The following is a 144,179-nucleotide window of genomic DNA, read 5'->3' as shown; positions in this document are numbered from 1 at the left end:
ACTTGCACCTGCGATGGCGCAGAAGCGAAATTATTTCTGCAGGTGCGAGAGTGCGACTGGGTAGGGGGCTTCACATAAGCGATGATGGTGTCGCAGATGCACAAAATTGCCCGCAAAAGCGAAACTGGGCAGATTATTAAGGGATCGAACTTGGTCTTTTTCCTCATTTCGTTTTGGATTTTTGGTGCTCGGGTCTTGGGCGATTTTGAGGAGTTTTCATCATGTAATATAAGGTAATTAATTTTTCACTTGTTGTGAGCTAAATGTAAGGTTTATACTTGGATTTAAGGAAGAAAATTTAGGAAAATTGTGGGAAAATTATAGGATTTTGGAACTTTAGAGCGAGGTAAGTCTCATGTCTAACCTTGTGAGGGGGAAACCACCCCTAGGTGTTATTATTTGTTATGTGCAACTAGTTGTGGGTGCTACGTACACACTAGGTGACGAGAGTCCATATGTAGTTAAAGCATGTTTATGTCCGGGTAGACTTAGGATCTTATCATGTAATATTTGAATTATTTGAACTCATTTTATCGGCTTAACTAATTGACGTTATAAATGAAATTGATTTAGAAATAAATATATGTATATTAGGCCAAGCCTTAACACTTTGAGTGGTGGGCGAGTTATTTGAGAAACGGTAAAGGTTATATTCGTTTTGTGCCCACGTACGTTATTGTAAACACGTGTCTCGTAATTCGGTAACTTCCTTCCTTTTCTTGTGGAGCGGGCCGAACGCCTCGACAGTATATAGATGCATCTATGGTTCGTGCCGCTCGACCCTCGGCAGTGTACACATTATTCTGGATCGGGTCTAACGACCTCAGCAGAATCGTGCGTTATATCGCTGGTAGTCCGAATATTCGTTAGCTAACCTCTCCACTGATGCCCGGTATTTACTTGGTATTATTTGATAATGACACTTGACATTTTTCTGAGTTGTTAAGGTAAAATACAAGATTTAAAAATTCTTGCTTTAAAAGAAGTAATTGGAAGATTATGTAACTTACAGATTTACCCCATTATTGTCGTATGCTTCATATATGCTCATGTTTTATTACATAGTTTTATTGGACCTTTAGTAAGTGTCAATGTCGACCCATCGTCACTACTTCTCCAGGGTTAGGCTAGATACTTACTGGGTACGCGTTGATTTACGTACTCATGCTGCACTTCTGCACTAAATGTGCAGGATCTGACAGGTTCATTTGATGATCACCTTGGCGCGTAAGCGCACCTGTTGAGGAGACTTTATGTGAGCTGTATTACAGGCTACGCATCGCAGTCCACCGAGTTTCCATTGTACTGTTTATTTTATTATGTCTTACTACATTCGGGACTGATGTTGCATTATTCCTTAGAAAATGCTCGTGCACTTATGACACCGGGTTTTGGGGGTTCCTACTGGTTGTTCGTTATTGTAGTTCATGTAGTTATTATCTTTTTACCCTATAAATTCTATTTTATACTATTTAAGTAATGGAGATTATGATCTCGAAAGTAATAAAATAAGTAAATAAGTTGATAAATTAACGTTGGTTTGCCTGACGGCGACGTTAGGCGCCATCACGATCTGCAGTGGATTTTAGGTCGTGACATTTGCAGAGTACTTCCATGCACAATGATGTGTGGATTCCTAATGAATGCATCAGTTGGACAGCGTACGTACTGTTTGTCCAGTTTGCCTTGAAGGTTGTTGTAATAAAGGTTGAGCTTGCCCAAACTGCTCATTTCACCAACTCGTACGTGGAGGAACTTCTCTGCCGACCTATTATGAGATAAATCAAGTTATTCAGGTATAGACGATGTCCTAGTAGAAGGAGAAATCTTGCGGTGAGGTTGTTGGGGCAAGTGGGAGGGAATGAGATAACCGTAACTTTGTCCATCTATCTATATTTATACTATATTAAAAAAAATGAAGGTTTTTAATGAAATGTCGTTCGCTTTTTTATTATTTAAAAATAGATTTTGCATTGAACAAAATTATAATTTAAAGTATGTTCCTAATATTTAGTATTTTGAATCAACTAAACTTTAGGTTATAAAATATTTTCTTACTTGAACTAGGTAAAAAATCCTATATTTAAGATATAAAGTCAATTAAAATTTTATTTTATATAGATTCATTCCTTATTTGATCTATCTAGCATCACCATAATTTATTTCATGGTACTTTTTCCCAATCCTAATATTTAGGAGTTTTCCACGTTTTACTTTTCCTTATTTGTTTTTCTTTGAAAAATGGACCTTAATACTTTTTATACTAAGGGAATCGAAATTACTTAATTAAAACTCAAATATATTTTGAATGAAACATAATTTAATTTATGTTAAGACAATATTGAGATATTTATGTTAAAACAATATCAAACAAACAAAAATATTTTATTTATCTTGAATTGTTTGAAAAGATAGTAATAAATTGTGCATAATATCTCTTAATTTGCTCCAGCTGCAAGGTCAACTTTTGTATATAAATGTCAATTAATAAAGGATTGAAATAACCCGAAAAATAATTTAGGCACAAGCAACAAATTCAACAAATGCTATATAGAAAAAATTTATTAAACTAGGGTGAAAATGTGGTAGGAGGCTTTTTCACAACTCATAAACTCTTGAATCTCTCTACAAGAAAATAAGTAGTAGCACCCCTATTTATAATACTACAAAATCAAAAACCTATTCCAATATAAAATTGGTAAATAAAACCTAACTAGACATGAGTTAAATAAACTGCCAAATATCAAATCCTAGACAACTTAGGAATACTAATTAATCTTGGTTTAGTTTCCAACAGCCTCCTTTAAACCAAGATCTTCAATTTTGATCATGCCCAACATCTTCTTCAACTTGATGAATAACTCCAATTTTAGTGGCTTTGTGACGACATCGGCAACTTGCTCTCCAGTCTTGTAATACTCAATAATTATCTCCTTGTCTTGAACCAAGTCACGAATAAAGTGAAATTTGATATCAATGTGTTCACTACGCCCATGGAAAACTGGATTCTTTGTTAACTCAATTGTAGACTTGCTGTCACAAAAAATTGGTGTAGGACTGTCTTACTTGTGTTGAAGAAATCCAAGCATTCTTCTTAACCACAATGTTTGTGTAGCACTACTTGTTGTAGCCATGTACTCTACTTCAACTGTTGATAAAGCAACAACTTGTTGCTTTTTGGAAGACCAAGAAAATACACCAGAACCCAAATAAAATGCATAGCGAGAAGTACTTTTTCTTTGTATCGTATCACCAGCCCAATTACTGTCTGTAAATCCCACAAGACTACTATCATTAGTCTTTGAATAAAATATACCATCAGTCTGCGTACCTTGAATATATCTCAAAATTCTCTTTGTTGCTTGCAAGTGGGATTGTCGTGGAGTCTTCATAAATCTGCTAATTAATCCAACTCCATAAGTAATATCAAAAATTGTACAAGTCAAGTACCTTAGACTCTCCACCAATTTTCTAAAATATGTAGTATCAACAAAATCACGAGTGTCATCTTTAGTCAACTTCAATTTATCTTGAATATTGCTCTTGTATGATTTGGCTTTACTCATGGTAAATTCCTTCAAAATATTATCAACATATTTTTCCCTCACTTTGAAATCATCTACTTTTTTGATTTCCTTGTAGTTGAATTTGTACAACCATTCAACTCCAATTTACCATTCTATAGGATATAGAGTAATGCCACCAATAAATATTTTCTCTTGCTTGAAACATGCAATCTCGAATAATGGTACGAAATTGATTGCATCTTCAATATCTATAATCATACGTTGTTGTGGTTCTGGTTCCCAAATTATTTTTGCCTCAATATTTGATAGATTATCAGAAACTTTCTCTTGATGAATCGTCTTGCTTTTTTCGTTGCTAGGTTCATCTTCAATACCATCAAATAACTTTTCTTATAAAACACCAATCTCTTTTGGGCGGGCATCTCTTGCAACCAAATCGTCCTTTTTAACAATTGCAGAAATTCTTGGAAGATCAATTTGAACATTATTTGACTTCTCTTCGCTTTCAATAGAATCTCTATCACAACAAAATTTACATGTACCTTCTCTTCTTTTCTTCTCTATTTTTGAATTTTGGTCTTCTTGATTTATTTCCGCCATTATTGGTGTGCCTTCTTTTACTTTTGGTTGATCATTCTTTTCTAGCGATGCATCATCTAATGTCTCATCTTTATGTTGATTCAGTGGTCTCTCATATATCACCAATTCCCCCTCTATATCATTAGGTCTGAGAGTGCTAAGATCTTTGGTAGCCTCAAGAATAACTTTTTTGTTGTTAAACTTTAAACTGAGAGACTATAATATTTTTTCAACAATTTTAACTTCTTCCAATACTTCTCCATTGGTCCTTAGACCATTGACTACTTCTTCAATTCTTCTAAAATATTCTTTCACATACTTTGTTGGTCTCATGTAAGCAAACTCAAATTGACTCCTAAACTCTTGCAGTTTCTCCTTCTTTATTTCAGCAGCTCTTCGATATGACTTCACCAAGATTGTACAAGCCTCTTTTGATGACTCTGCATGCAAATATTTTTTAGATACATGCAATTCGACCTTGATGGCGAGATAGTAACGTGCCTTATAATCTAAATGTCTCTTCTTCTCCAATTACATAGTTGCATCACCCATCAATATTATGCCTTCTGGGGGTTCCTCAAATCCTTCATCAATGGTGGACCATAATCCAATAGCCTTAAAAAAATTCTTTATCTGTTGATACCAAGTTTCAAAATTATTTTTGCCATCAAACACAAAAACGGGACAATTAGGTAATAGAGTATCCATATTTTTATGTTGGATCTCACACAGGCTTTGACAGAATCTCACACAAGCTCTGATACCAATTTGAAGGATAGAAATACCCCAAGAATAATTTAGGCACAAGCAAAAAATTCAACAAAGAATATATAGAAGAAATTTATTAAACTAGGGAGAGAACGTGGTAGGAGGATTTTTCACAACTCATAAACTCTTGTATCTCTCTACAAGAAAACAAGTAGTTGCACCCCTATTTATAATACTACAAAATCAAAAACCTATTCCAATATAAAATTGATAAAAAAAAAACCTAACTAGACATGAGTTAAATAAACTATCAAAAAACAAATCCTAGACAACTTAGGAATACTAATTAATCTTGGTTTAGTTTCCAACAATTAAGAATATATTCGGCGTGAACTACATTGACCTAGGGTATAGGAATAACTTTTTTGAAATAATTTTCTAAAAAACGAAATTGCCGAAAAAAAGGGTAAAATTAGAGAGGTCGAATTGGTCAAACTGTAATATAATTCCTTTTTCATTAGTGATAAATAATTTAAAATGATAGTTATAAATTAATAAAACAAGCGGGAGGGAAGCATAATCGTAAATTATATGGAGAGTTAATGTTATGGAGCCAATTAAAAAAATCTATTTTATGTTGTTCTATATAGGTTATTAATATTGGCGATCCTCACATTAAAGTTATTATTCTTCTTCATAGAACTATGTAGACGTATAACCTTCAAGCTAACATTCAAGCTTACTTTCATAAAATATGTTGTTACAAGCAGAATGAGTACAAATCAATATTGTACCACTTTTTTTAACTTCTTAAACACAAATATAAAAGTCATACATCAAAATAATTATTAAGGCAGCATATGACTTTAGCGGGACATAATTTATTTCTTGACTGAATTAGCTAATCGATAGGATCAACATTCATTATTTTCAAAAACTTTTATTTTTTTTTAATTTTTATTTTTTAACGTAGATAAATTATTTAATAATATTATTCATGTAATTTTCTAAACTTTTATACTTATTGATATGGGTACACGCACAACGCGTGTACTATAGACTAGTACTATATTAAAAGCATGAAACTCCTTAGCGAAATATTTGTCGCTTTTTTTTCCCTTTAAAAAGTAAATTTTCACATTCAACAAATTGTAATTTGAATTTATTTTTTTAATATTTAGAATTTTCAAATCAACTAAGATTTTAGTTAGTAAATCTTTTATTTCCAAATAAGGAGGGAAGTTATCACGACCCAATTTTTTCTCTGTTGGTTATCGTGATGGCATCTAGTCTTAGGGACTAGGTAAGCCTAACATTTACTGAATAACAACAATAATTAAATAACATCTAACAATTTTTGAAATGGAAATCTCTATAAAATTTACAATTTTCAAAACCGGTAGTACAAGTCATAAGCTCTACTGAGTTGCTAGAAAGCCTATAAATACAATTGTTTTGAAATAGAGATAAAATAGTGCGAATACAATGTCAGAAGGTGACTATGAAGCCTAGGAACGCAGCAACAAGTTTACCTTGAGTCTCCACAGCAAGATCCGTACTGCTAGCGATCGGTCAACTGACTCCACATTTTCTGGCTCTGCATAAAAATGTGCAGAAGTGTAGTATGAGTACACCATAGTCTGTACCTAGTAAGTATCAAAACTAACCTCAGTGGAGTAGTGACGAGGTACAGTCAAGACACTTACTAATCAAATAACCTGTGCCATATTAACATAATCGAAAACAAATAGCAGCGATAGCAACAATAATCCACTAGTGCTATAAACAGTAAGGCAGCAAGAACACCATAATTATTACTCGGACGAATAAGAAACACAAGTACAACCAATTAAACAAGTTCTTCAAATATAAATCTTTAACACATAATTCTTTCGAATAAACACCCTCCAAATATATTTCTTCAAATAAGTATCCTTCGAATATAAAACTCTTCCAAATAAATATCTCATATCATAATCATAAAATACAGTTTTCAACCCCCTTTCATATTCTCATGGTACCTCGTGCCCATATTTCTAATCACAACCGCACGAACAACTCTCGTGCCAAATATTTTAATACATAAAATCCGCACGATTAATTTATTTTTAAATAAAGTAAAGTTATTCAACAATTTATTTAATAATTTATTTTTAAGAATTCAACAAAGAAATGAGTTTATTTTAGAAATATTTTGAGTAAAGAAAAAATGACATTTCAATTTAAATAAAATATCAGATAATCTATTGCTTCGGATATAAACTTATTAATTCAAAACATAATAGTAACTTCTTTTATTTAAAACAACTCAGTCATCGAAAATCGGTAAAAACCAGAAATATAAATCTTCAGAGTCTCGTACTAAAAAGCCCAAACCAACACAATACAACAAGGAATACAAACACATAGTAAAACTCAAATAATACATCACGGCAGATAACAAGAATTTACCTATCACGGAAATACAAAATAACCAAAGGCAAGTGCAACCATAGAGAGATGTCAATAAAAGGGCACTCTCGAGATACCATCTCGTAGTCCCAAAAGTAAATGCTCAACAGAGGATCTCCCGAGGTACCGCCTCGTAGTCCAAAAAGTAAATATGCAAGACAGGGGGATCTCCCGAGATACCGCCTCGTAGTCCCAAAGTAAATATACAAGAGAGGGGGATCTTCCGAGGTACCGTCTCGTAGTCCCAAAGTAAATATGCAACAACAACAATGCCCCAAGGCTATCACAAGTCATCATAATTCAATTTCCGACATAGCCCACCTTGTCTCGCCATGTGTGCAATAATAAAGTGAATGTCCCCCTTGTCTCACCACACGCGCATAATAATATTCTCACCTTGTCTCGCCACATGCGCATAATAATATTCCCAACAATATAACGTGCCAATATCACATCTCATAAATTGCATCTCAAGTGCTCAAATATTACAACATATCACAGATTTGCACATCAAGTGCTCAAATATTACAACTCGCCACAAAATTCAACAATACATTATTTTTCATAATAAGGACCCATGGCTCGACTATAATATGCACAAAATCTTAACAAATATATCCGGGAGTGAACAACTCAACAAAATAATATTTCACATAAAAATTAAGGTGGCAATCACACTAAATCATCATACAAAAATAAATCCAACAAAACAAAGATTTAGGCAAAACAATTAAAGAATTTAATAAGTGTCAATAATTTCCAATTTAACACATAAGGGCGTCTAAGGATTTTAACCAATGTAATTTGCATATATAAACTAAGTACGTACTCGTCACCTCGCGTATATGGTTTTCAATTACACAAATTGCACATAAGACTCAATGCTTAAGGAGAATTTTTCCCACTCAAGGTTAGGCAAGATACTTACCTTTTTGAAGTTATGCCGATATTCCAAAATCACCTTCTTGCTTGAATCGACCTCCGGACCGCTCAAATCTATCCAAATTAATTGTATAACTTCATTAAAATTCATCGAAAATAATTCTAAGTAATAATACGTCGACTTAAAATTTTATTCCAAAAAGTCAACAAAAGTCAACGCGGGACTCGCCTCACGGAACCTGATAAAATTTTTACGAAATTCGAACACTCATTCCGATACGAGTTCAATCATACTAATTTCATCGAATTCCAATAACAAATCGTCCTCCAAATCTTGAATTTTCATTTTTGAAAAGTTTTTACAAAAATTCTCATTTCCTCCATTAAACTCGAATTAAGCGATGAATATAACCATAGATTCATTAAATATAATCACTTTAGGATATAGAACACCTACCAAAGTCAATGTCTTGAAGAACTCCTCCAAAATCGCCCAAAAACTGAGCTCCAAAATCTCAATCGAAAATGGCAAAATGACTATTTTTGGTCCTTAAATGTTTCTGCCCAGTTTCGCACCTACGGACGAGTCGCCGCATCTGCGAAGCCGCTTCTGCGAGCCAAGATGCGCACCTGCGCTGCCTCCGCTTCTGCGAGCACAGTGGCTGCACCTGCGCTTGCGCTTCTGCGCAATTGTTGCCGCATCTGCGGCCTTCTCTCCAGCTCCCCTTCACTCGCTTCTGCGATGAAGCATCCGCAGAAGCGAGAATACCAGTAATCAAAATTCCAGCAGCTCCAATTGTCCAAAAATCGATCCATTAACCATCCTAAATTCGCCCGAGGCCCCCGAGACCTCAATCAAATACACCAATATATCCCAAAATACAATACGAACTTAGTCGAGGCTTCAAACTACGTCAAGCAACACCGAAATTACGAATCGCGCATCGAATCGAATTATGAGTTTTCAAATCTTTCAACTTCTATATTTTGCGCCGAAACGTATAAAATCAATCTAGAATGACTTCAAATTTTGCACACAAGTCATAAATGACGTAATGGAGCTATTCCAATTCCGGAATATAAAATTCGACCTCGTTATCAAAAATTCAACCTTCGGTTGAACTTTCCAAAAATCTTATATTTTCCAACTTTCACCAAAATGCGTCGAATTGCCCTACAGACTTCCAAATCCAAATCTGAATACACGCCTAAGTCCGAAATCATCATACGAAACTATTGCCATCATCGAAATTTCATTCCGGGGTCGTTTGCTCAAAAGTCAACTCTCCGGTCAACTGTTTTCATTTAAGCTTCTAAATAAAAATTGTTCCTTTAATTTAATTTCGAATCTTCCGAAAATCAAACTTGACCACACACGCGGGTCATAATACATATTTCGGAGCTGCTCGAGACCTTAAGTCACTGAACGGGGTGTTAATTCTTAAAAGTCGTTACAGAAGTCCTAATATTTAGAATTTTAAATCAATTAAGATTTTATATAATATAAATCATTTCCTTATAACTTATGTATTCTTGCTTTTGCCAAATAAAAAGTAAACAAAGGAAGAAGCAATATTTTAGTGTATCGAATTTAACACTATTCTCCTAAATTAGTGTTTTATTGTGTTGTTATCATTCACTTACAGCAAAATTAACATTGTTATGCGAAATAGAGAAACAAAAATTCGATTGAACCTGATTATAATAATTTATTATACAATTGAAGTTTGGTATAATTTATTTTGCCGATCGAATCTCAATAATAGTGATCCAATGTAGCTCAACTAAAATATTACATATTAAATTATTTTCTTATTTAAATGAGTGAGCTAATATTATGAATTTGAATCAACAAAAATAAATCATGATAATAGCATTTTTAATTGAATATAAATTATAATTACAGTTGAATATAACAACTGTAATTATTTATAAAAGATTAAAGTTGAATATAACAATAAATTTTAAAAAACAATTCTCAGATGTCTGAAACCACAATAAGGTATCTCAGTACTTTCGTGAGACATTATTTCTCTCTATATTGAGCTATTTAAATGGGATCAGGATTCATTCTTTTTAGGAACTTTGTTTTTCTTTAATTTTATTTTTTAATAAAAATATATTATTTAATAGTATTTAAGTAATTTTTTAAAATCTATATAATCATTAATATAGGATCGCACGTGCAAAGCGCATACCATGAGACTAGTACTATATTAAAAGCACGACATCCTTTAGAGAAATGGCATTCATCTTTTTTACCCTTTTAAAATAGATTCATATCGGACATAATTCTAGTTTAGGTTTACTTTTCTAATGTTTAGGATTTAATTATTAACTAAGATATGGGTACTAAATCTCTCTGTATTCAATAAGGTAGGATGTTCTATTATTTAGAATTTTAAATTAATTAAGAATTAGCATAATACAAATTATTTCCTTATGACTATACATATAATTATATTTATAATTTTTTTTATTTTGGTTGTCAAAACAAGAGTTTTCTCGCCTTTGCCAAATAAAAAGGAAAGAAAGAAGCAATATAATTTATTTAGCGTATGGAGTCCAGCACTAATCTTCCTAAATTAATGGTTTATTGTGCTATTGCATATAGTAATGAATATAGGTACTATTGACTTACAACAAAATTATATCATTGACTTACAACACAATTACCATTGCTATGCAAAAGAGAGGAAGAAAAATATTATTGAACCTGATTATAATAGTTTATTCTATAATTGAGGTTCGATATAATATATTTTGCCGATTCAATGGGATTCAACAAAAAATATTGCATATTAAAAAAAAAAAAAAAAAATTGTGATGAGCTAATATTAAAATATTGAATCAACAACAAAAAGAAAAATATTTTTGTGTTGAATATAACAATTGCAATTATTCATAAAATATTACAGTTTAATATAACAACAAATTTTCAAAAAAATATATATTCTCAAAGAAGTTGTCTAAAATCACAATAAGGTATACCTCTACTTTTGTGAGACAATATATATTCCTATATTAAGCTACCTAAATGGGGTCAATATTTTAGAAATTTTTATCTTTAATATTTTATTACACAAATACATTATTGAATTAAATAATTTATTAAAACTTGTATACTCATTAATATTGTCACGACCCAATTTCACTTGTAGGTCGTGACGGCACCCAACACTACAGCTAGGCAAGCCAACTAATAAATTAAGCATACATTGATAAAATTTAAAACCAAGAAAATATAAACTCAAACTCTACCAATGTGTGTGCCAAGACCCGGTGTCACAAGTGCATGAGCATCTAGTAGATTATACAAAACTCCAAATACTGTTTGAAATGAAATAGACAGAATATAAATATAAGAAGAGACACTGGTAGCTGCAGAACGGCTCAGAAAGACAGCTCACCACTATGCCTCGGGATGACGTGGTATCTGATGATATGTCCTCCACTAGTACCTGTCTCAGATCCTGTACAAAAAGTGCAGCAAGTGTAGTATGAGTACGTAAACAACGTATACCCAGTAAGTATCAAGCCAAATCTCGAAGTGGTAGAGACGAGATGGCCGACTTTGACACTCACTATGGGTCAATAATAATAACTGAAATAAAACTAGAATTTTTAAATCAGCATGATTTACAGAATTTACAATAATTTATTTAATCAACGGAAATAATCAAATTCCTTCAAATGTAACCATTCTCAATATATTGATTAAATTTCTTCAATTCAAATAATTTCTAATTTATCAATTAAATCTCATTTACAGGAGTAAAAATTAATTCCTTAACAAGTAAGAATAATAATTCATTAAATTCCAAGGATTTTTCAATTTATTAATTAGCTTCACAAGCTGAAATAAATTATTAAAGTCGTGTAATTATTATTATTAAGCACGATTTCTGCCGAGGACGTACAGTCTGATCCAGAATGTCGTGTACACTGCCGAGAGACGTGCGGCGCGATCCATAGATGCATATATATCCTGCCGAGGCGTTCGGCCCGCTCCACAAGAAATGAGGACATTTTCTTATGTGCCTCCCGGAAGGAGAGTATATTTATTATAAGATAAATTCGGGAGAAAAATAATTTCTTTTAACAATTAATTGATTTAAACAGAAAATCAAGCATATAAGATTTTCATCCTTTAATATCTTTATCTAACAATTCACAATATATTCATATATATCAATTAATATTAATTAATCAAAGAATACAATTTACACAAGTAATGCATGCTTTGAGTCCTAAACTACCCGGACTTTAGCATTAATAGTAGCTACGCACGGACTCTCGTCACCTCGTGCGTACGTAGCCCCCACAATTAGCAATAATTATTTAATTTTAATCACTTATGAGGTAATTTTCCACTCACAAGATTAGACAAGAGACTTACTTCGTCTTGCTCCAATTTAATCCACTATAAGGCCTTTTCCGCGATTATCCAACTCTGTCTCGCTCGAATCTAGCCAAAATAATTCGATACAATCACTAAAAATTATAGGGATCAATTCTATAAGAAAATACTACATTTTTAATAAAAATTCCGAAATTAATTAAAACATTCATCTGTGGGGCCTACGTCTCTGAATCCGGCGAAAGTTATGAAATTCGTCGACCCATTAAATTATGAGTCCAACCATACCAGTTTCACTCAAATCTGACTCCGAATCGATACCGAAATCTCGAAAATTCGTTTCTATGAGATTTCTAAAATTTCCCAAATTTCAATCTCAAAACACTAATTAAATGATGAGAACAATGATATATTTATGTTTATAGACCAAATCCAAGTTAGAATCACTTACCCCCAATGTCTTTTCCTTGAAAATCTATCAAACAATCGCCTCTGATCAAGCTCCAATTTGTTAAAAATGGCAAATGGGACGAATGCCCTCTGTTTTTATAACTTACAGCTCTGTCCAGCTCGATCAAGGAACTCGATCAGGGGAGCTCGATCTCAGGGAGCTCGATCTTGGGAGCTCGATCATGGGAGCTCGATCTTGGGAGCTCGATCTTGGGAGCTCGATTTTTGGGAGCTCGATCATGGGAGCTCGATCTTGGGAGCTTGATCTTGGGAGCTCGATTTTTGGGAGCTCAATCTTGGGAGCTCAATTTTTTTGGGCCTCGATCTTGGGCTCGATCTCAACCCAGAATTTCGAGCAGAAGAGAAAAATTGCAGCAACCGTTTAAGTCCAATTATTGATCCGTTAACCATCCGAAACTCACCCGAGACCCTCGGGACCTCAACCAAATATACCAACAAATCCTAAAACATCATACGAACTTAGTCGAACCTCTAAATCACATCAAACAACGCTAAAACCATGAATCATACCTCAATTCAAGCTTAATGAAACTAAGAGTTTTCAACTTCTACATTCGATGTCGGAACCTAACAAATCAACTCCGATTGACCTCAAATTTTATACACAAGTCATAAATGACATAACGGAGCTATAAAAATTTTCGGAACTGGATTCCGACTCCGGTATCAAAAAGTCAACTCATCGGTCAAACTTCCAAACTTAAATTCTTGTTTTTAGCCATTTCAAGCATAATTTAACTACGGACTTCCAAATAAAATTCCGAACATGCTCCTAAGTCCAAAATCACCATACGGAGCTGTTGGAATCATCAAAATTCTATTCTGGGGTCATTTTCTCAAAATGTTGACCGAAGTCAAACTTAGCATTTTAAGGCCAACTTAAGGAACCAAGTGTTCCGGTTTTACCACAAACACTTTCAAATCCCGAACCAACCATCCCCACAAGTCATAAATCATTACAAGCACATACGGGAAGTTTTATTTTAGGGAACGGGATTCTAAAAGTTAAAATGACCGGTTGGGTCATTACATTGTCCACATCTTAAACAAACGTTCGTCCTCGAACGGGTTTAGAATTGTATCTGGAGTGTTGAATAAGTGTGGATATCTGCTCCGCATGTCTTCCTCGGCCTCCCAAGTTACTTCCTCGACTGGTTGGCCCCTCCACTGGACTTTTACTGCAGAAATCCTCTTGGACCTCAACTGGCGAACCTGTTTATCAATAATGGCAATTGGCTCCTTTTCATAACCCAAGCTATTATCTAGCTGAACTGTGCTAAAGTCTAACACATATGATAGGTCGACATGATACTTCCGGAGCATAGATACGTGGAAAATCGAATGAACTCCCAATAGGCTGGGAGGCAATGCAAGCTCATAAGCAACCTCCCCAACTCGTTTCAACACCTCAAATGGGCCTATAAACCATGGGCTCACCTTGCCCTTCTTCCCGAATCTCATAATTTCCTTCATCGGCGAAACCTTCAAGAGAACTTTTTCACCTACCATAAATGATATATCATGCGCTTTCTGATCCGCGTAACTCTTTTGTCTGGACTGTGCTGTACGAAGTCACTCCTAAATCAACTTTACCTTTTCCAAGGCATCCATTACCAAATCAGTACCATATAACTTAGCCTCACCTGGCTCAAACTATCTGATAGGTGAACGACATCACCGACCATATAAAGCCTCAAATGGAGCCATCTCGATGCTGGATTGGTAACTGTTATTATAAGCAAACTCGCTAAAGGCAGGAAACGATCCCACTGACCTCCAAAGTCGATCACACATGCCCTGAGCATATCTTCCAAAATCTGAATTGTCCTCTCTGACTGTCCATCGATCTGCGGATGAAAGGCTGTGCTGAGCTCTACACGGTTCCCCAACTCACTCTGTACTGCTCTCCAAAAATGTGAAGTAAACTAAGGGCCTCTATCTGATATGATGGAAATTGGCACACCGTGCAACCGAACTATCTCCTGAATATAAATCTGGGCCAACCTCTCTAAAGTATACATAGTCACAACAGGAATAAAATGTGCCGACTTAGTCAACCTGTCAACAATCACCCAAACTGCATCAAACTTCCTCAAGGTCCGCGGTAACCCAACTACAAAGTCCATAATAATTCGTTCCTATTTCCACTCTGGTATAGTCATCTGCTGAAGTAGACCACCTGGCCTCTGGTGCTCATATTTAACTTGCTGGCAATTTAGACACCTAGATACATACTCAACTATGTCCTTTTTCATTCGTCGCCACCAATAATGTTGCCTCAAGTCACGATACATCTTAGTAGCACCTCGATGAATAGAATACCGAGAACTGTGTGCCTCTTCCAGGATCTTTTTCCTCAGTCCATTCACATTAGGAACACATAGATGATCCTGGAGTCGCAGAACACCATCCGCTCTAATAGTAACTTCCTTGGCACCACCTCGTAGTACCGTTTCAAGAAGAACCATCAAGTATGGGTCATCATACTGGCGAGCCTTGATCTGCTCAAATAGTAAAGATTGGTCCACCACACATGCAAGAACTCGGCTAGGCTCTGAAATATCCAGCCTCACAAGTTTGTTAGCCAAGGACTGAATATCCGAGGCTAATGGCCTTTCCTCGGCTGAAATGAAAGCCAGACTACCCATACTCTCCGCCTTCCTGCTCAAGGCATCTGCAACCACATTTGCTTTGCTCGGATGATACAAGATAGTAATATCATAATCTTTTAGTAACTCTAGCCATCTGCGCTGCCTCAAATTTAGATCCCTCTGCTTGAACAAATGCTGCAAACTACGATGATCAATGTAAACTTCCCAAGACAACCCATAAAGATAATGCCTCCAAATCTTTAGAGCGTGAACAATCGCAGCTAACTCCAAATCATGTACTGGATAATTCTTCTCGTGGGGCTTCAGTTGACGTGAAGCATATGCAATAACTTGCCTTTCCGGCATCAATACACAACCCAAGCCAACACGTGACGCGTCGCAATACACTGTATATATTCCCTAACCAGATGGTAACACTAACACGGGTGTTGTAGTCAGTGTTGTCTTGAGCTTCTGAAAGCTTGACTCACAATCATCGGACCATCGGAACTGAACACCCTTCTGGGTTAATTTGGTCAAAGGTGCTGCAATAGATGAAAAACCTTTCACAAACCAACGATAATAACCTGCTAAACCTAGAAAACTCCTGATCTCAGTCGCCAAAGTGGGATGATGCCAATTCTGAACTACCTCAATCTTTTTGGGATCAACTTTAATACCTTCGCCCGATATAATATGTCCCAAAAATGCTACATACTCTAGCCAAAACTCATATTTAGAGAACTTAGCATATAGTTTTTGTTCCCGCAATGTCTGAAGCACTACTCTCATATGTTGCTCGTGTTCTTCCTTACTGCGCGAATAGATTAATATGTCATCAATGAAGACAATGACTAATGAATCAATATATGGTATGAATACCCTGTTCATCAGATCCATAAACGCTGCCGGGGCATTAGTTAAACTGAAGGACAATACTAGAAACTCATAATGACCATATCTAGTCCGAAAAGCAGTCTTCGGAACATCTGAATCCCGAATTTTCAACTGATGGTACCCCGACCTCAAGTCGATCTTAGAGAATAACCTAGCACCCTGCAACTGGTCAAATAGATCATCAATACGCGGCAACGGGTACTTGTTCTTAATAGTGACTTTGTTCAATTGGCGATAATCAATACACATCCGCATTGTTCCATCCTTTTTTTTCACAAATAATACTGGTGCACCCCAAGGCGATACACTCGGTCTAACGAACCCTTTGGCTAGTAACTCTTCAAGTTGTTCTTTCAATTCTTTCGAAGCAATGCGATACGGTGGGATAGATATAGGCTGGGTATCTAAAGCCAAGTCAATACAGAAATCAATATCACGATCAGGTGGCATACCTAGAAGATCTGATGAAAATACATCGGGGAACTCCCGAACTACAGGCACTGAATCAATAGCCGGAGTCTCTGCAGTAGTATCCCGAACATAGGCTAGATAAGCCAAACAACCCTTCTCAACCATGTGTTGAGCCTTTATAAAAGAAATAACTCGATTAAATGAACTAACAGGCGAACCCTTCCACTCCAGCTTAGGCAATGCTGGAATAGCCAAGGTAACAGTCTTGGCATGACAATCTAGAATAGCATGATATGGAGATAACCAGTCCATGCCCAGAATAATTTCAAATTGGTCATCTCAAGCAATAGGAGATCTACTCTAGTTTCATAACCACATAATGTAATAATACAGGACCGGTAGATCCGGTTCACAACAACAGAATCGCCCACAGGAGTGGACACATAAACAGGAGTACTCAAGGACTCACGAGAAACACCCAGGAATAGAGCAAATAGAGATGACACATATGAATACGTAGATCCCGGATCAAATAATACTGAAGCATCTTTGCCACAAACAAAAATAATACCTGTAATCACGGCATCTGAGGCCTCTGCATCTGGTCTAGCCGGAAAAGCATATAACCGAGCTGGAGCGCCAACTGTCTGGCCTCCGCCTGGCTGACCTCCACCTCTAGGATGGCCCCTACCCACCTGTCCTCCAACTATGGGTGGTCGGACTACTGGTGGAGCAACTGGTCCGGTAAGCATAGGCTGTTGACCCTGCTGTACTGGTCTATCCCGAAGCATGGGGCAAAACCTCCGCATGTGACTGGGATCCCCACACTCGTAACAACTCTTCGGTGCGATGGGCTGCTGACTAAGTGTCTGGCCCTGGGGACGTGAATACTCACTGGGAGGACTCTGAATAGCTGGTGGGCGGTAAGAACTCTCTGGGATAACATTGAGATAAGGTCGCACTGGAGCACCTCGAGGAGGTGGTGGTGCTGGATATGGGGGTCTGCTGGACTGCCCCCTTACGAACTGACCTCTACCCCCGGACAGAGCACCTCTGAACTCTCCAGAGTACCTGAACCGCTTATCTCTCATAATCTGCTCTCGGCTCCGCTGACGTACACCCTCAATCCTCCGGGATATCTCCACAACTCGCTCATAAGAAGTATCCATCTCAACCTCTCGAGCCATAGTGGCCTGAATACCAGTATGTAAACCGGCTACAAACCTTCCCACTCTCTCCGCCTCAATAGGGAGTATCATTAGTGCATGGCGAGATAATTCAGAAAACCTCGCCTCATAATCAGTCACTGACATCTGACCCTACTGGAGCTGCTCAAACTGAAACCGCAACTCTTCCCTCTGGGAGGGTGGAATATACCTGTCCAAAAAGATACGGGTGAACCTGTCCCAAGTCATGGGAGGAGAATATGCTGGCCTGCCAAGAGCATAAGACTGCCACCATCTACGAGCTCTACCCTCTAGCTGAAAAGTAGCGAAATCAACCCCATGGGATTCCAATATCCTCATGTTGTACAGTCTATCCTTGCAACGATCAATGAAATCCTGTGGATCCTCATGTCGCTCACCCCCGAAGATAGGAGGATGTAGTCTAGTCCATCTGTCCAATAGTTTCTGAGGATCGGCAGCTACAGCTGGCCTGGGCTCCACCCACGGGTAGTGCACCCTGGGTCTGATATACAGAAGCTGCCTGTCCATGAGCCTGCACGGTAGGGGTCTGTGCTCCCTCGCCCACCTGAGATGTGGTTGGGTCTGCCGGAAATAAACCGGCCTGAGTCATATTGTCCATGAACCACAGCATACGACCCATGACATCCTGAAATCCCGGTGCAGATGTGAAGTCCACCGGAGCTGGCTCTGCCACAAGCACCTCACCCTGCTCCTCAATAATGAGATTCTCTGCTGGATCCACTGGCGGCATAGCTGGAATAGTCCTGGGACGTCCTCGCCCTCTACCACGGGCTGGAGCCCTCCCTCGGCCTTTGCCTCGGCCTCTAGCAACTGGGGGAGTAGCTCTTCCCTGGTCTGGAATTTCATTCGAGCGTGTTCTCACCATATGTGAGAAAATAAGAGAAGGAATTTTAGTGCTACATTAATTGCACGATGGAATGTGAAGAAAGGTAATTTCCTAATACCCTATAGCCTCTCGAAGATAAGTACAGACGTCTCTGTACCGATCCGCAAGACTCTATTAGGTCTGCTCATAACTTGTAAGACCTACGTGGACCTAGTGCTCTGATACCATGTTGTCACAACCCAATTTCACCTGTAGGTCGTGACGGCTCCCAACACTACAGCTAGGCAAGCCAACTAATAAATTAAGCATACATTGATAAAATTTAAAACCAAGAAAATATAAATCCAAACTCTACCAATGTGTGTGCCAAAACCTGGTGTCACAAGTGAATGAGAATCTAGTAGATTATACAAAACTCCAAATGCTGTCTGAAATGAAATAGACAGAATGTAAATATAAGAAGAGACACGGGTAGCTGCAGAACGGCTCAGAAAGGCAGCTCACCACTATGCCTCGGGATGACGTGGGTATGTGATGATATGTCCTCCACTAGTACCTGTCTCAGATCCTGTACAAAAAGTGCAGCAAGTGTAGTATGAGTACGTAAATAACGTGTACCCAGTAAGTATCAAGCCTAATCTCGAAGTGGTAGAGACGAGATGGCCGACTTTGACACTCACTATGGGTCAATAATAATAACTGAAATAAAACTAGAATTTTTTAATCAGCATGATTTACAGAATTTATAATAATTTATTTAATCAGCGGAAATAATCAAATTCCTTCAAATGTAACCATTCTCAATATATTAATTAAATTCCTTCAATTCAAATAATTTCTAATTTATCAATTAAATCTAATTTACAGGAGTAACAATTAATTCCTTAACAAGTAAGAATAATAATTCATTAAATTTTAAGGATTTTTCAATTTATTAATTAGCTTCACAAGCTGAAATAAATTATTAAAGTCGTGTAATTATTATTATTAAGCACGATTTCTGCCGAGGACGTACGGTCCGATCCAGAATGTCATGTACACTGCCAAGGGACGTGCGGCGCGATCCATAGATGCATATATCCTGCCGAGACGTTCGGCCCGCTCCACAAGAAATGAGGACATTTTCTTATGTGCCTCCCGGAAGGAGAGTATATTTATTATAAGATAAATTCGGGAGGAGAACAATTTCTTTTAATAATTAATTGATTTAAACAGAAAATCAAGCCTATAAGATTTCCATCCTTTAATATCTTTATCTAACAATTCACAATATATTCATATATATCAATTAATATTAATTAATCAAAGAATACAATTTACAAAAGTAATGCATGTTTTGAGTCCTAAACTACCCGGACTTTAGCATTAATAGTAGCTACGCACGGACTCTCGTCACCTCGTGCGTACCTAGCCCCCACAATTAGCAATAATTATTTAATTTTAATCACTTATGAGGTAATTTTCCACTCACAAGATTAGACAAGAGACTTACTTCGTCTTGCTCCAATTTAATCCACTATAAGGCCTTTTCCGCGATTATCCAACTCTGTCTCGCTCGAATCTAGCCAAAATAATTCGATACAATCACTAAAAATTATAGGGATCAATTCTATAAGAAAATACTACATTTTTAATAAAAATTCCGAAATTAATTAAAACATTCATCTGTGGGGCCCACGTCTCTGAATCCGGCGAAAGTTATGAAATTCGTCGACCCATTAAATTATGAGTCCAACCATACCAGTTTCACTCAAATCTGACTCCGAATCGATACCGAAATCTCGAAAATTCGTTTCTATGAGATTTCTAAAATTTCCCAAATTTCAATCTCAAAACACTAATTAAATGATGAGAACAATGATATATTTATGTTTATAGACCAAATCCAAGTTAGAATCACTTACCCCCAATGTCTTTTCCTTGAAAATCTATCAAACAATCGCCTCTGATCAAGCTCCAATTTGTTAAAAATGGCAAATGGGACGAATGCCCTCTGTTTTTATAACTTACAGCTCTGTCCAGCTCGATCAAGGAACTCGATCAGGGGAGTTCGATCTCGGGAGCTCGATCTCAGGGAGCTCGATCTCGGGAGCTCCATCTCAGGAAGCTCGATCTTGGGAGCTCGATCATGGGAGCTCGATTTTTGGGAGCTCGATCTTGGGAGCTCGATCTTGGGAGCTCGATTTTTGGGAGCTCGATCTTGGGAGCTCGATTTTTTTAGGCCTCGATCTTGGGCTCGATCTCAACCCAGAATTTCCAGCAGAAGAGAAAAATTGTAGCAACTGTTTAAGTCCAATTGTTGATCCGTTAACCATCCGAAACTCACCCGAGGCCCTCGGGACCTCAATCAAATATACCAACAAGTCCTAAAACATCATACGAACTTAGTTGAACCTCTAAATCACATCAAACAACGTTAAAACCATGAATCATACCCCAATTCAAGATTAATGAAACTAAGAGTTTTCAATTTCTACATTCGATGTTGGAACCTATCAAATCAACTCCGATTGACCTCAAATTTTACACAGAAGTCATAAATGACATAACGGAGCTATGAAAATTTTCGAAATAGGATTCTGACTCCGGTATCAAAAAGTCAATTCATCGGTCAAACTTCCAAACTTAAATTTTTGTTTTTAGTCATTTCAAGCCTAATTTAACTACGGACTTCCAAATAAAATTCCGAACACGCTCCTAAGTCCAAAATCACCATACGGAGCTGTTGGAATCATCAAAATTCTATTCCAGGGTCATTTTCCCAAAATATTGACCGAAGTCAAACTTAGCATTTTAAGGCCAACTTAAGGAACCAAGTGTTCCGGTTTCACCCAAAACACTTCCAAATCCCGAACCAACTATCCCCGCAAGTCATAAATCATTACAAGCACATATGGGAAGTTTTATTTTAGGGAACGAGGTTCTAAAAGTTAAAATGACCGGTTGGGTCATTACAAATATAGAGCACACACGAAAAGCACATGCCATAAGACTATGTAACGAGTATCGTTTTGAGCATTTACATCCCGTTCAACTATTTGAAGTTTTGAGTAGCTTCATATGATGTATCATGACCAGTGTGTATTGTCGTCTTGGGTTTTCAAGTGTTTCGGGATTAGTTCAGAAGAATGAATTTCATGTTGGAAGCTTAAATGAAAAGGGTTAACCAGAGTTTGACTTTTTAGTATTCGACCTCGGATCGGAGTTTTGATGACTCTGTTAGGTACAGATGGTGATTTTGGACTTAGAGGCGAGTGTTTATATATTGCGAAAATCGAATCATCATACACTTTTGGCCCTTCTGAAAGCCATGAGGCAGGGTCACACGAGTAACGAAAGACTGAGCTTGCTCATGTTCTCATGCTTCACACAAACCCAGGCTAGAAAGCTTGAAAGACATATCATACCATATGGATTAAGAAAGTCCAATCAAAAAATAATAAAAAAGGACTTGGAAGGCTTGAATGGATGGCTTCTAAGGCCAGGGCTCGATCCTGCACAATTCAGACCAGATAGTATTTGTTTAATTTACTTAACGCACTCACAAGCCTTCGCATCGCTGCCCTAGCTTCATTTTGGTTTGACTGCCCTAACTATGGCGGAATATTTCTGAGATGTTAATGAACAAGACATACTTCTATTTATTGACAATATCTTTCGTTTCGTCCAAGCAGGATCCCTAGTATCGGCCTTTGTCACGACCCAAAATCTAACCGTCGTGATGGCACCTATCGTGGAACTAGGTAAGCCACAACTCAATATCTCAACACACAAAAAAAAATCTTTGAACATAAAGACGAAAGTAATTTAATAATTTAGGAAAGCTTTTTTGAAAACATAAATATCCAAAATACGATACAATTTATCCCAAAATCGGGGTGTCACTGAGTACATGAGCGTCTAAATTAGAATACAGTCCACTACAGTGTCTAGAGAAATAAACTGAAAATTCAACTAGTGATATAGAAGGAGAGTCAAGGCCTGGGAACGCCGTGCAGCTACCTTGGTAGTCTCCGAACTCTGAAGTCTCAATCAGCAACTGTCGCCGTGACAAAAAACACCTGGATCTGCACACGAGGTGCAGGGAATAACATGAGTACATCCAACTCAGTAAGTAACAAGTCCAAACTTTGGACTGAAAGGTAGTGACGGACTCAACCGGTATAGATAAAATAGAAATAACTGTATAGAAACGTAGGCATGCTTTCAAATTAAATAGGCAACTCAAAACAATAAAGTGAAGCAGATCCGAACAGTGTAAAGAATATAACTCTGCTATCTCTACATGCCAATGCACATGTTGTGTGTGATGCACCATGATGTCAGCCTCATGTGCTCACACTCTCAAATGCTCAACCACTCGGTACTGTATATGGCCCATACGGCCCAGGGAAGATCCACCCTGGAACATATACATCACTGACTATAAGTCACCCAGTACCGAGGAAGGCCAATCCAGCCCAATGGAGAAGATCCATCTCCAGGTATCAAGTACTTCGGACAAGATCCATGTCCAGAGAAGATCTATCCCTCAATAATATCAACCGCGCTCACTGGGGGTATGTTACAGACTCCAGAGGGGCTCCTACAGCCCAAGCGCTATCATAAAATCAGTATAACCATTGCGGCGTGTAGCCCGATCCCATAACTATCACTCATAATCAGGCTCTCAGCCTTACTCAGTCATCAATCTCTCCAGTCTCACTCACGGGCTCACAATATCATGAAAACTAGCCCGAAACAATGATATGATGTATCAATAAATAACAACTGAGACGGAGATATGATATGAAATGTATGAACATGACTCAGTACATAATATCAATGAAATCAGTGAGATGACAGCAAGAAACGACCACTAGGGGTCCCAACAGTACCGGCATAAAGCCTAAACATGATATCTAGCATGATTGACAGCTCAATTACTTTATTACAAGATGAAAACACGGATATCAACAAAATAGAATCACTATACAGTGCCACGGAATCAACCAGGCCATAATTCTCACGGTGCACGCTCGTACGCCCGTCACTTGGCATGTGCGTCACCTCAATACCGATCGTATAGCACATAGTTCGAGGTTCCGAACCCTCAGAACCAAATTTGAAAGCGTTACTTACCTCAAACCAAGCAAATCCTACTCTAAAATTCCTTTGCCCCTCGAATCAATCACCAAACGCCCCGAATCTAGCCACAAGCAGTACAGTATAATTAATATAGGCTAAAGGAATTAATTCCACAAGAAAAACACAAAATTATAAGCCAAAATCCAAAATAGGCTCGACCCGGCCCCCGGGCCCATGCTTAGAAATCTGACAAAAGTCACAAAACCCGAAAGCCCATTCACTCATGAGTCTAACCATACCAAATTTATCAAAATCCGACACCATTTGGTCATCCAAATCCCCAAAATCCACTCTCCAATTCTCAAGCCCTAAACCCCCAAATTTCACTTTAAAATCTTACTAATTAGGTGGGGAAATCAGTAGGGAAACAAGTTTTATGATCCAAAAGAGTACAAGAAGCTTACCTCAATAATCACCTCAAAAACCCTCTACAAAATCGCCTAAGTCCGAGTCGAAAATATTAAAATAAGACTAAAATCGCAAACCCTTGCTTTTAAACCTTCTGCCCAGACTTTTCGCATCTGCGGACCTATTATCGTACCTGCGACACCGCATCTGCAATGAAAATGCCGCTTCTGCAGAAGCCACTTGCACCTCCAGGGCATGCACCTGCGCTCCAGGTTCCGCACCTGCGAACGCGCATCTGCGGCCCTGGCCTCGCTTCTGCGGAGTCACTCTCTCTCAGCTGCCCCCGCACCTGCGCCCACTTGTCTACATCTGCGCTACTGCAGGTGCGGGAAATTCTTCGCACCTGTGACCCCTGTCCTTCATGGCCTTGCCTGCATCTGTGATTCATGCCACGTTTCTGCATGCTCGCACCTGCGGTGCCCACTTCGTAGGTGCGGCTACACCAGTAGCAGCAGCTCTTCAGCTGCTTCATCAACTCAAAAATCAACTCCGTTAACCACCTGAAATCTACCCGAGACCCTCGTGACCTCAACCAAACATGCCAACAAGTCATATAATCCAATACAAACTTAGTCGAACCTTCAAATCACTCAAAACAACATCAAATACCGATTACACTCGGATTCAAGCCTAAAGAACTTCTAAACTTCCGAATTCTACAAACGATGTCGAATCATACCAAACCAAGCCCAATTGACCTCAAATTTTGCACACAAGTCATATTCAACATTACGGACCTACTCCAACTTTCGGAAGCGGAATCCGACCCTGATATCAAAAAGTTAACCCCCCGATTAAACTTCCAAAAATTCAAATTTCGCCATTTCAAACCTAAATCAGCTACAGATCTCAAATTCACAGTCCGGGCACACTCCTAAGTCCAAAATCACCCAACGGAGCAAACGGAACTGACAAAACTCCATTCCGGAGTAGTCTTTACACCATTCCAACTACGGACAAAATCCTAAGACTTAAGCTTCCGTTAGGGACTAAGTATCCCAAAACACTCCGAAACCAAAATAAGACCTCCCGGCAAGTCACATAAGTAGAAACAGATACGGGAAATGCAGTAAATAGGGGATCGGGTCTAATATGCTCAAAACGACCGGCCGGGTCGTTACATCCTCCCCTATTTAAATATATGTTCATCCTCGAACGTGCCAAGAGTTGTTTCCAAGCTACCAAATCACTATTCCATCTTACCACGCACGTACCCGGGGGTGATCCCACGCCACCCTATCCCATATAGGTCTGATAACACCACATAACTGAAATTTCTTCATTCTACCTAGCCCACAAGCCTTAGAATCCATTTTCCAACATCCGAAATTTCTTAAAAGATCAGAATCCCACAACCTACACACTGTATAAGTCTGAACAAGCTGTACCAAAAGCCGTAACCATAACTCAAATACTCCAAAATCAAATACCACATAGTTCAAATGCACAAAATAATGATTTTTAATCACCGTAGCTGCTAAAACCTTCGTACACCACCGATGATGAAATAAACACGCCCTAACTATGGCGGAATATTTCTGAGATGTTAATCAACAAGATGTACTTCTATTTATTGACAATATCTTCCGTTTCGTCCAAGAAGGATCCCAAGTATCGGCCTTTGTCATGACCCAAAATCTAACCGTCGTGATGGCGCCTATCGTGGAACTAGGCAAGCCACAACTCAACATCTCAACACAAAAAAAAAATCTTTGAACATAAAGACGGAAGTAATTTAATAATTTAAGAAAGCCTTTCTAAAAACATAAATATCCAAAATACGATACAATCCATCCCAAAACCGAGGTGTCACTGAGTACATGAGCGTCTAAATCAGAATGCAGTTCACTACAGTGTCTAGAGAAATAAACTGAAAATACAACTAGTGATATAGAAGGAGAGTCAAGGCTTGCGAACGCCGTGCAGCTACCTTGGTAGTCTATGAACTTTGAAGTCTCAATCAGCAACTGACGTAGTGACCAAAAACACCTGGATCTGCACACGAGGTGCAGGGAGTAACGTGAGTACATCCAACTCAGTAAGTAACAAGTCCAAACTTTGGACTGAAAGGTAGTGACGACCTCAATTGGTACATATAAAATAGAAATAAATGTACAGAATGGCATGCTTTCAAATTAAATAGGCAACTCAAAACAATAAAGTGAAGCAGATTCGAACACTGTAAAGAATTTAACTCTGCTATCTCTACATGCCAATGCACATGCTGTGTGTGTTGCACTATGTTGTCAGCCCCATGTGCTCACACTCTTGAATGTTCAACCACTCGGTACTGTGTATGGACCATACGGCCCAGGGAAGATCCATCCCGGAACATATACATCACTGACTATAAGTCAACCAGTACCGAGGAAGGCCAATCTAGCCCTATGGAGAAGATCCATCTCCAAGTATCAATTACTTAGGACAAGATCCATGTCTAGGGAAAATCCATCCCTCAATAATATCAACCGCGCTCATTGGGGTATGTTACAGATTCCGGATGGGCTCCTACAGCCCAAGTGCTATCATAAAATCAGTAGAACCACTGCGGCGTGCAGCCCGATCCCATAACTGTCACTCATAATCAGGCTCTCAGCCTCACTCAGTCATCAATCTCTCCAGTCTCACTCACGGGCTCACAATATCATGAAAACTAGCCCGAAACAATGATATGATGTATCAATAAATAACAACTGAGACAGAGATATGATATGAAATGCATGAACATGACTCAGTACATAATATCAATGAAATCAGTGAGATGACAGCAAGAAATGACAACTAGGAGTCCCAACAGTACCGACATAAAGCCTAAACATGATATCTAGCATGATTGACAACTCAATTACTTTATCACAAGATGAAAACACGGATATTAGCAAAATAGAGTCACTATACAGTGCCATGGAATCAACCAAGCCACAATTCTCATGGTGCATGCTCGCACGCCCGTCACTTGGCATGTGCGTCACCTTAATACCAATCGTATAACACATAGTTAGGGGTTTCAAACCCTCATAACCAAGTTTGAAAGCGTTACCTAACTCAAACCGAGCAAATCCTACTCTGAAATGCCTTTGCCCCTCGAATCAGTCTCCAAATGCCCCGAATCTAGCCACAAGCAGTACGGTATAATTAATATTGGCTAAAGGAATCAATTCCACAAGAAAAATACAAAATTATAAGCCAAAATTCGAAATATGCTCGACCCGGCCCCCGGGCCCATGCCTCGAAACCTGAAAAAAGTTAGCAAACCCGAAAGCCCATTCACTCACGAGTCTAACCATACCAAATTTATCAAAATCAGACACCATTTGGTCATCCAAATCCCCAAAATTCACTCTCCAATTCTCAAGCCTTAAACCCCCAAATTGCACTTCAAAATCTCACTAATTAGGTGCAGAAATCAGTGGGGAAACAAGTTTTATGATCCAAAACGAGTACAAGAATCTTACCTCAATAATCACCTCGAAAATCATCTCCAAAATCGCCTAAGTCTGAGTCCAAAATGTTGAAATAAGACTAAAATCGTAAACCCTTGCTTTTAAACTTTCTGCCCAGACTTTTCTCATCTGCGGACCTATTGTCGCTCTTGCGACGCCGCATTTGCAGTGAAAATATTGCTTCTGCAGAAGTCATTTACACCTCCAGGGCCCGCACCTGCGCTCCAGGTTCCGTACCTGCGAACGCGCATCTGCGGCTCTGACCTTGCTTCTACGGAGTCACTCTCTCCCAGCTGCCCCCGCACCTGCGCCCACTTGTCCGCATCTGCGCCACCGCAGGTGCGGGAAATTCTTCGCACCTATGACCCATGTCCTTCATGTCCTTGCCCGTATCTACGATTCATGCCAGGCTTTTACGTGCTCGCACCTACAATGCCCACTCCGCAGGTATGGTTACACCAGTAGCAGCAGCTCTTCAGCTGCTTCATCAACTCAAAAATCAAGTTCGTTAACCACCCGAAATCTACTTGAGGCCCCCAGGACCTCAACCTAACATTCCAACAAGTCATATAACCTAATACAAACTTAGTCGAATCTTCGAATGACTCAAAACAACACCAAAACACAGATTACACCCGGATTCAAGCCTAAAGAACTTCTAAACTATCGAATTCTACAAACGATGTCGAATCATACCAAACCACGCCCGATTGATCTCAAATTTTGCGCACAAGTCATATTTAACATTACGGACCTACTCCAACTTCCGAAATCGGAATCCGAACCCGATATCAAAAAGTCAACCCCCCAGTCAAACTTCCGAAAATTCGACTTTTGCCATTTCAAGCCTAAATCTGCTATAGACCTCAAATTCACAGTCCGGACATGCTCCTAAGTCCAAAATTACCCAACGGAGCTAATGAAACCGACGAAACTCTATCCGAAGTCATCTTCACACCATTCTGACTACGGTCAAAATCTTAAGACTTAATCTTCGATTTTAGGGACTAAGTATCCCAAAACACTCCGAAACCACAACAAGACCTCCCGGAAAGTCACATAAGCAGAAATAGATACGGGGAATGCAGTAAATAGGGGATCGGGGCTAATATGCTCAAAACGACCGGTCGGGTCATTACAACCTTATTGGGTAGAAATGCAGTTCACGAAACATAAAATATTAAGACAGAGCTTTTGGTAGCTCAATCCTCACGGTAATAATTATGCCAATTTTGCCTTAAAATTCTCATACGGATCGGACCGAAGACCGGGGGAAGTTTAGAAGAGATGGAGAAACCGAGCAGCTGCCGGTCGGGGCAGGGCCTTCATCTTTCTGAATCGAGACCCGGCCCAGCTCGTCCATGTCGGAGATAGTGGGGCAGTCATTACACGTATGCCCGGAATTTTATTTGGATATTTCTAGAAGGTTTCAACACCAATCATCGAAAGTTAGATATTTGAAGGTTTGAATGTTCGTATGTTTGACCGGAAGTTGACTTAACTTTAGATATCAAGTTCGTATTATGATTCCAGAAATTTCAGCTTTGTTATGTCATTTATGACTTGTATGCAAAATTTGAGTTCATTCCGGATTGATTTGATATGTTTCGGCACGAGATTTGGAAGTTGAAAATTTAAAGTTCATTAAGTTTGAATTATGGTACGATTCATCGTTTCGATGTTATTATGTGTGATTTGAGGCCTTGAATAGGTCCATGCGATGTTATGAAACTTGTTGGTATATTCGGACGGAGTCCCGAGTGACTCGGGTAAGTTTTGGATGAGGTTCGGATAAGTTTTGGACTAAGTCAAATTTTGGTTGGGCTGCTGATTCTGGCGTTCCGCACGTGCGACTGGCATTGCATAGGTGCGATGGTCGCAGAAGCGAGCCAATTGAGCACATAAGCAAGAATGCACTGCTGGGCAGGAGTCCGCAAATGCGGAGTATTTTGTGCAGAAGCACAACCGCAGATGGGGTTTTGGGCATCGCAGAAGCGACCACTGCTGGTTCGAGGCTGTCTTGCATATACAGGCCTTTTCTGCAGAAGCGAAGGTCGCAGATGCGACCACTTGTCCGCAAATGCGGAAATACTGGACAGGATGCCTTATATTCGAGGGGTTCAACATTTTTATCCATTTTCGGATTTTCGAGCTCGATTTGAATTTCACCACACAACTGACTCACTTATGATTATATTTCATGGATTAATCTTCGTTTTTGGCGTAAGATTATTGAAATCTCAAGAGAAATCGAAGGAATTTTCTATAATTCCACAAAATGAATTTTCAAGTTTTGAATACCGATTCAGAGTCGAATTTGAATGAAATTAGTATGGTTGGACGTTGACCACTAAATACAGGATACTACACTGTGTCAAATTCAAAAAGAAAAATAAATAAAATGAAAAAAGAGAACTGGTGTTGGGTCTCGAACCCAAGTCTTGTAGTGAGGGAGGACATAATATAACTTATTAAACCAACGGAGCAGTTCAGCTTTTCTGCTTAAGGGGGCACATCAAAATTATTGAATGGGTTATCGCATTTTGTGAGTTTCGTCGGGTTCCGAGACGTAGGCCCTACTGATGACTTTTCGAGCAGAGTTGGAAATTTTTATAAATTGTTAATTTATAAGTATTGGAGTATATTTTGATTAATTTGCACGTTGTTTGACTAGTTTCAAATCGTTTGGCTTGGAATTGAGGAGATAGGAAGGCGTTCGGAGGTTGATACGCGCAGAGGAGAATTTCTAGAGCATTATTTAGCTTGCTCGGTATTGGATTCGGCTTGTTCGAGGTAAGTAACATTTCTAAACTTAGAGCTGAGGGTATGAACTCTGAATATACGTGTTATGTGATTTTTTTGGAGGTGACGCACATGCTAGTTGACGAGCATGTGGGCGTGCACCGAAGAAACTGTGACGTAATTGATTCCGTAGAATTTTGTAGTCAACAAAATCTAGCATTATCCACATATCCTCTACGTGTTAGAGAAATTGAGCTGAGACTCGTATTAAAGATCATGTTTAGGCTACGTGTCGATATTTACCCACAGGGGTCATATTGTTATTGAATTAATTATTTTAAAAATATAAATTTCATACTCAGTCATGTTTATCCAGTTGTGAGGATATTTATGGGATCGAGCTGCATCTATATAATGGATCGGGAATGCACATCGCAGCAGGCCTTATAGGCTTTATTGTTATGGGATCGGGCTGCACGTCGCAGCAAGCCAGATTGGCTTACATTAGCGCTTGGGCAGGATCATCCCCTCCGGAGTCTGACATACCAGCAGTGAGCGGAGGCACGATAGCATGCATATATATACACGTGCTTTGGTGAGGGGCTTATGAGCCAAGCACCCGTACAATGCTGAGTGATTTTTTGTGTGTGTGTGTGATGAAGTGGGCATTTGAGGCAGACAACTTGAGTATGTCGAGGGCGAGAGTGCCTGAGAATATCAACGTGAAATCATTTATTTGATATGCATACTTGGCATGTAGGCATAGAGATGTACTTTCCTAATGCCATTTGTTAATGAAATTCTTTATTGTGGAAGAAAGCTTTTGGGGAAAAATCACAGTTTTTAAATTCACTCATATTTTGGTGATTTGGTGAAAAGAACTGAGTTTTACTGTCATCTTTGAAAAACAATGTCTATTTTTCCGAAAATTGTGAACGAACAAAGTATCATATCTTGAGTTATTACTTGTATTATTTTATTTATGTTGTTATAAACTGTTTCCTGACTGTTGATGATGGACTCTGACTTTTGTCCAATCTCGTCACTACTTTCAACCTAAGGTTAGGTTTGTTACTTATTGAGTACATGGGGTCGGTAGTACTCATACTACACTTCTGCACCTTGCGTGCAGATTTTTGATGCTGATGTTGCTGTGTATGGCGGGAGCTGGCGTGGAAGATGTACCTGCGATCCGGTTATAGCTGCCTCTTGTTCATGGTAGCTTTAGAATTTTTAATCTGTTCATGTATATTTCAAACAGATGTTGTATTTTATTTCATACCTACTTTGTAAATATTAATCTTAGAAGCTCATGATTTGTACTACCAGTCCTTGAAAAATGTGTTAAAGTCGGTTATTTCGTCACTTATTTTATCAGTAAATTTCATTTGAATTGGATTCTCGTAAATTAGCTTACCTAACGAGTCGGGTTAGGTGTCATCACGATTAGTTGAATTTTGAACCGTGACAAACTATTAGATTTTAATAGTACATAGTGTTTGATCTAGAAATACAGGTGGTGTATCTAAAACTGAGCAATATTATAAAAGTATTTAGCATAGTTAAGCCTAAAATTAATAATATTTGTGTGCATGCGTATGACGAAATTAGTTGTGCAATACACGTGCATTCCGTATCAATTTTTAAAAAACTCTTCGCACGAAACAGCGGATTTATAAATGCTACATATTTTGAAAATATTTTTAAGTAAAATGAAAATTGAAGTGAAAAGAATGAACAATTTCCTTAAACAATAAAGAGAGAGAGAGCATCCGTTGCTATCAACATTTCAGATTTTGCACATGCAACGAATTTAGAAATAGGAGACGGCTTGGTGTAATCCCAATATCTAGATCGCCCCTAATAATTATACCCTTCTCATAATTGGATTCTTTCCGAAACCCCATGTTTTGGCATAACCCAAGAGGCAGAGGCGGCCCAACAAAGCTAAATTTCAATGAGGGGCTTTAGTGTTTTAATTTTTTATTATTATTTGAAGTTAATTTTTTTAATTTTTTTAGATGCAAAGTTACTAATAATTTTTTTATAATTCATTTCTCCTAATAAGTCTTTCTCAATTGACAATATAGCTAACACATTTAATCTTTCTTGAGACATTGTTGATCTTAGGTAAGATTTTATTAATTTTAATTTTGAAAAGCTTTTTTCCGCTGAAGCAACGGTAACTGGAATTGTTAACATTATTTTATAAGCAATATAGACATTTGGAAAAGAATCAAGTCTCTTTATTTGATTGAGTATATCGATTAAACTATTATCTTCTACTTGTACTATTTCTCTTAATACTTTCAACTCAGAAAATAAATCTAAACCATTAATATCAGATTGATTATTATGCTTTAAGAAAAATTCAAGATTAAGGCAATGTGTTTTTAAATTTTCATCATTTAGTGATCTTAATTTTTTTACCACTAAATAGAAAACCAAAAATATTTTTATATGCTTCAAATTGTTCAAATCTTTTTTGAAGTGAAAAAAATAGCCTTGTCTACTATGTATACAAAGTAATCAATTCTAAAGGACTCTTTGTGATGACCCAAAATGTCATCTTTAAATTTAATGATTAATTATGTGATCTAAGCACTATTTACCATTACTCGACTGACGTATGCAGTCCGTAAAAATTTTTTGGAAAGTTTTCAGGTGAAAAATGGATTAAAATGTGAATTAGATGTTTAACACACAACTGAATTGACTTTGGTCAACATTTTGAGCAAACGGACTCGGATCAGTATTTTGGTAGTTCTGATAGGTCCGTATCGTGAATTGGGACTTGGGGTATGCCCGGAATTAAATTCCGAGGTCCCTAGCCCGAGATATGGAATTTTGATAAAAAATTTAAAGTTTAAGTTCAAATAGTGACCGGATGTCGAATTATGTGCAAATGACCCCGGAATAGAATTTTGATGATTCCAACAGTTCCATATGGTGATTTTGGACTTAGGAGCGTGATCGTAATTTTATTTAGAAGTCCGTAGTAGAATTAGGCTTGAAATGCCGAAAGTTGAATTTTTGGGAAGTTTGACCGAGGGGTTGACTTTTTGATATCGGGGTCGAAATCCGATTCTGAAAATTTTTATAGCTCTGTTATGTCATTTATGGCGTGCGTGCAAAATTTGAGGTCAATTGGACTGGATTTGATAGGTTCCAGTGTTTGTAGAAATTGAAAGTTCAAAGTTCATAGATTTTGATTTGAGGTACGATTAGTCGTTTTGATGTTGTTTGATATGGTTTGAAGCCTCGACTAAGTTCGTATTGTATTTTGGGACATGTTGGAATAATTGGTTAAGGTCCCGAAGGTCTTGACTGGAATTCGAAAGGTAAACGGAATGGATTTCGGACAAAGAAGGTTGCTGGAAATTTGTAGAAATTTCTGGTGTATGAAGCCCAATTTGGAAGCTTATATCTCGTAAATCATAAGGAATCGAAAAATTGTCAAAACATGAAAGTTGTAGTCGTTTGTTTCTAGTTTCCATAAAGTCAAACCATTCATTATTTGGACATTTGTACAAAAAGTTGTGATGGATTGAATGAAGGCTGGTAGAGCAGTTTTGCTAGAAATTCTGATGCATGGAGCCGACTTTGGAAGCTTATATCTCGCAATTCATAAGGAATCAGAAAAGTTGCAAAACATAAAAGTTGTAGTCAGTTGATTCTAATTTCCAGAAAGTTAAACCATTTATCATTTGGACATTTGTACATAAAGGTATGATCAATTGAAGAAAGTCTAGTAGAACAGTTTCTGGTGGACTTTTAGTGACGAAAAATGAACTTTTAGTGACGGAAAATGGACTTGTAGTGACGGATTGGCAGAAACTTAAGGACCAAAAATGGTCATTTCATTCATTTCATTTTGGATTTTTGGAGCACGGTTCTTGGGCGATTTTTGGGCGATTTTCACGGGAAAACATTGGGATAAGTGTTCCTTATCCTATATTGATTATATTTCATGATTCCATACTCATTTACGTCATGAATCCGTGAATTTAGGGAAAAAAAATCAAGATATTTATAAAATCTTTCAAAAATAAAAATTTAAGATTTGGAGGTCGAGTTGTTATCGGATTTTGGTACAATTGGTATGGATGGACTCGTAATTGAATGGGTTGTCGGATTTTGTAAGTTTCGCCGGATTGCGAGATGTGAGCCCCACTGTCAAATTTTGAGCTAATTTCAGATTTTAATGAAAATGTAATATTTTCTTATGAAAGTGATTACTATAATTTTTGTTGACTGTATCGAATTAATTATGACTAGATACGAGTCGATCGGAGTCGAAAATTCGAGGAAAAAGCATAATACTTGATTAAATTGAAGCAAGTCGAAGTAAGTGACTTGTCTAACCTTGTTTGGGAGAAATTTCCCCTAGGATTGGTATTGATGTGATTATTGAAATGTGTTGAAAGTCGTGTGCATGAGGTGAAGAGTGTGTACACGGGTTAAATTGCGAAAGATTATATTTTTAAATTGTGTAGATCACTGTTGCGCATTTATTAAATTATTTTATCTTGTTATATTCTTCATCATTAATGTGAGATATATACTTCAAATTTGTTTGATCTTTTCTTACTAATTGTTTTACCTGTTTAGTTGAAACTTGGTTTCTTTTATTCTGTGCATTATTTGAAGGTTGATTTTCTTTAAATTAAATATTATTAATATGAAGTATTTGACATTTTTAAACTTGATATTGAAGCAACGTAGTAAAGATTTTAAAATATTATTTTCCTAAATTATTTACTCCTGAATATTTTTATACTCATTGTGAGGGAGCCGTGAGCTCTTTATTGTGGAAGAATATTATTGATGAATTATTTTGACATGAGCTGTGAGCTCTTTATTGTGGAAAAATATTGTTGTTGAATTATTTTGGCATGAGCCGTGAGCTCTTTATTGTGAAAAATATTGTTGTTGAATTATTTTGGCAAGTTAAATTATTTGAGCACTTGAGGTGCAAATTGTGATATATTATGATATTGATACGCATGCGGTGATATAAGGTCTGGGTGTTGAAACGCATGCGGTGAGATAAGGGTAACTTGATACGCGTGGCTAGTAGGGGAACTACTAGAAGTCATGCGGTGTGATAGGGTGGCTAAAACGCGAGATGCTATTTCGGAAAAAATATTTTCTTTAAATAAATTGTGAAGGCTCCCGCGGTGATATAAGAAAATGAGATATTGTGAATTTATTTATGATTTGGGACTACGAGACGGTACCTCGGGAGTGCCCTTGTTGATATTGATTTATGGTCGTAGTTGCCTTTGATTATTATTGTGATTTTCATAAAGTTGAAGGAAATTCTGTTTTGATTTCCACGAGATATTATTTGCAATTATTTGGTGTCATTAAATGTGACATACTATTTGATTCGTTTTCAATGTCATTTTATTTTACTACATTGATAAACATTTTACCATGCCATTATTATATTCCAGTAGGGCCTCACCTGACCTCGTCACTACTCTACTGAGGTTAGGCTTGGCACTTATTGGGTACCGCTGTGGTGTACTTATACTACGCTTCTGCATATCTTTTTGTACAGATCCAGGTATATTTTACCAGCCTAGACGTCATTGAGTTACCTACGCATGGAGACTTCGAGGTATATCTGCCAGCATTCGCAGACTCCGGAGTCCCCTTCTATCATTTTATGTTGCTTCCTTATATTTTATCTAGACCTTGACATATAAAGACATTGAGAATAAATTCTTAGAAGCTTGTGACTTATTTCTACTGGGTTTTGGGAGTTGAAATTGTTTGAATTGTAGTTTATTTATTTCAGATATTTATTATTATTCTGCATTGATAGGCTTACCTAGTCTTAGAGACTAGGTGCCATCACGAAATCCTACGGAGGGAATTTGGGGTCGTGACACTCTTCAAGAGACTTTGAGATTTCATTATCAACATTCTCATCAAATTTTTTCTTCCTAGAGATCACACGTTTCTTACGAAATTCGGGTTCGATATTCATTTCAAATGCAATTTTCTTGGCAGAAATCATAGCAGTTGCAAATCCTTCTTCTCGATATTTGTTTAAAAAAAAAATCAAACCTTTTAATTGATCTATGGCAACATCAATATGCATGTCTTTTGACTGCATACTTTTGCTAACTGAATTAACCACAAATAATATATCATACCAAATAGTCATACCCAATAAAAATTAAAAATTTTCGAGTTCATATGTTACTAAAGAATTAGCTTCACTTTTAGTTTTTGGATCATCACTAATTTCTACTAATTTCAATAAAGCATCTCTTATTTGTGGAGTTTGAAATCTTATTGCTTTAATACTTTCAATACGACTTTCCCAACGAGTTTGTGACAATGATTTATAAGTTAGACTAGGTACACTATCCTTTAATACTTTCCATCGCTTAGTAGAAGATGAAAATAGTGAATATATACGTTGTACCACTCCAAAAAATTATATAACTTTTGTACAAGAATTAGCCATATCACAAAGTAACAAATTTAGATTATGACAACCACATGGTATATAAAATGATCTAGGATTTACATCAAGAAGTCTTTTTTGCACTCCTTGATGTTTTCCCTTCATATTGGACCCATTATCATATCCTTGCCCTCTTAAATTATCAATATCAAGTCCAATATTTTTTATTTCATCTATAATAACTTCAAAAAGACCTTTTCCGTTTGTATCACCTACTTTTAAAAAATTTAAAAAATATTCATTAATTTTTATTAGAGTTGCCGAAATATCCACACTCTGCAGTATAAAAGACATTTGTTCTTGATGACTTGTATCTGGAGTGCAATCAAGTATGATCGAGAAATATTTTTGCTTTTATAATATTTTTCTATAATTTTATTCTTAATTTCACTTGTCAATAAGTTTATCAATTCATTTATTATTCTATGACCAAAGTAATGACTATGAATTTCATCATGCTTAATTCGTCGAATATGTTCTTGCATAACGGGATCAAATTCTGTAATCCTTTCAATTAAACTTAAAAAATTTCCATTATTCTCTTGATATATCTTTTTATTTTTTCCTCTAAATGCTAAATTATTTTTTTCAAGAGTTTTGATCACGGCAATAATGCTTGACAATACATTTTTACAATGCTCTCTATCTCTATTGATTTGTTCTTGAACATCTTTATCGATTATTTTATCTTTTTGCAGTCTTATTTCTAAATCAATCCATGCAGCCATGTTAATAATATGTTCATTTGTTGTTTCATGAGTTTTGAGCTTAGTACTAATATTTCTTCAATCATTACTACCTTCACTAGCTAGTTTACTACTACAAGTTCCGAAACTCAAACTAAACAACTTACAATAAAAAAAAATATAAACTAACCATCTTCTATCATGTCTTTCACCATTCGCCAATTTTTGAATATAATGTGTAGTAGAAAAATGCCTTGAAAATTTATCATTCGCAAAATTTGTGTCAATTATTGTAATCGGCCCCTTTTCTACTAATAGATCTCTCAACTTTGTATCTACATTAGTCCATTGACTAGGATCATATATATTTATAGGAGTTGAATTATCTATTTCATTCATAAGCATCAATGTATTTTTTTGAGGATCTATTTCTGACTTGTCACTTACTTATTCTTTTTCTACTTGAATATTATTAATTTTAGAATTATCTAACTCAACCGAATTGCTAACTTGCTCATCTAGAGAACACTCTCCCAAATTTTTTGATTCAAGATTTTTATTATTCAATAAAAATTTGTCAAGAGTACCTTTTTGAGCTTGTATTAGATTTTGAATTCTTCTTTCTTTTCTTGAGTTTTTCATAACTAGATTCACACTTTCTATTTGACATACTTATCTTCTAATAAATAATCTAAAAATGCACTAAATAGCAATATATTAAATTTTAGATGAGAAAATAATAAAAAGATAGAATAAATAGCAAAATATTAAATTTTAGATGAGAAAATAATAAAAAGATAGAATGATAGAACCTGATTCAAGAACGGATAGTTTGGTATCAAATTAAATTTTCTTCTCGAGTATGCTTGTTGTAAGACTTGAATTATGAAAATATAACAAACAAAAATACTCCACTATTTCTTGAATCAATACACTGAACTCTAAAGTCTGAAGCTCCACAATAATGCTTTGATCTTTGGCTATAGAAGAATGGAGTCTGATTAATTGAAAAACAAAGTATAAAAATATAATATAGTGGTATAGTGCTATTAGTGCACATGTTGTCTTCACTTTGCTCGATACAGTCATGTTGTCTTCACTTCAGGAGCTCCACAATAATGTTGGCTATTAAAGTTGAAGAATGGAGTAAGAACAAAGTATAAAATATAATATAGTGGCATAGCTATTTGTGATGACCCAAAATGTCATCTTTAAATTTAATAATTAATTTTTTATTCTAAGACCTCGAAAAGCACTATTTATCATTACTCGACTTGCGTGTGCAGTCCGTAAAAAGTTTTCGGAAAGTTTTCAGGTGAAAAATGGATTAAAATGTGAATTAGATGTTTAAAACACAACTGAGTTGACTTTGGTCAATATTTTGAGCAAAAAGACTCGGATCGGTATTTTGACAGTTTCGATAGGTCTGTATCGTGAATTGGGACTTGGGCTTATGCCCAGAATCAAATTTTGAGGTCTCTAGCCCGAGATATGAAATTTTGATGAAAAATTTAAAGTTTAAGTTCAAATAGTGATCGGATATCGAATTATGTGCAAATGACCCCGGAATAGAATTTTGATGATTCCAACAGCTCCGTATGGTGATTTTGGACTTAGGAGCGTGATCGGAATTTTATTTAGAAGTCCGTAGTGGAATTAGGCTTGAAATGTCGAAAGTTGAATTTTTGGGAAGTTTTGACCGAGGGGTTGACTTTTTGATATCGGGGTCGAAATCTGATTCTGAAATTTTTCATAGCTCAGTTATGTCATTTATGACTTGTGTGCAAAAATTGAAGTCATTCCGAATTGATTTGATGTGTTTCGACACAAGATATAGAATTTGAAAGTTCAAAGTTCATTGATTTTGATTTGAGGTGCGATTTGTCGTTTTGATGTTGTTTGACGTAGTTTGAAGCCTCGACTAAGTTCGTATGATATTTTGGGACATGTTGGAATAATTGGTTAAGGTCTCGAGGGTCTCGGGTGGATTTCGGAAAGTAAACGGAATGGATTTCGGACAAAGAGTGCTGGAAATTTCTGCTGCAGAAATTTCTGTTGCAGAAATTTCGTGCGTGGAGCCAATTTTGGAAGCTTATATCTCGCTATTCATAAGGAATCAGAATATTTTCAAAACATGAAAGTTGTAGTCGTTTGATTATAGTTTCCAAAAAGTTAAACCATTCATTATTTGGACATTTGTACAAGAAAGTTATGACGGATTGAATGAAGGCTAGTAGAGCAGTTTCGTCAGAAATTCTGATGTATGGAGTCAATTTTGGGAGCTTATATCTCGCTATTCATAAGGAATCAGAACATTTGCAAAACTTGAAAGTTGTAGTCGTATTATTATAGTTTCCATAAAGTTAAACTATTCATTATTTGGACATTTGTACAGAAAGTTATGACGGAATAAATGAAGGCTAGTAGAGCAGTTTCGCCAGAAATTTCGCCAGAAATTCTGATGCATGGAGCCAAATTTGGGAGTTTATATCTCGCAATTAATAAGGAATCAGAAAAGTTGCAAAACATAAAAGTTGTAGTCGTTGGATTCTAGTTTCCAGAACATTTGGACATTTGTACATAAAGTTATGACGTATTGAAAGAAGGCTGGTAGAGCAGTTTCTGGTGGACTTTTAGTGACGAAAAATGGACTTTTAGTGACGGAAAATGGACTTTTAGTGACGAAAAATTGACTTTTAGTGACGGATTGACAGAAACTTAAGGACCAAAAATAATCATTTCATTTTGGATTTTTGGAGCATAGTTCTTGGGCGATTTTTGGGCGATTTTCACGGGAAAACATTGGGGTAAGTGTTTCTTATCCTATATTGATTATATTTCATGATTCCATACTCATTTACATCATGAATCCGTGAATTTATGGAAGAAAAATTAAGATTTTTGCAAAATCTTCCAAAAACGAAAATTTAAGATTTGGAGGTCGAGTTGTTATCGGATTTTGGTAAAATTGGTATGGGTGGACTCGTAATTGAATGGGTTATCGGATTTTATAAGTTTTGTCGGATTTCGAGATGTGGGCCCCACGGACAAATTTTGAGCTAATTTTGGATTTTAATGAAAATGTAATATATTCTTATGAAATTGATTACTATAATTTTTGTTGACTGTATCGAATTAATTATGACTAGATACGAGTCGATCGGAGTTAGAAAATCGAGGGAAAAGCATAATACTTGGTTAAATTGGAGCAAGTCGAGGTAAGTGACTTGTCTAACCTTGTGCGGGGGAAATTTTCCTTAGGATTGGTATTGATGTGATTATTGAAATGTGTTAAAAGTCGTGTGCACGAGGTGACGAGTGTGTACACGGGCTAAATTACGAAAGATTATATTTTTAAATTGTGTAGATCACTGTTGCGCATTTATTAAATTATTTTATCTTGTTATATTCTTCATCATTGATCTGAGATATATACTTCAAATTTGTTTGATCTTTTCTTACTAATTGTTTTACCTGTTTAGTTGAAACTTGATTTCTTTTATTCTGTGCATTATTTGAAGGTTGATTTTCTTTAAATTAAATATTATTAATATGAAGTATTTGACATTTTTAAACTTGATATTGAAGCAACGTAGTAAAGATTTTGAAATATTATTTTCCTAAATTATTTACTCCTGAATATTTTTATTCTCATTGTGAGGGAGCCGTGAGCTCTTTATTGTGGAAGAATATTATTGTTGAATTATTTTGACATGAGTCGTGAGCTCTTTATTTGGGGAAAATATTATTATTGAATTATTTTGACATGAGCCGTGAGCTCTTTATTGTGGAAAAATATTATTGATAAATTATTTTGACATGAGCCGTGAGCTCTTTATTGTGGAAAACTATTATTGATGATTTATTTTGGCATGAGCCGTGAGCTATTTATTGTGAAAAAATATTGTTGTTGAATTATTTTGGCAAGTTAAATTATTTGAGCACTTGAGGTGCAAATTGTGATATATTGTGATATTGATACGCATGCGGTGGTATAAGGTCTGGGTGTTGAAACGCATGCGATGAGATAAGGGTGGCTTGATACGCGTGGCTAGTAGGGGTGACTACTAGAAGTCATGCGGTGTGATAAGGGTGGCTAAAACGCGGGATGCTATTTCGGAAAAAATGTTTTCTTTAAATAAATTGTGAAGGCTCCCGCGGTGATATAAGAAAATGATATATTGTGAATTTATTTATGATTTGGGACTACGAGGCGGTACCTCGGGAGTGCCCTTGTTGATATTGATTTATGGCCGTAGTTGCCTTTGATTATTGTTGTGATTTTCTTAAAGTTGAAAAGAATTCTGTTTTGTTTTAACGAGGTATTTATTTGCCATTATTTGATGTAATTAAATGTGACATACTACTTGATTCATTTTCATTGTCATTTTATCTTATAATATTGTTTAAACATTTTACCATGCCATTATTTATTCTCCAGCAGGGCCTGACCTGACCTCGTCACTACTCTACCGAGGTTAGGCTTGGCACTTACTGGGTACCGCTGTGGTGTACTCATACTACGCTTCTGCACATCTTTTTGTGCAGATCCAGGTATATCTTATCAGACTACGCATCAGTAAACTAGCTATACGAGGAGACTTCAAGGTATATCTGCCAGCGTCTGCAGACTCCGGAGTCCCCTTCTATCTTACTATGTTGTCTTCCTTATTCGCTTTAGACTCTGATGTATATATACATAAAGAATAAATTCTTAGAAGCTTGTGACTTATTTCTACCGGATTTTGGGAGTTAAAATTCTTTGAATCGTAGTTTATTTATTTAAGATATTTATTATTATTCCGCATTGATAGGCTTACCTAATCTTAGAGACTAGGTGCCATCACGACATTCTACGGAGGGATTTTGGGGTCGTGACACTATTAGTGCACACGTTGTTTGCTCAACAAAATTTTGTTTGAGAAAGTTGTGGACTTGTGGTCCACTATCTGAAATTTGTGTTCAAACTTCCCGTTTCACTTTATAGTTTTTTTTTAATCTTATATATATATATATATATATATATAAAATTTAGGTATAACCAAAAAATGGGGGCCTCATAAATGTGGGGCCTAAAGCAATTGCTTTACCCGCTTTATGGACGGGCCGCCCCTGCCAAGAAGTTATAAGTAGGGGTGTATAAAGAGAAAACTGATAAATCAAACTAAATCGATAATTCGAGTCAAACCAGGAAAAAGAAAATCGATGTGGTTTAATATTGGAAAGTAAAATCCGACCACAATTGGTTGGTTTGGTTTAGTTTTAACTAAAAAAAGTCAAATCGAAATCAAACTAACCTGATAGTACATTTATATAATTTTTAAAAATATTTTATACATATAAATATTTATTGTAATGTAATTTATAAATACTTCTTAAACTTTTTCACAGTTTTATCTTTTAACGTATTATTTCAGGTTTAGACTTAACATTCTTGAATGGTAAATAAATTGTAAAGCCTATAAATATAGCAACTCAAACAAAGTTCAAATAAATACTAATGCTAAGAAAAAAAAAATCAATTCAATACTAGGAATGACGATAGTGTTGGATAATTATTTTAGTTTTACATTGGTTTATAATGAAAATGCATAACTTAGTTTATTTTTTCTTTAGTGCTTAGTTATGTAATTAATATTAGTACTTATTAGCTATACATATTTTAGCATGACCTATTAGTATTTTTAGATTATATTAATTTTCATTATGGCTTATTAATTAGCAATATTTATTTTATGTAATTTTATTATTTTATCTTTGTTATTGAATATTTTAGTATAATGCTAAGACTTATCTCATATTATTGTGTTAGTTTCTTGAAAATATATTATATAATTGTATTTTATTAGGATTTAAGAAATATTTGGGGCACAAGTTATATATTTTATGCTATGAAGACTTTACCAGGAAAAAAATAATGAAAACCCGAAAAAAACAAAAAAAATCGAGATTGAAAAAACCGACTTTGTTGGTTTGATTTGGTTTATAAATTTAAAAATTCGACACCATTAATTTGATTTGATAATTAAAAAATTCGAATCAATTCGATTTATGTACACCCCTAGTTATAAGAGTATGTCTTCTATGCAAAGCCAAAATCTTTTATAGCATTGCTAAGAGACAAATTCATCCTTCTTCTCCGGTTCTTTTACTTCCTCAGCTGGCAATTTGGTTGCAAAACCTGCTATAGCCACGTGATGATATGAGTGAATAATACGCAATGGCTTCACGGAATCGGCAACTTTTGGTTTAAAAAAAAAAGTACTAGCTCAAAATGAGAATTTTATTTATCTATATTAATTTTGAAACTTATTTACCTTCACTATTGAAGTTTTAACTTAATTATAAGTTCATATATAAATTATCAATTTTATACAAAATAATGTATTAGATTCTAATCTTCTATACTTTCTCTCCCTCTTTCACCCCTAAACTAAATTATAAATTAACATAAGAATGTTTGACCTCTTTCTCCTCAACTTCAGCCATACCTTTACGAGAATAAGGGGATTTGGCATCAAGCAATTCTATTATGTTTTCTCTTTCTTTTTATTTTCTGTTTTTTTATATATATTAAACAATGAACGAATTATCACTTTTGAACGAGGGAAGATCGTTAGTTTCTTTTAGCTTTTTGGAATTAATAAGCAAAATAGTATTAATCAGAAGCGAGTAGATTGAATTGGAAACTATGTTAACTCATTAGAAAGCTTAGAAGCTTTGAATTAGAAAATCAAAATTTGCAAAATTATTTTTTGTTTGAATTGTGTGTTGATGCAAATGATTGGGAATATCATTTGGAGTTTATATCTCAATTTTGAGAGAATTTGGTGAAGATTCGAGGTGGTTTTGGCAGAAATTTCAGATTGAAACTCGAAAAAGGACAAACAAATTGTATATATTTTGTATGCCGAGTGTAGAAATGGTATATAAAATATCTACAACTGACATAATTGTATACAAGTTGTATATAAATTATATGTTAATGGTATTTTTTGACCGAATTCTATACAAAAAATGTATATTTAAGTTGTAGATAAATTATAAATTTTGACTGAATTTGTATATTTTTTGTAAAAAAAACTTTAGTTACTTTCTATAAATATGAAAACTTAGACAAAACCGGGTAAATAAGTTTAAAATCTCATATATATATATATATATATATATATATATATATATATATATATATATATATATACATACATACATACGAAGTCCCTTTCAAAATTAGTTAATTTGGGCAGTAGGCACACTTACATGGGTAAAGGAAGTTATGCAAGTCATCTTAGGCATTTTCATTACTATAAACCTCTATAAGAATAAAAATATTCATAATTTGGATTTATGAGCCCGTGATTTATGAAATAGCAGTAAATGACCCAGTGCTCTAATCCATTGGTCTGGTGAGCATATGTAAACCTTTTAGACGAAAGAAAGAAAAGAGAAACTTTGTGGCCCATAACTTTCTTTCTTCAATCACAACGAAGGATTAATGCAAATAGCCGTTCACTTAATCCCTCAAACTAAAATAATTGGCGGTTGTATAATATATATATATATATATATATATATATATATATATAATTTGTGTATATCTGCTAGTAAAAGTAAATATTGAATTTAGTCTATTATTTGTGTAACATACCCAATCATAAAGGCTTTTAAAAGGAAAGGAAAATGAAATAAAGTGCTCCGAGTTTCAAATCTAAACAGATGAGTTACATTTGGACTAAGAGAAAAGGTTGCCTTGAGTTTTCAAGAGTGTTATATAAAAATTAATTTGGATATTCATTCAACTTTTAGTTTATTGTATTAAAGTAAATAAAATAATTATTATTTTTGTATAAAAAAGCGTCAATCAACTTTGTCAAATTTCACTAAAAAATTATTTTTGATATGAAATATAGTTCAAAGTAAAAATATAGAACAAGGAAAACCAAGTTAAGAGATATAGAGAGAAAAAGAAGAGGTTTTATTTCTTCTTCAGTTGTGTGTTCTTTCCATCTATTACAATGCCTTTATATAGGCATGAAAAATGAAGAAATATGTCATTGAATATGTTATTAAGCATTTGAGAGGAAGATCATGGAGGAAGATAGACATCCACCAAAATTTCTTATAACACTCCCCCTTGGATGTCCATAGATAATGTGCCTCGTTAAAACCTTATTAGGAAAAAAAATCCTAGTGAAGGAAAAAGAGTACACATGTTTAGAAATATGCTTTTTGGTTGCCTCGTTAAAAACCTTGCAAGAAAAATCCAGTGGGACAAAACCTTGTAAGGAAAAAAGAGTACACCATGTATTAATCCCCCTGATGAGAGTATCAATTCATATCTTTGAGCCTTTGCATCCCAATCTTGTACACTAGTTTCTTGAAGGTTGACGTCGGTAAAGATTTGGTGAACAAATCAGCCATATTATCACTTGAACGGACCTGTTGCACTTTGATATCACCATTCTTTGAAGATTATGTGTAAAAAATAACTTTGGTGAACTGTGATTTGTCCCGTCTCCTTTTATGATTCATCCTTTCAATTGGGCTATGCAAGCTATATTATTTTCATACAAAATTATGGGTAGTTTGTCACACTTCAAACTACATTTGTCTCGAATAAGGTGTATTATAGACCTCAACCATACACATTCTCGACTTACTTCATGAATAGCAATTATTTCATCATGATTAGATGAAGTAGCCATGATTGATTGCTTAGTCGATCGCCAAAATATTGCAGTGCCTCTACATGTAAGCACATAGCCAGTTTGAGATCGAGCCTTGTGTGGGTCAGATAAATATCCAGTATCGGCATAACCAACAAGATCGGGACTGCAATCATTGCCATAAAATAAGCCCATATCGGTAGTCCCTTTTAGATACCGCAATATGTATTTAATTCCATTCCAATGTCTCCTTGTAGGAGCAGAGCTATATTTTGCTAAGACATTAACTAAAAAAGTTATGCCAGGCCTTGTAGTGTTAGCAAGATACATTAGTGCACCAATTGCACTAAGATATGGTACTTCATGACCAAGAAGTTCTTCATTCTTTTCTTGAGGTCGGAACGGGTCCTTATTCACATCAAGTGATCAAACAATTATCGGAGTACTTAATGGATGTACTTCATCCATGTAAAACCGTTTCAATACATTTTCTATGTAGGCAGATTGATAAACAAAAGTCTTGTTTGCCAAATGTTCAATTTGCAAACCAAGACATAATTTTATCTTTCCAAGATCTTTCATCTCTAATTCCTTCTTTAAATAACCAATTGCCTTTTGGAGTTCGGTAGGAGTTCCAATAAGGTTTATGTCATCAACATATATAACAAGTACAACAAATTCCGATGTTTTTTTTAATAAAAATACATGGACAAATGGCATCATTTATATAACCTTCCTTTAATAAATACTCATTAAGGCTGTTATACCACATTCTTCCTGATTGCTTTAGACCATACAAAGATCTTTACAATTTGATTGAAAATATTTCCCGGGACTTTGAATTATGTATTTTAGGCATTTTAATATAATAACTCAATCGGTCATTTTGAGCATTGGCACTTCACTCGGTAGTTTACGGGCATGAGTAGCTTCGTATGATGTATTGTGACTTATGTGAATCGTCTATTTTGATTTTCAGGTTATTCGGAATCAAATTGGAAGAATGGATTTCATGGTTGAAGCTTTAAATTGGGAAAGTTGACCAAGTTTGACTTTTTGTGAATTTGAACCCGAAATGGAGTTTTGATGGTTCCGTTAGATCCGTTGGGTGATTTTGGACTTAGGAGCACGTCCAGATTGTGATTCGGAGGTCCGTAGTTGAATTATGCTTGGAATGATTTGCTATGTTTCGGCACGAGTTATTGAATTTGAAAGTTCAAAGTTCATAGATTTCGATTTGAGATGTGATTCATTATTGCGATATTATTATGCGTGATTTGAGGCCTCGAGTAGGTCCGTGTTATGTTATTGGACTTGTTGGTATATTCGTATGGGGTCCCAAGTGGCTCGAATGAGTTTTGGACAAGGTTCGGTTAATTTTTACTTCATGTTGCATTGCTGAAGATTTCTGGTTCTGGTGTGATTGCACCTACGGCTGGTTTTGTGCAGTACGATGGTCGCAGAAGAGACAAAGGTGTCGTAGGAGCGAAGGTGTTGTTGGGAGCAGGAGTCCGCAAAAGCGGAGGATCGCATCTGCGAAGGCGCAGATGCGGTGCGAGAGGCGCAAGAGCGAACTTAAGCGCAGGAGCGCAAATTGGACTCGCACTTGCGTGTGCGCAGCAGCTGAGTTTTTACCGTAGGTGCGAAGGCAGACCTCTAATGCTTCTCTGCAGAAGCGTGTTTTTGGTCGCAAATGCGACGCCGCAGAAGCGGCTAATGTGCCGCAGGTGCGAAAGTGATGGGTAGAATGATAAATACAAGGGTTCGTGATTTTGGCTTCATTTTAACATTTCCAAGCTCGGATTGAGATGATTCTTGGAGCAATTTGCATCTTGTGGACTGGGGTAAGTATTCTCTACTTATTTTCTATCTTATATCACGAATCTACCTTCATTTTTGGTAATTGGATTGTGAATTTTATAAAGGAAATTGGAGGTTTTGGACTAAAGTTTCATAATGTGAATTTTTGACTTTTGAACATCGAATTGGAGTCGGATTTGAGTGAAACTAGTATGGTTGGACTCGTAATTGAATGGGTTGTTGGATTTTGTAAATTTTATCGGGTTCTGAGGTGCGGTCCTGGGTTGGGGTTTTGCCCGATTTTGGGCTTTTGATTCAAGATTTGATCTTTTTCGATCGGGATTGATTCCTTTAGCATTGTTTGATGTACTTGAGTTATTTTTTGGTTAGTTTCGAGATGTTCGGAGGTCGGAACACGTGTGATGGCATCTTTGGAGCATCACTTGGCTTGCTCGGCATTGGTATTGGCTTGTTCGAGGTAAGTAACACTTCTAATCTTGGAGCTGAGGGTATAAACCCTGAATATACGTGTTATGTGTTTGGTTTTGAGGTGACGTACATTCTAGGTGACTGGCGCGTGGGCGAGCACCGTGTGAACTGTGATTTTCGTTATTTATGTGGTACTGTGTAGTTACTTGAACTTTTCTGAAATCATGAAATCTCTATGTACTAGAGTTATCGAGTTGTGATTATGTTAGAAACCATGTCTTGGCTACATACTTATCCTGTTGGGACCCACTGAGGTCATTTCTATTGTTGAGTAATCTGCTTTCATTGCATTACATACTCAGTCATACGCATTAACATGCATATCATATCTCAATCTCTGTTGTTATTTATTGATGCATCATATCATTATTTTCAGGCTGGTATCATGACATTGTGAGCCCGAGAGACTGGATAGATTGATGACTGAGTGAGGCCGAGGGCCTGATTGGGAGGATAATTATGGGATCGGGCTGTACGCCGCAACGGGTCAGATCGTCTTACTATAGCACGTGAGTTGTTCGTGCAGCACGTGAGTTGTTTGTGCAGCACGTGAGTTGTCCGTACGATTCCAGATGTTGATATTATGACACGTGAGTTGTCCGTGCAGATTATAGCGCTTGGGCTATAGGAGCCCCTCCGGAGTCTGCACACCCTCAGTGAGCGCAGGTACTTACTGAGTGTGAGTGCCGAGTACCTAGTGCCGAGTGATGAGTGACTGGGAGGACTGAGTGGATTGATACTCTGAGAGTATGCATATGGTCTTTATCATTAATTTGCATCGCATTTGGCATGCATATTTGACATACAGGCATATAGATGCATTTTTCCTCATGCTGTATAGTATCACGTCATTTATGACTTCTCAGACATCTTAACATATGGTCATAGAGAGACATTTTACATTTGCTAGCTGAAAGGAAAAATGAAACATCTTATTTATTGTTGAAAGGATTTTTGGGGAAAATCACAGTTTTCAAACTTACTCGTATTTTGGCTTTTTCGATAAAAGATTTGGTTTTTCACTGAGATACTTAAAAGCATGCCTATTTTCTGGAACTGTGAACGAGCTGAGCATTTTAATTCTGAGATAATTCTTTTGTTACTTGTACTATGCTGTTATGAACTGTTGTAGAATATTGGTGTTAGACCCGACCTTTATGTTAGCTCGTCACTACTTTCAACCTAAGGTTAGGTTGGTTACTTATTGAGTACATAGGGTCAGTTGTACTCATACTACACTTTTACACCTTGCATGCAGATATTTGCTGCTGATGTTGCTGTGATCGATGGGAGCTGGATTTGAAGATGTACCTGCGTCCCGTTTGTAGCTGCCTCTTATTCATGGTAGCTTTAGATCTATAAAACTCTGTTAATGTATTTTTCAAATAGATGATGTATTTACTTCATTTAAGCTTTGTAAACTCTATTCTTAGAAGCTCATGATTTGTACTACCAGTCCTTGGGGAATGTATAAGATTTAGATATTTTTTTACTTAATTGTTATTTGAATTGGTTAGTGGTTAATTAGCTTACCTAGCAGGTTAGGTTAAGTGCAATCGCGACTAGTGGATTTGGAGTCGTGACAAGGTGGTATCAGAGCTTTAGGTTCATAGGTTCTACCAGTCATGAGCAAGTGTCTGGTAGAGTCTTGCGGATAGGTATGATGACGTCCATACCTATCTTCGAGAGGCTACAGGGAATTTACGATAACCTTCCCATCTTTCTTTCCTTATCGTGCGACATTGATTCAACTTAAAGCGTAACGCTTTGAATTCCTTCCATGTATTCGTATGCGCACATGAGCGCTCAGTATCGGTTGTGCGTCGGTGGCTTGTGATTCCATGGTTGAGGTGCGAGATGTGACTTTGGCATGCTGATGATGGGCCAGTCTGGAAGACTTGAGGCCGGGTTTTGATGGTAGCTTGAGCACGGAGATTTTGATTTTGTGAGCACATGCTTTTGGAATTTATAAGTCTGTTGGTGTCCCTATTAGTGGAATTTGTGATTGGATGATTATGTGGTGAGTATGATGAGACTGCGAGATGTGTTAAGATTGTTTGAATGTGACGAGAAGAGTTTACTTGAGATGTAGCAAGGACTATGAGGTGTCTAATTTCTGTCTTGATTTGGCGTATGGTCTCGAGTTATGGGTGTGTTGAGGAATCTCTCATGTTGTTTAGTTGTGGAATGAAGTATTTTCTCATGTCTTGTTGATGAGTTCAGAATCGAGAAGATTAAGTGATTACATAATAGTGGTGATTGTGGAAGGGTATAGAGAGATGTCAGTTTGAGGCAAAGCATATGGGTTATCTCCTGCGAGGTGTCCTGAGGTTGTGTGATCCCTATGATGTTTTGTAGAGGGTTCTCTTTTACCAGTGAATGATATATATTACAATTTGAGTTTGGATCGCATGTGGAAGTTGGCTTAACCATCACGAGGATGAACGCGAGATTTGCAGATGATTTGAGGTACTAGATGTTTTGTGTTGCTTGAGCGGATAAAGGATTTAGTAGAATCTCACTGTGGTATTATGGTAGTAATGAGGTATGGTTATTGTAAGTGGTCAGATGTTTTATTCCATGGCTTTGAGCCAAGTGGGGGATTCTGCTATCGACGAGTTGATTGCACAGTTATGTGTTATATTGGTTTCGGTTCGGGGTATACTGGTGAATCAGTTATGACTTGGAGAGGTCGAGATCGAGGATGACTCGGGCAAAGATATTTCTAGATACAGGTTGTATTACACTCTATGGGTATATAGGAACCATAAAATAATTGAGCGGTTATTCGCGAAGGATGTAGTGTACACGGAGTAGAAATTTGCTCGGTTGCTTAGGAGTGTGGGTTACTCCTTTGGGTATTGGTGTGGTAATGGGGCACAGGTCGTTCAGTCCGTTTGGTTAGTTTAATTGAGATTTGAGTAGAGTGGATGACTCTCGAAAATGGTTCTAATGGATTCAAGATTTATATGTAGCGATTTGGGATTTTCAAGATTTGTATATAACTAGAAACTGAGAGTTACATTGGATGGTTTCGATACTTGTGGCATCTTTATACCATTGTGGATTATGCATTTCAGCATCAAGAAGGTGAAGGAAATAGTTTTAGGTTCACATAAGGCCTCTTTAGAATGGGTGTCGCGGTTGTGGTGCTTTGGGGTGCTTAGGAGGGAAGTCAGCGGCTTATGGGCCTTAGGGCATTGTGGTTTTATACGAGGGTCTCTTGTGTGGTGAATTTGGGTTAAGGATCGTGGTGTTCCAGCAAGGAGAAGTATCAATTTGAAGGCAATTCGGAAGAAACTCGAAAAAATAGGACAGTTTGATAGTAGGTTGGATCAGCACATTAATGGATATAATCGGTTCTTTGGGTACTTATGATGTGGCTAGTCTCCACAGGTATTTCGTGGCAATGCTCTTGGGTTTTGGCGACCTGCGTGGTTGGGTTGAGTTAGAAAGATTCGGTTCTGATAGCTTGGTTATGTGCAAATGGACTTCGAAGAGTTCTCAATGGTTTTTACCACGGTTTGAGGAGTATATTTCCTACCGGTGTGAGGAATATGTTACGTATTGGGATTTTCTCCGGGATAAGATCAAATGGAAGGTTTCTGACTGATCGGGTATGTATTCTGCTTGTGACTCATAGTTGATTATGAGATTCTCGTACTTTTCATATGATGGCATGATCGATGTAGTGTGTTGTGTGAGATCGAGATTTGCTTGTGCAAGGTCATGGGTCAGTTTTGAAGGGAAGGACATGAATTCTTAGGCAGCATAGACAATTTCAGATGACTAGGTGAATGATATTACTACTTGGTATTGCCTGAGAATGGTGCGCATTTCAGAAGGTGTCTTGTGTTTTGACTTACGGATGCTTCATTGGTATTGCGGTGCTCGCTGGGTTGATCTATTGTGGATATTCAGATTTTGCTATGTGGCACGGAAGAATTATAGAGGTATTCCTCATGGGGTGATTGTATATGAGAGATGTGTTAGACATTCGGACAGTGGGGTTGGGATCAGATATGGTGATTCGTGTGTTCTATGGATTTGGAGACCGGGAATTTTTAGAAGCAAATTATTTTGTGGTTGTGGACTGTGAAGATGTGGCCAAAGCTAGCCATATGATAGTATATGTTATGATTCAGTAATTGTGGACCTTCGGAGGGTTATTTATCTATTTGTGGATGACCAAAGTTGATTTGGGGCCCATTGATACGCCCAATGAGGATGTGTGTTCTACACCGGGTCGGATTGGTTGACTCTGTACTGCTACTATTGAAGGATGTGTTATTCTATTAGAGTTGAGTTCGTTCGTGTTTTGATATGTTCTATGAGTTACCCCTACTCCCTAAATTACCAAAAATTTCACCATAGGAACTCATAACCATTCATCAAGTCAACAAGTCATGGAGCTCCCTCTCCTTCGACAAGGACCATAGCAATTTCTAAGCTGACTTCCAATAAATCCGATAGCACCCATCCTAGATCTGACGACTTCATCTTATCAAATACCAACTACTCTACTGACATGCCACACCAATACTACCCAGAGCCACAAACCGTGCAATCCATGCACCCATACGCAATAATTCAAATGTACTCATACATGGAAAATGACTCAAACGGGAGAATCGTCCTACAAGCTCAACAAATACCGCCACAACGCAATGCTAAAAGCCCATCACACATCGTAGAACCATAACACAAGAATTTAACACACAGGATCATATCTCAACATAACTATGCCTCAATACGTCAACCTATCCAAACACTGGTCCATATGAGATACTTCGGGCCACCATGCTTAAAAATCAATAACCACGCGCAATTCGACATGCAACACAAGCCCGAAGGGACATAACTGATGCGCAATCAATCATGCAACACCCAAATACCCATCTCGCTTAAATTCAGCTATGGTGAAATTTTTGGTAATTTAGGGAGTAGGGGTGTACATGGACCAGGTTGGTTCGGTTTTTATTAAAACCAAACCAAATCAACTATATCGATTTGGATTGGTTCGGTTTTGTCGGGTTTTTTAGGTTTTCGGGTTTTTTTGTAACATGAATATTATTCGAATCTTACTGATAAAGTTTTGATAAGTGAATATATGTTTAGTAAATATTGAAAAAATTGACAAACATATGATCTATTATAATATTTCAATGGGAGAATTTTGTTAGTAACACATGATAGTTATTTTCTTAGTCGTCTATCAATAATTATCCGTCAATGTACGCTTTCAAGGTTAACACATGAGAGAATCCCAAATATTTCTATATTTTTTAAATAAAATTCAATATGAAGTCTTAGAAATATATATATAAAAATTATATATTTATATGTCGGTTTGGTTCGGATTTTTTTTACTCAATACCAAATCAAGTCAAAGCAAACCTAGTCGGGTTTCTTAATCGGTTTGGTTTGATTTTTCGGTTTGGTGCGATTTTTCGGTTCGGTTTGAACACCCCTATTAGGGAGTTAGTCAAATTTGGGGTTGATGGTGTGTGGTATGAAAACCGAGTTGCATAAGATGCTAATAGTGAACCTTGACCCTCATTCGAGGACGAATGGTCTTGAGTAGGGGAGGATGTAAGGCCCCGTGAAATATTTTCTAAAATCCGGGGTTCCGTGATGTCGGAGTAGGCGTAGAGGTTAATAATAGTAGAAATTCTTGTTCGGACTTTATGGATTGAACAGTGCACTGGGGAGTTGAAGGAAAATATTTTGCAGGGTTGGGCATTTCTGCGGCCCATTATGCGGCTGCATAATCACTCTACGGGCCACATAATGAAGCAGCTGTTTGGGCCATTTTTTATGTCAATTTCGCGGCCAGTTATGCGACCGCACAACTATTTCGCCGGCCGCACTTTTGTCGCACAATCAGCCTTAGAGTTTTTGCAAAGGGAGATTCTGCGGCACATTATGTGACTGCAGAACAGGTCTGCGGGCCGCATAGTACCCGAGGAGTTTTTTTCCAGTTTTTGGCACCAAATTGTGCGGCCGATATGCGGACCGCATATCCATTCTTCGGTCGCATATGCGACCGCAGATCCTGTCCCGGGGCTTCAGTTTTGGGGTTTTTAAACCCGACCCTATTTTGTTAAAACAACAACAACAACAACAACAACAACAACAATAACAACAACAACAACCCAGTATAATCCCACTAGTGGGGTCTGGGGAGGGTAGTGTGTACGCAGACCTTACCCCTACCCTGGGGTAGAGAGGCTGTTTCCGATAGACCCTCGGCTCCATCCCTCCAAGAACTCCCAACCTTGCTCTTGGGGTGATTCGAACTCACAACCTCTTATTTGGAAGTGAATGGTGCTTGCCACTAGAGCAACCCACTCTTGTCCCTATTTCGTTAAAACATATGCCATAATCCATTTTGAGCATATTTCTGATATTTTTAGAGTGAGAAAGAGTTCTTAGAGTGAGGAAGTAACCTTCAACCTAATATCCAACAATTCTTGCTCAATCCTTGAAGATTATCAAGAAAGTCCTCATCTTAAAGGTAAGAAATTATGCCCTAGCTCTTAATTTCGAAAATCTACTAGAAAGTGGATCATTAGAAAGACAATTATCGGGTGTGGGGGTTGTTATCTTGCATGCATATGTTATCAAAGAATTTTGAAAGGTTGTGAGCTAAAAATGGTAGAGAATGGATTGGGGAATGATAGAATCCTCCACAAAAGGGCCTTAAAATATTAATACACACCTAGTATTTGATAATGTGCTCAAATGAACTAGAATCATGACCATCTTTCTAATTTTGGTCCAACTTGTTATATTGCTAAAATAGATCGAAGTGCTAAGAATTCCGGAACGTTTTAAAATTTAAAGGAAGCTCAATTGAGGTATGTTGACTAAACTCTTCTTTAAGAATTGGAACCCCAATATCCTTGTAAGTTCCAAGATATTTATTACAAGTAGAGTATTCCGAATACTTTTTGTGACAAAGACATATGTTTAATTTGTGTTTCAAATGCTCTCATAATATTGTATTATAAATTGAGGATGTGTTCCAAACTATGGACAATGTATCTACGTGTTATGATTCCAAGTCATGATTTATGTGAAAAACTATTATGCCAAATTGTGTAGAGATTGTGATTGAGGTTACACCTCCACCCGCATATATTGGGGTGAGGCGGCAGGGCCACTTTGTGTATGATTTTGGTATTGTTGTTGCACCATCCACCCCTCTCCCCCACCCCACACACACATATATATATATATATATATATATATATATATATATATATATATATATATATATATATATATATATATATATATATATATATATATATATATATATATATATATATATATATTGGGGTAAGGCGGCATGCCCTCTTTGTGTAGGTATTGGTATCATTGATGCATTTCTACCCGCATATATATTGGGGTGAGGCGGCAGGGCCGCTTTGTGTAAAAATGGGTATTGTGTTTACACCTCCACCCGCACACATTGGGGTGAGGCGGCAGGGCTGCTTGAGTAGAGTTCTGGTATTGTGTTTACACCTCCACCTGCATACATTGGGGTGAGGCGGCGGGGCCGCTTTGTGTGGAAATGGTAACAGAGGATCTCATCTTGAATTCTATAAATGTTAATGACAACTCTTGATAAGCTTGATTTGGTTTAACCGGCTACCTATGCTATTCTATTGTCGCCCTGGTTCATCATGTTCATATTGTATTTCTGAGTTCTTAAATTGGTGTTTGGTTTTCATACTAGTACTATTCGACATGTACTAACGTTTATTTTGGAGGGGGCGTTGCATCTTTAATGGATGTAGGTGGATCCACATCGGAGGATACTGACCAGTGATAGCAGTGCTCATTCTTCCCAGCTGACTTGGTGAGCCCCATCTCATTCCGGGGTTGTGCATTTTTTATTTCGTATGAGTTATCGCGTTTTGAGGTATAGTCGGAGTCTTGTTGTCAACACTATCATTGTACTCTTTGGTATTTTTAGAGGCTCCGTAGACTAAGTGTGGGTTGTATATGGGTATTGGGTATGTTAAACAAGTTGTGATGTTATTAAATCACTCGTTCCACCTTGAACCATGAAGGTGTTTTTTTTTGTTGAGAATTATTAAATAAGGTAACTAATGAAATGATTTAGTATTATGTACATGATCTTCCTACAGTTTAATTAACGAAAATATGTATTATCCTTCTTCAGGGATGAGTTTGGGTAGAAGAAAATCTAATAGGCTTGATCGGCCGGGTTCACTCGGTTGAGCGCCGATCGCGCTCCCCGAGTTTGGGGCGTGATACTCAATATCGATTGGGTTTATTGATAGTTCCTTATTTTCTTGAGTCTCAGTGTCATTGATTTCCTCATGAATCTCAGGATTGGTTAAATCATGGGTTTCTTTATGAGACTCGTTCGTAGTGTCATCTTGATCATTTATTATTCTTTTTCTAGGATTTCGATCCTTAAAACCCAATGGTATGCCACACTTTAGGCGTGCTTTTGACTCATTAGCTATGACACTAGAAGATTGTTCAGCAAGGACATCAATACGGATTGAAACTTTCTCTGCAGGGATATGCGATTTCGTTATCCTTTTCAGATCCGTAAATGCGTCTGGCATTTGATTTGCTATTTTCTGCAAATAAATAATCTTTTGCACCTCTTTTTCACAAATAGAGGCACGTGGATCAAGATGAGACAATGATGGATTTTTTTACGAAATTTCACGTTTGATTTCACCAATTTCTCCCCTTAATTATGGGAAAAATGCCTCATCGAATCGACAATCTGCAAATCGAGCAGTGAAAAAATCTCTCGTTAATGTTTCGAGGTAGCGTATAATGGAGGGCGATTCAAACCCAACATATATAATCTTGGTGCGATATGGCTGTGCTATAGGCACATATACTGCGCACCCAAAAATTCTTAAACGGGATATATTAGGTTCATGACCCAAAACTAATTATAACGGGGATTATTTATAATAATTTGTCGGTCTAAGACGAACTAGCGTTGTAGCATGCAAAATGGCATTACCCCAAACAGAAGTGGATAATCTCGTTTTCATGAGTAACGGTCTTGCTATCAATTGCAGACGTTTAATCAAAGACTATGCAAGGCCATTTTGAGTGTGATCATGAGCTACATGATGTTTCACTTTTATCCCAATTGATAAGCAATAATCATTAAATGTTTGGGATGAAAACTCAACAGCATTATCAAGTTGAATAGACTTGATTGGATAATCGGGAAACTGTGCCCGTAATCGAATTATTTGTGCCATTAATTTTGCAAACGCCGGATTGCGATATGACAATAGGCACACATGAGACCATCTAGAAGATGCATCTATTAAGACCATAAAATATCTAAACGACCCACTAGGTGGGTGAATAGGATCACAAATATCCCATTGTATACGTTTCAAAAATGCGGGGGACTCAATCCCAACCTTTGTTGGTGATGGTCTAATAATTAACTTACATTGATAACAAGAAGTACAAGAAAATTCATAAATTTAAAAGAATATTTAAATTCTTTAATGAATGCTCATTTGAGTTTTCTATAATTCGTCTCATCATAATTGATCCAGGATGTCCCAATCGATCATGCCAAAGTAAAAAAGTATTTGAATCAGTAACCTTTTGGTTTACGATAGAATGTGCCTCAATTGCACTAATTCTTATCCAATACAGGCCACAAGATAAAGATGAAAACTTCTCAATAACCCTTTTCTGGCCAGAGACATTCTTGTTAATGATGAGATATTCGAGATTATTCTCATCTATTATCTCAATATAAAATACATTTCGACGGATATCTTTAAAACTCAACAAGTTCCTCTTGGACTTGGAGGAGAACATTGCATTCTCTATGATAAGTATTGTTCCCTTAGGCAGAGTTATATTAGCTCTTCCAGAGCCTTCAATTAGATTACTACTACCAGAAATTGTAGTAACATCTACCTTACACATACTTAAATGAGAGAAATATTTCTTCTCTTTGAATATTATATGTGTCGTACATGAATCAATTAAGCAAATATTTTTTACAATTGAACTTTGATCCAAATTTGCTTTGAGAGATATCCATATTTGCTTCCCATGGTTTGACATACATAAAGAAGTATATGAATAAATATTAGTATTTTCAGAGAAAAATAAATAAATAAAGTTAAACCAATGATTCAATAGTGACCTTTTAATGCAATTTCGAGCAAATTCTAATTATGATACAAATAATTACGTAGCAAAAATAATACAATTATAAGTACATTACACATATGACTAATACAACTACAACAAAATTATTTACATGTATACGTTATTCACATTTTCCTACACATTGCATGAAAAATAATTAATCCGTGTAAGAAAAGAATATACTTAGTTGCTTCTCTTTTCTTTATTCCTAATATTTTATCCATGTACATGAAAAAATTGAGGTCCCGATATACTAGATTTGTTTTTCAAAGGAAGATAGGAATTGAGGGTCAAGTAACAAAAGTTGTTCCAGGGTACTTGTAAACTTTTTCTTAAAGAGAATTAAAGTAACGAAAAGAAAAATAAAAAATGTTAAAAGATCACTTAGACTAGGATACTAATTAATTAGATATTACCCCTCATTTGTAAGATTTATGAAACATTGAATATTCATTTAATTATTTTTTTCGGAAATATATATATATATATATTTAAGAACTACATAAGCAGTATTATTAAGCGCAATAAAAATTACATGATGTTTATTCATTAACTACTACGAATAGGCAAAAATAAAAATCAAACTACTCAATCATCTTTAACTACATATCCATCACCGATCAAGTGATTTATTTTTCCATCAGGGTGCTCAAAAAAATCTGCCACATCCAAATGGGTGATGTCAAATTCATTGTCATAGACAAAATTAGCTTCATGGCCTTTATTCTTTAGAGATGCTTGATAAAGCTCAACCAAATATTTTGGTATGCGACAAATATTTGCCCAATGCCATTTTCCACCGCAACGATAACATTCAGTTTTTGAACCTCTTGCCTTTGGCTTCTCATCTTTCCCTTCCCACTTTTGAAAGTTATTTTTCTTTGGGGAATGATTAACACTGGAAAAATTTCTTCCTTGGCCACGACCTTTTCCACGTTTAGCATAATGTGAGTACACCTCATCCACTTTAGGCAATAGTGTAGGCCCAGTGGGTCAATTTTCGTGATTTCTTATAAGCAAGTCGTTGTTTCGTTCAGCCACAAAGAGAAGAGAAATCAACTCAGAGTACTTCTTAAAACCTTTCTCTCGGTACTGCTGTTGCAAGACCATATTGGAGGCATGAAACGTTGTGAACATTTTTTCAAGCATATCATAGTCACTGATACTATCTCTATAGAGTTTTAATTTATAAGTAATTCTGAACATCGCAGAATTATATTCAGAAACAGTCTTAAAGTCTTGGAGCCTCAGATGAGCCCAATCATATCGTGCTTGTAGAAGAGTGACCAACTTTAAGTTGCCATATATTTCTTTTAAGCCATTCCACAAAACAATTGGATATTTAACGGTGAGATATTCTATTTTCAACCCTTCATCAAGGTGATGACGCAATAAAATCAAGGTCTTAGCACAGTCTTGGGTAGATGCTTTATTTCTATCTTTAATGGCGTCTCCAAGACCCATTGCATCTAAATGGATTTCAGCATCCAACACTCATGTCATATAGTTCTTATCCGAAATTTCAAGGGCAACGAACTTTCTTTTCATAATATCAGTCATAATTAAAAGAGGAGAAAAATTATATCTTAGTCTTCTCAAAGAACTTCTTGAGAAGGTAGAGTCTCGTGCTGATAACGTAATATGAATATAGCTCAAAGTAACAATATAGAATAAGGAAAACCAAGCTAAGAGATATAGAGAGAAAGAGAGGAGATTTTATTTCTTCTTTAATTGTGTGTTCTTTCCATCTATTACAATGCCTTTATATAGGCACAAAAAATAAAAAAATATATTATTGAATATGTCATTAAGCATTTGAGAAGAAGATCATGGAGGAAGACAGACATCTACCATAATATCTTATAACAATTTCCCCTTTTTGACTTTGGTGCAATATTGATAAGTGTTAGGCTAAGCCTTTAGTTAGGTGATTGTTTGGATCACTTCTAGTAATGGTTAGGTAAGCCTACATCACTTCGCTTCCCTATGTGCGTGTTAAAAGTTTTCTATACCTATAAATTTCCAAGAAATGGAAAATTGCGAAATGTTGTAATAAGATCCTATTGATGTAATAAATAATTTTTGCACACAATAGGTGTTAGGAAGACTTACCTTAACCCAAATAATATTGTACGTGTTGCAATTAAGAGTTCACGCAAAACTACTTCGGATTCATATGAACTCAATAAGTTAGGAATATGTCAAATTTAATAGTACGAAAAATAATGAATTTTGAAATAATTATTTAGAATTGCATTGTGAAGTAGCTTCCATTAAGTAGTTGGATACTTACCGTAATTTTTATAATCAGGATTCAAGAAAATTTCCTCCTAAACTCGTCTTCCTCCTAATCTACGTGAATGGATTTTAACCACTTAACGGGATCGTTTCGTATTAGTGATAATTAAGGTCTTCTTGACTTACAAATGTATTTTTAAATAAAAATTCAAAATGATTTTATTTTCAAATTAAGTCAAACGATCTCAAAATAAGGCTTGCCACAATTATTTTTAGATGATCTTCTATTCTTATGAATTATGTCTCTATAAATAATGAAATCAGAGTTTGAGTTATATGTACTAACCACGTTTGTCAATACAAATTATTCAGTTAATATTGATTATTAATATTTAACTTATATACTTGACTACTGCTTCTCACTTTTTTGGTTTCGAAAAACTTTTTAATTTGTCTATAGGTAAGTCAATAACATAAATTAAAATGAAAAATATCATTATATCAAAGAATAAAAATTAGAGATAAAAATTATAGAGGGTAAAATAGGTATTTTAAGAAGTCACATTTGATACGAGAATCAGAAGGATAATTGTTCGAAATTGAAGGATGAGTTTGATTTTTAAAGTAAATTTGGGTATATAAATGATTTTCACCTATATAAAAATATGTAACAATGTAAAATATAGTATTTGCGGAATTAGTCGCACTTTTATAATCTTAACTTTCCTTAATTATTGAGGAAACGTATTCCCTCTTTTTGGAAGTGGTAAACCCCATGTGGTTAATATAGTCACTGTTACTTATTTGAGGAATACAAATGGCGCGACTTTCAATCACATTCAGACAAATAAAAATCTACGTATAGTACGTGCGCGTGTTTTATACACAAGCTAGTTCGCAAAATTGCTATAAATAAATAACAAACGGTAAAGTCCAAGATTTGACTATTTGATTTTGTGAAAGGGGAGAAAAAATGGAGAGATTTGCAGAGCTGAAAAAAGCAGTAGAGACAGTGGAAATAGTAGATGCTCATGCTCATAACATTGTGGCACTTGACTCCACCTTCCCTTTTCTCAACTGCTTCTCTGAAGCCTCCGGCGACGCCTTATCCGACGTACCCCATACCATCAACTTCAAGGTCAACTCTTCTCCTACCCCCTTTAATTTCCTTACTTGCTTCACTCCACCCCCACCCCCCACCCCACCCAAAAAAAGAAAAAGAAATTATTTTTACAATCTATAGATACAGCTATACAAGAAATACATGTATGTGCTTTACTTGCGAGTTTGGGTGTGTGCACGCTGTCAAAAGATGGTATAAGCGAGAGTTATCCTGTACGTGTGTTGGTGGGAGTTAACTAATACCCATTGAAATAGTCGAGGCCCGATAGCTGCGCTGGTGGGAGATTGCAGGTACCCAGTGCGCTGGTGGGAGATTGCAGGTACCCAGTGAAACCGCGAAAGAGTAGTTGTGCTGGTGGGAGATAGTAGGTAACCAATGAAATAGTAGGTTAGGTGGCCTGGATACCAGCACCATAAAAAAGAAAAAGAAGAAGAAAAAGGGAAAAGGGGGTTCTACTTCATCTGTTTCACTTTCACAGATTATGAGAGGGAAAGGGACATCTGATAGTTAAAGCCAAATATGTACTATAACATACCAAAAGTACCCTGAGTAACTAGTAGTGACTGTCTTTATATGCTAAATATTACAGTTAAAGATCTGGAGGGAAGAATTCGTGTTGTGTAGAAAAGACTTAAACTTTCTTGTGTGAAGGCTTTCTTAAAAGCTTTCAACTCTTTTGAAAGGCACAAAATTTGAAACATGTTGTAAAGCATCAATGTATAATTTGAGACTTCTCAAACATAAGCCGTGCAATCAAGCATCACCAATTTATTAGAACCACAGATCATGAAGATAATATGTAGTGCTGGTGTATTGAATGCTTCTGGAAGTAGCATTCATTGGTTTTCTGAGGCAATGAGAGATAATTTGCCTTGTTCTCCATAACTGAGATGGGGTCATGCTCTTCAAGTTATGGTCATCTTATTTATTGTGATATGTTTGTACTGCAGTAAACTTTGTGGACCAAAGTTGCTCAGATTTGTTGCCATAAAGGGGGGATGGCGTAAAGGTAGAAACATATTTAGGAATTTGCTTATAAAATTTTCTATTTGGCCAATGAATTGAGCAGTGCAGCATATATCTAGACTCGCTTAAATTACTGTTGCAAAGCAACTTCAAATTTTTAAAGCTATAAGTAAAAAAAGACAACTGCACAAAGCATCCCGCATTCACGCAGGGTCCGGGGAAGGGCTGCACCCCTAGGGGTGTGATGTAGACAACCTACCCTAATGCAAGCATTAATGACATTAGAAAGCTCTAAGTAGTCTGTTATAATTAGAAAATCTTAATTTTCAACTAACTTCAGGATTCCAGAAGATTACCAAGACTATCCGTGGTACTGGAAAATTCCAGAAACCTATTAATTAACTGAAAACTATAAGCTAATAGAATAAGAGTGAAAGCCATAAATAAACTCGATTTTCTGATTACAAATCAAAATAAGCAAGTCTCCAAATTTAGCAGATTCTTTAAAGTTGTTTTTTCTTTGAGTATTTTACAGACTGCATAAAGATCATTCTGCGCTTGGGTAGGACAGAAATGCTCCATGGATGTTATTTTTCTTAATTCAGATTGTACAAGATAGTTATAACGCAATGCTGCTAAGACCAATAAATGTGATATAAGTCTTGGCTTCCTGCCGTAATTTTGTTTTTATGTCCTTTCTTGGCAGCATGTTTGTGTCCCCATCCATTACGCTCAATGATTTGTCTCACTTTAGTACATTTGGGGTGAAAAGGTCTTACTTGAAAGTGTCAACTTAACAGTCACTAATTATTTTGATATTGGAATTACTTCCTTTGTTTCTGGCCTAGAACATGCGCAAAAATGTTCCTGCCATTGCCTTTTTGTTTATTTATGTGGAGTCATGTTAGCTTTGTCATTCATGAATCTAGTTCCAGACATTTATCTTTTCTCTTTGCAATTCTTCTTAAATCATTGTATCTTCATTTAGAGAAGCCTAAAGGAAATTGCTCAACTGTATGGCACAAGCTTATCCTTACATGCTGTTCAAGAATCTCGGCAGCGCTTTGGGTTGGAGTCGAGCTCTGCTATTTGCTTCAAAGCTGCAAAAATCTCTGTATTACTTATTGATGATGGAATTGAGTTGGACAAAAAGCTTGACATCAAATGGCATGAAAGTTTTGTACCAACAGTTGGTAGAATACTACGAGTTGAGCGTGTTGCTGAAAAGATTCTTGAGAAGGTAATGACTAATAATTATTTTGCAGCATACTGCATTTATTGAATGTGTTTGTGGAATCATGCTGATGAACTAGAAGGGACTATAAATGTAGCGGAGGGACTAGGAGTTCTTGAATCATTCTGCATTGGTTTTTCTAAATGTTGATATCTCTGGCACAAAGGGAGTGTGCTCATTTTGTTGACATATTATCATCTGCAGAACACTCTTTCTTTGTTAACTCTTTCTACACCTGTTAGTTTTGTTAATGTCTTTCTCCTCTCCTGTGCTATTATATTCCAGGGTTCAAATGGAACAACATGGACTCTGGGATCATTCTTGGAGATTTTCACTGAGGAGTTGAAGTCATATCCTTTGATTATCTGTCAATATATTCCAGAATAGTGCGAAAACATTTTTTTTCTTGTTGCTAAGGAATTATGGTTCCAAAAGTTTTTCCTATTTTTATACAGTAGCATATAAAGTTCTTGCATTTAAAAGTATAGTAGCATATCGCAGCGGTCTTGCAATTAATACAGAAGTCACTGAAAAGGAGGCTGAGGAGGGCCTGAGTGCTGTTTTATCTGGTGAGTGTTGTGAGTTGTGGGGTTGTATTGGACCACAATTGAGCAGGTCATTCTGATAAATTCTGTGTTTCCAGCTGGGAATCCAGTCCGAATCTCAAACAAGAGCTTCATTGATTATATCTTCATGCATGCTTTGAAGGTTGCTCAAAGTTATGACTTGCCAATGCAAATACACACAGGGTAATGAAAAGATTGTCTTTGAAATATATAGCTTGGTCTCATTTTCCTTTCTGGATTTTCTAGATTTGATCAAGTCAACAGTTTTTGAGCCTTTTGTTGCTTGCATGATATTCGTCTTAGTTAAAATTACAAATCAAATGTGAGACGTATGCAGTTTGATTTTCTTTTTGTAGTATCCTCCTAGTCCTTATCGACGACATTTTTTCATTTCTTGAGTTCAGTTTCGGGGACAAGGATTTGGATCTGAGGCTAGCTAATCCCCTTCATCTTCGAAATCTTCTTGAGGATAAGAGATTCTTGAAGAGTCGGTTAGTGCTTTTGCATGCGTCCTACCCGTTCTCAAAGGAAGCTTCATATCTGGCTTCTGTGTATCCCCAAGTGAGATTTTTTGTCCTCCATCTGAAGTTATCAACATGAAGATCTTGTGTATTAACACAGCTTTTACTTGGAATTTTTTATTTCCTGCCGCGTAGGAGACATTTCAACATCTATTAATGACAATAAAGATTGTATTTTTTCCCTTGGTTCTCTCTAACAGGTCAATGTATGTTACAGGTCTATCTTGATTTTGGGTTGGCAATTCCTAAACTTAGCTTCCACGGGATGATATCCTCAGTGAAAGAACTACTGGAGCTTGCTCCAATGAATAAGGTTGTCCACGTACTTAAAGATACACTTGAATAGTACCTTACCTTACCAAATTATATACTAAAGTACCTAATAACGTATCTTTCTAGTTCAGGCTTTCTATATTTTTAGGCTGACTACTCTTTCAGAGCCTTAATAATTGCTCCGTATAAAGAGCGAACAATTTCCTATGTAATGTTTGGATATCAACAGGTTATGTTCAGCACTGATGGCATCGCATTTGCTGAAACCTTTTATTTAGGTTTGTCCTGGATTCTTTTTTTCATCTCGTATCATTAGAGCGTGACATGACAAGGAAATAATTGCTTCAGAAGCTGTAAGGAAAAAAATATTATTAAACAAATTATTGAATAGATTTAAAAGAAATGAGAATCTTGCTTGATGAGGTGCGGCAAAAGAAAAAAAAAACTTAGATGCACATGTATCACTTTGATCAATGAATAATTACTTCAAAAGCTGTAAGGGAAAAAAAAAGTTATTGTCAGACAATAATATCCAACTTGGGTAGCAAGTTAGCTAAGTGAGTTATTCCTATTTTATCTTCTTTCTAATCTGCAATTGGTGCAATCTGGACTCAATTACTTCTGCAGGTGCAAAGAAAGCGCGTGAAGTAGTATTCTCTGTTCTACGTGATACATGTGTTGATGGTGATCTCTCAATTCCAGAAGCTGTTGCAGCCGTTAAAGATCTTTTTGCAGAGAACGCAAAGCAATACTACAAGCTTGATGTTTCTTCAAAGTATTCCGATGTAAAACCTCCTTTATCATCTGCCTTCCAGGAGGAAGAGTTAAATGGCTCATTGAAGGATGTCACCTTTGTTCGTATTATTTGGATTGATGCTTCTGGCCAGCATAGATGCCGTGTAAGCTTTGCCTTGTCCATTGATGTTACTGCTTTTCCCTTAAGATTATGAATTATTTAATGATGTGCTTTTCGATGCTTGCAACCACCCAAATCTTTGTCCCACTTTGAGAAAATGCAAGGGGTTTGTATAACAAACGGAATTGAGGGCTGGCTCCTAGTCTTTTAATTGTGTTACAGAATGTATATAGACTTTGTTCTTAGTTTGTACAAAGCCATATATAGGTAGCAGATTTGTAGGATTCCTTCTTTATTTCTTTCCTTAGTTAGCACCTAATGTACTGTATAAATACACTGCTTAGCTATTGGAACCAACATGCAAGTTATTCTCTCCCTCCTTGTACATGGTGTCAAATACCAACTATCCGTGATTGTATCTGATGTTTTATATAGGGCAAGTACAGGACGTTCAAGCCCTTGTATACTTTTCAGGCTTTTCAATTACCTTCAGTACATGATATTGGGAAATTGCTTGAGTTTCTATGCTCTTGTCAAAAGTGGATTGAATTTGTTCATGTCTTGTGCATCAATTACAGGTTGTTCCACAGCAACGCTTCTACAGTTCTGTGGGAAAGCACGGTGTAGGCTTAACTTGTGCATGTATGGGCATGAGTTCAACATCTGATGGTCCTGCAGTGGATACTAATCTCACCGCTTCAGGAGAAATCAGAATTGTTCCTGATTTATCTACTAAATGCAGACTCCCGTGGTACTGCTTAACGTCTATAAGTGCTTGAGAGATTCACTCTTTTCTTTATCCTTTTGAATTTTAGGTTTTAATTTTAGCCTCCATATGCTGTAGGTTGTCTTCATGGATTTTCTCTGACATGTCATATATGATATGATCAGAGAAGACCCTCTTTCATTCATTCAAATGCTTTGCTATGGGATTCTGTCATCTGTGTTCTTATTGCCTTCTTAAAAATAATACTGAACCTTCCCATCTTCATTGAATCTCTAGTTAACCGGGCAGAACTCCAATATCTGCACTTGCAAATAACCATATATGATATGGGGTCAGTTTCCTGGTCACTAACAGCAGAAGCTCAATATAATGAAGTTAAATAGGATTTAAGTTAGCACTACTAATATATTCGAAAATTATCGGGGTAAGGTAAAAGGTAGAAAAAATAATCAAGAGAATATTTTGGATGTGAATCATCCGGACAAATCTTTTTCCAGAAATATTGATGCAATTTCTTCCATGATATCATGTGATAGTGAAACAGATAGAAGATAAAAGTACAGTGATTTTTCCAAAGTTGTACACACATTGAGTCCATTGTCCAACTATTTGTTCGTTCTTGTATATGACAAACGTATGGACTTGGAGTGGAAATTATTCAATCCAGTTTCCTTCTAACTTGGTTTGATTTTATTGTTTCCAGATCAAGTTTAATGTGCATCTTTTCATACAGGGCAAAACAACAAGAAATGGTTTTGGCTGACATGTTCATTGAGCCTGGTAAAATTTGGGAATATTGTCCAAGAGAAGCATTACGCAGAGTCTCTAAAATTTTAAAAGATGAATTCGACTTGGTATGTTTAATATCTTTTTGTGCAACATCTGAAAAATCATATATCTCTAATTTATATCTACGTGTTCAGGTCGTGAATGCAGGCTTTGAAAATGAATTTTTTCTTTTGAAGAGTGTATTGAGGTATGTCAGTCAAGCTTTCCCGTAATATTTTGTGTTTAGAGTCTCTTTTGTATTAGTGTGAGTTATGGTTTTCCTCAATAGTTTGAGTTTGGATTTTCTCTTCCATGATATATGTGTATGATTCTGGTCTGTAATGTGTTAGAGTAATCATATAATGAAATTATACAGGGATGGCAAAGAAGAACGGGCACCATTTGACCGAACTTCTTACTGCTCTACAGCAGCATTTGATGCTGCATCCCCAATACTCGAAGAGGTTTTCGCTTCTCTTCAATCATTGAATATTATTGTCGAACAGGTGAGTTTCCATTTATTTGACTTGCAATTTTGATCTTTCTCACATTGTTTGCGTACAGTGCTGCGGATATAAGGAAACATTTTAGCATGCTTTTCCTTTTTTTAGTTCGATGAAAAAGCTTGATGCCGTATAAGAGTAGAGCTCAACCAGAGGAATTTATCCGGTTCTTTAAATCTAACACCACTACTCAGCGGAGAAAAATAGCTACTTATGATTGTATTATTTCATGAAAATATGTATATCTCCTTGCCCAGAGAAGAAGCTGAGAAAGTGTTGGAATCTCTTTTTTTATTGACAGTGACGATAGATAGTCAATACCTAAAACAACAGTAACATGTTCGTTTTATGTCATGGTTTACATGGATAATTCGTTCACAAACAACATTAACTACCTTTGGCCCAGCTCCTCAAAAAGAAAGAGAAAAGAGAGGGAATATAAGGAAAAAGAACGATGTATTTCATGTTAATCAATCAACAAATCAACTATACCTCAATTTCGAATTAGTTAAGATTGGCCATATGTATCTGCTAAAACCATTTTGTTCTTTTCAGGTCCATCAAATTAGCAGTTCAGTCATATGGTCCACGTAACATGTTCTCTACAGTTTTATAGATATTATGGTGTCATGGCATAATATTCCTGCAATATAAACTACATTATTTTTTCTTTTTCCCTAAAAATAAGATGATAGAATACATATTTTGCTGTACTATTTTTCAATTCAATAAAGACTCCCCTTGCCCTGATGTTGTCTCCTTTAAATATACAGTTACATGCAGAGGCTGGGAAAGGTCAGTTTGAAATTGCTCTGAAATACACAAATTGTAGTAGAGCAGCTGACGGCTTAATTTTCACACGTGAAGTCATCAGAGCAGTTGCAAGGAAACATGGGTTGCTGGCAACTTTTGTGCCAAAGTAGGTAGCACAAGTAAATGATGTTCCTTTTCCATTATTTTATGAAGTTACTTCTCTGATTATAAATTTACTTTGCTTTTGAAGTAGCTTCTCATCCGCAAGGCACTCATGTGTATGGACCCCAATTTCAATAACTTGTACTGCATGAATTATTGCAAGGAGTCCTCTCATCAGTTTGTTACCTTGTGACACTTTTTTTCTAGGTATGCATTAGATGATATTGGCTCGGGATCGCATGTGCACATCAGTTTGTCCAGGAATGGAGAAAACATTTTTATGGCATCTGATGGATCAAGTCGGTATGGGATGTCAAAGATTGGGGAAGCATTCATGGCTGGGGTGTTAAATCATCTTCCTTCCATATTACCATTTACTGCACCACTTCCTAATAGGTCAGAGACTTTCTACAATTTTGAATGTCTGGCTTTCTTTACATCTATTGGTGATTGGTTTATGCTTTTTCTAGAAGGCTATTCCGTTATAAAGATATAGGATTTGTTTATTTCAACTATTCTGTTCTGAAAACAATCTCTTTTTCATTGTTGTTATACGTGGAAATCGTTTGTTTCTCGAACCTTAACAGTAGATTATATCTCAACTTTTCTGCGTTTATGGACTTAACTGCGGAAAGATTAATGAAAATCTTGTAATACTTCTTTCTACGTACAGTTATGACCGCATACAACCTAATACGTGGAGTGGAGCGTATCTCTGCTGGGGGAAAGAAAACAGAGAGGCACCATTAAGAGCTGCTAGTCCTCCTGGAGTTGCACATGGCTTTGTAAGCAATTTTGAAATTAAAGCATTTGATGGGTGTGCAAACCCATACCTCGGTCTTGCCTCCATAATTACTGCTGGAATTGATGGCTTGCGGAGAAACTTAAGCCTTCCAGAACCAGTAGGTAAGTTAGACGTCTTCTAGTAAAATCTTCTCGACTTCATCTTCCACGGTATATTAGCCTCTAAGGTCTTTTTTTTCGTCTTGAACTTCATGTTATATTATAAATGTTTATGTATAATCCTAATTTGAACTATAATGTATCAATATTTGTACCTAAACTTGGCATTTAAAATCTGAACAAGGTCCTTCCACGTTTCCCATTTAAGTCCATCTTCATTGCTACCCTTTTGGATCTTTGTTAGCTTAAGCTTGAGCTCTAGTTGTATAGAGCTGTACATATCTTCTAATTTGAACAGATGGAATCGGGAGCAGTAACCACGTAAATATACATCAATTCCTAGTATTAAGGTGTCATTGTTTCTCCTCTCTTTGATATGTCACACCAAAATATGTTTGTTAATTATTGACCTACTTTCATCCATAATATTGGACAATTTCCCTTATATTCACTTATACAACAACAACAACATACTCAGTATTATCCACACCGTGGGGTTTGGGGAGGGTAGTGTGTACGCAGACCTTACCCCTACCTTGTGAGGATAGAGAGGTTGTTTCCAATAGACCCTCGGCTCAAGAAAGCATAAGCACCCCATTAATGAAAATATAGACAAGAAAGGACAGTACCAAAAAGCCATCCCCTTATATTTATCTGCAAAAAAAAAAAAAGAAGGGGGGAAATAGAAAGAAGAAATTTATGACAAGGGATTCTCTTAGCTAAGTGCAGTGAGTATATTTGTAACAGCCATTGAGTTTGCTTAGTTTGGTTAGAAACAAATAATGTGAGGATTATTCTATTCGTCTATGAGTACTTTTACACATGGCTTGCAACTTCTGCCTTTGTATAAAAATCCTATTGCTAATGCTGACACTTACTGAAGTGAGTTATATAGATTTGATAACTCAATTTCCATGTTCACATGTGAGATGTTTTTTCTGTTATCCGTCATTCCATTTTTCTTTTCTTGTGAAACAGATGGAGATCCTGATATCCTTAAAGAGAATCTTCAAAGATTACCAGCGTCTCTCGCTGAATCTGTAGAAGCTTTAGAGAAAGATACACTTTTCAGAGATATGATTGGTGAAAAGCTTTTGATTGCCATAATAGGAGTTCGCAAGGTACATTGCAAAGGATTCTTCATAATACATGGATATGTTTGACAGAATTCCTCTTTTCACTTAAGAACTGCTTCCCCTCATAAAAGTTGTCGGGTATAATGAAATAAAGAATGATTGCGGCTCATCAGCGTTAGCTCAGATGTTTTACCTTTAGATAATAGCACCCTTATTTCCCTTCGATGCTACTCAATTATACAGTCAATAGGGTATGATTCAAATAGATCAGTTGGACGTTTAAAGGCGGTAGGACTTGGATGTGCAACTGTATTATGCCTTAATAGTCAAATTTATCGACATAAAGGATGCTCAATTCTCCTTTTTGCATAATTTTGATACTGTTCTATATGAACACAATTGCTAAAAGTAGTTAATTGCATTTTTCCTTTGCAAAATCACGCGATTTATTACTAACAATATTGATTAACTGTATTTAAAATCCTTTCTATTCTCTAACATTTGCGGACGTGCTGAGAATGATTTCCTGTGTTTTGCAGGCTGAGGTGAAGTACTATTCTGAAAATAAGGAAGCATATAAGGACCTCATATACAAATATTAGGTTGATCATATCTACTGTGAGATCAGTACTATTTTCAATTATTATCAAGCATCAACTGATTTTGCTGTGTCCTATCTAATTTCTTTCATTTTATGCACTTGCTTAATAAAGCATTTTGGCAATTTTAGTTCCTTACTTTCGTATAACTTTGAAAGGGAATCTTGGCGTAACTGGTAAAGTTGTTGCCATGTAACCAGGAGGTCACGGGTTTCCACCTCTTACATAAATACAGGGTAAGGCTGCGTACAATAGACCCTTGTGATCCAACCCTTCTCCGGACCTCACGCATAGCGAGAGCTTAGTACACCGGGCTGCCCTTTACTTTCGTATAACTTCCTATTATGCTTCTTGTTAGTAAAGATCAATAAGAGAACAATCTTTTGCATATATTAGGTGGGAATATAATCTGAAGTAATTCAACTTTAAACTTTGAGATCAATTTAAATCTCATGATGCATTGAGTATGCTAAAAAGCAAGGATATAACCTGTATTCATAAATGACAAAGTCTGTGTAATATATAATTTTTTGTATCCGAGAAAAATAACTAGTAACTTTTAAAGATGCTATACAAGAATATGCTCCTTTGTCATTACATATTTATACAACATAAGTAATGTATATCTTTAATAAGTTTCTGAAAATTCTTAGGATTTTTGTCTCTGACAGTGAAAAAGTGAATGATGATCCTCTATTAAGAAGCCATTGTTGTCCATCTATAAAAGATATGTCCATGTACTGAGCTGCCTCATTTTGCTTCAACTGTTTTGCATATGGTACTCTATATTCGTAGTTGGCTCCTGGTCCAGAACACTCGTATTCTCCAAATAATACTGTCCTACAAACGCAGACATTCAAATTATTACTCGCCAATGTCAAACTTGTAAAGAAGAAGACTGCTCGCAATAGATCCGTGTGGTCCGACTCTTCCTCGAACCTCACGTATAGCGGGAACTTAGTGCACCGGGCTGCCCTTTTTAATATCAAACTTGTTAACTTTTAAGGAAACGCCTCAAACAAAAGTAATCTCCTCTCTACTATGATTTCTTGTTTTTCTTTTTTTTTTTAAAGGGAAAAAAGTCAAAATTTGTTCATGTTGTATTCGAAATTGTTCAATTTTACCGTATGTTTCACTTTAGGTTCATTTATATTGTTGTTGTTGTTGTTGTTGTTGTTGGCAAGTTGTCTCATATTTGCCCTTGCTGTTAATGGAGCTCCAACATGAAATAGGTGTCCTCAACGTGTCCAAATTCTTCGATAATGAATGTCCATACTAGAGTTGTACATAGACCAGGTTGGTTCGGTTTTTATCAAAACCAAACCAAACCAACTATATCGGTTTGGATTGGTTGGGTTTTGTCAGATTTTTCGGGTTTTTTGTTACTTTTATTATTTTAATCTTACTTTGTTAAATTTTTGATAAGTAAATATATGTTTAGTAAAAATATAAAAAATTGACAAACATATTATCTATTAAAATATTCTTATGAGAGAATTTTCTTAGTAACACATAATAGTTATTTTTTTAGTGGTCTGACAATAATTTTTCGTTGATGTACACTTTCAAGGTTAACCGAATTTAGTAATTAAACATAAAAATCAATATGATATCTAAATAATAATAATCACTTCACATTTGAAAAAGATATAAGAATTTAATAGATCTTAACATATGATATGAATATGGAAGAACAAAGAGATTGACGCATTTCAGTAACACTTGATGAGAAAGTGATCATACAATCCATTAATTAAGATTAATAAATATGGAGCACTTCATATACTATTAAATATTATATCCAGCAAGAGAATTCAAATATTTTTAGATATTTTTTTAAAGAAAATTCTATATAAAATCTTAAAAGTATATATAAAAATTATATATTTATATTGCGGTTTGGTTCGATTTTTTTTACTCAATACCAAACCAAATCAAACCAAACCTAGTCAGATTTTTTTAATCGGTTTGGTTTGACTTTTTGGTTTGGTTCAATTTTTCGGTTCGGTTTGTACACCCCTAGTGCATACTTACCCCTCAACTTCTAAATATAATTTAAAATTACCTTAACGTTAGATGTTAAGGTAAACATCTAAGGGCAAAAACAAAACTTTATCTTAACGGTGGGGTAAGATTGGACCAAAGGTTCAACAACGGGGTAAGATAAAATTAGGGGAAGTATGCGGGTAGTCATTCTCAAGGATGATATTTAAAGATTAGCTATTATTTATTTTATTCTTAAATTTTAAACTAAAAAATTTAATTTCAAGATAATTCAGAACATTTATCCTGAAAAACTGAATTTAATTTCTAAATAGCAACCCTTTATAGTGGCTATCTAGTATCATTCCTACGATAAAATTTCTCAATTACGGATAATACTAAAGCAAATTTAAACCTATCCTCCTTTTTTCAGTTATATAAAGTGTTTTTTATTCTCTATATTCTTAATTCTTAAAGAATTTTTATAATTTAATCAACAAATTCTGCAATAGAGAATATAAAAAAATATATATATAGATGTTAACTAGGATAGTTACTGACTGATCTCTAGTTGAATCTCTCCAATCATTCCAGCCATCTGAGGAAACCACATTTGACATATACGTTTTGGAAAATACGACAGTAGCATATGCTCCCCAAGCTCGGCCCAGCCATATTTTTCCACTGCCATTAATAGCACAATTCACAAACGAAAATCCAGAATTTTCATTTTGGGAATTTCTTCCTTGTGCTGTGATTGATCCTCCAATTCCACCTGTTTCTTCTTTTGCTATTGAATTTATCCTGCAATCCTGTCATATATACATGTCAATACCAAATGTCTCTATCACATTATTATACTCCGTAATTTGTGTCACAATTTTATGTGATATAGTTCACGTTTGAGGGTCAATCTTTTTTTATTTTTACCGTGAATTCAAACATAAAATCTTAATATATTCTGAAATAAATTTATATATTTATAAATTACGTAAAAAATAATATAAATCATTGTAATTAATAATTCAAAATGTATAAAAATCATATGAAAAAATTACAGTCAAAGAAAAACTTATTTGATTCTTGATATTCCAACACCGTCATATAAATTGGGACATAAAGAGTAATAGTGATTAGCTTTTAAGTGATACTTTTAACTTATTATGGACAATCTGTACTCATCTTTTAGATGATCCACTCTTCCATCCGAGTTTACTTGTCTACTATAGACTTGACACACCCTTAAAGAAACAATAATAACTTGATAATGTTACTATATTACCCCTATCTATTTCTATTTTATGTTGGAAAATGAATTAAAAATAAGTATTCCCTCTGTTTCAATTTAGATGATACATTTTCCTTATTAGTCCATTCGAAAATTTCTACAATTGGAAATAATTCAACTTTAAACTCTTCATTTTATTCATTTTACCCTTAGTGAGAAGTTTTTATAACCACACAAATATAATGGCCCTACAAAGCTTTTATGTACCTCTTAAGCTTTTAAGACCACAAGTTTCAAAAGTTTTTTTTTTCTTAAACTTCGTACCGAATCAAAATACCTCATCTAAATTGAAACGGATAGAGTAGTACTTAATAAGAAGGGTAAAATAGATAATGGAAAATTATCCATTGATTTTTCAAATTGGACAAGTAAAAATGAACATCTATTTTTAGTATAATGAATAAGTAAACTTTGACGAAGGGAGTAATTATAGTAAATTTTTTGAGTTAATTACTCTAATTACCTCATAAAGTGATCTACCATTTCCAAAGATGAAGTCAATGGATCCTTGAATGAAACAATCTTTAAAATAATGTCGTCCTCTATCATCATTAAGAGTGTCTTGTGCTCCATAAAATCCACATCCATAAAATGCAACTTCATCTCCTGTTACTCTTAAAGCCACTGCCTGTGCTCCAACATCTCCTGGTGAAGCCGAAGGGGCTGTGTTCTTAAACAAAAACAAACATAAATCCATTAAAAAAGACCCATATTTAAGTTATATACGCTAACAATGTAAATATTTTCTACGTCTATTAGGCTATTTAACTAATAATAACAGGTTATTTTATCAACTTTTTGGTAGAGATTGTTTCCGATAGACCATCGACACAAGAAGATGAAAAGAGACAATAGAACAATATCAACAACATAGGCCAAAAAATAGTACAGATCAGAAAAATAAATAGAAAATGCAATAAAAATCAATATCAGTGATCAGCAACAATGGCAAGGTACTGGAAACCTGAGCGAAAAAATAGTATGAACACAACACGTATGACTTGCATACGAAAACAAGGCACTAATAGACTAGACCTACACCCAGTACGGAATGGACAAACGCTCAACTACCTACTAACTAATTATATGTTTATATATATCATAGAAATTTTCATTGTCAGTGTATAGAATTTAAACTCAAAAAAAATTGTTAATACAGGAGAAAATTCAAATTATATGATTGATAATTAGTTTATGAAAAATGAAAGACAATCAGTGTACCTGGAAGCTGATATTATAGGCTATGAAATTGGGAGCATAAATAGCAACAGTAAAACTGTTGGCAGTTCCACCAGTAGAATTTGCAGTATCATTCCATGCTATAGCAGTATTAAGGTAACCTTGGCCTTGTATTATTAAATTTGTCTTGTTAGTGTTTATCACCACTTTCTCCCTGCCAGAATATCATGAAACTTCAATTAACAAAAATTTTTATTCAAAAAATCAAGAGTTTAACTTCTATATATATACTATGTTGGAAGCATTAAATAATAAAAAGTCAGATTTGTAACCTTGAAAATATGAAGGTTGCCGCTGTTACAACAGGTTAAAATACACTCATAATATAAAAATCCTTTTACACTGTCAGTAATGACGCAGCAACATGCTATGAAGGGGATTACCTTCATCGATAAAGTTATACGACATAAATAGGGTACACAAAAGTTTTTATTATATATATATAAAATTTTGAATCCCTAAGAGAAATACAGTGTCAGCAAAACTTAAATAGTTAAATTTCGTTTCAAACTCATAATATAATAAGGAAAAAGAAAAGTAAAAGATTACTTGTATGTGCCTGAATCAACTAGAATAAGTGTTCTAGTAGGGTTATCATCAGGAACTGCATCCACTGCCTTTTGTATACTACTAAAATTTGCACAACCATTTAAATCCACTGTCAAAACATGTGAAACTCCATAAACTGATATAAGCTTAGAGTTCCATTTTGAATCGTCGCATTTAGAATTATGCAGCCTAGTAATTTCTTGAAAGATACAAAAGAAATCTTGTAAACCACTTTTCTCAACTACCCTTTTCAGCAAAGCAAGTGGAAAGCTAGTACTTTCAATTGCATTATTTGTGGGAGAGTTGTAATTGGAATAGAGAGGAAAAATGATGGAAAATAGTGCAATGGTAAAGGCAATGAACCAAAAGAAAATGGTCCTTCTAGTAGTATTCATAGTTTAGGTATTCTTGAAATTGTTGTTGTTTTGCTTACTGTTTTTTGGTGGCTTTAAAGAGTTAAGAATTGTCACGAACATGACATATTTAATATTGGAAGAATGGCCAGTTTTTTATTGACGTAGGAGGTAAGAGAAGTGTGGGCAAAGGGTCATTCATTACAATACATATTTTAGTAATGAAGAGAGATTGAAAAAAGGGGAAGATCATGGTTAAAAGATATGGGCAGCTGAAAAAAAGTGGAGATTAGATAATGGACACGCCAAGAAATTATGTAAGGGAAAGGGATTTAATTTACTTTAAGTTCTATACGCTAGTAGTGTAAAAGCATTTACATCGACAAATCATCTAAAAATATAATTATAAGTGAGATTAATAACTTGTAAAATAAGGAAATACTAAGCCTATTACAATATGTTAAAATATATGAGTAATATAAAATTCTTTACACTGTTAATGTATATAAGTTAAATTCTTTTTAATTTGGGTGTGAAGTATTGATGAAAGCTTTACTTTGATGCATGCTTATCTCAGTACAATGGACAATAAAGAAAATGAAGATAATTTCTATATTATGTTGCTGGGACCCTCCAAAATATTGCCGCACCCGTTTTGGATTGCACACTCGACGGTCCAAGCGACATAGTTTATATATATGGTTATATTTTTGTAAGATGCAACAAAATGATATAGATCTGCTACTATTTTTACATCAGATCAATGGCTATCTAAGTTGTTTAATTTCTTTCATTATTGTTATTATTATTATTATTTGTTTTTTTTAACCTCGTCTGGGAGATTTTAATGGAAAAGCAAAGAAGATTTATTGCAAAAGCATAACGTTGATAATAAGTTAGAAAGTTCAAGAAGCTTCTTCATTTGTCATTATAATAATAATCTGCTTCTAGTACAGCGGCGTTGCTTTTGCAGGAACAACGGAATATAAACTAAAGAGTGTAACAATATGAAATGATGACCTTTCTTTTCTTTCTTTTTCGCTTCTACATATTTTGTTCTTTTCATCTATGAAAATTATGTAAGGTTTCCGCTTCACATATTTCAAGGCTTTTGAGGAAGGGAGATCGAGTTGATCAGCATATAACATATATAAACATCAGTGTATGTGTGTAGTACTCTTTGTGTAACAATGGATGTCAAAGGGGATGCGTCTTAAGAAGCTGGATATTATGAGTTTATCATTACAATTTATTTATAAATACCGTCTGTCTTTTTTTAAAAAAGAAAAAATGGGGGAGGAAAAAGGGGAAATAGGGATGGGATTACAAATATGGAATCGAACCCTAAAAGTTTAGGATAGCCAGTCAACTGCAATACTACGATTCGAACACCCTCCGTCTAAAGTATTTTTATGCTATCAAAAACTAATTTATTTGTGTCTATTGGATAAAAATTTGAGTACTGAACTTTATTACAAGCACAGTAGAAAGTGGATTAGATGAACCTCATGACAGAGACAACAATATTTGAGAATCTTGTTGTGATTCTTTTGGTTATCACAACAGCAGCAGTGTGAGACGACGTAATATATGCTGACGAGTTGAATGACTATGCCTCAACTCCTTTTAATGAACGTATCGACATCATGCAACTAACAGTGGGGGAGAGGTTCACTTGGTTTCAACGACCAAGTCAATTGAATTTTTGTAGAAATTCGAATAGCTAACATAAAGCCCAAGGACCCTGTTCTTTACTTTGAATACTTGGAAATTGGAATCAACAAAAGTAGCAGATCATATATGACGTATGCCCTTCTCAGTTTTCATATAAAAGGTTTCACATAGAAAGAATAGAATCCAGAAAAAATTCCATCATTTTGTACTACTAGGTGTGCACGTTGAGTAGAAAGTTCTTTAAAGGTTGATAAAGGTTGATCTTTTGATATTCAGATGGCAATGTTCAGCTATTGATACTGAAACCTCGTTGATAGTTAAAAAGAGGAATAAACTCAACAGTAGTTTTAAAGGAAAATAATGACCCAAACCTTCATTGTTGATAAGGTTCACTGTAAAGCTTGTTACAGAATTGGACTCCATTAAATCGTCTCAAATTTGAGGTTAATATTAGATAATAAGATCCCACTCTAAGAGTGGTTAAGAAAGAGAATCGAACTCAAGATATGTTCGCAGTTATAGAACCTTTTTACACAATTCTGATCCGCTAAAGCTCATTCATAAAAGTTACTACTCACCATCTCTGCTCAAATAAGATATAATGTACATGTATTGAAAAGAAATGGCTCTACAAAATGGGATAAAACTAATATCATCTGTGTCAAACTACTCATCTGGAACATCATTTTCAGCTTCCCGCTGCTGAATGATTCTACATCTAGAGACCGACTTTTCCAGCATAGATGTGCCTTTAAAGCTAATCATTTGCCAACAGGTTCTTCGGTAGCTGACAAGCTGCAAAGAATACAACAGCTTAGCATTCAAAGGGCCAAATATGATGCAGCAGCACCAGCATGGAAACATGCTAAACAAACCTGATCTGGGGTTAACTCCTGGAATCCAAATTTCTCAGTCCATATTGACATAGCTTCAACAGCAGCTGGGAGTACAAAGCTTCTCACACCCAAAAATGAAAGCAATTTTTCTATGCAGGAGAACAGCAACTGAAAGTATCCCTGTAAACATTCAAATATCTTTCAAAAAATACACTTCTAGTTAACTAGACAGGCTGCCCCAACATGTAAACTAAGCAAGTACACCATATTTTGTATCATGAAACATCAGAGTTCACAAATATGCCAACTAACATTCACCTTTGTTACGTACGGATATGGTAAAGGGGGTGTTAACCTAAATGAATCTTAGCAGAGCATTTACATACTAGAATACACGAAATAGTTGATTCCTTTGTCAGAGCCTAAATTCTTATTCTATCGGTATCACTTTAAGGTTAAAAAAGGAAAAGGGATCATCTTTTAACATAAATACTAAAGAACATGCCAACAATCCAGCGAAAAGTGACATTCTGGCAGTGGCTGGCAACTGTTGGAGGTCAATATGTTCCAGCTGCATAAAAAAGGGCAGCCCGGTGCACTAAGCTCCCGCTATGCGCGGGGTCCGGGGAAAGGCCGGACCACAAGGGTCTTTAGTACGCAGCCTTACCCTGCATTTCTGCAAGAGGCTGTTTCCACGGCTCGAACCCATATCCTCCTGGTCACCTGGCAGCAACTTTACCAATTACGCCAAGGCTCCCCTTCATGTTCCATCTGCATATACCAGGTATTTAAGTTCTTCAAACATACATCACTGGTATAAATGACCAAGCAATAAATATTGTCTGCTTTCTATCGGACAGCTAATTTCTTTCCGTCGACTTATGCAACTCTTCTACCCAAAAGCCTAAACACATGTAAATATAAGGTAATGCCTTCTGAATTTGAACCGTGCTTAACTGGTCTTCCAAGATGTAATTCTAGCTAACGCAACTAAGTATTGCAAGAAATTTTCTAAGCAACAAAACGTAAAAAGACAGAAAAATAAAAGACTATCATAGAAGGAACAAGAGAGGTCTTATGAGAGCAGCTTCATTGCTATACCTTGCCTTGGCTACCAACACGGGTTGCCACAAGAGGGAGTTCTGCCCTATCCTGGCCAAAAATCCGGAGGATCCCTGCTGATACTACAGTTGAGCTGCATTGATTAGCCAAAGAGCTTCTTGAGCAGGTTAATCATAATAAGCTTAAACTACCAAGAGCTTTAAATAAACAGACTGTAGTACTTACTTTACAGTCAATATAGCGCAATACATGCCTCCAAAGTCTTGGCCCCTAATGTTCCTTCTGCAGGAGGCAAGATAAGGTGAGGAAGAGCGACTCTAAGATTGGAGCTATCACGAAACTACATGGAAAACCCAACTCCGGAAACAAAGGAGAACAAAGCCTACCCATAGACCATAGATGGAATGAAGTCACGTCCAGTTACTGAATCAACAATAGGATCGAAACAATCCTGAAAAGTCAATAATGAAAACATTGATGCTAACTTTTTTCCTCAAAGCTGACACATGCAATGAAAGATATACTAGAAATTCTTGAAAGACACATTCCTTTGATGAAAGCCATCTTATTAATGAGGGTAAAATGAAAAGAAATATCCATATCAGATCAATTAAATGGTAAATCATCTGAGACTCTGCTAACTAAAGGCTGGTATAAATGCCAGAACAGCAAGTTAAATGAAATAGAGAGTACCAGAACAGCAAGTTTAAATGATATACAGATGCTAACATCATAACAAGTCTGTTTTCCCGCATCAGCAATTCTGAATGCGCAAGAGCAATAATTTTAAATATGTTCATACCATTCATAAAAACGAGTCACAAAATGACAAAAGACACTGACACCAAAAAGAGCACGAGTAACTTATTTGCCGGCCTCCCCCACCCCATCAAGTAAAGTGGAGAGCAAGCTTTTGTTGTTCATAGTACCTTAAATATCATAGTCAATGTCGATTGATCAAGCTTTTGAAGAAATGATATCAGGGATAATGCTTACATGGAAGATAGAAACAGCTTCTGCCAGTAGCCTTCTGGTTTCACGAGAGGAAATTCTGCCACTTAAAAGTCTCCATCTAACATCAAGTTCACCAACAGCAGCCAAACGGTTTTCTTTTTCCTTCACCCTTATTGCATCCAAACAAGAATCTGGCAACCTCTCTTCTCCTGAGGTTAGCAAACTTTGCAGTGCAGAATAGATCTTGTTGCAATTCTTACTACAGAACCATTTTCCTTTAGGCAATTCCTGTGGTGCAAGAAGCATTAACTTTTAACCCCAAAACCCACCCCCAAAGAACAAAATCTCACCAGATAATAAAGGAAAAGGAATACAGGCACACAGGACTTAGAAAAGAACTACTCATGAAAGAGTCCTGAAATGCAAATGCACGCACCTTCAAATCTGCTATCTTGCTTCTCTTTAAGCAGCCAACATGATATTCTTTCTCACACTGAAAAGCAAATGGCGAGTAAAGTATTTCAGGTTTATATATTTAGTTGAATAAGACAGATATAAAAAATGATGAGGAAAAACCTGGTCACATAGGATGACAGTCCGTGGACCAAAACCAGACTTGCTAAAGTCATAACCTCTGTAGAAAGAAAAGACATGGCATGCTGGATCAAACAACCAAAGCTAGGGCTAGGCTCCAATGTGCTTTTCGCAAAAGAATTACCTGCATAAAACACATGCAATAAATTCTGCCTCTTCTGCATTCTTGACAATGCGAATGCAACGTTTTGTTATTTGCTCTATGGGATCAATGCCAGAGACCCTACCGGCTGCTAAGGCATTCGCACTGCGCTCCGCAAACTTCTCCCTCTGTAACATGCTTTCACAATACTTGCAGTACCATTTACCCCGAGGGATAGCCGGTAATGATGCACACACTGCAAGACCATTGAAATTACACATCAAAGCCTTGTAGATGAAATATGATACTATGACCAGCACCAGCAAGCAACATGCCAACATCAATTAAATGGTGTGAGAAGTAACAGCAAGTAGAGCAAAGCCAAAGTTTTAATTTACTTTACAAAGTATAGTGAAGGTCATAACTCATTGTTAGCTATATATACCATTCATAACAAAATTGGTTAATTTTATGAAATCAGTCTATGAGAAACTTAACAGAAGCTAATGATCCTTCAGAACCATTTCATAGTGGTGCACAGCTTTAATAGAAGGTTCAAATTTTCTTGCAGAAACAGGAGAGCCAAGACACTATATACTCTAAGAGGTCGTTTGATTGGTGGGATAAAGGATAATAATCTCCGGATTAGATGCGAGATTTTCTTATTCAGTGTTTGGCTGAATTTTTGAATCTGGGATTAGCAATCCCGGGATTAATCCACGATTGTGGTATTTTTCTATCCCACATTGAGCCCGGCATTACTAATCCTGGGATAAAAAACTACAACAACAAAGATGCCCTTCTCCAAGGCTCTTTCCCAAAGTCATTCAAAAAATCCAAGGTTAAAATTAGAAATAAACCAAACACATGTTTTATATTATACCCAGTATATCCCATTTTTAGTCCAATGAAATGAACCAAACATCTACAAATAAAATTATATCCACTATTTAATCCCGGTATTATAATCCCAGGATAGCTTGTTCGCCAACCAAACGACCCCTAAAAGAACTAAGATTTAAAGACAAACAGATTTTATTGAGGGATGCTGAAAGAAAAAGAGCTCCACGCAGCTCCAATTTCTTGTGTTACCTGGAACACCAAGCCTGAGGAGGCATAGTCAACCTCTGCCTTACATGTATTCCTTTTTTAATATTTAATAACTTACACAACTGAACACAGCCCATAAGGAAAACCGGACTAAGCAAAGACGACGGATACAAGATTTTATGAAGTTCAAGTTAATCAACTGGGCGCTGGTTCAGCATGTTTCGAGATCTTCCTATTGTGATGACCCAAAAGGGTCATCTTATGTTTTAGAACTCGAATCTGCGCTCTTAAGCCTTTAAAATCTCATTTTTACCCTCCTCGATTTGCGTGCGCAGTCCGGGCAGGTTTCCGGAAAGCTTTTATGTTGAAAATTAATGAAAATATGAATTTTTGCCTTAAAAGTTGATTTTAGTTGACTTCGATCAACATTTTTGGTAAACGGGCCCGGATCCGTATTTTGATAGTCCTGGTAGGTCCGCATCGAATTATGGGACCTGGGCGTATGCCCGGGATTGAATTCGGACGTCCAGTTGAGAAAATAGAAATTTTAAATTGTTCTTGAGAATTTCATCTGATTTGGTACTAAATTCGTAGTTCTAGGTGTTATTTTGGCGATTTGATCGCGCGAGCAAATTCGTATGATGTTTTTAGACTTGCATGCATGTTTGGTTTGGAGCCCCGAGGGCTCGGGTGAGTTTCGGATAGGCTACGGAGTGAGATTTGGCTTGGAAAACACTGTTGGTGCATCTGATATTGCAGGCCTCTGATCTCGCAATCAGGCATCGCAATTGCGACCTCTGAGAGGTTCGCATTTGCGAGCTTCTCATCGCAAATGCGAAGAGAAGCCGGGCCAATAATTTTCGCATTTGCGAAGGGAGTCGGGGAAGGGTAGTGATCGCAAATGCGATCATTTAGTCGCCAAATGCGATCATTTAGTCGCATTTGCGAAGATTCAAGGTTCGCATTTGCGAACTTATCTTCGCATTTGCAAAGGCTAGCAGAAGTGTGAAGGGCTTCGCATTTGCGATGACTCCTTCGCATTTGCAAGCTCAGGTCGCAAATGCGACGTCTGCAGCCGAACAAAATGGCTTTTGGACGGGAATTTTCATTCATTTCCCAAATTTTAAGGACCTAAAAGACAAGAGGCGATTTTCCAAAGACCATCTCTTCCCCAAATCATAGGTAAGTGATTCTAAACTGGTTTCTTTCAATCTTTCACTACATTTTAAAAGATTTCAACCTAAAATCTAAGGTTTTCATGGTAGAATTAGGGGTTTTGGGTAGAAAGTAGGGTTTTCGAAAATTTGGGAATTTTGAGGTCGGATTCCAAAACCTATTATATATTCGGGCTCGGGGGTGAATGGGTAAATGGAATTTGGTCCGAACCTCGGGTTTTGACCAAGCGGGCCCGGGGTCGATTTTTGACTTTTTGGAGGAAAATTTAGGAAATCTAAATTTATGCAATGCAATTGATTCCTTTAGCAAAATTTGATATTATTGAGTCATTTTTGAATAGATACGAGTGGTTTGGAGGTGAATTCCAAAGGAAAAGTTGTGGTTGAGAATTAAGTGGCTTTCGGAGCAAGGTAAGTGTTGTGTCTAACCCTGACTTGAGGGAATTAGGAACCTTAGATTACTTGCTAAGTGAAATTCATGTGAGCGCGAGGTGACGAGTACTTATGCGCCGCCAATTTACCTGTTTTCCATGTTTTCTCAGTTTTTCTTATATTGTCTCAATCCTATGCCTAATTGCGATGTATTATACTAGTGTTGTTCAATTTATCGTTCTTATCATGTTTACGGATTTTCTGGTTATAATTGAGTTTTTATTTCAAAGTTGAGACTGATGTTATGGAACCAAATGTTGAGGTAAAGTTTGTACTTGTTATTCTATCTCCCTGTTGATAGTTATGCATTGCATTATGGTAAGGGAGAGTGTTAATGCACGAAGGGTGATGTCGTGCCATATTGTGAGTGTTAATGCACGAAGGGTGATGCCGTGCCATATTGTGAGTGTTAATGCACGAAGGGTGATGCCGTGCCATGATATGAGAGTTAATGCACGAAGGGTGATGTCGTGCCGTTTCTATTGATTTTTATGGTGAGATTGAGAGTAAAAGCACGAAGGGTGATGCCGTGCATTTTTCCTTACTGTATTCACTATTCATGTTGATTCATGGTATATTGACTGCTCCGGTGATCATTCTGTTGTAGTTCTTTATCTTGTATTCCCCTCAGTATGTTCCCCTCCCGACATTTCCTGTTTAGTTCTTCATTTCTGTTATTTGAATATACACTGTAAAATGGTACAGGTTAATTTGTAGGTGCCTTGCCTTAGCCTCGTCACTACTTCGTCGAGGTTAGGCTCGACACTTACCAATACATGGGGTCGGTTGTACTGATACTACACTCTGCACTTTCTGTGCAGATTTTGATACCGGCTCGGGTTGATCGAGATTCTGCTATTGGTCCGTTGTCCGGAGACTCAAGGTAGATCTGTCGGCGTTCACAGACCTTGAAGTCCCCGTCTATCTTTTTTGTTCTACTGTTTCTTTCATTCAGACAATTGTATTTCTTTCTGACTATTACTTGTAGTAAATTCTAGAATGCTCGTGAATTGTGACTCCAGATCCGGGTGGTAGTAATTAATACAGATTGATAATATTTCGCACTTATTATATTTCATCTTAGTTAATTATTGTTGATTACTGAATGTAAATAAGGAATTGGTTAATGATTCTCTAACGTTGGCTTGCCTAGCAAGTGAAATGTTAGGCGCCATCACGGTCCCGTCGGTGGGAAATTTCAGGTCGTGACACCTATTCAACAGGTTCAGAGACTGTAGTGGTTCTCATTTAAAGGCCCGGTCAAAATCAATAAATTGTTATGTACATGCTCACCGACAGTCAACTAAACTCAGCCCACTTTTTCTAATAATGGTGGTGTTGGGCTAGCTTGGACGCACCTCGATTATTCCACCGGATTCCTGCTACCTCCCACTAGCACAAGTACTAAGTAACTCTTCTCACCAAGGGTTAGACAGCTGGAAAGAGATCGCTTAACGTTTCCCATTTCTGCAGGAATTCGAACCTTGCTCTCCAAGATTTGCATCCACTTTATTAACCACTAGGACATACCCTTGAGTGTCACTTAACTAATCCTTAATACTGCACTGATTCACTAAACCCTCACCTAAAAGATAAGATAAGTGCGGAAAGACCGCCGGGGTTAAGGATGTGGAACATGATTAACGTCCCACCATACCTTAAGCCTGATACTGATTTTTTCCTTTGGGTGTGCTCTTTTTTCATTTTTAAATTGGTGGGGGTGAGAGGAGGCGTAGCTGCTCCGAAGTGAAGGTGATTGGTCATTCGAGGATTTCAGAGCTTTGACTAATTAATGAACTAACTCTGCATCAATTCCCAAGCTCTTATGCACTTGTATTCTCTAGAACTTCTTTAGTTAAGCTACACCTATTTTCAAGAAAATATAGCTATGGATGCAACCTCAATAATAAGCAAGTACAATATCCAAATTCAGTAGCTAGCAATCCCCATTAAAAATGCAATGGCCAACTGATAAAGAGCTATACCAAGTAGAAATTTCAGAGCGAAGATGCTATTTCTTAAATCTTAAACGGTATAGCAAGTCTACTGCAACTAGGGTAAGTGGGTATCTACATACAAATATATGAGCCTCAGAATAAAAATTAGCCACAAGAAGAATCCAGTTCTTATCAACGGAAACTTCATCACAGATAGAACCCCAACTTTTGAAACTTCTCAGTTAAGATGTGGCAGCCCACAGGCTTCACGTCACTAACAGTTTCATATAAGTGTATATAACAGATTGAAAATAGAATTACACACCGTTACAAATACCAATAGTCAATTAAACTGCAGTTAATAAATTCACAAATGATGAGCTATTTCCTGAACTCACCCAATGCCCCCATCCTGAAAATCAAGTTCTTATTCACTTAGAGTCCTATCTTACCTCCTGTCAGCACAACCACCCTCACATAGAAACCCCAAGAAAGGGTAGAAAGGAAAGCAACACAATGGATGGATAATCAACAGAACATGATGAACCCAATCATCAATCACCCGGGGGGGGGGGTGTAGGAGAGAAGAAGAAAGACTTGTAAAATATAATTTTTTAGAATAGGAAGTCTTGTAAAATATTGAGAATTGTCAATCAAGAAAAACATCCAACTTTCACCTTTATGGAAAGCCCTAGGACATCCATCACAAAGCACAAGTTTTCCACCATCTGCGCATATGATGCACAAGTCATCACTGTCTTTAACTGAAGACTTGCGGCCTTTTAATAGAGATATAGCAAATTCATGTAGAGATACTCCATTAGACGTGTAAATGTACCCATAACTGCAGCAGACATTGACAAAGATAAGTACCCAAGTTAGAATCGCGTCAGCAGAATTAGGTTCGCTTACTGTCACTAGTGATATAAATTCTTTGAACGACAGATAACAAGAACGATGAAGACTAACGGTTTCTTGCGTGATGCCCAACCTGCATGAGCTTCAAACTGAGATGGACTAACCTAACCATAAAAATGAAATGCCATCAGAATATCTTGCAGGACAATTGGGAAGACCTTAAGCAGTCTCCAAGAGTTGTACCTCAGTATTGCAGCAAGAGCAGAATATACCACATCCCTTCTTATAACCAACAAGTAATTTCTGCCAGTTATAAATAAGCAAATAACATTAAGAAAATAAAAAGAGCAAACATCCATTGTTTACAATGGATCAACAACTATATAAAACAGCCGTAAAGGAGATGCTCAGCAACCTTTCCACGAGAATAATAAGCTACTTCAGTCCCATCAGGCAGTCCACCTTCATCAAAAACCAATTTATGCATCTTTTGATCCCTGAACAAAGTGACATCACAGAACCAAGCACTATAAGTGACATCGCTATCAGAAGAATCCACAATTAACAAGAGTAATTCAAAAGAAAAATGCCAACCTTTTTGTCATTTTCCATTGGGTCCTAGAGTGTACTGAGACACCAGGCAAAACAATTTTTGAGTACTTCGAAACTGCAATTGATTTTGACAATCTGACTTGAACAATAAGAGGCACCATATGAGTTAGCAGTAGTTTCTCAGATAAAAGTTCTAATGACAAGTTGAGTAATATCCACCAACTTTTTTGAGATATTGTCCTGCATGTTGTTTCCGAATGAACTGCATACAGTAGCAGTTCCAGCCGACTTCGTAGCCACAACTGGCTGCGTTAACCTTGACGGTCCAAATAAAAAGAGGTCAGAAGAGAAAGATGACAAAAGGCTACATTTTCACTAACTTTGTTAAAGAAAAAAATTAAACAGAAAACATTAAGGGCAATAACACACTTATTTGGTGTCTTCCTCTTCTTTCTGGAGAGAGTATGCACTGAAGGAGAGACTCTACTTAAATGCATCACCATGGCCCTTAATATGCAAATAAAATAGCATTAGCACATGTTCATGAACCCACTTTACTCACATTGAACAAAAGTTCAACAAGCACCAAAGATAAGCAGAATCAATTAACTATATTGATACCTACTTTCTCTTTTTTCTTCCTCTAGTACTTTTTAGCGAAATAGGTGACACATTTGAAGTTCCGGAGGAGTTTAAGCTCAGAACCGGCTCACACGACCTAAATTTGTTACAAAAAAAAATAAGCAAGATTAAGAATGACCACTATAACAAAAAAGAAAGACTGAACTATGGGGAAAAAAACAATAAGTTTGTCAGACAACCATCTCTTCGAAAGGATACATGCATTACTAGTTAATTAAATAGAGAAACCAACAGTCAACCCATAGAAAGATCTCAACAATAACAGAACTGGACATGACCTTCTCAAAAGAAAAATTAACAGAACAGGATAGGAGGCTAATCGAGTGTTGTCAAAGGCGCGCTTAAGCCCTGAAGCGAGGCCCAAAACATGTTGAGCGTGTTACCTCGCTTTGGGGCCGCTTCAGTATCGCATCAAGGCTCTAAGGCATACTTTTCCTTGCCAATGAATGTAATCTTGAAAAGACGACACTAAATAATTGATATTTCATTTTATCGTAATTCTTTTTCAATTTTTTTGTCTGCATATGTGTTATTCATGCTTATAATTATTGGTCTTGGATTACATATATATATTTTTACCTTTTCTGCAGTTGCGCCTTTTTCCATTAAAGCCCACGCTTTATTTGCGCTTAAGCCTCAATGGACCTTAGAGCTTTTGTGCGCTTTCGCCTTTGATAACACTGGGCTAATCAGATCCTCTGCTTAGTGTCATCATAGAAGGTTTAAATCCATGATAAGCATTGTGTCCTCAACCACTTACATCCTCTGTTTATTGCTAAAATTCTATCTGATCAACCTGTGACCAGCTGCCAGTATTATGGTTCTCTCTGTCACTTCCTTGAACAATCATGTGTCCTCCTTTTATCCCTTTTTAGGGATAACTGTGGAGTCCATGCCAGCTTGTGGCGCATATCGACTATCCCAACAGTGTGTTACCTCATGTCAATTTTCATTCCTTAAAAACTTGTCATAATTTTCAGCAATACACAATTTCATGTGTTGTTGAGGTGTGTGACCATCTCATCTAAAAGCTTAAGGAGGGAGTACACTTCTATTTGTTTAATTATGTTGTCAACACACCTCCTTACGTGGTGGGGCTTATTTTTTCAATGGGCAAAGCACAAAAATTCTTTTTGATAATGGGCAGCAGTTAGCCTTGAACCTAAAATCTCTGAATGTACCATGTTACATTTTCATAACATTGTATCAGCGTCGGATCAATCCATATTCTTGGTTACCAAATACAGGGCCTCCACATTCTATTGTTCACGCGCCAGATGTCGCGTGCGGGGGTGTTAAGCGTCCCATATTGGTAGAGGGAATAAGTTGTTGTCTCCTTATATGATCTTGGCAATCCTCACTTATGAACTAGGTTTCAGAGTTGAGTTAGGCTTAATGTCCATTTCTTAACATCATGGATCTAGACCCTTCAATAGAAACAACAAACTATAGATTCTTTTACTATTTGATATAACCTATAAATAAGTGATGTCTTGATTTGTTGAGAGAATAAGGAATCATCTATTTGATACAACGTATAAGTAAGTGAGGCCTTGCTTCTTCAACACAATTTTTGGATACCCACTTGCTACAAACACTACAATTGATTGTTAGCTGGAGCCTCTGGGAAGTTGATAGATCCATCAAGAAGATCTGGCAAATGATCCCAGCATGTATTTTCTGGCATATCTGGACAGAGAGGAATCGTAGATGTTTTGATGGCATTTCAACTTCCAACTGTAACCTGAAGTCTAAATGTTTGATGAGTCTTTTCAGCTGGAGTAACCTTTCCCCAGTAAATGATATTATTCCCCTCTTAGATTTCATTAGCTCTCTCTCAATGGTTTAGTAGCCATTGCCTTTTGCTCTTGGTTAACTCCCTGCTCTAGAATAGTTTTTTGTATAAAGAGTTAACCAAGTTTTCTATTGTAGCCTATTGCATCTTCTTGATGCCTATAATGCAATACCTTACTTCACCAAAAAAAAAAAAAACACTACAAGTGATTGTATATTCTTGTCTTATTGAACTGTTTGTCCATTGTTCTGATTACTTTGACTCAACCTATATCTTTTTCCTCTCTAAGTCTTACATAAAAAATTCTACCCGTTTAAGTTGATCCACTTTGTTATTCGAAAAAAACTGCTTGCCCGTTCTATTTTTTTTATATCAGGAATTGCTTACCCCTTCTATTATGCTCTTTTGTTTCATTTCATGTCAAATTTTATGTGGTTATACTGACAAAGAAATTTGGGAAGGAGGAACTATCAAAACAGTGAGCCATGCTAGGTATATAGCACAATAGTACTATAGTGACACATAGTAGATCTAACACATAATATCTTCCCGTTCCAACTTTTAAGCCTTTTGCCTGAATCCCGTAAAATCAGAAAAATCTAAATTGGTGCTCAACTAATCGTAAGAATCAGGCTCCACTAGTGGACAAAAGAAAAAAGGAGCAAACAAAAGTGATAAGATCATGAGGCGACTTTTAAAAAAAAACATACCCATTTTCAGTGTTTATCGACTGTGTTGGAGTGGCTTCTGATCTTAGAGAAATTATGCATGAATCACAAAGTGGTTCATCTTTTCCAGCTAGTGTTGCAACAAAAGACCCTAGCCACAACAGTAACCACATATCTTCTAATTACACTTGTAAAGAAACATGTAACTGTATTCAAGTTCACATGAGCAAGCTCACCCTTGCAATTCCGACAAATGAGATTTTTCTTCACAGGAACTGGACCAATGACACTCTGAATTGTTTCTTCTAATGTCTTCAAGGAACCTTTCTTACACTCTTTGACCACGTCGAGTAGGCTCTTGCCATTTTCCAGACAAATATACTCTGATGCACGTCTGTATGAATTACATGCATGGATCTCAAATTTGCTAGGAGGGACAACCTAACATTACAAAAGTGATACAGAATGTAGAGTATGCACTCAGTTAAGACAACTGTTTATAATGACAACTAAAGTGTGATAAAAGGGAAGCAAGAGAAATAGAAAAACTTCAATACTCACTCTAGTTCCATTGCACAGATCACAGGAACAAAGAATTCCGGTATCTTTAATTGTTCCTCGGAGTGGAATTCCCTAAAATTAAGACAATATTTATCATAAGATAAAGACAAAACCACTGAATTCATCAAAGCATTAAAAGGTCTTGCAGCAAGAAATGGACACAAGTCATAAGCACATTTAAGGAAAAGAAGCTGGAAGCGGATCAACAGCAATTTACACGATATAGTTTTAGCCCTACTGTCGTTAAAAAAATAATGGTTTTAAAAATTTAGCATGAATGTTGCTAGTAGAAATTTATGCATACACCCAGTCTCCCCCTTTGAGCACGGTGGGCTCTGGGAAAGTTGAAGTCAAACCCAATCAAAAAAAGAAGGGTATCCAAACGCATTTCTAGTAACTTTAGTCAAACTTACCTACCCCTAGGCTTTTGTGGTGTTAGGATATTTAAGTACTCGTCTTTCTAGGGGTGTTCGTCGGTCGATACGGTACGGTATTTAGACATTTCGGTTCGGTATTTTCGGTATTCGGTTTCTTAAAATGCAATACCAATACCGTACCTAATTAAATTCGGTATGGTTCGGTTTTTATCCTTTCGGTTTCGGTTTATTTGGTTTGGTAACTTCGGTTTATTCGGCTTGAATACTAACTAGTGCATACAGTCATAGCCTGTAATATTCTAAATTAAAGTACTCAAAAGTACAAAACTAAAAACATTTGCAACAAAAGTTTTGTCCAAAACTAGCAAATATCAACCCAGAGAGAGAAAACTGTACATAAAAGAATAAATTTGATCATTAAAAATGTTTTGTTACTTGCTTAGAGTTAATTGATAAACTTAGAGAATAAAGGAAAGTTAAAATTTTAGATTTTTATATTTATGTTATAATTAATAATATGCTTATTGTGTAATATAATATATATTTCGGTACGGTATCGGTATTTCGGTATTTCATTTTAAAATACCAAATAACATACCTAATACCAATATTTTTTAAAACTTAAACCAAATACCATACCGAATACCAAATTATAGAATACCAAATACCAAAATTTTCGGTTTCGGTATGGTAATTCGGTATTTACCAAATTATGCACAGCTCTACGTCTTTCTGTAAGACCATAATGATTAACGCAATTTTTTTCTAGACATACATATTGAGATCGTACCCCCTTTTATTCTGCTTTAACATTTCGAACTGATTGGATTATTTTTCATAATCGACAGGTAACTCTTTTTTTTTTAACTAATAAGTATAGTATAATTGAGGGCAACTTTATCTACATAAAAAGAGATAACTGCCTCTAATGCTATTCTCCAATATCTTGCCCCGGGTTAATTTAAGAGATTTTAGGTTATATATAGTGTCAAGATTTTTTACACTATTAATGAATTTTAATCTGAGCAGGTTACGTACCATTTTGCCTAGATCACTAGTTAATGCACATCAGGAGATTACATATAATTATTTATTATTACCTAACAAGTAAACCGGTTTTTAAATATATTTGCACCGTAACAAGAACCTAATATTAAGGGAACAGGGGAATGTGGACGACATTGTGAGAGAATGATACCTTCTTCCCACCATTGTAAAAAACAGGATATCCTTCCAGCAAACCAGTCTCGAATAGCTCCCTAACCGTTGTAGGCCTTCCCGTTATCGAAATCTTCTTCGACATTTTCATTTCTAGTTTCTTCCCGGACGTGTTTACACCACAACTTCTCTCCTCAACTTCACCTTCAGATTTTCCATTTGGAATTTTCCCCATCTTCTTCAGTTCCAAAGCTGACCGTGTGAACCGCCTAATCCTTGACTCTTCCTTGACTTCAACCTCCATGACGTCACTGTCTAACGCGTGAATTCCTGAATTACCCTCGGTTTCATCCATATTTACGACTTTGCCACTTGAATTGCCGTTTGTTGAATCTGCCGTCTTCTGCCTCTTGTTCCTCCTGTACACAACAATACCATTACTATCACTAGTCCTAACCTGAGCTTTCTCGAACCGAACGCCGGAAACCGAACCGGTCAATTCCGGTTTGCATTCATCCGGCCTATCGCGGTTCGGATCACCGGGTTCCGAGACCCGAGATTGAGACAGCGGTTCGGCCGCCGATGAAAAAATGTCAAATTCACGCTTTGTTTCTGCCGTCATTGGAGCTGATGTGTTTCGAGAGCTGTGAACACAACAGCGCAAAGAGGGAGAAATTGAACTATGGATCTGTAATAAAGAAGAGAGAATTGAGAAGCATGAATTGGAATTACTGGTGAGGAACAGTGTTAACCCTTCGGCGATAGCACGAGGAAGATGAAGGGAATTGAAGTTAGGAGGAGGGAGTGAGAAACTATATACAGTCGGAGTTCTTTTTATTTTCTTTTATGGAATACCGAAAAGACCCCTAATCAAATTGCGATAAATAAACTATATAGTCGTCGTGTCAGATTATAATAATATCAAAATTATTATGCAAAGTTTTTTTCCTCTGCGTGCACGTTTGAAAGTAATAGTACTCTATTTGTAGCTTCATATATGACTTTCTTACCGTTTATCTGCTCCGATTACAAGAAATAATGGGTTTGGTATATGTTTTACCCGAAAAACGGATAAAGTTAAATTTATACGTAATTTTAAGGATATGTGGTATAGGTTAATACAAACCGTAAGGATAAATAGAAATATCAAATATGGATTGCAAAGAGTACAAAGTAAACACGGTTGTAAAGTAGATGATTTTTAGAAATGAACGGGTTGAACCAATTTATGAAGCTTAGAAGAACAACTCTTCTCTATATGAGAATATGGTGCTTGAATTACAATGTAAACAAAAACTTGCCTTACAGAAATAATAACCATCCCTTTATAGTAGATGAACCTTACTTTAGATATAATTAAAAATACTTAGTGGGAGACCCATGATAAATCAACTTTTTCATAATTCCTCTCAGGATTCTCTCCTCTAGTGGAATTGCAACGGCTCTTGTCTGTAAGCTCGATATTGACTCGAGTTTTCGGTCTCGACTCGAGCTCTCGATCTTGACTTGAGCTCGATTCTGACTCGGATCCTTACATTGGTTCGGGGTCAGGATTGGTCGGTCTTCTGAATCATAAGCTCGATAACTTTACTTTGAATCATAACTCGATTTGTATTCGAGCTCGACATTGATCGGTCCATCGGGCTCGAAGGTTGTTTATACTATTTTCGGAACCCATTTTGAAGTCTTACTCCGATCTATTACGTTTTGACCTCGACCGATCGTACGAAAACCGAAATCTATTTCGACCGTATACAATATAGAGATTTTTTTTTTTAATGAAAATATACTTGAGGGTAAAAGGTGACTGAGGAGAGATTCTGAATTAGTACACTTTTGGGTATTTAGACGTAGATATTTCTTTTACAAGTACTAAAATTTACTAGTAGTTTGTAAAATAGACTTCCCACTCAAGAATAATAAGATTTATTATATTTTATAAAGTTAGTTTCATATTAAAGCCGGGGCGTATGTAGCTTCATATCAAAGCCGGGGACAATGAAGGAAATTAGCAGCAAGTGATTCGCAAAGCAAAAAGATCACTACGAAACATACAAACCAGTAACGTCAGGATTGCACACTGCCAGTAAGTTAGCAAGGATTTTGGTGCTTTTATATTAGCACGGTAATGTGTCCAACTTTCTAAGGAACATATTATTTTAGAAAAAGTATTTTTTCAAGCATTTTTTTAAAGTCGAAGGTATATCGAAAACAATCTCTCTACTTTTACAAGGTAGGGGTAAAATTTGCATACACATTACTCTCCCCATATCCCACTTGTGAATTACACTAAGTTTGTTGTTGTTGTTGTAGTATTTTTTTCAAGCATTTTTAGGCAACCAAACATTAGAAATTTAAAAATATTTTTAAAAATGTTATACCAAACACACTCTTGAATGGATGTTTAGTACATAGGAAATGTCTAGTTAGTCTTTTTTTTTTTCAAAGAAAAAGGGTGGATTAGCAAGAAAATAAACATTTCATAATTCTCAAAATATGACGACTAGGACATTTGGTGTATAAAGAAATAAATAAACAGATGCCTTTGTAATACGCACAAGATCTATAGTTATTTGGTTAGAATGCTTGTCTTGGGAAAAAAAGGCTAGACTTTAAAAATAGTTACTCTATCCTACGTCGAGTAAGAGTCTGCTTCTTTTCCCTAGCAGGATCAAAATTGACTAACATCTGTTCTCTAACTCATCTTATTTTTTGCTCCATTTTCGAGCTCCTGGATCAATAGGTCCGGTCAAGGAGCCATCATTATATAGTTGAGACGTAAATTTTGCATAATTTTTGTGATCATCTAAAAAGTGAAATTTTCAACCATGTTTAATAGTACAACCAAACATATCAATAATAATGCGAGACAAAACATATATATGATAGACAAAACCATGTTTAATTCGAATGGTTTATTTCATTTCATATATATACTTTTCGTGTAATTCTGGAGGATTCATACACTTAATTTTTAATAGAAGAGAACTTTCCATCAAAGGAAATAAGTTTCTTGAAATTGTTGGAACCAACGAAAACAACCGCAACATGGCCGCCAGAGATTGTATCCCATTCATTAACAGTGATAAATAACTCATAATTCGTACCACTAGTAAAAGTAACAGTTTCTACTCCATCCACTTGTTTAAGTATATAGTTATGTCCTGCTTTTTTGTTGAACTCGTTTATAGCAAAATTTGCAATTTCCACCACTTTAGGATCCTTTATTGTCAGACCAATAAAGAATTCACGTTTCAATCCACCTTTTGCTGAGGAAATATGGAAGAAAGTAGAAGCAATTACTAGAATTATGAATATTGTAAAGGGAAAGGAGGTGAATTTCAAAGCCATTTTTCTTTTATGAAGAAATTGATAGAAGAGTGATTTATACTAACTAGTGTAGGTCTTATTTATAGGAGAATTCAGTGGTCAAGGTAAAATTAGATAAGATTACAATTATTAGTTGTAATTAGAGAAGATTGCAATTATGGAGTTTTTTCTCATGGCAAATCTGAGCTATACATGTAGCTTATGAAAATTTTGTGAATTGTACATATCTTTTTCAATGTACCAAAAAAAAAAAGGAATTAATCTTAGGTAATATATATGAATTGACGAGAATTATATATTTTACTAATTAAGAGAAATATGCGCGATTCTGATAAATATTTTTACTATTTCAGGTAATTTCATTTACATTTGATATAATTATTGATATCCAAAATTAACACTAGTCAGTAGTCAAGGTAAAACTAGATAAGATCATAATTATTAGTCGTAATTAGAGAAGATCAAATTATGGAGTTTCTTCTCCTGGCAGATTTGAGCTACGTAGCTTATGAAATTTTTTGTGAATTGTACATAGTACTTGACAAGAATTATATGTTTTAATTAAGGGAAATACGACGTGGATTATAATTAATATTTTTACTATTTCATGTAATTTCATGTACAATTGATATAATTACAAATATCCAAAATTAACACTAAATTTCCTATTATTTCATCGTATCTTAAAGAAAGCCTTAATTCTGATGCTACTCGGTAACGTAACACTCTCAATGTATGTTTACACATGCAAACGGATTATTATTGAGGAAGCAACTTGCAATCAAAAGTTTGGTTGGATGGATGTTAATTAATATTTCTTTTATCTTTACAAATTTTTTGAAGGCCAAACATTCTATATTTTGAAGTGCATTGTTGAAATTTATGTTATATAATTTTAAGAATTTAAGTTATATATATTGATTAATTGTCGCTAGAATATTTTTCATCCATAAATTACAACTCTTTTGTTTAAAAACACGTGTACCGAGCTATTTTATCTTGCTTTATTTATTTGATTTGTTATTCACCGGCCGGGCAGAGCTAGAATGCGTAATATGGGTTTGGTCGAACTCAGTAAATTTTGGTCCAAACTTAATATTTATCTTAATAAATTTATTGTATATGAAAAAACTATTAACTTAAAACCCAATAATTAATTTAAATGGACTGGCCTGAGCCCATAAGCTGTAAATTTTGACTCCACCTCTATCACGGATGATGTTTTGATTAAACTAATTTTATCAAATAAATTGTGGTGATTCTGAGTTCATGACGAAAGACATGAATTCACTCCTAACTAATTTTTGAGACTTGAGATATTGCAAGAACCAATTGGAGAGATCATTGCATAAACAAATATGTCTTCAAAACGCCCTCGTAAGTTTTTATTTTTTTGGGTATGAAAAGAATTGTCTATTAATGACTACCTTATTTCATACATTAGCATAATTAGAATTATGAAAATGCATATATATGCAAAATGCGAAGTGTTTGATATGTTTCTGACACACGATGACATATATGTATATGTGCGTAAGAAAAATAACGAGAGTGACTAAACGTAACAAAAAGCATCATAAGACACATGAAAAGATGTGCACTTGTAATCACGAGATAAATGAGTAGTTGCACATTTAATTTATATATGCAATGTGTTTAAAGTGATTAGTTAAGCAATTTGGCGTGTATCCATATAATGAATATAAAATTTTTAAAATATTGTATCAATATTATTTAAAAAATTATTTTTTAGTGACAAAAATTTAAGAAAGAAGTATAAGTTCTTGATGTCTTATGATGATCCGTACTTTCAAGATGGCAAGAAAGTTATATATCTCGAGTAAAAACTAAAGAAATCATACACAAAAATATTTGCCTAAACATAAAAGAAAAAGTGCTTTGCTGCATAGGCTTTGATCTTTATAGCAGACGTCATTAAATTCTCATTGGCACAAAGCGCATCCTCTAACTTGTTGCAACACCAATTGATTGTCCAAAGGCACCACCATATCGAAGAACTTATTAGATATGTCATCCATATCGTCAAATAGTTTGCTAGGTGATGTGCCGTAGAAATGCGGCACTTTTGATACTTACATAGACTTTAGCTCATCTTTTAAAGTATTATAAATCATTTCTTATGTAGTTTTGGTGTTTTGCAGGAAACCAGACTTGAAGAGCCAAGAACATGAAAAAGATGACAAAGACCCATGGAAAGGCAGAAATGCGGCAGGTCTGCGACCACAAAAGTGATGTGCGGACCGCGGACCCATCGCAGAATGAAGCAGAACATCCTAGTTTTTGAGAGTCAAGTCTGCAATCCATTGTGCGGTCGCATAACTCCTATGCGAACCGCATAGTGATCGCACAAATGCAAAAGGAGTTCCAGTGAAGATGACTTTGCGGTACATTATGTGGTCGCAAAATCAATATGCGGACCGCATAACCATAATGCGATGGAAAACTTGAAAATTTTGTGAGCAATTTTGCAGTGAAAAATGAAGATGTGCGGACCGTGAAAGCGTTCTGCGACCCATTCTGCGGTCGCAGACATGATCTGCATGGTCATTTTTGTCACTTTTTTTACCACGGCCTTTAGACCATTATAAAGAGAATGATTACAGTTTTTGTGGACCATCTTGTCTGAAAAAAAGGCTACACTTAGAGCATTGAATACACCATTATTTTGAAAACTTTTGAGAGAGAATTCAAGACTTTATTCTCTTTGTAATCTTTATGACTTTATTTATTACTTTGTTCTTGTATTCTAGTATGAGTAGCTAACTTTAAATACTAAGATTGTTGTGATGACCCAAAATATCATCTTTAAATTTAATAAGTAATTATGTGTTCCAAGACCTCGAAAAATACCATTTATCATTCCTCGACTTACGTGCGCAGTCCGTACAATTTTCTAGAAAGTTTTTATATGAAAAATGGATTAAAATGGGAAATAGAGCTTTAAAACTCAACTAAGTTGACTTTGGTCAATATTTTGAGCAAACGGATCCGGATCAGTGTGTTGAAAATTTCGGTAGGTCCGTATCGTGATTTGGGACTTGGGCGTATGCCCGAAATAGAATTCCGAGGTCCCTAGCTCGAGATATGGAATTTTGATGAAAAATTAAAAGCTTGAAAGCTTAATGATTTCTAAGAAATTACTGATGTTGAATTTATTGACCTCGGATCCGTATTTTAGTTTCGGAGCCCGGTATAGGTCCACTATAATATTTATGAATTGTCTGCCGAATTTGATGAGAATCGGAGTTGATTTAACGTGATTCGGACGTCCGGTTGTAAAATATATGTTTAAAGTTTTCTTGAAAACTTCCTTTGATTTGGTGTCCGATTCATAGTTCTAGGTATTATTTTGGTGATTCGATCGCGCGAGCAAGTTCGTATGATATTTTAGAACCTGTGTGCATGATTGGTTTGGATCCCCGAGGGCTCGGGTGAGTTTCGGATAGGCTACGGGATATTTTGGACTTTGAAAATCTCGTATTTTGCTGCAGCAGGTGTTCTGGTATGTTTTTCTTCACATTCATGAAGGTACTCTCACGAACGCTAAGGGTAAACTGGGCAGGTGAAGTTTTCTTCTTCGCGAATGCGAAGGCTTGGTCGCGAACGATGAGGGCATTACCCTTCGCGAACGCGACGAGCTCCTCGCGAACGCGTAGTGTTAGGCATACCCGGGGGAGGGTCGATCATTCCTTCATCGAGTACACAAGCAATGCCTCGCGAACACGAAGGCCGGGGGGAAACCTTCTCGAACGCGAAGGAGGACTCATGAACGCGAAAGCCACGGGCTGTACTCATCGCGAACGTGACAGGCCCTTCGCGAACGCGAAGAAGGCCTGACCCCTGTGTCTTAAAACAGAACCAAAACGAGATTTTTCCCATTTTTCACAAACCCTCAATCATAACTCGGCTAAGGAGAAATTTCTAAGGAATTTTTCACGATTTCGAACTGGGTAAGTGTTCTTTATCATATAGTAATTGTATTTCACAAATCCATGTCTATATTCATCATTTATTTCGGATTTAGATGGAAGAAATTAGAATTTTTGTAAAACTTTCCAAAAACGAAAAATTAAGATTTGAAGGTCCATTTGATATCGAAATTGGACAAATTTGGTATGGTTGAACTCGTATCGGAATGGGTGTTCGGATTTTACGAGTTTTTTCGAGATTTGAGACATAGGTCCCACTGCCAAATATTTTAATGAATTTCGAATTTTTATCCGAAAAATTTATAAATTCATATGGAATTAATTCCTATGATTAGTATTGAATATATTGAATTGTTTGTGAATAGATTTGAAGCTTTCGGAGGTAAATTTAAAAGAAAAGGTTGTGGTTGAATAATTGATTGTAATTTGCAAAGCGAGGTAAGTCTCGGGGTTAACCTTGACTTGAAGGAATAGAACCCTTAAATTGTTTGTTATGTGAATTGCACGTAAACGACGTATAGGCGAGGTAACAAGTGTCTATACATCGTCAAATTAATTATTTGCCTGCTTACTTGAAAAATCATAAATTATTTTTAATCATAAATTAATTATTATAATAATTATTTCTCTCTTATTCTTTGCAAATATAAATTCTTGAATTCCTGCATTAATTGTTACATGCTATTTGAATTATGTGCCTTAATTGTTATTTGACATTTAGCATATTATATATTAAACTGCCTATTTGATCCCTGATTTCCATAATAATTTGCTATTTGTCATTGTTTGCTTCATAATTAAACCATAATTATTGTATGCATGTTGTCTCGTAATTTTATATTAATTGTTATATTTATTGGAAAAATTTCTTCTATAAGAATTGGTAAATGAAAATATTGGAGGAGCGGGTTGTACGCCGCAACATGATTGATTATAATGAATATATTGGAGGATCGGGTTGTACGCCGCAACATGATTGATTATAATGAATATATTGGAGGATCGGGTTGCACACCGCAACAGACTTATTAAAAGTCAATATTGGAGGATCGGGTTGCACGCTGCACAGGACTTATTAAAAGTCAATATTGGAGGATCGGGTTGCACGCCCCAACAGACTTATTAAAAGTCAATATTGGAGGAACGGGTTGCACACCGCAACAGACATGTTAAAAAGTTAATATTGGAGGATCGGGTTGCACGCGGCAACAAACTTGATTAAAATGAATATGTTGGAGGAGCGGGTTGCATGCCGCAACAGAACTGAATGTGGATATATTGTGAGAGCGGGTTGCACGCTGCAATAGAAATAATAGAAATAATAATTGGTTATGACTGCTGAGTTGCTTTCAACTATTATAAATGAATTACCTGATTTATTCCTATTATTGTTGTTGTTACTAATATTGCGTACAGGTTAATGTAAGTGAACGGCCTTAGCCTCGTCACTACTTTGTCGAGGTTAGGCTCAACACTTACCAGTACATGGGGGCGATTGTACTGATACTACACTCTGCACTTCTTGTGCAGATTTTGGAGTTGGTTCTAGCGGCGTACCATAGACTTGCTCGGATTTCAGCTATCAGAGGAGACTTGAGATATAACTGCATGGCGACCGCAGTTCTGAAGTCCCTGTCTATTGTACTTTAGCTGTGTGTTTATTTTCAGACAGCTTTATTTTATTCAGACCTTTATTTATATTTATTCTAGAAGCTCGTGCACTTGTGACACCAATTCTGGGGTGGTATTTAGACACCGTTATTATTATGAATTATTTCAAAATTGCTTCCGCATTTGCTTCCTTGTTATTAATAAATTTTAAAATTGTTTTTAAAATGGATAATATTATTCTAACGTTGGCTTGCCTAGCAAGTGAAATGTTAGGCGCCATCACGGTCCGGAGGTGAGAATTTCGGGTCGTGACAGTTGGTATCAGAGCACTAGGTTACATAGGTCTCACGAGTCACGAGCAAGCTTAGTAGAGTCTAAAGGATCGGTACAGAGATGTCTGTACTTATCTCTCAGAGGCTATGAAGTTTAGGAACAATATCACTTCTTTCTTATTCTGTCGTACGATTTTATTCTATCATCGATGGTTGAACCATTCTACTCTTATTCTCTCGAAGATGGTGAGAACGCGTAATACCTCTACCGATGGACAGGGACCAGAACGCCCGGTGGCAACTATGGCCAGGGGTAGAGGTCGAGGCTGAGGTCGTGCTAGAGGCCGATGTAGAGCTCAGTCCAGAGCTCGAGCAACTGCACCTGTTGTAGAACCTCAGGTGGACCTTCAAGGGGAGGTTCCAGTTAAGAATGTACCATTTGGACCAGTTCAGGTCCCGGAAGGATTCATAGCCACTCCAGTACTTTAGGACGCTCTAGTCCGATTGGTGAGTCTTATGGAGGGTGTGGCCCAGAATGGTACATTTCCAGTGGCACCAGCCGTCTCACAAGCTGGGGGAGGAGCACAAACTCCCACTACTCCCACCCCGGAGTAGATGGCTCCCCAGAATCAGGCTCCAGCAGCCCCGCCAGTTGGGGTAGTTCAGCCAATTATTGCGGCACAGACTGGTGATAGGCCCGCCATGTCTTTTGAGGCCTTATTGAGATTGGATAAGTTCACTAAGCTCTTTCCAGTTCACTTCAGTGTACACCTTCTGAGGACCCACATGATTATCTTGAACGCTGTCATGAGGTGCTACGAAACATGGGTATAGTTGAGACCAATGGAGTTGATTTTGCTGTATTCCAGATGACGGGTTCCGCCAAGAGGTGGTGGAGAGATTACACATTGGCCTGACCGGTCGGATCGCCTGCACTTACCTGGGAGCAGTTCTCTAAGATATTTCTGGAGAAGTTCCTCCCTATCACACTGAGAGAGGAATTCCGCAAGCAATTTGAGTGTCTACAACAGGGCAATATGACTGTTACTTAGTATGAGTCTCGTTTTGTGGATTTGGCATGTCATGCTCTCCTTTTACTACCTACGGAGGGAGAGAGAGTGAGGAGGTTCATTGAGGGACTCACTCACCCTATCAGACTTCAGATGACCAAGGAGACCGGAAGTGAGATTTCTTTTCAGGCGGCTACTAATGTCGCAAGGAGGATCGAGATGGATCTTGCACAGGAAAGAGGGTAGAGGTTCGATAAGAGGTCTCGTCAGTTTGGTGGTTACAATGGTGCCTCGTCTGGAGGCCGGGGTAATTTTGGTAGGGGTTATCCTCCCAGACCGTTTCATTCAGCACTTCATGTATCTCCCGGTGCTTCATGGAGTCACGGTCCTATTATGCCTTACTCTAGGCAGCCAGTATTCAGTGCACATTCAGCTCCTATTAGTGCACCACCACTCCAGAGTTACTACAGTGGTTATCCGGCCCATCTGGGTCAGCTTCAGCTTCAGTAGCCACGACATCAGGATGGGTGTTATGAGTGTGGGAACATTGGTCACACCATGAGGTATTACCCTAGATTGGCGAGTAACAGATCTCGGCAAGATTCTCGTGCCATCATACCGGCATCGGTTGCTTCACCGCCTGCTCAGCCAGCTAGAGGTAGGGGTCAGGCAGTTAGAGGTGGAGGTCAGGCCATTAGAGGTGGAGGTCATACCGTTAGAGATAGAGGCCAGCCAGTTAGAGGCCGTCCCAGAGATGCAGTTCAGAGTGGTGGGGCCCAGCCCCGATTTTATGCTTTTCCAGCTAGGCCTGAGGCCGATTCATCTAATGTTGTGATCACAGGTATTATTCCAGTTTGCCATAGAGATGCTTCACTTCTATTTGATCCAGGATCTACTTATTCCTATGTGTCCTCCTATTTTGCTTCATATTTGGTTATGCCTTGTGATTCTCTAAGTGCTTCTGTGTATGTATCGACACCGGTGGGAGACTCTATGGTAGTAGATCATATCTACCGTTCGTGTGTGGTTACTATTGGTAATCTTGAAACTAGTGTGGATCTTCTACTTCTTGATATGGTAGATTTTGATGTCATCTTGTGTATGGATTGGCTGTCTCCTTATCATGCTATATTGGACTCTCATGCCAAGACAGTGACCCTAGCTATGCCGGGGTTAACTCGATTAGAGTGTAAAGGAACTCCTGGCCATTCTGCCAGCAAGGTTATTTCTTATATGAAAGCTCGGCGTATGGTAGAGAAAGGATGTCTAGCCTATTTGGCTTATATTCGCGATCCCAGTACGGATGTCCCTTCTATGGACTCAGTACCAGTTTTTCGTGAATTTTCAGAAGTATTTCCTGCAGATCTGCCGGGGATGCCACCCGACAGAGATATTGACTTCTGTATTGATTTGGCTCCGGGCACTCAGCCCATTTCTATTCCACCATACCGTATGGCCCCGCCAGAGTTGAAAGAATTGAAAGAGTAGTTACAAGACTTGCTTGATCAGGGATTGATTAGACCCAGTGTCTCGCCCTGGGGTGCACCAATATTATTTGTAAAGAAGAAAGATGGCTCGATGCGGATGTGTATAGACTATCGGCAATTGAACAAGGCCACTATCAAAAACAAATATCCACTGCCAAGAATTGATGGCTTATTTGATCAGCTTCAGGGTGCCAAGGTATTTTCAAAAATTGATTTGAGATCTGGTTACTATCAGTTGAAAATTAGGGCATCTGATGTCCCTAAGACAACTTTTCGGACTCGGTATGGGCATTACGAGTTCCTAGTGATGTCATTTGGGTTGACAGATGCTCCAGCAGCATTTATGGATTTGATGAATCGGGTGTTCAAGCCTTATTTGAATTCTTTTGTGGTTGTATTCATTGATGATATCTATATTTACTCCAGCAGTCGAGAGGAGCACGAGCAGCATCTTCGAAGTGTGCTTCAAACCTTGAAGAATAATTAGTTATATGCCAAATTTTCAAAATATGAGTTTTGGTTAGACTCAGTTGCCTTTTTGGGACATGTTGTATCGGCAGAAGGAATAAAGGTGGATCCTAAGAAGATTGAGGTTGTTTAGAATTGGCCTAGACCTACTTTGGTTACAGAGATCCGGAGTTTTCTGGGTTTGGCAGGTTATTATCGTCGGTTCATGGAAGGGTTTTCATCTATAGCAAGCACATTGACCAGACTAACCCAGAAGGGTGTTCCATTCAGATGGTCAGACGAGTGTGAGTTAAGCTTTCAGAAGCTCAAGACCGCTTTGACTACGGCGCCAATATTGGTATTACCCACAGGCTCATGATCGTATACGGTATATTATGACGCATCTCACATTGGGCTTGGTGCAATATTAATGCAAGATGGCAAGGTAATTGCATATGCGTCGCGGCAATTGAAAGTTCACGAGAAGAATTATCCTGTTCATGACTTAGAATTGGCAGCCATTGTTCATGCGCTGAAGATTTGGAGGCATTACCTCTACGGTATCTCGTGTGAGTTATTTACTGATCATCGTAGCCTTCAGTATTTGTTCAAACAAAAAGGATCTTAATTTGAGGCAGAGAAGATGGTTGGAGTTGTTGAAAGACTATGATATCACCATTTTGTATCACCCCGGAAAGGCCAATGTGGTGGCTGATGCTTTGAGTAGAAAGGCTGTGAGTATGGGCAGTCTTGCATATATTCCGGTTGGTGAGAGGCCATTAGTTACAGATGTTCAGACTTTGGCTAATCAGTTCGTGAGGTTAGATGTTTCAGAACCCAGTCGGGTTCTAGCTTGTACAGTCGCTCGGTCTTCTTTATATGAGCGCATCAGAGAGAGGCAATATGATGATCCTCATTTACTTGTCCTTAAGGACACGGTGCGACATGGTGATGCCAAACAGGTTGCTGTGGGGGAAGATGGAGTTCTGCGAATGTAGGGCCGTATTTGTGTGCCTAATGTGGATGGGCTTCGTGAATTAATTCTTGAAGAAGCACACAGTTCCAGGTATTTTATTCATCCAGGTATCGCTAAAATGTATCAAGATTTGCGGCAACATTACTGGTGGAGGAGAATGAAAAAGGATATAGTTGCACATGTAGCTCGGTGTCTGAATTGTCAGCAAGTTAAGTACGAGCATCAGAGACCTGATGGTTTGCTTCAGAAGTTAGAAATTCCTGAGTGGAAGTGGGAGCGTATCATTATGGATTTTGTTGTTGGGATCCCACGGACTCAGAGAAAACTTGACGCAGTTTGGGTCATTGTGGACAGGTTGACCAAGTCAGCCCATTTCATTCCAGTGACAGTTATCTATTCTTCAGAGAGGTTAGCTGAAATTTACATTCGTGAGATTGTCCGCCTTCACGGTGTGCCCGTGTCTATTATTTCAGATCGAGGTACGCAGTTTACCTCTCATTTCTGGAGGGCTGTACAACGTGAGTTAGGCACGCGAGTAGAGTTGAGTACAACATTTCATCCACAGACAGACAGACAGTCAGAGTGCACTATTCAGATATTGGAAGATATGCTTCGCGCTTGTGTTATAGACTTTGGAGGTTCTTGGGATCATTTTTTGCCACTTGCGGAGTTTGCTTATAATAATAGCTACTAGTCGAGCATTCAGATGGCTCCATATGAGGCATTATATGGAAGGCGATGCTGATCGCCAGTTGGTTGGTTTGAACCGAGAGAGGCTCGGTTATTGGGTACCGATTTGGTACAGGATGCCTTGGATAAGGTCAAGATTATTCAGAATCGACTTCGCACAGCTCAGTCTAGGCAAAAGAGTTATGCTAATCGTAAAGTTCGTGATATTGCATTCATGATTGGAGAACGAATATTGCTCCGGGTTTCACCTATGAAAGGTGTAATGAGGTTCGGAAAGAAGGGCAAGTTGAGCCCTAGGTATATCGGACCCTTTGAAATTCTTGAAAGGGTGGGTGAAGTAGCCTACAGGCTTGCATTACTACCTAGTTTATCAGCAGTTCATCCAGTGTTCCATGTGTCTATGCTCCGAAAATATCATGGTGATCCGTCCCATGTGTTATATTTCAACTCAGTCCAATTGGACAAAGATTTGACTTACGAGGAGGAACCGGTGGCTATTCTAGCCTGGCAGGTCCGACAGTTGAGGTCAAAGAGTTATCTTTCAGTTCGGGTACAATAGAGAGGTCAACCGGTAGAGGCATCTACCTGGGAGTCTGAGTCGGACATGTGGAGTAAATATCCATACCTTTTCTCCAGCTCAGGTACTTTTTCTAACTCCGTTCGAGGACGAACGTTTGTTTTAGAGGTGGAGAATGTGATGACCCAAAATATCATCTTTAAATTTAATAAGTAATTCTGTGTTTTGAGACCTCGAAAAATACCATTTATTATTCCTCGACTTGCGTGCGCAGTTCGTACAATTTTTCAAAAAGTTTTTATGTGAAAAATGGATTAAAATGGGAAATAGAGCTTTAAAACTCAACTAAGTTGACTTTGGTCAACATTTTGAGCAAACGAATCCGAATCAGTATTTTGAAAATTTCGGTAGGTCCGTATCATGATTTGGGACTTGGGCGTATGCCCGGAATCAAATACCGAGGTCCTTAGCTCGAGATATAGAATTTTGATGAAAAATTAAAAGCTTGAAAGATTAATGATTTTTAAGAAATTACTGATATTGAATTTATTGACCTCGGGTCCGTATTTTGATTCCGGAGCCCGATATAGGTCCACTATAACATTTATGACTTGTCTGCCAAATTTGGTGAGAATCAGACTTGATTTGACGTTATTCGGACGTCCGATGTAAAAATATAAGTTTTAAAGTTTTCTTGAAAACTTCCTTTAATTTGGTGTGCGATTCATAGTTCTAGATGTTATTTTGGTGATTCGATCATGCGAGCAAGTTCGTATGATGTTTTAGAACCTGCGTGCATGTTTGGTTTGGAGCCCCAAGGGTTCGGGTGAGTTTCGAATAGGCTATGGGATGTTTTGGACTTTAAAAATCTGGTATTTTGCTCCAGCAGGTGTTCTGTCATATTCTTCTTCGCGTTCGCGAAGGTACTCTCGCGAACGCGAAGGGTAAACTTGGCAGCTGAAGTTTTCTTCTTCGCGAACGTGAAGGCTTGGTCGCGAACGCGAAGTGATGGGGGTATTACCCTTCGCGAACGCGACGAGCTCCTCGCGAACGCGTAGTGTTAGGCACACATGGTGGAGGGTCGATCATTCCTTCATCGCGAACGCGAGCAATGACTCGCGAACACGAAGGCCAGAGGGGTAAACCTTCGTGAACGCGAAGGAGGACTCGCAAAAGCAAAAGCCATGGGCTGCTACTCATCGCGAACGTGACAGGCCCTTCGCGAACGCGAAGAAGGCCTGACCCCTGTGTCTTAAAACAGAACCAAAACAGGATTTTTCCTATTTTTCACAAACCCTCAATTATAACTCGGCTAAGGGGCGATTTCTAAGGAGTTTTTCACGATTTTGGACTGGGTAAGTGTTCTTTATCATATAGTGATTGTATTTCACAAATTCATGTCTATATTCATCATTTATTTCGGATTTAGATGGAAGAAATTGGAATTTTTGTAAAACTTTCCAAAAACGAAAAATTAATATTCGAAGGTCCATTTGATATCGGAATTGGACAAATTTGGTATGGTTGAACTCGTATCGGAATGGGTGTTCGGATTTTGTGAATTTTTCTGGGATTTGAGACGTGGATCCTACTGCCGAATATTTTAATGAATTTCAGATTTTTATCTGAAAAATTTGTAAATTCATATGGAATTAATTCCTATGATTAGTATTGAATATATTGAATTGTTTGTGAATAGATTTGAAGCTTTCGGAGAAAAATTTAAAAGGAAAAGCTGTGGTTGAATAATTAATTGTAATTTGCAACGCGAGTTAAGTGTCGGGGTTAACTTTGACTTGAGGGAATAGAACCCTTAAATTGTCTGTTATGTGAATTGCATGTAAACGACATATAGGCGAGGTGACGAGTGTCTATACGTCGTCAAATTAATTGTTTGCCTGCTTACTTGAAAAATCATAAATTATTTTTAATCATAAATTAATTATTATAATAATTGTTTCTCTCTTATTCTTTGCAAATATAAATTCTTGAATTCCTGCATTAGTTGTTACATGCTATTTGAATTATGTGCCTTAATTGTTATTTGACATTTAGCATAATAAATATTAAACTACCTATTTGCTCCCTGATTTCCATAATAATTTGCTATTTGTCATTGTTTGCTTCATAATTAAACCATAATTATTGTATGTTTGTTGTCTCGTAATTTTATATTAATTATTACATTTATTGGAAAAATTTCTTCTATGAGAATTGGTAAATAAAAATATTGGAGGAGCGGGTTGTGCGCCGCAACATGATTGATTTAAAAGTCAATATTGGAGGATCGGGTTGCACGCCGCAACAGACTTATTAAAAGTCAATATTGGAAGATCGGGTTGTACGTCGCAACAGACTTATTAAAAGTCAATATTGGAGGATCGGGTTGCACGACGCAACAGACTTATTAAAAGTCAATATTGGAGGATCGGGTTGCACGCCGCAACAGACTTATTAAAAGTCAATATTGGAGGATCGGGTTGCACGCTGCAATAGAACTAAATGTGGATATATTGTGAGAGCAGGTTGCACGCTGTAACAGAAATAATGGAAATGATAATTGGTTACGACTGCTGAGTTGCCTTCTATTATTATAAATAAATTACCTGATTTATTCCTATTATTGTTGTTGTTACTAATATTGCGTACATGTTAATGTAAGTGAACCGCCTTAGCCTCGTCACTACTTCGTCGAGATTAGGCTCAGCACTTACCAGTATATGGGGTCGGTTGTACTCATATTACACTCTGCACTTCTTGTGCAGATTTTGAAGTTGGTCCCAACGGCGTACCATAGACTTGCTCGGATTTCAGCTATCAGAGGAGACTTGAGGTATAACTGCATGGCGTCCGCAGTTCTGAAGTCCCCGTCTATTGTACTTTAGCTGTGTGTTTATTTTCAGACTTTATTTTATTGAGACCTTTATTTGTATTTATTCTAGAAGCTCGTGCACTTGTGACACCAATTCTGGGATGGTATTTAGACACCGTTATTATTATGGATTATTTCAAAATTGCTTCCGCATTTTCTTCCTTGTTATTAATAAATTTAAAAATTATTTTAAAAATGGATAATGTTATTCTAACGTTGGCTTGCCTAGCAAGTGAAATGTTAGGCGCCATCACGGTACGGAGGTGGAAATTTCGGGTCGTGACAGTTGTGGACCCTAAGTGGGTGTAATGTTAATGAGTTGATTTATATATATATATATATATATATATATATATAATGAATAGTTGATTTCTATTCATTTCTTATGCTTCATTTATGGTTGATGGTTGCAAACATTGACTAGTGTCATTTTACTATATCTTTACTTGTAAAAGTGGGGTAGGGTTTGGTAGAATTGTATAGCAAGAACTCAAGGATTTAAACCCTGTTTAATAGAATCACTTAGAGATAAGTGTGTTCTACTTGGCATAAATTAGTTGCTATTAATTGTAACTCTTTTACATTTGAAAAAATCATAAAGAGGAAATACTACCTAGTTATTGGAAAATATTGGGTAGTCATTTAGGAACTATTTGCATATCAAAGGACCTTTCATTAGAAATATATCATATTAACACTGATAGCATTGCATTCCATTGATGGGGACACAACCTTGGTTTCTTAATTAAATTAATCAAATTCTCTTAAACAAATAGCTTTTCTTGATAATTCACAATTACAAAACTCTTTTTAAACTAACAGAGTAGAACTACGGCTTAAGTCAAGTTTCATACTATTCAAGTAACCTTTTCACACCTATTCCCTGTGGGATTTTCTCCAACCTAGTTGGGTTATTATATTTGACACCGACATCCTTACACCATTTATATAGGTGTAATTTGAGTGTATCAAATTTTGGCGCGGTTGTCGGGGAATACGGTTTTGAAATTACTAACTAGTGTGTGCTTTACTTTGCGTCTTCTTCTATTCCATCACACTTTGCTTGCTTTACTTGGTGCCATTAAGTAAACATGGGCGAGCCGGAAGAAGAGAATGTGTTTGCGGATATAGCTGAGTATATTGAGTATACAAGTGCCATTGTCCCTCTAGGAGTTGATGTTGCTACCTTCAAAGTGGAACACATTCTAATCCTTATGCTAAATGCACAGGAGTTCTTCCGAAATTCCACCGACGATGATCCGACACAACATCTCAGGAATATTTTGGGTGTGTGTGCAATGCACAAGCAGAATCATGTCTCAGATGATGCCCTAAGGTTGAGGGTGTTCAAGTACTCTCTAACTGGAGAAGCAAGACAGTGGATCCAAAATCTACCTATTAATTTCATTCATACTTGGCCCGAGCTTGTTCGAGCTTTCCTAGCAAAATGGTTTTCGCAAAGCAAGAAGTCCGAGCTTCGGGATAAAATTTTCTTCTTCAAGCAATTACCGAGAGAGGATCTACGTAAGGCATGGGATAGATTCAAGCTATATTTGGTGAGGTCGCCGAATCATGGCTTTCCGGATAATATTTTGTTGGAAAAGTTTTACATGGGCTTGGATCCCATAAATCAATCCATAGCCAAAAATGCAGCGAATGGATCCTTTATGGATAAAGCATTTGCAAGGGTCACACAAATCCTCGACAAGATGGCAGAACATAACCAAGCTTGGCATTCAGAAGATACCACGGGTGGAATTGCATATGGTACTCCTTCCTTGACTAACATGATTAAGGAAAATCAAGAAAAAGATCAAGTAATTGCCGGGCTTGCCAAACAAAAAAGGTGAATGTTATGGAAGATGTGCAACCCATGTCAAATGAGGAATACAAAGAAGAAAATTATATCAACAATCCTCAAGGAGGATATCAAAGACAACCCTACCAAGGTTCAGGACACCACCACCAATGGAGGTCTAACCCTCAAGGGCAAGGCAACCAACAGTGGCGAAACGACCAAGGTAGTTAAAATCAAGGAAATTAGAGTAATAACAACAACTTTTCAAATCCGAGTTCAAACCCATATGTTCCACCAAAGGGGCAATATTCTAACTCTCCACATTGGAAGGAAAGTTCTTCAAGTGAGTCCAAGTTGGAAAACATGCTTGAAAGAGTATTGCAAAATCAAGAGAGATATGACACTTCAATGAAGAATATGACCAAGCTCGTGGGTTCTCACACCGCATCTATTCAAAAGTTGGAGATGCAAATGAGGTATCTCTCAAGAGATCAAAATTCGAAGCAAAAAGGCACGCTTTCAAGTGATACAATTGTAAACCCAAAAAGTAGTGGGAGTGGTCCAACTTCTCGTTATATGGCAATCACAACTTGAAGTGGGAAACTACTTCAAGGAGAGAATGAACAAGTGGTCAAAGTAGAAGATTCTGAACAAGAAGTCGAGGCACAAGTTGAGGTGCCAAATGTTGTTGAAGTTGAAAGACTCCAGAAGAAGGTGAGAACTCAAGAAGTGAACCATGAAGAGGTTAAGGGAACGGTAATAGAGACACCAAAAACTCTAGCACCAATTCCTAGACCTCCTCGTCCTTTCCCTCAAAGACTAGCTAGAAAGGTTGATGATAGCAAACTTGAAAAGTTCTATGACATCCTAAAGCAATTATCAATGAACATTTCATTTGTAGAAGCATTTTAAGAGATACCGGGTTTTGCTAAGTACTTGATCACTAAAGCGAAATCCACCAAGAATGAAGTGGTGAATGTGGCTCACCGGGTTAGTTCCATCATTGCAGCAACCACCGTCCAAAGAAAGAGGACCCGGGAGCCTTCTCCATTCCATGCACTATTGGATTACGTGACTTTGCACGAGCCCTTTGTGATAATGGGGATATCATCAACTTAATTCCCCTTGCTATTTACAAACAAGCGAGATTAGATATTCCTAGGCCTACAAGTATGAGGTTGCAAATGGTCGACCGTTCAATAAAGTGGCCGGTGGGAATAGTTGATGATGCGCTTGTGAAAGTGGGGAAGTTTCTCCTCCCTGCTAACTTTGTTATTCTCTATTGTTTTGTTGATAAAGAGATCCCTATCATCTTGGGGAGACATTTTCTTGCTACCGGGAGGGCACTCATGGATTCAGAATGAAATGAGATCAAGTTCCGAGTTAATGACAAAGAAGTTACCTTTCAAGCTAGTAAGGGTATAAAATTGCCACATGCATACGAGAGTACCTCAGTCATTGATGTTGTTGATGAAGTAGATGATGCAGTCGAGGTGAAGATGGAAGAGGAATGCCTTGGTGATGCATTGGCGCCTATTTTGGTAAATTTTGATAGTGAGGACACGGAAGGCTACGTGGAATCGGTGAATGCATTGGAAGGGATTTGGTCCTATACTTATGCACCAAAGAAACTTTCTCTTGACTTGGAGAATAGAGTCACTCCTCCCGCTAAGACTTCAATTATCGAGCCGCCACAACTTGAGCTCAAGCCATTACTGCCGCACTTAAGATATAAATTTTTTGGCTCTAATGAAACTCTACCCGTAATTGTTTCTTATTTGTTGAATGATGTGCAGGTTAAACACTTATTGGATACCTTGAGGTAGCACATACAGGCCATTGGTTTGACTATACCTTGAGGGAGCACAGACAGGCCATTGGTTTGACTATAGCACAAACAATTATACTGTTATGAACTGTTGTTGGTTGTTGGAGTGGACTCTGACCCTTGTTCCAGTTCGTCACTATTTTCAATCTAAGGTTAGGTTTGTTACTTATTGAGTACATAGGGTAGGTTGTACTCATACTATACTTCTGCACCTTCCGTGAAGATTTTGGATATTGATGTTGTTGTACATGGTGGGAGCTAGCGTTGAAGATGTACCTGCGATCCAGTCACAACTGCCTCTTGTTCTAGGTAGCTTTAGATTTTTTTAATTCTGTTCATGTATATTTCCAACAGATGACGTATTTTTATTTCACACCAGCTTTGTAAATTTTGAATCTTAGAAGCTCATGATTTGTACTACCAGTTCTTGGGGAGTGTATTAGAGTCAGTTAAATATTAATTGAAACGAATTGTTGTTATTTGGCTTATCTAGCGGGTGAGGTTAGGTGCCATAACTGCTATTTGGATTTTGGGTCGTGAAAATGTATTATGATATATAAATATATTTTTTTCTACAATTAATTTTTTATATAACTTTTTCTTTCCGGATTCTGTTTTATTTATAAAAAAATTAAATAAATAAAGAAGTAATTAAAGATAAAAAAAATTTCAAGTAACTGAAACCTCCCATTTTGGCCGACTATATACATAGAACAAACTACATTAATTATTCTTTCTTTTTTTTACATTAATTATTCTTTGCTTTCCCTTTCTCGTAATTTTTTCTTTTCTTTTTTTCCTTTTCTACTTAGTTTGTTTTCACTCTTTCCGCTTGGTCCTCCACGGTTACTCCCCACATTAAACTTATATTTTGTATTTAATCTCCTTGCAATTTTATGCAAAATTCGTTAAAATCAGTTTTTTACTAAAGCATTCTCATCATTTTTTCTTTAAATATAAAGTACTTCAATGAAAAGGGAGAGAGGACAGAAGAAGAAAAACAACACACACGTAAATCAAATCTTTCCTTTCCTTATCTTGTACTATTTTTAACTTTGTTTTTTTCCTTTTCCACTTTGTTTGTTTTCATTTCTTTTTTTCCATTCCTCCAAATATAAGTTACACTCCACTTCATGCCTTTTGTTTTAAAAAAAATCATCTCCTCCTAATTTTATGCAAAACTTCCATAAATAATTTTTTTTTCTAGACCAGTACTCTCATTACTTTTTGCTATAAATTCAAAGTGCTTTAATAGAAAAAGTGAGAGAGGACATGGAGAAAAACTACACTACAAGATCCATATCGCAAAAGTATTCAAAGGGTGTTGGATTGTTAAAGCCTTGTTCCTTGACCTCATCCAAATCTTTGCGTTAACTTCTATTCATTGGCATTGCACAATGTTTGAATTTGGTCACATGAAAAGTAAGATAGTGAATGCGTATGATGTGTCTGTTTATATAATGGTGTTCAAAATTTAATGGTAAAGAATTCTTTCAAATTTCATAATTAAAGTGATGCATACATGAAGTTGTAACTGAAAAGAATATAAAAAAATATATAATTTATACTTCATGTTATAAAGGAATAAGGAAGAGAGGAAATTGAATAAAGGACGGAAAGAATAGAAAGAAAGTGTGAAAACATCATAAAAACTTGTAGTTAATGTATCCTCCATAATATCAATAACGGCCGAAATGTACAACAACACCCATTATTGGAATTATTATTTTTTTATTAATGTTGTAAATTTTTTTACCTGGACAAAATGTCATTTAATAGAAGGTAATTGGGTAATTCAGTTTTTAGAGGATATTGTAGTAAAATAACTTTACCTAAAAATCTTCATGCTTATAATATAGTATGATTTTTATCTGAAATTTTCTCAAACCAAAAATTCTATGAATTTAATTGGAATACAAAAAGTATCAGATGTTTTTAATAGATCAAATACATTAAGTAGTTATCAAATTAAGAATAATAAAAAAGACTATAAAAATGAAAATGAATGAAAATTTTCAATTGGATATTAAATGATTTTGGTTGTGACTACAAAAATATTTCAGAAGTTTCAAAAAATATTTCATATGTTATATCGTATTTTATGTTTTCATATAAAGTGTAGTAGAGAATTAAATGCTCAATTTATTACGATAGATTTTTACCTTTTGGTACAAAAATGTCTCAGCCTTTCGCTCTTCTAACATAAATGATAATTGTCCATTCCTCAAGGCTTAGCGTAATAATAATTACATTTAAGAAATTATGATAGTGTGAATCAGCTAGACAAGAAAAAGAATTCAACATAAACAAATGAAAGATCTATGAGTGTAATCAAGAGAAAAGAGAAAAACTTCATTCAAGTTATATGCAAGGTATCTAATGTGATTATTAGTGACTAACTTGGCTTAACAATAATCATTTTGAGACACACGAAAATACTTACACTTTTAATCACGAGATGAAGGAATAATGGAAATTATCAACCTTTTATTTTCAAAACATTACATTTAACTCATATTCCAATATTTATGAATTATATTACAATATCTATACGTGAATATGACGAACCAAGTCACTTTCCACTCCTTCGGCAGCTCAAACCACAATGTAAACACAAAAAACCACTACCAAACCTTAATAGAAAATACTTTCATCAGTATTATAACCAAAGGCTTAATACAAAAAACATGTTCATTAAGTTCTTCTCAAACACAACATTTATTAAAAACTTTATAAGTTGAACTAATTAGTACAGCAAATAGGCTAAGCATAAATCCTGCTTGCCCTTGAGATTATTTAAACTATAATAATTAACTTCCTCGAGCTCACGCAGATTGACTCAAAGGGAAGTCTAAATGCCAAAGGATACAAGTTGCCCTTCGTAACTAGAACTAGAAAACCACCACCAAAGAAAATGACAATTTCCTTACCTTGAGTTGGGACTAAAGATAAAATATAGCAGCAGCTGCAGCTCTATGACCTCTAACAATTGTCAAGAACAGACACCAGCTCCTCCGCCAGCTTTAGCCGCGCGCGCCACCCCTTTGCCACCTGAGCTGGTGGCAAAAGGGTGGCTGCTTATCAAGAACACTGCACAAAAGGAATAGTCTATAGGGAGGGTGGGATGGAGGGTTTCACTAGGAAGGTTTGGCTAGTTGTTTATAAGGGTGTGGACATCATGATGTTAGTTTGAAAAAAAAACTCACACCCCATGTTTATACTAAATTATATTACTACTTTATTATGGTGAAGATATACAGTTTAGACGAGAATGTATATGGTTAAGTGATTACCATATAAAAAAATATATGTACACATGATCATTTATTTAGGGCAATTCGGTGCACTAAGTTCTCGCTACGCATAAGGTTTGGGGAAGGGGCTGACTATAAGGGTCTATTGTATGTAGCTTTACCTCGCATTTCTGCAAGAAGTTATTTCCACGGCTTGAACCCGTGATCTCTTAGTCACATGACAACATAATTATCAAGTTTCCCTTCATAATTATGTATTTATTGAGTTGGAATAAATAACGTGTGTCAATATTTCTTTTTTTGTTACTTTGTTGGTCATGTGGGCAACAAATTAAAGAGTGAATTGACTTGAGTGAGTGTGTTGTCACTTTTGGGTAAAGGAAGAGCAAAAGAAAGGAAAGAGGGTATGTGTTAGGTTAGCAAGTTAAGCATCTTCCAAAGGATATGCCATTGGCACTTTCACTATTCCACATCACAGATCTCATTTTTCTTCTAAATTATGTTGCTACGTACATTTTGCTTTTCCTAACTACTAATTAATATATTAATTATTGAACTTAATTTATACCTGTCGATGGTGTAGCTAATTTTATACAATCATTATATTTTGATTTACTGTAACAGATTATTTGTCTTAATATTATTATACAGTAGAAGTTGATGTAATCATTATGCACATGGCAGAATCTTTGAGAAGTGTTATGTAACAATCAAAGTGTTTGTTTTTTTCTGGCAAAGTCCAATTTTTCATTTGTTTTCCCCAAACAATGCAACATGTTTGATTAATAGTACACTCAATATATTATACCATATATCAATTAACTTCAAGATCATATGGTTTATGCTGCATTTTACAATTTTGTATTTTGTCTTCCAAGGTGGGCTAGCCATAACTAAGATATAAAGCATGGGACTCAACCTTATCAAACGTTCAATTAATGCATATATTTATAAAATTAGATCGTTTAGCTGCTTGATAAATTGGAAATCAAAACTAATATTTTAGTGTTTACCCTCAAAATCGGATAACAATTGAATTTGTTAGTGGTTATAAGGATATATGGATTAACTTGATACAAAGCGATAGATTAGATTGCAATTAAAATAAATAGCGATAAAATAACTGCAAACCACAGAAATTGGATGATTCAAATTCTAAGAATGTCAGCCACCCTTGAGTTGAATATACTTTGATTGACAAAGAATATCAAAAGAGTAGGAGCTTGAAAATATATTGCTTATAAGCGTATGTTATAATGTCTCCCTATGAATAACTAAGTCCCCTTATATATTAAGGGAGATCTTCCCTTTAAGATATTATTTTATAAAAAAATATAAAGTCCTTGATTTTGTAGACCGTTGGACCCTTTTTTGACTTAATCCCGTAATTTCTGCCATTATGATTGGTTAATGGAGAGAATCACGGATCTTTGTTGGATGAGTTGGCGAAACTTTTCTTCGAGGCCGTTAGAAGCAGGATCGGTCGTGCCTTCGGTAATCTCGAGGGCTAATCTGATGGTCTCGATGGCCTGTTTTGACGATACTTTTAGGTCCGACAATATCATATTCCGATCTTGGCTGACAATGCCGAACTTTGAACCTCGATATTGAGCTCGGTTTAATCCGTAACTTCGATCTCTTACATATGTGACGAGCCTGGCCTACTGTTCCAGATGCTCGATCAAGCATCGAGCTCGGTTTTACCCGTATATAGATAGTCCCCTCATTTTTTGGAGAGTAGGCGATAAAAAATGATGTGAACCCTTGGTTCTTACTTCGATAAATCATGACGTAAGCAACAAAAGGTAACTGAAATGTCTCGTCAGTCCAATCTTCAAGGCATTAAATGTGTGTTAATTGACGGTCGGACACTTCGGGAGGTGAACCATCGCTTGAGAAAACTATAAATATCTTTCAATCTGTTCGTTAGAACTTTTACACTCAAATTCTTTTTGTGTTCTAAGAAAACTTCACCACCTTCACCTTCTAGTTTTCTAACTGATAAACTCAAAGCTTCCCTTACCAACAATTTCTTTTCTTTATTTTCTATTTAAAAAAAATGGCAAAGACTTCAAAGTTTGTTCCTAAAAAAGAAACACCTTATTCTTCAAAGCCTTCTGAAAACGTTCCACACACTGCTACTGAGGAACCTCCTCTGAGGTCGTATATCCCTGTTGGGTGCCCAACCGTGGATGACTTCAAGGTTGAGAATACGCCAATGGTACCGGGTCGGTGTGAGCCAGTCTTGAGGTACATATATACGATTACAGTCAGTATCCTCGATAAAGTCAAAAAAGGACTGCAACTAGGTAGATAAACTCGTAGTGATTCCTACCCCCGAGGAATCGATCACCACCTACGTGAAGGGTTTCTTAAGTCTTTACACTTACTCTTTCATGCTGGGTCCTTTAGACCCGGTTATTATAGCCTTTTGCAAAAGGTATGAGGTGACGCTCGGGCAGATACATCCTTCATTTTGGAGGATCGTTATTCTGCTTCGATTCTTTGTGAGCAAGGTCGAGTGGTGTCAATTTACCATCGATCATCTCATGCGCATGTACAACCCTCGACTTTACCGAGGAGGATTAATCAATCTCGCACGCCGAGCCACTAAGACCTTGTTCTCGAGTATCGACGAGGATCGGGATCGGGATCGGGGCTAGCTTGGTCGATTTGTTCGAGTGAGGACCTCAGACTTAATCCCGGCTGTGGACATGCCATTTCCGGAGAAATGGAACATGAAACATAAGTATGATTTTGCCTTCAGTATTTCTTTTATTGCTTTTCATATCGTATGTTTCTCATCGATGTTATGTGATGCAGTTGTCGCCCAAATGCCAGACGTCATTCCTGAACTTAAAGAGTAGGTCGAGGGCATCGTGACACAGAGTCCTTACTCTGAGCGCTTATGGCGTGAGATCTCGAAGGGAGGATGGGAGGCCCGTAATCATGGTAAGAGTTTTTCCCTAATAACATATTTGATCTTATTTTCTCATCATTGGTCTCTGATCTGTTATATTTTCTTTTTGCAGGTTTATCAAAAGATGTCGAAATGAGGCCTCCATCGGCTGATGATGACATATACGCCGACCCCCTTGCTCCGAAGCAGGAAAAAGAGATGAAGAAAAGAAAAGCTCTAAATCTCTCAAACCTTGGAAAGAAAATACCGAGGAAGCGACTGGCGCGCAAAACCAAAGATGCCAATGCCCGGGAGCTCTCATCGGACTCACTCCTTCGGTTGAGGGATGATTCCGAAGAAGAAGAAGAAGATTCCAATCTGGTGGCCCGTGTGAGAAATGGTTTTGAATTGCCTCGGGCTATGGAGGTCGTAGAAGAAGTAGCGGCCGAAGCCTCCGAACCAGGGAGGGCTGAAACCATTTCGCCCCGAGCTGTGGAAGTTGACAAAAGGAATTTGGCCGGTACTTCCCCGTCAGAATATAATATGCCTAAGGAGGCACTTGGGCTGATCGACCTCTCTGGGTCGCCTTCGTTTACCGATTCAATGATAAACGAGGCCCAGACGTTGAAAGGTAACCTCGGTGAAGGGGCCCAAGGAGCAGTAGATTCTCTTCACCACTTCTTCGATGGCCTGGATTCTACCTCCTCAGAGGATATGACCGGGTTGGGCGACTTACCGGTACCAAAATTAGTGAATCAGTTCCCAGGCCTGAGTGTTGATCCTACTCGGAGATGGGCAATTTATATGTCCAACCCGGAGGACGTCCGAGTTCTTTCTGCCCCGGTAGGGATTGCCACTTACCTTTGGTGCTTGGTGACCGAAGAGGATCAAACCAAAATGAACGAGGTAGAGGCGCCCAGCCTATTCAACGAAGCTCAACAAGCACTGAATCTGGTAATTTTGAATGTCCCTTCATTATGTATTTAGCTTTAATCATGAATAATCATAACCTTTTTCTTTGTGTTTGCAAGACTCGGTACTTCATCATGAGGCCTTTCTTCCATACCGGGAGGAGTCAAAGCATTACAAGGCCGAGGCCCGGGAGCTTGCTGAAAAAAGGGACGCTTACAAGCACCTTAGTGAAAAATCACAAGTTGAGCTAGAAGTTGCTCGTAGGGAACATACTGACCTGGTCGAGCAGGTAAGGAGAGTTTTTGGAGTTAGTGATGATAAGTCAGACTCAGTAGCTAACAATCCGAATACGCAGGTTCAGAATAAAATTGACGTGATCGAGCAACTCCGAGGTGAGGTGGATATGGTCAAAGCCGAGACCGAAGAGTGGAAGAAGAATATGGATCGCCTGGCCTCGGAGAAAGAGACTGCCCGGGACAGTTGGCTTCAGCTGAGGCTCAGCTTCGGGCTACAAAGGAGAAGAATTTGGCGCAGGCCAAAATGATCGAGGGACTCCAATCTCAGCTGAACTCGGTTGTTTCTGGTCAAGAGAATCTGGACAATGCGCTCGAGGCTGCCAAGTTAGAGGTCGTCACGACCAAGACCGAGGCTGATAAAAAGGTGGCCCAGTTCAAGGTTGATGTCGAGGCTATCCAGGAGCAGGAAAAAAATATGATGAAACATACGAGGTGGGAATCCCGAAGGGATGCCCTCGAGGGAGTCCATGCTTAGAACTTTGACATATTGACCGAAATCAAGAATTCCAAGATATGCGAAGCCAATGCCCGAAAACTGGCTTTTCCCGGGGAGGATTCCGAGACGTCTGAAGAGTCGGGTGAATGCGATGGTAAAGAAGACCACGTAGGCGATGACGTAGCCCTTGATGAGGATTAGGCCATTTTTCATATTTTGTACTAGCTTTTTGTTGAAGTCGTTCAACCTTTGTAAAAAACATGCATCGGGGCTATTCAGCCCTTGTAAATAAATTTTGATATATGTATGGCTTTTCCCTTCTATGGCTTTTGAACCTTTCCTTTGCTTTTCTATTTGTGTTCGTAAAGGATGAAATGCCTTAGCATGAAATAGTTAGGTTATGTTCGAAGGTTCGATCAAACCTTGCCTTTATCGCCGCTTTGGGTTAAGGCGTTGAAGGGGTTCGATGTTACCGATAATTTCCCCCGAAATATCTTAGGTTTATAGCCTTGTCGAGGGTAGCCTTTAGAATCGGTTATGAGAGATTTTCAAAGACCTAGTCTTCATTACAAGTCTCGGACGTCTCCGAGCGTATTAGTATGGCCATAGCCTTTTTAGTTCGGGCGCTGCCAAATAAGCTTTTATGCCCTCGAGTATTTTTAACTCGGAACGGCCTTAGCCTTTAGATTCGGGCAATGCCAAATAAGCTTTGTGCCCTCGGGTTTCGTTAACCCAGAACGACCTTTAGCCTTTTAATTCGGGCATGTCAAATAAGCTTTGTGCCCTCGGGTTTCGTTAACCCAGAACGACCTTAGCCTTAAAATTCAGACATTGCCAAATAAGATTTTATGCCCTCGAGTGTTTTTAACTCGGAACGGCCTTAGCCTTTAGATTAGGACATGCCAAATAAGCTTCATGCCCTCGAGTATTTTTAACTCGGAATGGCCTTAGCCTTTTGATTCGGACAATGCCAAAAAAGCTTTATTCCCTCGGGTTTCGTTAACCCAGAACGGCCTTAGCCTTTAAGTTCAGGCAATGCCAAATAAGATTTATGCCCTCGGGTTTCGTTAACCCGGAACGACCTTAGACTTTAAGTTCGGGCACTGTCAAATAAGCTTTATGCACTCGAGTATTATTAACTTGGAAGGACATTAGCCTTTTAATTCGGGCAATGCCAAATAAGTTTTGTGCCCTTGGGTTTAGTTAACCCGGAATGACCTTAGCCTTTAAGTTCAGGCAATGCTAAAATGTTAGTCCCTGAGTGAGAGTGAATGTTCGAACTCGGATTAAGGTGGCCCTTGGGCTAGATAGCTTTAGCTTTAGGAATTTCCTTGAAAGAATCTTCTTTTATATTCTTGTACATAATAGTTATACATGTATACATGGTTTGTGCCAAGGCTCGAGCGGTCTGTGTGGGCACGGTTCATTTGACCGTTTAGCCCTTACAATAAATCATTTCCTCGTTAAAATCGATATCTCCGAGGGTATTGGCTCCTAGTGTTTGAGGTCCACAAAAGAGAGGCCTCGAATGCTGTTGTGATCATTGCCACCGGTTCATAGCTGGCCTTCGATTCTAAGTTAGCACGATTTACTTGCTGCCTCATTAAAAACCTTGCCGGAAAACCCATTTGGGATAAAACCGATTCAAGAGAAAAAGAGTGCAACGCGTGCTTTCAGACCTAGGATCTCGTATCATCCTTTGTAGGTTACTTGCAAGTGTCAGTTTGAAATGAAAAAAGAAAAATAAAAGAATTGGGGTCGTATCTTAGGAATAACATTGCTTTAAGTGAGATATATTCCAATTGTTTGGTAATTGCTCGCCATTTATTGTTCCGAGCTTGTAGGATCCTTTTCCGGTGATCTCGATAATTTGGTACGGTCCTTCCTAGTTTGGCCCCAATTTTCCTTCGTTCGGGTTTCGGGTGTTCAGTGTAACTTTTCTTAATACTAAGTCTCCAGTATTGAAATATCGAAGGTTGGCCCTTCGATTATAATATCTCTCGATCCATTATTTTTGGGTTGCCAGCCGGACAAGGGCGGCTTCGCGCCTTTCATCTAATAATTCCAGGCTCGTACTCATAGCCTCATCATTCGATTCCTTTGTTGCACATCGGAATCTGATGCTTGGTTCTCCGACCTCGACCGGTATTAAAACTTCGGTGCTATAAACCAAAGAAAACGGTGTGGATCCGGTACTGGACTTTGAGGTTGTACGGTACGCCCATAGGACCTCAGGTAGCATTTCTTTCCATTTTCCTTTGGCGTCGATCAACCTCTTTATCAGGTTTTAGGTTATGGTTTTGTTGGTGGATTCTGCTTGCCCGTTCCCACTAGGGTGGTAAGGAGTGGATAAGATCCCTTAGATCTTATGGTCTTCAAGAAACTTGCTTACTTTGCTGCAAATAAACTGTTTTCTATTGTCGCACACAGTCTCGGCCGGTATTCTAAATCGACATATAATATGATCCCAGATAAAATCGATGACTTCTTTTTCTATGAATTTTTCATATGCCTGTGCTTCCACCCATTTAGAAAAATAGCCAGTCATAAATAAAATAAATTAGGCCTTACCGGGCGCCCGTGGAAGAGGGACAACGATGTCCATCCCCCATTTCATGAATGGTTATGGTGACAAGACCGAATGTAGCAGCTCTCCTGCTCGATGAATCATCGGAGCATGCCTTTGGCATCCATCGCATTTTCGAACGAACTCCTTTGCGTCTTCTTCCATGTCGATGCAGTAGTAACTGACTCTGATTATTTTTCGAACCAATGATTCGGCGCCCGAGTGATTTCCACAGGTACCTTTGTGGATTTCCCTCAAAACATATTCGGTATCTCCCTATCTCAAATATATCGGGCCATCAAACATTCTTCTGACTAAGGTTCCATCCGTGGATAAACTAAATCGGGTTGCCTTTGTATGTAGGGCCCTCGATTCTTTTGGGTCCGAGGACAGTTTTCCGGTCCTGAGATATTCCACGTACTTATTCCTCCAGTCCCAAGTTAGGCTCGTTGAATTGATTTCAGCTTGGCCTTGTTCCACCACCGATCTCATAAGCTGCACAATTTCTCCCGAGTTAATCTCGTTGTCTTCGACCGACGATCCCAAGTTAGCAAGGGCATCAACTTCGCTGTTTTGATCCCAAGGTACATGTTGCAAAGTCTATTCTTTGAATTGATGTAATGTCACCTGTAACTTGTCCAAGTATCTCTGCATTCATTTTTCTCTGACCTCAAATGTCCCATTAACCTGGTTTACCACAAGGAGTGAGTCGCACTTAGCTTCGATCACCTCTGCCCCCAAGCTTTGGCTAATTCAAGTCCTGCAATCATGACCTCATATTCGGCCTCGTTGTTAGTCAATTTCACTATCTTAATAGATTGCCTAATTATATTACTTCTTGGTGGCTTTAGTACGATGCCAAGTCCGGACCCTTTTGCGTTTGAGGCTCCGTCCGTGAAGAGGGTCTAGATTCCCGAAGAAGTCCCCAAGTTAATCAATAACTCTCTTTCGACCTCGGGTATTAAGGCCGGCGTAAAGTTGGCTATGAAATCTGCCAAAATTTGTGACTTAATGGCGGTTCGGGGCCGGTACTCAATATCGTAACCATTTATTTCCTTGGCCCATTTGGCCAATCGGCCTGAGAGTTCGGGTTTATGCATAACGTTCCTTAACGGGTAAGTTGTTACGACACATATGGGGTGACATTGGAAGTATGGTTTTAGTTTCCTAGAGGCGCTCAGCAAGGCGAGCGTCAGTTTTTCTAGATGAGGGTACCTAGTTTCTACCTCACCTAAGGTCCTACTAACATAATAGATCGGAAATTGCGTACCTCGTTCTTCCCGAACTAGGACTCCACTAACCGCATTCTCCGAGACCGCTAAGTACAAGTATAGTTGTTCGTCTGTCTTTGGTGTGTGAAGCAGCGATGGGCTCGATAAGTATCTTTTGAGCTTCTCCAGAGCTCTTTGACATTCAGGAGTCCATGAGAAGTTATTTTTCTTTTTCAACAGTGCAAAGAATCGGTGGCTCTTGTCGGACGACCTCGAGATACATCGCCCAGAGCGGCTATGCGCCCGGTTAGCCTTTGCACAGCGTTTACATTGTCTACGACCGTGATATCTTCTATAGCTTTGATCTTGTCGGGGTTGATCTCGATTCCTCTGTTGGATACCATGAACCCGAGGAATTTACCCGATCCAACTTCGAACGCATAATTTTTCGGGTTCAGCTTCATATTGTATTTCTTCAATATGCTGAAGGTTTCCTGCAAATATTTTAAATGGTCCTCTGCTCGCAGGGACTAAACCAACATATCGTCAATGTAAACTTCCATCAATTTTCCTATTTGTTCTTCGAACATTCGATTTACTAAGTGTTGGTATGTGGCACCAACATTTTTTAATCCAAACGACATTACATTATAATAGTAGTGTCGTATTTAGTGATAAAGGAGGGTTTTTCCTGATCATCTGGGTCCATCCGTATTTGGTTGTACCCGGAATAGGCATCGATAAAAATGAGGATCTCGTGGCCGGTTGTGGTATCGATCATACGGTCGATGTTGGGCAAAGGAAAAGAGTCTTTGGGGCATGCTTTATTCAAAACGTTGTAATCTACACACATTCTTAGTTTATTCCAATTTTTAGGGACTATCACTACGTTTTCTAACCAATCCGGGTATTTAACCTCCTGAATGGACCCTATTTTAAGGAGTTTAGATACCCCGTCCTTGATGAAAGCATGTTTGACCTCGGACTGAGGCCTCCTCTTCTGCTTGACCGGATTGATTTTCGGGTCCAGGCTTAGGTTGTGAGTGGTTATCTCCGGTGGGATCCCTGTAATATCAAGATGGGACTAAGCGAAATAATCTATATTAGTTATAAGAATTGGATAAGTTTTTTCCTGAGCTCGGGAGTTAACCTTGTACCCAGGTATACCTTCCGATCGGGCAGATGCCCGACCAATATAAAATGTTCCAGCTCTTCGACCGTTAATTTGGTTGCGTCGGAGTCATCGAGGATTATAAAAGATCGGGGGACCCCGTAATCATCGTCTTCATAAGTCCCCTACTTATCCGATTAGGTCGTGGCCAGTGTCGGTGACTGCTATTTAGCCTCTTGGTTTGCACCCAAATTTGGTTCCTTCGATGTTGTGAGTACTGATATTGGAATCACTTCTTCGACTGCAAACATCTCTTTTGCAGTCGGTTGTTCCCCGTAGACTGTCTTAATCCCTTCCGGAGTTGGGAATTTTAACACTTGGTGAAGAGTTGAGGGCACTACCCTCATGTTGTGGATCCATGGCCTTCTGAGAAGGGCGTTGTACCTCATATCTCCTTCGATCACATAAAACTTGGCCTCTCGTATGGTTCCGGTGATATTGACTTGTAACGTTATCTCCCCCTTAGAGGTTTCACATGCCATGTTGAACCCATTTAGAATTCAGACTGCAGGCACGACTTTGTCTCGTAGACCGAGCTGTTCCACGACCCTCGACCGAATGATGTTGGTCGAGCTACCTGGATCAATCAACACACGTTTAATTCGAGTTTTATTTACGAGTACAGATATTACCAGTGCATCATTGTGATGTTGTACGATCCTTTCCGCATCCTCGTTGCTGAAAGATAAAATTCCTTCTGGTACGTAGCCTCGAGTTCGTTTCTCCCTAGTGATGGATACTTTGGTGCATTTCAACATTGGCCCTTGTGGGATATCGACTCCACCGATGATCATATTTATGATGTGTTGAGGTTCGGTATCTTCTTGTCCTGTCTGTTTGTTAGAATCCCTGTTTCTAAAGTGGTTCTTGGCTCGGTCGCTTCTTCTCTCAGCTGTCGACAATCTTCCATTCTATGGCCGTGAGTGCCATATTATTTGCACATCTGGTTAGGGTCCCTTTGAGCTGGATCAAACTGCAGAGGTCGAGGCCATTTGGTATCACTGATGCGCGCGATAGCAGATACGATGGCGGCAGTATCGATACTAAAGTTGTATTTTGATAACCTCGACGCTTCTTTAGGCCCGATGGACATGTCGAAGCTATTTTTGGTCATGAACCCCTGGTTGCTTCGACCTTGATCATTTTTCATGTCGTTTATTACGGGGTTCCGCCCTGACCCACTGCTCCTTCGATCTCCGCTATATGGTAGATATCGATCCCTATTTTATCTTGGCTCACGATCAATGTCTCTCTTGACTCTGTCGATGGTTCCGACGAGATAAACAGACTCCGGGGGGCGAGTTGGTCATCTTCGACTCTGATTTTTGATTGATACCGGTTATGTACATCTGCCCAGGTAACGATAGGGTATTCTATAAGATTCTGCTTCAGTTGGTGTGAAGCCATCGAGTTCCGAATATTGAGTCTCTGAGTGAAAGCTTGAACAACCCAATCATCAGCGACTGGCGGCAGGTCCATTCGTTCCATTTGGAAACGGGACAAGAATTCTCTGAGCATCTCGTTATCCTTCTGTTTAATTTTGAAAAGATCCAATTTCCTGTTCTCGACCTTGATGGCACCAGCATGTGCTTTTACGAAGGAGTCTGCAAGCATAGCAAATGAATCAATAGAATTGGGAGGTAAGTTGTGATACCATGTCATAGCTCCTTTTGACAGGGTTTTCCCAAATTTTTTCAGTAAAACAGACTCGATCTCGTCGTCTTCCAAGTCGTTTCCTTTTATAGCGCATGTATAAGAGGTCACATGCTCATTTGGATCGGTCGTTCCGTTGTACTTAGGTATTTTGGGCATACAAAATTTCTTGGGAATGGGTTTTGGGGCCGCGCTTGGAAGAAAAGGTTTTTGCACGAACTTCCTAGAATCCAGTCCCTTCAATATCGGGGGCGCTGCTGGATTTGATCTACCATAAAATTATAGGTTTCGACCTTTTTATCGTTCGCTTCGATCTTCTTTTCCCTTGATTCTACCCTCTTTGTCAACTCCTCGAGCATTTTTATAATTTCGGAGTTAGTCCCTGACTCTTGTTCATTCGATCTTACCACTTCCGGTTCCGTTCTGCGAGTGATTTCATGGGGCGGATCGGGTTCAACCCTGCTCGGTGCCTGGGTTTATCTCTGCAACTGAGCTATCGCCACTTGTTGAGCTTGCAGCATTTCGAAGATTATGTATAGGCTGATCCCGTCTTCTTCAATATTTTGTGTGTTTCGAGTTACCGATCGGGCTCCACCACGGACATTATTTTCAAGGTGAGTAGGTAAGTTCGCGTCGATGGCCACATGCGAATTTACATCAATCAGATCCGCGGTCCGAATTCCAATGACATCAGCAGGTGGCCCTGCATTATCGGGCGCCATGTTGTTATTCTCACCTTGATGACCGGATTCGTTGTCGATATGTAGAAGTGTTAATCGAGAGTTTGTCATTTTTAGCCTGAAATCAAAGACACTTCAAAGAGCAGTATAAAGCAGTGTGTGTTATGGAGATTTACATCAAATAATCACTATTATCTTTAGCCTTACGGTGGGCGCCAAACTGTTTACCCTCAAAATCGGATAACAATTGAATTTGTTAGTGGTTATAAGGATATATGGATTAATTTGATACAAAGCGATAGATTAGATTGCAATTAAAATAAATAGCGATAAAATAACTGCAAACCACAGGAATTGGATGATTCCAATTCTAAGAATGTCAGCCACCCTTGAGTTGAATATACTTTGATTGACATAAAGAATATCAAAAGAGTAGGAGCTTGGAAAATATATTGCTTATGAGCGTATGTTACAATGTCTCCCTATGAATTACTAAGTCTCCTTATATATTAAGGGAGATCTTCCCTTTAAGACATTATTTTATAAAAAAACATAAAGTCCTTGATTTTGTAGACCGTTGGCCCCTTTTTTGACTTAATCCCGTGATTTCTGTCATTATGATTGGTTAATAGCGAGAATCACGGATCCTTGTCAGATGAATTGGTGAAACTTTTCTTCGAGGCCGTTAGAAGCAGGATTGGTCGTGCCTTCGGTAATCTCGAGGGCTAATCTGATGGTCTCGATTGCCTGTTTTGACGATACTTTTAGGTCCGATAATATCATATTCCGATCTTGGTTGACCACGCCGAACTTCGAATCTTGATATCGAGCTCGGTTTCATCCGTAACTTCGATCTCTTACAGATGTGCCAAGCCTGGCCTACCGTTCCAGATGCTCGATCAAGCATCGAGCTCGGTTTTACCCGTATACATCTATATCTTGTTCATTCGAATGATAACTACAGATAAATTATAATAAGTTGCAATAACATATTAAATTACATTGTTAAGTTAAATCCTTCAATTGTATCTCCATTTCCTCATTCGTTTTTTTTTTCTCCAGAAACTAAGTCCAGCCATAGAACGTTTTCCTTCTCTGCATGAGAAATTCATAAAGAAATACCGAAGGAAAATCAAGAATCATGCGTGGAACTTCACTAATCTTTAGAATTTTCAATTCTTGAGTGGGAGTACATCAGCAAGATTAATCCAATGGGATTGCACCACGTGCTTCAAAATCACCTCCTATTTAAAATAAGGCATGTTTCTTTACCTATTTTTTTTATCTGAATAAATTTTAATGCTCTCTCAGGTGACATAAGCAGGTAGTATATATCAAAGCTTGTTGTAGCATTAAATTTGATTGCGTAATGCCCTTTTTGAGGAAGATTGTGATATTAGATGACTCATCTTCTAACCAATGGTTAATTGGTCAAAAAGTTCATCTACATTATATATATCGTGCACATAATGGAATTCATTTCAGATAATCTCATCAATTTGTGTTACTCGGGTGACATGAGCCCCCAGCCACACGTAGGGTACGGGGTATATATTTTTAGTTTTTATTCTTTAGTTTTCTGATCTTTTAGAATCACTTTATTTTCACTGGAAAAAATTTACAATGTTCAAAAGTTTCAGAAGAAATGCAAAAGGCTCTTTTTTGGCAAATTGACGGTTGAAGTCAAGTTTTGTCAAGTTAATAACATATGAAAGGAAGATTTAGTCTTTGGGGAAAGAGGTGGGCTAAGTTAGCGGGCGAATTCAGTATTTAAATTATATAGGTTCAATATTTAAGGATTTTAGCATTGAACTCATTATATTTTTAAAGTTATGGGTTCATATATACTATTTCCTACAATTTTAATGAATTTTTATACATAAATTTATACCCCACATCGAAAATTATGGGTTCAATTAACCCCATAATTATAATATTACATCCGCCGCTGGTTAGGAGTATATATCATATATGTTCAATTTTGTCAAGTCTATTGAAAGAATCAAGAAAACTCTCCTGTGGCAAAATTTACAGTGTCATATAATCTCATGCAGCCAACACAGATTCTTTTTGCCTTTGCTTCACTTTCATGTATAAACCCTGCAATGGAACAAACAGACAGATTTAAAACAGAATTTAAATCGGGGAGAACGCGTTTAAACAGCTCAGAACAAGAAGATAGCTCTCTTAGGTGATAATCTCACGTTTGTCGTATGAATGGTTGCTCCAGTAGTCATGCTAATGTTTTGATCTGGAATCAACTCAAACGAGAAGTTCTGCAAAAATATTGCAAGAGCAACTGTAGCTTCCAACAATGCAAATTGATCGCCAACACATTTTCGAGGCCCTCCACTAAACGGAATGAATCTGCAACAAGTAAATACATGAATGATAATCTTCTACATAGACAAGCTGTGTATAAACTGAATGCAGAAAACTGAATAGAGAAAAGCTAATGGCTGAAATGAATACCTAAAGTCAGTATTCGTTTCGTTTGGAACTGGACCTTCTGAGTCGAATCTTTCAGGATCAAATTCTTCTGCTCTTTCCCATACCTAAAACAAAGAGACAGCGAAGACAATTATTTTATTTATTAGTGGTATTTAGCAAAGCCAAATAACCCATTAGCGGACAGAAATGATTCACACCGTCTTGAAGAGTAAACAGAAACAATTTCTAGGAATTAAATTTCCAAAAAGATCAATAACAGTAACAAGAAAGGGTGTAAAAGATCAGAAAAATCTGTTAGATTTTACCTCTGAAGAATGATGAACGTTATATACCGAAATCATTATATCTTGACCAGCATTGACCTTGTAATTTCCAGGGAGCACATCAGCTACTAGAGCTCTTCTTATTAGAACCTAATAAAGACAATTCTCCATAAAATCAGGTTATCAGAAGATAATGCATAATGATATAGTCCACAAGGAGAAGAAATTGACGAACTTACAGGTGGATGTGGATAAAGTCGGAGTGACTCAGTTATGCACCGTGTCAAGAACTTGAGATTCCTCATGTCTTCATAAGTCGGATTGCGTCCTCCCAAAACTCTGTCAACTTCTTCATGTGCTTTTTTCAAAGAGGAAGGGTTCTGCATTAAGAACATAAAATATGAGGGAACAACAGGTAAAAGTGCATATAGAGGTAAAAGGGCAACAAAACCTGTTAAGAATTCCTAAATAGCAGAATAATGGTTGAAAGTGATGACAACATGATTAACATGCATTACCATAAGTGACATCAAGCGATGCGTTTTAGCTAAGAACATATGAGTAAAACAATTCTTAGTGAGTTTTCCAAGTAGTATTGTCCTTGGGTAAGAAAAAGCTCCTCAAATGGCATTTATTTTAGTTGCTGGGAACACCATATTTCACAGTTTTTTTTTTCTTTTTTTAAGATGAGTCACCATATATCACAGGTTAAGACAACTTTTCTTCAAATTCAACCTTTATAATGATGTACTGTCTTGTGGACGGGGAGGAATTTAAGTTAACGTAAATGTCATAGAGACAGAGCTCACAACAATTAGGTTGACTTCAAATAGTTTTCCCTCTGACAAGCCAAAAGAAGTAAAGAGGTTAAAAGAAATCAGTTGACTTCAAATAGTTTCCAACTTACATGAATGAACAACGAATGTCTAAAGATACCGCGTACGACCAAGCTAAAGGGGTTGCCTTGCAAGGATAATTTCTCACACATTGAAGAACCTATTTTTCATTTTTTTTTCCCTTACTTTACATTCAATTATTAAAACCATGACTTTGACATAAACACACAGAAGAGCTGGGTAATTTTCTGAGTGTACTTGTGGCAGTGAGTGTTAACCTCCAAAAGAAACCATGTGCAACATGTTAAACGTGAAAGGGTCGAAAAGGCTGAATTTAAGTGGCAAATACATCTAGAATATGCACATAAATATTAAGAAAAAAAAAGGCAACTTTGCACTTCTCTGCTGCACACTTTATTGCTGTCATTCAAGTTGGAAAAACATAAAAATGAATGATAAATTAAGAGGGAACTAAGGATTCAAGGATGTAGGTCAATCAAAGATACCTTACTCAGCAGGTATGACGTCCAAGTCAAAACTGAACCTGTGGTTTCATGCCCAGCAACTAGCATTGATAGAAGATCGTCTCGAAGTTGTACACTTGAAACCTGAAATTCAGAGAGTTAGCGTGTATGAAGAATGCACATTAAGCTATATCTGCAATATTTTGTCTTTAAGAAGTTAGGCTATGACCAATCCTTTTCTCCAAAAGAAGCAAACATGTCAATTGAAAGATTGCAAGTCACAAGGCGAGATTTGGGTTTTGCTTATAGTTTTGGATTGTTAAAATAATACTGCTATACGCCAATGGTCCTTATAAACCAATTGCATTGCCTGTTGTAGTACAGAGAGGGAAAGCTGTGGTTTGAGGAAAATACAATCAGATTGATTGGCCAAGTTTGTGGATACTGATTATTTCAAGGGAAACATCAAATTCAAATCGAAGTCTCTAACTCAAATGTTTAATGGATGTCATATTATGAAACTTGTTAGAAATGTACAAGAGAAGAGTTCTATTTGTATGAATCTCCTTCAAGAAACTATACATATTAGATAGGCTAAGGGTATAGGATCTAATTCAAGTTTATCATCATTGTATAAACAACCGGGCTTGCACCTAATTCACTCATTAATAGATAATGGCAGATAAGGAGGGAAGAGACTTCCTTTCTCCAAGAACCCTGCTCATTGGCACCAACCGAGCATCGTGAGGACTCCCTTCTCAGTAGTACCAAACTACGGAATGGAGTTTAGCTAAGTATAAGCTCAAGATGAGCTTCTTGCCATCACACTAGTTTGAAACTTGGCAGCACTCATAATGGATATTTGTCATGTCCCGGGTGCCACTGTGGATATTTCTCATTCTAGAGAGTTGTCAATCAGCCACCACGTGGCATATTTATATGCATGCAATGTGTATCTTTGGTTGGCCGATCTATTAGCAAAATCATATCATCAATATTAAGAATCATTCAAACTAATAGCTTTTACTTCAGCGAATTCAAAAAAGTTAAAGCAAAGTAAACAAATGATGTATAGAAAAAGACTGAACAAAAGGATAAGAAACAATGGAAGAACAACAAGAGAGTTCTCGAATCTGAACAAGAAACTACCACTAAGCTGGCTTCACTTGAATGTTCAAAGACTACATTTAACTATGAAGAAACATATTTTGCTTTATCTTTATTTTGCTAGACTTTACAAGGAAAAAGAAAAAAGAACAGTCCTATAAGTATGTTGTATGTACTTTTTTATATATTGGTGGTGTCTGGACCAACTTCAGCATACCTCGACTATTCCACTGGGTACCTGCTATCTCCCACTAGCACAGGTACCTAGTGACTACCCGCCAGTACTTATGCAGATGGAAAGATATCACCTAATATTTTTTTTGTCTCTACTGAGATTTGAACACTGGTCTTCTATGATAATTAACCACTTTATTGTCGTTATGGCACACCCTTGGGAGCTATGACTATGATTTCATGAAAACTTACATCAGGGGTACTTATCAAAAGAGAAAAAATTGCATCAGTAGTACTAACTGTATTTGACATTAACATACCATAGATGATGCTATTTACCAAAAAGAAGTTCAGTTTCAAAGAAGTTTCGTAATCGATAAACATAAAGGAAATTCTATCAGTTATATATCGAATGAGTTAAAATATTGGCCAACCTCCTCTCGGCTAGCAAGCAAAAATCGAAGGATGCTTGGATCTCTATCATTCACGTACTCATCCTCATTAATCCTCTCACCCTCAGATTCTACAATCTCTCTGCACTTTGCAATGAGCTCTTCAACAGTTTGCCTGATTAAAGAAACTGCATTTTCGGCCTTTATCTGTCGTGGGATGACCTTACATATGGCTTTGATCTACAAAAACATGGATGATTTCAGTCAAAATGATCAAACAGATTAAGTTAGGCAAAAACCATTTAAGTATAGGAAGGACATGCCTGCCAATACGGCAACAGATCAGTTGAACGGAGTTCTGCTTCTTTTAACGCAGTGTAAACTGCTTCAATAACTGGACTGTCAGTCGTAAGGGAATCAAAATTGTAATTGAAGAGTGCAAGACCAATAACATCAAGTGTTAGTTGAGAAAACTTTGCCTCCATATTTACTGCAGAGCCAGAAATTGCATCAGGTGTAAGTTTCTCCACCATTCTCTCAGCACATCTGCAAAAGACCCGATCAACTATTACTGACAAGTACTTCTTGTGAAGAGATGGAACCACAGCCCTTCGCCTTGCCTATATCAAATTAGGTTTAAGCTCAAAACAACACCATTGGTGGCCATAATATTGTTACACTAGGGTACAGTACTTTCCCTCTATTATAAAAACTAACTAAAAATCATCAATTACATTCATCAATAATAAACCATGGTTTACAGGAACTTCATATTATATTGTTTTATACCAAACTAGAGGTCACCATTGAATTTGACATTAAATTAGCTTTTCAGTACCCTAAAGCGTGCTTCGTTTTATGCTGTGTATATCACAAATTAAACTACCAACATGCAACAATTCAAACTAGCCAGAAAAGATGAATACTTGGGACATCTAAATTTCATCAAGAAAATTAGCATTCACCAGACCGAGTCCAAACTCCACAGAAATAGAAGATGCAAAAGTATTGACCCTAATTACCAAACTAATGTTTCATAAGAAATATCCTTTCATTTTAATCATCTACTAAAGATCTCTCATTTGTTTGGCACAAACTAAAACGGAACTGTCTAGTCTCACTGTCAAACTCGACCACGAGGTGCACGCTGCATAATTCAACAATATCCATTACTACACCTCAATTCCTAACTACTTGTGCTGACTGTATGAATCCTCTATATTCATTCCATTCTATTTGGATCTACTGACAGATTTAGGCCATAATTGTTGGGTTCATTTGAACCCAGTAGTTGCAACATGGAACATAGATATAAATGTGAAAAACCACTAAAGTTTTAACAAATAGTATTGAATTCTGAACCCATAATTTCAAAAGTATTATGTGCTCATTACTAAGAAATGTAAACGTTGAACCTATCAAATTTAAATCTTGGACCCGCCATTGTTTGAACCCATTTCATTCCAATGCAACTACAAAGGAAGCATAAAATTGAGCAACCTACGCCTCAATCCGAAACAAGTTGGATTAGCTATACCAATCCTCTTTATCCATTTTGCTCTTCTTGGGCCTAACTCATTCCAATATATTTCATTTTATGCTGCATTATCCTTTATTTTCTTAAGATAAGTCAATAAATCTATATAACTATATACTAATATTTAAAGTGTAGTTAAAGTTGAATTACCAAAATGCCATCAAAAATTATAAATTTCATTGATAAACACCTATGTTTTAAAAGGCGTTTCTAGAGCCCTGGGGCGAGGCGTACCAAAAACGCCCCGGGGCGATGGTGTGGGGCGAAAGTCTCAAGAGGCGTACGCCCCGCAATTTGGGGCGTACGCCCGGGCGTTCGGGGCGCGTTTTTTTAGTAAGGAGTAAACCCCAGAGACTTTTTCGAATTAAAACAAAATTTGTTGAATTAGTCCTTCATATAATACCCAAATTCTCAAAAGTCAGTTTGGTAATTACTCAAAAGGTTTAAAAAGGAACTCAAAAGTATTAAATTTAAAAGTAAAGACCTTTTTTATTGATTTAAGCCATAATTCATGGTTTTCCCAATTTTTTATCTTGTCCGCTAGTCTGCTACTATCTCCCAAAAGCAACGAATATTTAATTTTTTTACAAATACAAAGAGAACTACATTTTTCTTCATAGCAGCAAATTCAAAGTTCAAATTGCAGGTTAATCATCCTTTTTGTTCCTCCAGATAGAAAATTTTATTCTTTTCGACTCAAATTACTTGTGCTTGTAAGTAATGTATAATAGATTATTTTGATTAGTTTTTTGTGGGGATGGAGCACACATATATATAGTTTTCTTCAATTCTTATGCAATTTTACCTGTTTATAAATATTAACTGTCATTATATTATTTTATAAAATATTAAAAATTAAATACCTATGGCGCTTACGCCCCGCTGAGGCATATGTAAAAAGCTCCGCCTTACGTCCACGCCTTTTAAAACACTGATAAACACCAAGTGAGTGTCAAAGCAATATCTACTAAATGTGCATGTGAAGCTGCATATTTCAACAACATCTACGCCTCAATCCCAAACTAGTTGGAGTAAGCTATATAAATCAACTTTATCCACTCTGCTCAATTTGGGCCCAATTCATTCCAAAACCAATCAAGTTGCATAATTAACAAAACAAAAATAAAGGAAAGCAAAATTACCGTCCAAAGAGGACCTTCAGCAATGGCAAACCCAGAACCAAACAAAAACTCAGAAACCTCAGCAACCAGTCCTTTACCATACTTTCCATAATTCTTCAAAACATGCTTAGCAATAGCAGGATCACTGACAATCACAAAATTCCTAGGCCCAGCAGCAAGACGATAAATGGGTCCATACTGATTCATCCATTTAAACAATGGAAGAAAAAGAGCACCACCTAATAGTTCAGAAACATCCTCAAGCTGAGCACTTGCAATGGGTATATTAGAATCATCATTTTGGCCCAAAGTAAGTGAGCTGGTTAGTTTTGTTAACCAATCTGGACTGACCCATGAACTGGGCTTTGTAGAAGGTGGTTTCTTGTTGTCTATGGAGGATTTGACGGAAAGTGAACGATAAGGAAGTGGGCCCAGATGGGTGGTTCGGTGGTGGTGGGTGGTGGGGTGAGTGAGAAGAGAGAAAGAGGAGAGAGTGAGTGAAAATGGCATTGTGGTGCTGTAGAGATATGTGTAGTGGAATATCAGACATTCATCTGTTATAGAAATATCTGTTATCCACGCTAGGACTATAGGAGTATCTAATTATTTGGTTTTTCTTGTTTTTATCTTATTTTTATTAAGCGATTTAGCTACGTGTAGCTATACTTTAATATATGAATTTTCATCAATCATATTTTCTTACTCACATTCATCTTTGATTAAAGAAATAAAAATTATTAGAAGTTAAGATGTTATTTGATAATATTTATAAATAGTAAAATAATTATTAAAAAGTGAATTCGACTTTAAAAAATTACAAATCCTCTATTTACGAAGTGATAACTTTTTTGTTGACCAAAGAATAATCATCATTTTCCTTCCAAGGTGAGGAGTTTTATCCTTATTGTTATAAAATAAATACTATAAAGTAGATAAACTGATATATTATTCAACTTCAAATTCATGTACATAATGAATTGAAAATTCCTCTATTTATAGAAGAAATGAAGCAGCTGCGAGGCTTTTCAGAAAGCAGCTGCAAGGTTTTTCTTTAGCTGCTTGTAAGCTGTCTGCATGAGTTGCTTGCAACCTGCCTGTTTAATAAGAAGCTGCTGCAAATTATTTCATTGAGCTGCTTGCAACTTGCCTGCATTAGTTGCTTGTAGATAAATTTCAACAGAGTACTAAATAGATAATCTTTTTCAGGAAGATTATCTATAGCGGAGTAATAAATGAACATCCACAATATAATTATTTCCATAACACTCCCCCTTGGATGTTCATTAAAAAGATAATGTGTCTCATTAAAACCTTACGAAAAAACCCTATGGGAAAAAAATCCTAGTGAAGGAAAAAGAGTACACATATTTAGTAATACGCATTTGCTAGCTGCTTCATTAAAAACCTTATAAGAAAAATCCTGTGGAAAAAAATCTTAGTAAGAAAAAAAGAGTACATCGCGTATTTTACTCCCCCTTATGAAAATCTTGTTTCAAATATTTAAGTTTTCGCATTCCAATCTTGTATACCATCTTCTCAAAAGTTGAAGTTGGTAAAGATTTAGTGAATAAATCTGCCAGATTGTCACTTGAATGGATTTGTTGCACATCAATGTTACCATTTTTCTGAAGATCGTGTGTATAGAATAATTTTGGTGAAATGTGCTTCGTTCTATCTCCTTTTATAAATCCTCCATTCAATTGGGCTATGCATGCAGCATTGTCTTCGTATAAAATTGTGGGTCTTTTATCACATTCCAACCCATATTTTTCTCGAATAAAATGAATCATTGATCTCAACCATATACATTCCTTACTTGCTTCATGAATAACTATTATCTGAGCATGCTTTGAAGAAGTAGCAGCAATAGATTGCTTTGTGAAGCGCCATGATATGACAATACCTCCACATGTAAATACATACTCGATTTGAGATCGAACTTTATGGGGATCGGATAAATACCCTGCATATGCATAACCAACAAGATCTGCACTACCTTTTTTAGCATAAAACAAACTCATATCAAGAGTTCCCTTTAAATATCGCAATATATGCTTAATCCTATTCCAATGTCTCCGTGTAGGAGAAGAGTTATATCTTGCTAGTAAATTAACAGAAAATGCTATGTCAGGCCTTGTAACATTAACAAGATACATAAGTGCATCAATTGTACTGAGATAGAGTATTTCAGGACCAAGAAGTTCATCATCCTCTTCTGGAGGTCAGAACGGATCCTTATTCACTTCAAGTGATCGAACACCCGATTGGTGTACTTAATGGGTGCACTTTGTCCATGTAAAAACGTTTTAAGACCTTTTCTGTATAGACAGATTGATGGGTAAAGATCTCGTCTGCTAAATATTCAATTTGCAGACTAAGACAAAGTTTTTTCCTTTGGAGCTCTTCTGGAGTTCCTATGATATTTATGCCATTAACATAAACAACAAGTATAACAAACTATGATGTTGTTTTTTTTGTAAAAATGCATGAACAAATGCCTTCATTTACATAACCTTCATTCATCAATTTAGTGAGTCGATTATATCACATGCGCCCAGATTGATTTAAACCGTACAAAGATCTTTGTACTCTGATTGAATATATTTCACGATGCTTTGAACTATATGCTTCAGGCATTTTAAATCCTTCAGGAATCTTCATATAGACTTAATCAAATGAGTCATATAGGTTATGCCTTGCATTTAGATGGCATGACATCTTCAGGTGTCTGGACTACAGGTCCGATCCTCACAATCTTTTATAATATTGTGCACTATATTGTATCAAATATATCGTCAACGATCATTTCATATCGGTTCGCAAGCGACATAAATTGTTGAAATCTCATCATTTTCTTTATTTTCAGGTACCTGAACTTCTTCCGGAGTTTCATGAAATGTTATGTCGTGGGCTCTTCCAGAGCTTATTTCCTCCTTATTATGATCATTTGCTCCTATTCTTTTCAAGGATTGTTACCTTTGGAACCAATTGGTCTACCACGCTTCATGCGTACAGTAAACTCTATCCTTCAGGGACTTAATTTTAATAGAAGCATTTGCAGCTGAAATATGATATTTAATTTTGGATCCGCAAATGCTTCTGGCATTTGACTTAAATTATCTTCTAAGCGAGGATCATATTAATGATAATTTGATTCATATAGCATATTTTTCAACTGTTTTATTCCATCCCCCAAATGTTAGAAAAACTAACATATATCCCAAATCTTTTTTGGAAAATATATCTTTGTGCATTGTGGTAGATAAATTAATCATATACCACACATTAAAAGTTATTAGATAGTAAAAATATTTGGTTTCTGATCCTAAACCAATTGTGAGGGGATGACTTATCATATTTTGTTGGTCTGATGCATACAAGTGCTGTTGTATGCAATTTAAAAAATCTTAGACCAACACATGAGGCTTTGTTCTCATAAGCAATGGTTTAGCCATTAATAGGAGGTACTCAATGCTAAACTAGCTTGGATATAAACCAGCATCATCAAGATGAATTATCTTGATTTCATAATCTGAAAATTATGCTCTTAATTGAGAAAGACAATTTCAAATGTCAAACTGCAGGTTGACAATAAACATACATGTAACCATCTTATATATGCATCTATAAGTGGTTCACATGATAGGTGAATGAGCTCATATTCACCTTTTATATATTTCAGAATTCGGGGATTTTAGTCCCAACTTTAGTTGGTATAATCAAGTTATTACGAGAACAAGCAACACAAGAGAATTCTTGAAGAATCTTCTAGTTCTTCAATATATGCTTATCTGAATTCTCAAATAGCTCATTTAAAAATGGCAAATGAAATCTTAAAGTTTATCATGACATGTGCTATCTCTAAGTAAACTTTTGGTTTACTATGGCATAAACTTTTACATCAGTAAACTTTTGGTTTACTATGGCATAAACTTTTGCATCAGTAAACTTCTGATTTACTGTGGCTACTTTTGTATCAGTAAATTTTTGATTTACTGTGGCTGCTTTTGCATTAGTAAACTTCTGCTATACTGTGATACATGATGTAGTACAAATTTAAAGAATAAGGCGGGTAACTTCTCACATACATATTTACCCCATATGATTGTGGAAACGTGAAGATTTTCAATCTTTCAATCATTTGTAGTCTCAATATGATAGTCATTTGTATCAGTAAACTTCAAGTTTACTACATCATATGTTTTGACCATAATCATATAATAAGAATGTCATATTTGTATATAAGCTCTCTGAGAGCCTTCGTTTATTATCCACAATCTAATATTTATCGGACACTACTGGTGTCATGTGTCTTCTAGACAAACATCTAGCTCTTCAAGAGTTGTTAATACATTTTGTACTATCAAATATTGTTCAGACACTTCTGGTATCATGAGAGAAAATCATAATCAAATAAATAATATAAAAACAATTCTAAATTTATAAATGTAAGAAATCAAGAATTTCAATATTTTTACCACCAACTTTGTGTTTCCTTCAGGGAGAAACACCATTAACATATGAATATTTTATATCAAAGCGGCAACTACATAGTCATTACATCCTTCAAAAAAATATACATGAGTTGTTATTTTCTTCGGGGTAGTTAATAACAAGTAACCATAATATATCAATGTGGTTGAGTAGAAAGCATTCTACAAGAATGATTTTGCCTTAGAATGATACTTAATAAAATTATCCAAGATGTTTTTATGTACAACAGGTATGCGCGACAATGATCTTTATGCCACAAAAATAATATTTATTTCATCTATTATTCTAGCTCTTCCGGAGGTGAGTTATGGTATTTCTTCATTCACTACATGGAACAAAAATGTGCTTCAAAAATAACTTTGAATAGCTCATTATTTTATTTTCGCACAGAAAGACACCGTTTCATAATATTTTCCTGCTTCGGGAGAAAATTTCAATTGCGTTACTTCTTCAGGAGCAAATTGAAATACGAAAAATTGAGTATATATTCTCTCAATCATATTACCTCTTCTGAAGGTGAATTGTAATATATTTACATCAAGAGCACGTTCATATTTACGACTTTATTAATATTATCACATTCACTTCAGGGAATGGATTAATATTTATCAGAAATTCTCATCCTTCAGAAAATCGAATATAATTATCTGAACGCGCATTAATCACATCAACTGTGATGCTTCAATCTCTTTTAAAATATTTACTACTTCAGGAGCAAATCGATGCGTGCATGTAATATAGAGAATATTTCTCTAGCTTATCTTTAATTGTAACCATAGAAAGCCTAAATTATCACTTCTGGTGGTCATAGGCATATACCACTTCTGGTGGTTAACAAAATTTAGTTACAGTGAGATATACGAAACATAACCACTTCTGGTGGTTGTATATTTCTTGCAAACTCTGCTGGAGTTTAAGTGGATCTAACAATGTTATCCACTTTGTAATCCTTTATTAAGATAATTAGGATGAAAACAAATACCAAAATAGGTACTATATACGTAACATATAACTAAGCAAGCGATGATAATGATATTAAAATATAAGCAAAAGGCTCAAATTAAATTATGCAAATTTGGCCACACCAGATGTAAGTGATATCTATATCACTACTGCCAAGAAGAAAAACTCACCACCTCAAGGATATAATCTGCCTTATGATGTTCGTTATGAACAAGATCTAACCACAGACATAAGAGTGTCGCCTTACATCGGAGACGAACATGATATAGAAATTAAATTCGAAGTAAGTGCTCAAAATGACAGAGTCTCGTACTGATAACGTGTTATAAAATAAATACTATAAAGTAGATAAACTGAAGACAAGTATAGAGAGAAACTGATATATTATTCAACTTCAAATTCATGTACATAATGAACCGAAAATTCCTCTATTTATAAAAGAAATGAAGCAGCTGCGAGGCTTTTCAGAAAGCAGCT

At 36.9% G+C, this 144,179-nt stretch overlaps 6 protein-coding genes across 8 annotated transcripts; 2 read left to right on the top strand and 4 right to left on the bottom strand.

Annotated features, from left to right (window-relative positions):
- The first annotated feature begins 62,093 nt into the window (after window positions 1–62,093).
- Window positions 62,094–72,340, top strand: LOC104121608 (protein fluG). The gene is made up of 18 exons (XM_070195049.1): window positions 62,094–62,323; window positions 64,263–64,514; window positions 64,794–64,859; window positions 64,963–65,077; window positions 65,152–65,257; window positions 65,479–65,635; window positions 65,813–65,908; window positions 66,098–66,146; window positions 66,496–66,767; window positions 67,303–67,475; window positions 68,185–68,305; window positions 68,375–68,427; window positions 68,596–68,725; window positions 69,496–69,641; window positions 69,845–70,033; window positions 70,311–70,543; window positions 71,519–71,661; window positions 72,156–72,340. Exons 1-18 carry the CDS (start codon window positions 62,159–62,161, stop codon window positions 72,216–72,218), a joined length of 2,529 nt encoding a protein of 842 aa, XP_070051150.1. The 5' UTR covers window positions 62,094–62,158; the 3' UTR covers window positions 72,219–72,340.
- Window positions 72,341–72,680: 340 nt separating this feature from the next.
- Window positions 72,681–77,732, bottom strand: LOC104121607 (putative pectinesterase 14). 2 transcript variants are annotated; one of them, XM_009633637.4, is made up of 5 exons: window positions 77,275–77,731; window positions 76,708–76,879; window positions 75,950–76,156; window positions 74,760–75,010; window positions 72,681–73,055 (listed from the first exon to the last, which is right to left on the bottom strand). In XM_009633637.4, exons 1-5 carry the CDS (start codon window positions 77,667–77,669, stop codon window positions 72,818–72,820), a joined length of 1,263 nt encoding a protein of 420 aa, XP_009631932.1. In that variant the 5' UTR covers window positions 77,670–77,731; the 3' UTR covers window positions 72,681–72,817. The 2 variants fall into 2 exon arrangements, with proteins under 2 accessions (XP_009631932.1, XP_033508830.1); XM_033652939.2 differs by having other exon boundaries at window positions 72,969–73,050; window positions 77,275–77,732.
- Window positions 77,733–79,728: 1,996 nt separating this feature from the next.
- LOC104121606 (uncharacterized) lies at window positions 79,729–94,835 on the bottom strand. 2 transcript variants are annotated; one of them, XM_009633635.4, is made up of 21 exons: window positions 94,075–94,835; window positions 92,500–92,571; window positions 92,175–92,379; window positions 91,981–92,089; window positions 89,459–89,551; window positions 89,263–89,340; window positions 89,057–89,149; window positions 88,876–88,968; window positions 88,697–88,778; window positions 88,525–88,584; window positions 88,393–88,445; window positions 88,101–88,267; window positions 82,872–83,085; window positions 82,730–82,787; window positions 82,590–82,646; window positions 82,196–82,441; window positions 81,586–81,650; window positions 81,425–81,481; window positions 81,239–81,332; window positions 80,177–80,317; window positions 79,729–80,096 (listed from the first exon to the last, which is right to left on the bottom strand). In XM_009633635.4, the coding sequence occupies exons 1-21, from the start codon at window positions 94,654–94,656 to the stop codon at window positions 79,968–79,970; spliced, it is 2,748 nt and encodes a 915-aa protein (XP_009631930.1). In that variant the 5' UTR covers window positions 94,657–94,835; the 3' UTR covers window positions 79,729–79,967. The 2 variants fall into 2 exon arrangements, with proteins under 2 accessions (XP_009631930.1, XP_070051149.1); XM_070195048.1 differs by lacking the exon at window positions 89,459–89,551.
- A 2,166-nt stretch (window positions 94,836–97,001) lies between these two features.
- Window positions 97,002–97,385, bottom strand: LOC104121609 (cysteine proteinase inhibitor 5-like). Its single transcript, XM_009633641.1, has one exon. The coding sequence runs from the start codon at window positions 97,383–97,385 to the stop codon at window positions 97,002–97,004; it is 384 nt and encodes a 127-aa protein (XP_009631936.1).
- Window positions 97,386–113,076: 15,691 nt separating this feature from the next.
- On the top strand, window positions 113,077–114,358 carry LOC138904432 (uncharacterized). The gene is made up of 4 exons (XM_070192931.1): window positions 113,077–113,217; window positions 113,325–113,470; window positions 113,591–113,848; window positions 114,004–114,358. The coding sequence occupies exons 1-4, from the start codon at window positions 113,077–113,079 to the stop codon at window positions 114,356–114,358; spliced, it is 900 nt and encodes a 299-aa protein (XP_070049032.1).
- A 17,392-nt stretch (window positions 114,359–131,750) lies between these two features.
- On the bottom strand, window positions 131,751–138,807 carry LOC104114442 (carotene epsilon-monooxygenase, chloroplastic). Its single transcript, XM_009624898.4, has 9 exons — window positions 138,267–138,807; window positions 135,911–136,207; window positions 135,630–135,827; window positions 133,957–134,058; window positions 132,854–132,994; window positions 132,657–132,764; window positions 132,373–132,455; window positions 132,105–132,267; window positions 131,751–132,000 (listed from the first exon to the last, which is right to left on the bottom strand). The coding sequence occupies exons 1-9, from the start codon at window positions 138,753–138,755 to the stop codon at window positions 131,947–131,949; spliced, it is 1,635 nt and encodes a 544-aa protein (XP_009623193.1). The 5' UTR covers window positions 138,756–138,807; the 3' UTR covers window positions 131,751–131,946.
- Window positions 138,808–144,179: the final 5,372 nt, after the last annotated feature.

The sequence above is a fragment of the Nicotiana tomentosiformis genome, chromosome 2 (assembly GCF_000390325.3).
Source record: "Nicotiana tomentosiformis chromosome 2, ASM39032v3, whole genome shotgun sequence".
In the NCBI taxonomy this organism is placed as follows: Eukaryota; Viridiplantae; Streptophyta; class Magnoliopsida; order Solanales; family Solanaceae; genus Nicotiana; species Nicotiana tomentosiformis.
This window is presented reverse-complemented; position numbering and strand designations above follow the sequence as displayed.

What these genes read in the sequence shown, in the direction of transcription:
- LOC104121608 (XM_070195049.1), top strand. Translation starts at nt 62,159, where the DNA reads ATGGAGAGATTTGCAGAGCTGAAAAAAGCAGTAGAGACAGTGGAAATA. An exon ending in TGGCTTCTGTGTATCCCCAA is followed by an intron (nt 65,636 to 65,812) that starts GTGAGATTTTTT and finishes TGTATGTTACAG; the next exon opens with GTCTATCTTGATTTTGGGTT. An exon ending in AAGCCTTCCAGAACCAGTAG is followed by an intron (nt 70,544 to 71,518) that starts GTAAGTTAGACG and finishes CTTGTGAAACAG; the next exon opens with ATGGAGATCCTGATATCCTT.
- LOC104121607 (XM_009633637.4), bottom strand. Translation starts at nt 77,669, where the DNA reads ATGAATACTACTAGAAGGACCATTTTCTTTTGGTTCATTGCCTTTACC. An exon ending in GTTGATTCAGGCACATACAA is followed by an intron (nt 76,880 to 77,274) that starts GTAATCTTTTAC and finishes ATATTCTGGCAG; the next exon opens with GGAGAAAGTGGTGATAAACA. An exon ending in CCTATAATATCAGCTTCCAG is followed by an intron (nt 76,157 to 76,707) that starts GTACACTGATTG and finishes TTTTTGTTTAAG; the next exon opens with AACACAGCCCCTTCGGCTTC.
- LOC104121606 (XM_009633635.4), bottom strand. Translation starts at nt 94,656, where the DNA reads ATGACGGCAGAAACAAAGCGTGAATTTGACATTTTTTCATCGGCGGCC. An exon ending in CATTTGTCGGAATTGCAAGG is followed by an intron (nt 92,090 to 92,174) that starts GTGAGCTTGCTC and finishes TGTTGTGGCTAG; the next exon opens with GGTCTTTTGTTGCAACACTA. An exon ending in GCAAGATAGCAGATTTGAAG is followed by an intron (nt 82,442 to 82,589) that starts GTGCGTGCATTT and finishes CTTGCACCACAG; the next exon opens with GAATTGCCTAAAGGAAAATG.
- LOC104121609 (XM_009633641.1), bottom strand. Translation starts at nt 97,385, where the DNA reads ATGGCTTTGAAATTCACCTCCTTTCCCTTTACAATATTCATAATTCTA.
- LOC138904432 (XM_070192931.1), top strand. Translation starts at nt 113,077, where the DNA reads ATGAGGAATACAAAGAAGAAAATTATATCAACAATCCTCAAGGAGGAT. An exon ending in AAGTTGGAGATGCAAATGAG is followed by an intron (nt 113,471 to 113,590) that starts GTATCTCTCAAG and finishes CACAACTTGAAG; the next exon opens with TGGGAAACTACTTCAAGGAG. An exon ending in GATGATAGCAAACTTGAAAA is followed by an intron (nt 113,849 to 114,003) that starts GTTCTATGACAT and finishes CCATCATTGCAG; the next exon opens with CAACCACCGTCCAAAGAAAG.
- LOC104114442 (XM_009624898.4), bottom strand. Translation starts at nt 138,755, where the DNA reads ATGCCATTTTCACTCACTCTCTCCTCTTTCTCTCTTCTCACTCACCCC. An exon ending in TGCTTGCTAGCCGAGAGGAG is followed by an intron (nt 134,059 to 135,629) that starts GTTGGCCAATAT and finishes TCTGAATTTCAG; the next exon opens with GTTTCAAGTGTACAACTTCG. An exon ending in ACGTTCATCATTCTTCAGAG is followed by an intron (nt 132,456 to 132,656) that starts GTAAAATCTAAC and finishes TCTTTGTTTTAG; the next exon opens with GTATGGGAAAGAGCAGAAGA.